Source organism: Hypanus sabinus, chromosome 21, assembly GCF_030144855.1.
Source record: "Hypanus sabinus isolate sHypSab1 chromosome 21, sHypSab1.hap1, whole genome shotgun sequence".
In the NCBI taxonomy this organism is placed as follows: Eukaryota; Metazoa; Chordata; class Chondrichthyes; order Myliobatiformes; family Dasyatidae; genus Hypanus; species Hypanus sabinus.
The window spans coordinates 68,292,894-68,437,072 of NC_082726.1; the positions used below are offsets into that span (position 1 = coordinate 68,292,894).

General features: G+C 43.8%; 2 protein-coding genes across 8 annotated transcripts; both read left to right on the forward strand.

Moving 5' to 3' along the window:
- The first annotated feature begins 6,190 nt into the window (after positions 1-6,190).
- LOC132379170 (disintegrin and metalloproteinase domain-containing protein 8-like) lies at positions 6,191-61,053 on the forward strand. 2 transcript variants are annotated; one of them, XM_059946820.1, is made up of 25 exons: positions 6,195-6,582; positions 6,957-7,066; positions 9,243-9,319; positions 13,615-13,693; positions 14,319-14,395; positions 23,842-24,022; positions 24,654-24,719; positions 27,292-27,363; positions 28,247-28,416; positions 30,842-30,923; positions 33,960-34,108; positions 36,193-36,370; positions 38,125-38,214; positions 41,739-41,934; positions 43,796-43,898; positions 45,748-45,928; positions 47,423-47,500; positions 47,971-48,052; positions 49,781-49,904; positions 50,836-51,019; positions 53,167-53,226; positions 53,992-54,063; positions 56,243-56,296; positions 57,206-57,283; positions 60,632-61,053. In XM_059946820.1, the coding sequence occupies exons 1-25, from the start codon at positions 6,531-6,533 to the stop codon at positions 60,680-60,682; spliced, it is 2,646 nt and encodes an 881-aa protein (XP_059802803.1). In that variant the 5' UTR covers positions 6,195-6,530; the 3' UTR covers positions 60,683-61,053. The 2 variants fall into 2 exon arrangements, with proteins under 2 accessions (XP_059802804.1, XP_059802803.1); XM_059946821.1 differs by lacking the exon at positions 53,167-53,226 and having other exon boundaries at positions 6,191-6,582.
- Positions 61,054-70,695: 9,642 nt separating this feature from the next.
- Positions 70,696-133,786, forward strand: spef1 (sperm flagellar 1). Of its 6 annotated transcripts, XM_059946827.1 has the most exons (8): positions 71,604-72,202; positions 80,077-80,192; positions 84,225-84,386; positions 88,523-88,565; positions 90,830-90,902; positions 104,489-104,585; positions 106,908-107,039; positions 113,561-117,526. In XM_059946827.1, exons 2-7 carry the CDS (start codon positions 80,079-80,081, stop codon positions 107,028-107,030), a joined length of 612 nt encoding a protein of 203 aa, XP_059802810.1. In that variant the 5' UTR covers positions 71,604-72,202; positions 80,077-80,078; the 3' UTR covers positions 107,031-107,039; positions 113,561-117,526. The 6 variants fall into 6 exon arrangements, with proteins under 6 accessions (XP_059802811.1, XP_059802807.1, XP_059802806.1 ...); XM_059946828.1 differs by lacking the exons at positions 71,604-72,202; positions 106,908-107,039; positions 113,561-117,526 and adding exons at positions 70,696-70,890; positions 125,815-133,786 and having other exon boundaries at positions 84,225-84,356; XM_059946824.1 differs by lacking the exons at positions 71,604-72,202; positions 106,908-107,039; positions 113,561-117,526 and adding exons at positions 70,696-70,890; positions 125,815-133,785.
- The last annotated feature ends 10,393 nt before the right edge of the window (positions 133,787-144,179 follow it).

Here is a 144,179-nt window from a genome sequence, read left to right on the forward strand (position 1 = left end):
TAAAGGAGAGCATAGCAGGTATAGACAAGTGGGAAGAAAAGAGGTGCTTATGGAGTATGAGCAAGAGAAATCAGGAAGGCTAAAAGAAGGCATGAAGCTGCTCTAGCAGACATGGTGAAGGAGAATCCTCATACATTCTACGGATATGTTAAGAGCAAAAGGATTGTAAGGGACAAAATTGATCCTCCAGATTAGAAGATCAGAATGGTAATCCATTTGTGAAGCCAGAAGAGATGGGGAGATTTTAAAGAATCTTTTTGCATTGGCATTTACTCAGGAGGACACAGAGTCTAGAGAAGTGAGACAAAGAAGCCACAACATGGACCCTGCACAGATTACAGAGTAGGAGGTTTTTGCTGTCCTGAGGCAAAACAAGTGGATAAATCCCCAGGGCCTGACCAGGTGTTCCCTCAGACCCTACGGAGGCAAGTGCCAGGCCCCTAGCAGTGATGTTTAAATCATCCTTAGTGACAGGAGAGGCACCAGAGGATTGGAGGATAGCCAACGTTGTTCCATTGTTTAAGAAATAAACCAGGAAATTATAGGCTGGTAAGTCTGGCATCAGTTGTGAAAATTTATTGGAAGGTATTCTAAGAAGAAGAAGAAGAAGAATAGCCCTTAACTCAGCAGTGGAGTTATTGGGGTACCATCATGATGGTGTTTTCGTGGCAAGCTATTCTTGTTTTTACAAGGCCAAGTTGCTAGCTCGACGCTCAACCCAACTTGGATTCGAACTCGGGAACCTTCGCTCCAGAGTCCGGCGCTGATATTCCTTCATGTCTTCAACCTGAGCCTGAGTCTCCAGAGGGTTCCTGTGCTGTGGAAGATGTCCTGCCTCGTCCCTGTACTGAAGATGCCGCGCCCCCGTGGCTCCAATGACTACAGACTGGTGGCATTGACCTCCCACATCATGAAGACCCTGGAGAGACTTGTTCTAGAGCAGCTCCGGCCTATGGTTAGGCCACACTTAGACCCCCTCCAGTTTGCCTACCAGCCCCGACTAGGAGTTGAGGATGCCGTCATCTACCTGCTGAACCGTGTCTACACCCACCTGGACAAGCCGGCGAGCACTGGGAGGGTCATGTTTTTTTACTTCTCCAGTGCATTCAACACCATCCGCCCTGCTCTGCTGGGTGAGAAGCTGACAGTGATGCAGGTGGATGCTTCCCTGGTGTCATGGATTATTGATTACCGGACTGGCAGACCACAGTACGTGCGCTTGCAACGCTGTGTGTCAGACAGAGTGGTCAGCAGCACTGGGGCTCCACAGGGGACTGTCCTGTCTCCCTTTCTCTTCACCATCTACACCTCAGACTTCAACTACAGCACAGAGTCTTGCCATCTTCAGAAGTTTTCTGATGACTCTGCCATAGTTGGATGCATCAGCAAGGGAGATGAGGCTGAGTACAGGGCTACGGTGGGAAACTTTGTCACATGGTGCGAGCAGAATCATCTGCAGCTTAATGTGAAAAAGACTAAGGAGCTGGTGGTGGACCTGAGGAGGGCTAAGGCACCGGTGACCCCTGTTTCCATCCAAGGGGTCAGTGTGGACATGGTGGAGGATTACAAATACCTGGGGATACGAATTGACAATAAACTGGACTGGTCAAAGAACACTGCAGCTGTCTACAAGAAGGGTCAGAGGCGTCTCTACTTCCTGAGGAGACTGAGGTCATTTAACATCTGCTGGACAATGCTGAGGATGTTCTACGAGTCTGTGGTGGCCAGTGCTATCATGTTTGCTGTTGTGTGCTGGGGCAGCAGGCTGAGGGTAGCAGACACCAACAGAATCAAGAAACTCATTCGTAAGGCCAGTGATGTTGTGGGGGTGGAACTGGACTCTCTGACGGTGGTGTCTGAAAAGAGGATGCTGTCCAAGTTGCATGCCATCTTGGACAATGTCTCTCATCCATTTCATAATGTACTGGTTAGGCACAGAAAGGAGTATGTTCAGCCAGAGACTCATTCCACTGAGATGCAAAACTGAGCGTCATAGGAAGTCATTCCTGCCTGAGGCCATCAAACTTTACAACTCCTCCCTCGGTGTGTCAGACACCCTGAGTCAATAGGCTGGTCCTGGACTTATTTCCACTTGGAATAATTTACTTATTATTATTTAATTATTTATTGTTTTATATTGCTATATTTCACTATTCTTGGCTGGTGCGACTGTACCGAAATCCAATTTCCCTCGGGATCAATAAAGTATGTCTGTCTGTCTGTATTATTGCGCCACCAAGCGGGACAGGATATATGAGTATTTGGATAGATGTGGACTGATTAAAGATAGCCAACATTGCTTTGTGCATGGTAGGTCATGTCTCACCAATCTTGCAGAGTATTTTCAGAAAGTTACCAAGAAAGTTGATGAAGGCAAAGCAGTGGATGTTGTCTACATGGACTTTAGGAAGACATTTGACAAGGCCCCATATGGGAGGTTGGTCAAGAAGTTCAGTCGTTTGGTATTCAAGATGTGGTAGTAAATTGGATTAGACATCTGCTTGTGAGAGAAGCTATGGAGTGGTAGTAGAGGGCTGCCTCTCTGACTGGAGGCCTGTGATTAGTAGTGGAGTGCTGCAGGGATTGGTGCTGGCTACATTGTTGTTTGTCATCTATATCAATTGTGGACAGTGAGGAAGCCTATCTTGGCTTGAGGGGAGATCTGGACCAGCTGGAAAATTGGGCTGAAAATTGGCAGACTGAATTTAATGTAGACCAGTACAAGGTGTTGCACTTCAGGAGGACAAACCAGGTCTTACACAGTGAATGGTAGGGCACTGAGGAGTGTGGTAGAACAAAAAGATTTGATCCATAATTCATTGAAAGTGATGTCACAGGTTGATAGGGACATAAAGAAAGCTTCTGTCATATTGGCCCTCATAAATCAATGTATTGAGTACAGGGGATGGGATGTTATATTGACATTGTATTAGACATTGGTGCAGCCTTAGAGCATTGTGTGCAGTTTTGGTCATCTACCTACAGGAGAGATGTAAGTAAACAGTATAGAGAAAATTTACACAAATGTTGCCTGGTCTGGAGGACCTGAGTGATAAGGAAAGACTGAATAGGTTAGGACTTTATTCCTTAGAACACAGAAGATTGAGAGGAGATTTGATAGAAATATAGAAAATCATGAGAGGTATAGATAGGGTAAATGCAAACAGGCTTTTTCCATGGAGGGTAAGGTGAGACCACAACCAGAGTCAAGTCACTTTTTATTGTCACTTCGAACATAACTGCTGGCACAGCGCACAGTAAAAAAGAGGTAACTTTTTTCAGGACTATGATGCTACATGAAACAGTACAAAAACTACACTGAACTAAGTAAAAGCACAGAAAAAAACTACACTAGACTACAGACCGATGCAGAATTGCATAAAGTGTACAAAACAGTGAAGGCATTGCAATAAATAATAAACAAGCCAATAGGCACAGTAGAGGGCAGTAAGTTGGTGTCAGTCCAGGCTCTGGGTATTGATGAGTCTGATAGCTTGGGGGAAGAGATTGTTACATAGTCTCGTTGTGAGAGCCTGAATGCTTCAGTGCCTTTTCCCAGACGGCGGGAGGGAGAGGAGTTTATATGAGGGGTGTGTGGGGTCCTTTATAATATCGTTTGCTTTGCAGATGCAGCGTGAAATGTAAATGTCTGTAATGGCGGGAAGAGAGACCCCAATGATTTTCTCAGCTGACCTCACTATCCACTGCAGGATCTTGTGATCCGAGATGGTGCAATTTCCGAACCAGGCAGTGATGCAGCTGCTCAGGATGCTCTCGATACATCCTCTGTAGAATGTGGTGAGGATGGGGGGGAGGGGGGGGTGGGAGATGGACTTTCCTCAGCCTTTGCAGAAAGTAGAGACGCTGCTGGGCTTTCTTTGCTATGGAGCTGGTGTTGAGGGACCAGGTGAGATTCTCCGCCAGGTGAACACCAAGAAATTCGGTGCTCTTAACAATCTCTACCAAGGAGCCGTCGATGTTCAGCGGGGAGTGGTCGCTCTGTACCCTCCCGAAGTCAACAACCATCTCTTTTGTTTTGTTCACATTAAGAGACAGGTTGTTGGCTCTGCACCAGTCCGTTAGCCGCTGCACCTCCTCTCTGTAAGCTGACTCATCGTTCTTGCTGATGAGACCCACCATGGTCGTGTCGTCAGTTAACTCAATGACCTGGTTCGAGCTGTGTGTTGCAGCACAGTCGTGGGTCAGCAGAGTGAACAGCAGTGGACCGAGCACGCAGCCCTGGGGAGCCCCCGTGCTCAGTGTGATGGTGTTAGAGATGCTGCATCTGATCTAGACTGACTGAGGTTTCCCAGTCAGGAAGTCTAGGATCCAGTTGCAGAAGGAGGTGTTCAGGCCCAGTTGGCTCAGCTTTCCAATCAGTTTCTGGGGGATGATTGTGTTGAATGCTGAACTGAAGTCTATGAACAGCATTTGAACATACATGTCTTTTTTGTCCAAGTGGGTTAGGGCCAGGTGGAGGGTGATGGCAATGGCGTCATCTGTTGAGTGGTGGGACGGTACGCAAACTGCAGATGGTCCAGTGAGGAGGGCAGCAGGGTCTTGATATGCCGCATAACGAGCCTCTCGAAACACTTCATGATGATGGATGTGAGTGCAACGGGACGGTAGTCATTCAGGCAGGACACTGAATACTTCTTCAGCACGGGGACGATGCTGGCGGCCTTGAAGCATGTTGGAATGGTGGCGCTGATCAGGGAGATGTTGAAGATGTCAGTGAGAACATCTGCTAGCTGGTCTGCACAACCTCTGAGCACTCTACCAGGAATGTTGTCTGGTCCAGCAGCCTTCCGTGGGTTGACCCTGCACAGGGTTCTTCTCACATTGGCCACGGTGAGACACAGCACCTGGTCATTTGGAGGAGGGGTGGACTTCCTTGTCGACACATCATCTTCCGCCTCAAAATGAGCATAGAAGTTATTCAGCACATCTGGGAGGGAGGCATCACCTGCACAGTCAGGTGATGTTGTCCTGTAATTGGTGATGTCCTGGATGCCAGGGTGAAAGGTGAAAAGTTTAAGGAAAACATGAGGGGAACCTTCTTCACTCTGAGGGTCGTGAGAGAGTGGAATGAGCTGCCAGCACAAGTAGTGCACACAATCTTGATTCCAATGTTTAAGCGAAGTTTGGACAGGTACGTGTATGGGAGGGGTATGAGGGCTATGGACCAGTGCAAGTCAATAAGAGTTGGCAGTTAAATTGTCCGGCACTGGTTAGATGGGTCAAATGGCCTGTTTCTGTGCCATTTTTTTCTATAACTGTTGTGCAGAGTATCCCCTGTTTGGATGGTGGTGACGGGCTTGGACAAAGTGACCATGGTTTAGGCTGCATCTCCTTTGGGCAAGTCTCAAATGTCAATGTTGGATAAGGTTTCATTGTCAAAGTGCTGGGTGTCATTGTTAATGGTCCCCAAATGTTTTGGCTTGGAGGGAGGAATACATCCTATTTACAATTATTTTACTCTCTCTAGGGGGTGAATGTAAGTTTAACAGACAACAGTAAACAAAGGTGATGCTGGAAATCCAGAGCAAAACATGCAAAATGAACAGAAGACTGTTGAGGTAAAGAGTATGACTAAAGGGAGCCTTTTCTGTCTGGCTGCTGGTGACTAGTGGTGATCCTCAGGGGTCTGTGATGGGACCACTTCTTTTAATGTTATATGTCAATGACTTGGATATGAAGATAGACGGAGGGGCAGGTAGTTTTGAGGAAGTAAAGAGGCTAAAGATGAACTTAGAAAAGAATTAGGAGAATGGGCAAAGAAGTGGCAGATGGAATACAGTGCCGGTAAGAATATGGACACACACTTTCAGAGAAGTGGTGAAAGGAATGATTATTTTCTAAATGGAGAGAAAATACAAAAATTTGAGGTGCAAAGCGACTTGGGAATCCTCATACAGGATTTACCAAAGATTAACTTGCAGCTTGAGTCAGTGCAAATGCAATGTTAGCGGTCATTTCAATGGACTAGAATATAAAAGCAGGGATGTAATGCTGAGTCCTTATAAGGCACTGGTGAGGCCTCATTTGGAGTTTTGTGAGCAATTGTGCACACTTCTCCTCCCTTCCCCCAACCCCTCATCTCCTTTCCCTCCTTCTACCCCTTCCCCTCTTCCCTCCTTTTCTTCCCCCACTCCTCCCAATCCCCTACCCCTCCCCACTATTCCCTCCCATCTCTCCTCTTTATCCACTCCCTTTGCTGCCCTCCTCTCCTCCCCCTCCTTCCCTCCCTCTCCCCTTCCTCCCTCATCCATCTCTCTCCTCCCCCTCACCTCCACTACTCACTCAGCCCCCCTTCTCTTCCCCTCCCTATCTCTGCTCCTGTCCCTCCCTCTCTCCAATGAAGATCCTCCGACCTGCCCCGTTGTGCGAGAGAGGGAGGGACGGTGATTGGAGCCGCTTCTCCAATGGACTGAGCATCGAGGCGGGGTTCCTCACTGACGGGCTCCATTCAGCCGGCTGGTGTCCACTCGGTCTTCACCCACCCGGGAGAGACGCTGTTCTCGGCCAGAATGCACTGGGTTTCTGTTAGATTGAGTTTGTTAGTTGTATCGATAACCTTTGGTGAGTATGCTTCTTTACTAACGGTTGGTATTTCATTCTCGTTGTTACCCCGCGTTGTATTTCATTTATTTCTCACGCTGAATCTAATTAGTTATATTTTAAACAATGATCAGCTTTCTGGAAAGGTTAAATTCCGAAGTATATTTGCAGTTTGTTAAAACCGCGGACTGCCTGTACATCCGCCGACTCATCAGACAACTATGTCTAACTTACTGGCAACTCTCGGCAAACAGTTGGTAAAACTTCCAGGCTCTCTCGCTGGTTTAAAACGTGCCGGTTATTGTCACAACGGCACACACGGAGAGGTACCAGAGTCTCGGTGGTGACCGGTAAATGCTTGAGACACCAGCTTATACTGTCGCTTCTCCCCGCAGCCGCCTGCTCGCCCTGGTCGGGTCCACTTTCTGAAGTAGAGCACCATGAAATTGTAAGACCCCGTCTCGTGGACTTCACACCGTCCGGGAAGGATCTGCCCCATTCCAAGGTGGGACCGCGACACCCCTCTCGTGCTGTTGGTGGGGCTTTTGTCAGGGTTAGATAGGAGTCTGGGAGAAGCCGAGTGTTGGTTTTCACCCCATTCTGTTAAGTCGCCTCGTTAAGGATCAGATTACCACTAAAAGGGTATACTTAAAGTGGAGGTTGGTAGGTACTTGATAGGGCAACAAAAGTTACTGGAAGAAGATAGGAGATTGCCGTTAAAAGGGATAATAAATCAGCCATGATAGAACGGCAAAGCAGACTCGATGGGCTGAATGGCCTTATTCTGCTCTTATATCTTATTGTCTCATGGTCTACTAGCTGCCTGCTTTTGCTTGTGAAGGAATGCGAAGTCTATCTCCTACCAGCCTAATTCAGACAGGAGAGCCAACCCCTTCTGTTCTTTGTCCTGAATTGGAATGTTTCCCACTTTGCCTTGCCTCAATACCACAGGGTTAGGTCCAGACTGTGGAGAAGCTGGGCTCAGCCCGAGCTGAGGTTCTTCCCATAGTCTGTCAAACAGTTTGGGTACCAGGCTTTATGATGCATTGGTCAGACCACATTTGGAATATTGTGAGCAGTTTTGTGCCTCTTATCTAAGAAGGGATAGGCTAGCATTGGAGCGGTTCATGAGAATGATCCCAGGAATGAAAGGGTTAATGTACCAGGAGCATTTTATGGCTCTGGGCCTGTACTGGCTGGAGTTGAAAAGAATGGTGGGGATCTCATTGAAACCTGTTGAATATTGAAAGCATAGACAGAGTGGATGTGGAGAGGATGTTTCCCATAGTAAGAAAGTCTAGGTTCAGAGGGCACAGACTCAGACTGAGGAATGTCCCTTTAGAACGGAGATGAGGAGGAATTTCTTTAGCCAGAGGCTGGTGAATCTGTGGAATTTATTGCCACAGACGGCTGTGGAGTCCAAATCATTGTATATATCTAAAGTGGAGATTGATAGGTTCTTGATTAGTCAGGATGTCAAAGGTTACAGGGAAAAGGCAAGAGAATGGGGCGGAGAGGGAAAACAAATCGGCCATGATCAGAGCAGAGGTTGGGCTGAATGACCTAATTCTGCACCTATGCCTGTAAAGGTTTAAGCCTGGGCTTTGGTTACCGGTGTAATGGGCCCTTTTAAAACAGTTAAACTGATAATCATTAATGAATTAGACTGTTTAAGAGTTTCTGGAGCCTCCAGAAAAGGAAAGAAGACTTTTTGCCCACATTAAATAGGGCCAATGACTCTGTAATGGTGGGCTCCAGGAGTGAGGGAATGGCACGTTGAATGTAGTCACAAGATGAGTGAGCTGAACAGGATGCTGAGCCGAGGCAGCAGAGAACACAACTACCTTACACATCTCACACATTACACAGCAGAGAACACAACTACCTTACACATCTCACACATTACACAGCAGAGAACACAACTACCTTACACATCTCACACATTACACAGCAGAGAACACAACTACCTTACACATCTCACACATCACACAGCAGAGAACACAACTACCTTACACATCTCACACATTACACAGCAGAGAACACAACTACCTTACACATCTCCTCTCATCTTTAACCTTTTCACATTAAATGGTTATATTTATGAGAGAGAGAGAGATGCGCACAAACACACACAGAACGAGAGAGAAAAGCACACACACACAAAGAAGGAGAGACAGGGATGAATGAGAGAGAGTCAACAAGGGAGGGAGAGACAAGGAGGGAGGTTGAGAGAGACGGGTGGTGGGTGGGAGGGAGAGAGACAGCAATGAAGGAGGGAGCAAGGGATGGAGAGACAGAAGGAGGGAGAGACAGAGGACAGGAGGAGAGAGAGTGAGGGAGGGAAAGAACATAGAACATAGTGTATTACAGGCCCTTCGGCCCACAATGTTATGCTGACCATGTTACCTACTCTAGAAACTGCCTAGAGTACTGCAGTTATTTTCTATTTCTAGTTATGAGATGAGCGCTGGTTTGAGGCTCCCCATAAATTGAGGTTAAATCTCTCCATTTACCCTTTTTGGTTATTTTTTGGGATGTGCTGGGACGGGTGCGGTTGAGCTAGTAAAGGCATTTGACACAGTGATCCTCAGCTAACCCTGTGATATCATTGCCCTATTGTGAAATAAAATTGCACAACAATCGTCATGTTTTTAAGAAAAAAAATCTTCTGATTTCCCCAGGTTGTCTATCCAGAAAGAGTCAGTTATTCTGTACATCTGCAAGGGGAAGAGTTGATTCTTCGGTTGGAAAAGAATGGGTAAGATGGTGACTTCCCCTTCTAGCAGTATCCCCACTGCCAGTTTGAACCCAAAGATCAAACTTGTTTTCTTGAAAGATTGATTAAAGATTAGTTTTATTTGTCGCATGTACATCAAAACATACAGTGAAATGGGTCATTTGCATCAACAATCAACAGACTGCAAGGATATGCTGGGAGCAGCTCGCAAGTGTCACCATGCACCCAGTACCAACATGCCCACAACTCACTAACCCTAGCCCTCGAGGAAATCAGAAGAGACTCACACGGTCACAGTGGCGGCAATTGAACCTGGGTTGCATGCACTGTAAAGCGTTAAGTCAGCTGCTTTGCTACTGTGCCGTCCCTAGATATAAATACGCTCTTGTTTGCTGTTGCTCTCTGTAATGATCAATCGGTTGTCTGAGACAATAATTTATAGATTATGCAGAGATGTGCCACAAGTCTGTTCTAATAGAAAATGAGGAAGAGTTTGCAGCCTGTGTTCTGGCTTGCCTTTCTTGTCTGTGTTGGATCGGATGCGGCCAATACTCGGTGTGGTAGCATGCTCTGCTTGGTTTATATTGTCACAGTGAGAAACTTCCCTTTCATACCGATCACTTCATTATAACACTGCATTGAGGCATATGAGGAAAAACAATAACAGAATGCAGAATAAAGTGTTACACTTACAGAGAAAGTGTAGTGCAGGCAGACAATGAGGAGCAAGGTCACAAGGTAGATTGTGAGATCGAGACTCCATCCTATTCGAAGGGACCATTCAATAGTCTTACAACTCCTGTCCTTAAACCGGTACGAGCTTTCAGCATCTTCTGCCTGATGGGAGAGGGCAGAAGAGAGAATGTCTGGGGTGGCCGGGATGTTTGATTATGCTGGCTGCTTTACTGAGGCAGTGAGAATTGCTCAGAGTCCATGGAGGGGAGGCTGGTTTCTGTGATGTGCTGACATGTGTCCACAACTCCTCAGTTTCATGTGGTCACAGGCCGTACCAAACCATGATGCATCTGGGGAGGGTACATTCTGTGTTGTAAAAATTAGTGATGGTCAAAGGTCCACAGTGTAGGAAGCCTCTGCATTGACTTTCGATCGGCTTGTTCTGGTCGACCTGCGTGAATGACCGAGCAATGATTGAACTATAAGTGTGATGTGCAAGGTTAAAATTTAAGTAATTTTAACATCATTGTGTAGTGTTGCCAGTTCAGATTCAGTGGTTCTGTTGGCAGAGAATTCAGCTACAAGCCCTGGGCTAACCCATAGCTGTATGAGGAACCTGTGCATTTATTAGAGTCTGGGCCGGGGGAATCGGTGTCTTGTGGAGAGAGTGTTTGAAAGGAAAGCATAAGTGTTCTGGCCATTTTATAGAAGGATTTTTCTGTTGCATTTTCACTTTGTCTATATTTTGTGTGTGATCAAAAACATACATTTCAAGTGCAGGGAAGATGGAATATGGATGTGCGTCTCCGGTTGGGATCAGTGTTTTTCATAGATAACTCGACAAAAGAGGAAAGCAGTTAGAAAAACAGGAAACATGCGAGGCAAGCTGATTAAAGATACTTTATTTGTCGCATCCACCTTCACAGGAGCATGAAACAGGTTAACTTCACTGTTAGGTGAGACATGCAGGATACTGAGTGATCAGAAGAAATGGTGGCATTCAAAGCCCAAACACAAATCCCTCCCACCTACACACCTATCCAAATGTCTCTTAAAAGCCTCTAATGTATTTGCCTCCACCACCATACCAGGCAGCGCATTCCAGGCATCCACAACTCTCTGTGTTATAAACCTACCTTCACATCCTCCTTGGATGTATCCACTCTCACCTTAAATGCATGTTCTCTGATATTAGACATTTCAGCCCCGGGAAACAGATACTCTCTGTCCACTCTACCTATGCATCTGATAATCTTGTAAACCTCTTTCAGATCTCCTCAGTCTTTGCCATTCCAGAGAAACTCTCAGCCGGTCAGGCAACATTTGCGTTGAGAGAAACAGTTAGTGCTTCATGTCTGTGATCTTTTGTCAGATGAGAGGTCTTAAAGGGGCTTGAAGCATTGATTTTGGTTCACTTTCCTTCAATGTTGCCTCACCACCGAGGGTTTCCAGTGTTATTTTAACTGATATTTTTTACATCCCACGATATAATGTTGAGAAAGTCTGGGCCCTGTAGAAAGTGGGAACTATAAGGAGAGTTCAGTCATAGGGCTGGGAAAATCACACCTCAGCTGAGCAGAGATCCATAGGTCCAAGACTCTGGGCGAGTTTGCAGCTAGCAGGAGGGAAGAGAGTTTGGTTCTGGTAGCGGAGAGTGAACTGCCAATACTGGGAGAACTCTCCCCTCCTTTCACCTTCACACCATTTCTCTGACACAGCCTCGACTGGCTCCAAGTGGATTGGTAATTTCAGAGCCGATATTTCCCCCTGCCTGGCCAGAATCTGGGGGCTGGAGGCACACAGTCTAGCTCCATTACTCATTTACTCCCAGTTATGCATCCCCTCCATTCCCATTACTACAGTCTCCTCCAGAAGCCTCCTGTTGCCTCTTTGCCTGCCCTCCTTAAATGAGTGACCCTGCCCTATCTCCAGACCCCTCGAATATTGATGGCTGTAACTTCTTGACCCCAACACTGTTTCTGTTTCACACAGATGCCCCACTTTTCCAGAGCTGCTTCACACCTTCCAGTCATCGCACTCCGCATATGTTTAAATCTCTGACACCTCGCCCCACCCTTGTGTTCAGCAACCATGAATTCCACTCTGAATTCCCTACTTTTTTCTGCCACTAGGACAGAAAACTGTCATCTAATTTTTTTTCTGTAGCCTAGAGTTCAACATCCTTTTGTGTAATGTAAGAGGTTGTTCCACTTCCGAACCACTATAAATCCAAAGTAATGTGATGAGAAATTACAGGTATGAAAATACACCCAGCAGCCACTTTATCAGGTTTACCTGTACACCAGCTCATTAATGCAAATATCTTATCAGCCAATCACGTGGCAGCAACTCAATGCACAAAAGCATGCAGACATGGTCAAGAGGTTCAGTTGTTCTTTGGACCAAACATCAGAATGGGGAAGAAATGTGATCTAAGTGACTTTGACCTTGGAATGATTGTTGGTGCCAAAGTTTATGGAACGAGCTGCCAGAGGAAGTGTTTAAGGCAGGTTCAGTAGTGTCTTTTAAGAAGCACTTGGATAGGTCCATGGAGGGGTAGGGGTTAGACCAAGGGTTCTTAACCTTGTTTTATGTCATGGACTCCTTTGGCAGTCCAGTGAAGCCTACGGACCCTTCTCAGAATAATATATTTAAATATATAAAATAATATATATAGGAGTACCAAAGAAACCAATTATATTGAAATCCTGTTAACAAATATCCTGAAGTTAAGCTATTGTTGCGTGTGGAGTCACATGGTTTTAAAAGGGCCATGCGGTCTTACGAAGAGTTAACAATTCTCATTTGAACTGCCCAGTTTTGCAAAACTTTAACAAACAATAAAAATGACTCACCTTCTTCTACACATTGATCAACAAGCAATTGCAGATGGGAAGTAATGGAGAGCAATGTAGATGTTTGGATCACATGTGAGAACATGGACTTCAGAGGCTGGTGGCTGAATGACTACTTGGCGTAGGGCTGCCCAATAGCTGGCCAGCTACATTGCATGAGAATCTGCAGACAAAAAGACTGCAATCTAGTGGCCGATCTAATAACTACCTTAACTTTAAAGCAGTGATGAGCATGCCTTAAACAATATTTTGAGTTATTTGTAACAACTGCAATGTGCTATGAAAATATCTGTGATTTCTATTGGTGACAAAGTCACAGGTAGTGCTAATACTACTGTTGCTTGTTGCCTACATTCATCATTGAAGGAAATGCTAAATTTCAGCTAGAAGTTAGTGAAAATAAAGGTGTATATTTTTCCCATCCAGGTTCATGGATGCCCTGGAATCTATCCACGGACCAACGGGTTAGAGGAATAAGGGGTTAGTTGGGTGGACACCATGGTCACCATGGACTGGATGGGCAGAAGGGCCTGTATGTGTGTAGTATCGCTCTGTGAGATTGCAATATTACATTGACTGACAGGACTCTCAGTGTGGAGTCAGTCCCATGGCAGGTGCTGCCGTCTGAAGGAAGAAGACTTGGTGTGAAATCCAGTAGCAAGGCCATGCTGGTGACAGTCTGCGTTGGTGAAATCTGTATGTGACACTGATACGGGTTATCATCACCTTTCCACTGCTACTGAAATGTCTCGGTCTGATTGTTTTTTTAAACTTTGTGCCCAACAGGGAGCTGCTGGTCAGGCATTATTCAGAAACACATTACACAGAGAATGGAACTGAAGTGGTAGATTCACCACAGCTCAAGGTATTTCACTGACATGACCTAACAACTGGTTTCATTTACATCTCTCTCTCTCTCTCTCTCTCGCACACTTGAGATCCATCTTCAGGACTGGAAAGGGAAGGGGGACAAAGTCAGAATAAGAAAGTGGGGGGAGGAAAAAGAATACAAGGTTGCAAGTGATTGGCGAGACAAGGTGAGGGGAAGGTGGGTGGGGCAAGGGAAGTGAACTGAGGTGGCAGGTGGAAAAGGCAAAGGGTTGAAGGAAGGGGAAAGTGATAGGAGAGGAGAGTGGGAGAAAGGGGAGGAGAAGAGCATCAGAGGGAGATGATAGAAAAGTGAGGAGAAGGAGTGAAACAGGAACCCGAATGGAAAAAGAGAGAAGGGGGAAGGGGATGTAATTACTGGAAATTTGAGAAATTGATGTTCATGCCAGGAGGCTTCCCAGGCAGAATATGAAGTGTAGCTTCCCCAGTCTGAGAGCGGCTTCACGTGGCAGCAGAGGAGGCCATGGACTGACATGTTGGAATGGGAACAGGAGGTCAAATTGAAACGGGTGGCCATTGGGAAATCCTGTCTTTTGCAGCAGACATTTACAAATCATATTTTTGCCTTTCATACTTTAATGTGTAACTGTGATTTTCCACAGGATCACTGTTATTATCACGGAATTATCGAAGGCTTCGCTGATTCTTCAGTCAGTGTCAGCACCTGCACAGGACTCAGGTAAACCATCTCATCCAAGCTGTCATTATCCGTGCCGACTATCTCCTCATTCCTCCACGACTCCACCCCACAATCCATGCCTTATCACAAAGTGAATCAGATTGTAAAGTTGAGGCAAAAACCCAGCCTGGGAGAGTAGATTTGGGGAACGTTCCCTTTCTGCAGGTGGAACCATATGTCAGAAGAGAATTCCATTGCTCAGGCTCGCAGACCCAAGGAAATGTACTTCCAGAGGGACTGGAATCTGACACATCAGCAAATCTGTTGGAGGAACTCAGTGGGTCGAGCAGTGTCTGGAGGGAGAAAGCTTCCTCCCATGAAGGTGCTGAGTCTAATTAATCACAGTAACTTTATACAGCGGCAATCCATAATCCTCCAGCTGGGAATGTCAGAAACAAACTCCACAAGTGAGGAAGTTCCAAGTTTATAACAGAAAGTGATTTAATTTTGTTTAAATAATACTGTTTCCTGAAATGCTAACTGCCGTGATTTGTAGTTAATCCCCAAACCCAATTGTGTTGGGATTAAACCTCAGGGAATCAGTGAGCCAGTCTGTACAAGGTACCAATCACTGGTGACTTGTGACATGTTGCCAAAACCAATCAACAGTGAACAATGGAAATTGCCTGAAAAGATGTATTCATTCCCGGCAGAGCAGATCGAGCGGTCGAGCTTCTCAGCAGAGTTGGTGTAAGGAGAAATACTGAACTGATTCATCTCTGTGCCTTACGCTATATTTTAAGTAGAAGTACTGAAACATGAATCAAGTTGGAGAACAGTCTGTTGCTCTTTGGTGTAAATGTTTTAATATTGGAAACATTTTAACTCCCATTCCCATTTCAGTTTCGACATGTCGATCCATGGACCCCCTTTGTGCCATGATGAGGCCACCCTCAGAGTGGAGGAGCAATACCTTGTATTCCATCTAGGTACTTTCCAACCTGAGGGCATGGATATTAATTTCTCTTTCCAGTGGGCAAATTTCAACCCCCCCCCCCCCCCGTCTTCAATTCCCCACTCTGACCTTTCACCTCTTCTCACCTGCCTATTACCTCCCCTCCTCCTTCCCTTTATGGCTCACTCTCCTGTCCTCTCCTCCAAGATTCCTTCTTCTCCAGCCTTTGACCTTTCCCTCCCAAATGGCTTCACCAATCACTTTCCAGCTTGCCTCCTTTTGCTCCCTACTACCTTTTCTATTCTGGCATTTTCCTCCTTCCTTCACAGTCCTGAAGAAGGATCTCAGCTCAACACACCGACTGTTCATTTCCATAGATGCTGCCTGACTTGCTGAGGTCCACCAGCATTTAGTGGGGTTGCTCTAGATTTCCAGCAACTTTAGTATCTCTCGTGTATAAATGGCCACAAATCACATTTTCAGTCACCACTGACAAAGCAAATCCAGATCCTGCTTCCAGCCTGAAATGAGAAGGAAAGTCTTTCAGGACAAAGTTTGCTCAAAATATTCAGTTCAACAGCAATGGTAAATTTGTGAAAAGGTGCAGGACCAAAGGCTGCTCGGCCTGTTGTGAAAATTCCATCCCATTAACCTCATTCCCAGTTGTCCCACAGGTCTTTTTTACCTTTCCATCCAGTCTTTCTCATGGAAGTCTCTGGAACCATGACCTATTCAACATTCTGATCCCAATCAGGAGCATCCTCTCCTCATTGCCCCTTAAGGTGTTTTACAATTATTTTGCTTTGAAAAAGCTGTAGATGGTTGTAAACTTAGCCAGTCCCATCATGGACACTAGTCACCCCAGTATCAATCAGTGAACACAGCCAGTCCCATCATGGGCAGAAGTCTCCCCAGTATCAATCAGTGAACTCAGCCAGTCCCATCCCGGGCATGAGCCTCCCCAGTATCAATCAGTGAACTCAGCCAGTCCCATCCCGGGCATGAGCCTCCTCAGTATCGATCAGTGAACACAGCCAGTCCCATCCCGGGCACAAACCTCCCCAGTATCGATCAGTGAACACAGCCAGTCCCATCCCGGGCACGAACCTCCCTAGTATCGATCAGTGAACACAGCCAGTCCCATCCCGGGCACGAACCTCCCCAGTATCAATCAGTGAACTCAGCCAGTCCCATCCCGGGCATGAGCCTCCTCAGTATCGATCAGTGAACTCAGCCAGTCCCATCCCGGACACGAACCTCCCAATATCAATCAGTGAACTCAGCCAGTCCCATCCCAGGCACGAACCTCCCCAGTATCAATCAGTGAACTCAGCCAGTCCCATCATGGACACTAGTCACCCCAGTATCAATCAGTGAACTCAGCCAGTCCCATCCCGGGCACGAACCTCCCCAGTATCGATCAGTGAACTCAGCCAGTCCCATCATGGACACTAGTCACCCCAGTATCGATCAGTGAACTCAGCCAGTCCCATCCCGGGCACGAACCTCCCCAGTATCGATCAGTGAACTCAGTCAGTCCCATCCCAGGCACGAGCCTCCCCAGTATCAATCAGTGAACTCAGCCAGTCCCATCCCGGGCATGAGCCTCCCCAGTATCGATCAGTGAACTCAGCCAGTCCCATCCCGGGCACGAACCTCCCCAGTATCAATCAGTGAACTCAGCCAGTCCCATCATGGGCACGAACCTCCCCAGTATCGATCAGTGAACTCAGCCAGTCCCATCATGGGCACGAACCTCCCCAGTATCAATCAGTGAACTCAGCCAGTCCCATCCCGGGCATGAGCCTCCCCAGTATCAATCAGTGAACTCAGCCAGTCCCATCATGGGCACGAACCTCCCCAGTATCAATCAGTGAACTCTGCCAGTCCCATCCCGGGCATGAGCCTCCCCAGTATCAATCAGTGAACTCAGCCAGTCCCATCCCGGGCACAAACCTCCCCAGTATCAATCAGTGAACTCAGCCAGTCCCATCCCGGGCACGAACCTCCCCAGTATCGATCAGTGAACTCAGCCAGTCCCATCATGGACACTAGTCACCCCAGTATCGATCAGTGAACTCAGCCAGTCCCATCCCGGGCACGAACCTCCCCAGTATCGATCAGTGAACTCAGCCAGTCCCATCCCGGGCACGAACCTCCCCAGTATCAATCAGTGAACTCAGCCAGTCCCATCCGGGGCACAAACCTCCCCCGTATCAATCAGTGAACTCAGCCAGTCCCATCATGGGCATGAATCTCCCCAGTATCAATCAGTGAACACAGCCAGTCCCATCATGGACACGAACCTCCCCAGTATCGATCAGTGAACACAGCCAGTCCCATCCCGGGCATGAGCCTCCCCAGTATCGATCAGTGAACTCAGCCAGTCCCATCATGGACATTAGTCACTCCAGTGTCGAGGAGTGAACTCAGCCAGTCCCATCCCGGGCACGAGCCTCCCCAGTATCAATCAGTGAACTCAGCCAGTCCCATCCCGGGCACGAGCCTCCCCAGTATCAATCAGTGAACTCAGCCAGTCCCATCCCGGGCATGAGCCTCCCCAGTATCAATCAGTGAACTCAGCCAGTCCCATCCCGGGCATGAACCTTTTCAGTATCAATCAGTGACCTCAGCCAGTCCCATCCCAGGCACGAACCTCTCCAGAATCAATCAGTGAACTCAGCCAGTCCCATCCCGGGCATGAGACTCCCCAGTATCGATCAGTGAACTCAGCCAGTCCCATCATGGGCACTAGTCACCCCAGTATCAATCAGTGAACTCAGCCAGTCCCATCCCGGGCACGAACCTCCCCAGTATCAATCAGTGAACTCAGCCAGTCCCATCATGGGCACGAACCTCCCCAGTATCAATCAGTGAACTCAGCCAGTCCCATCATGGACATTAGTCACTCCAGTGTCGAGGAGTGAACTCAGCCAGTCCCATCCCGGGCACAAACCTCCCCAGTATCGATCAGTGAACTCAGCCAGTCCCATCCCGGGCACGAACCTCCCCAGTATCGATCCGTGAACTCAGCCAATCCCATCCCGGGCACGAACCTCCCCAGTATCAATCAGTGAACTCAGCCAGTCCCATCCCGGGCACGAACCTCCCCAGTATCGATCAGTGAACTCAGCCAGTCCCATCCCGGGCACGAGCCTCCCCAGTATCAATCAGTGAACTCAGCCAGTCCCATCATGGACATTAGTCACTCCAGTGTCGAGGAGTGAACTCAGCCAGTCCCATCCCGGGCACGAACCTCCCCAGTATCGATCAGTGAACTCAGCCAGTCCCATCCCGGGCACGAGCCTCCCCAGTATCAATCAGTGAACTCAGCCAGTCCCATCATGGACATTAGTCACTCCAGTGTCGAGGAGTGAACTCAGCCAGTCCCATCCCGGGCACGAGCCTCCCCAGTATCAATCAGTGAACTCAGCCAGTCCCATCATGGACATTAGTCACTCCAGTGTCGAGGAGTGAACTCAGCCAGTCCCATCCCGGGCACGAACCTCCCCAGTATCGATCAGTGAACTCAGCCAGTCCCATCCCGGGCACGAACCTCCCCAGTATCAATCAGTGAACTCAGCCAGTCCCATCCCGGGCACGAGCCTCCCCAGTATCAATCAGTGAACTCAGCCAGTCCCATCATGGACATTAGTCACTCCAGTGTCGAGGAGTGAACTCAGCCAGTCCCATCCCGGGCACGAACCTCCCCAGTATCGATCAGTGAACTCAGCCAGTCCCATCCCGGGCACGAGCCTCCCCAGTATCAATCAGTGAACTCAGCCAGTCCCATCCCGGGCATGAGCCTCCTCAGTATCGATCAGTGAACTCAGCCAGTCCCATCATGGACATTAGTCACTCCAGTGTCGAGGAGTGAACTCAGCCAGTCCCATCCCGGGCACGAGCCTCCCCAGTATCAATCAGTGAACTCAGCCAGTCCCATCATGGACACGAGCCTCCCCAGTATCAATCAGTGAACTCAGCCAGTCCCATCCCGGGCACGAGCCTCCCCAGTATCAATCAGTGAACTCAGCCAGTCCCATCATGGACATTAGTCACTCCAGTGTCGAGGAGTGAACTCAGCCAGTCCCATCCCGGGCACGAGCCTCCCCAGTATCAATCAGTGAACTCAGCCAGACCCATCATGGACATTAGTCACTCCAGTGTCGAGGAGTGAACTCAGCCAGTCCCATCCTGGGCACGAACCTCCCCAGTATCGATCAGTGAACTCAGCCAGTCCCATCCCGGGCACGAACCTCCCCAGTATCAATCAGTGAACTCAGCCAGTCCCATCCCGGGCACGAACCTCCCCAGTATCGATCAGTGAACTCAGCCAGTCCCATCCCGGGCACGAACCTCCCCAGTATCAATCAGTGAACTCAGCCAGTCCCATCATGGACATTAGTTACTCCAGTGTCGAGGAGTGAACTCAGCCAGTCCCATCCCGGGCACGAGCCTCCCCAGTATCAATCAGTGAACTCAGCCAGTCCCATCATGGACATTAGTCACTCCAGTGTCGAGGAGTGAACTCAGCCAGTCCCATCCTGGGCACGAACCTCCCCAGTATCAATCAGTGAACTCAGCCAGTCCCATCCTGGGCACGAACCTCCCCAGTATCGATCAGTGAACTCAGCCAGTCCCATCATGGACATTAGTCACTCCAGTGTCGAGGAGTGAACTCAGCCAGTCCCATCCTGGGCACGAACCTCCCCAGTATCAATCAGTGAACTCAGCCAGTCCCATCCTGGGCACGAACCTCCCCAGTATCGATCAGTGAACTCAGCCAGTCCCATCCCGGGCACGAACCTCCCCAGTATCAATCAGTGAACTCAGCCAGTCCCATCCCGGGCACGAACCTCCCCAGTATTGATCAGTGAACTCAGCCAGTCCCATCATGGACATTAGTCACTCCATTGTCGAGGAGTGAACTCAGCCCATCCCATCCAACAAAAGGCAACTAAAAAAGCTATAAGAAAGGAAAAGGTGAAATATGAGGGCAAACTAGCCAATAACATAAAGCAGGATTCTAAAAGATTTTTCAGTTATAGAAAGAGTAAAAGGGAGGTGAGAGTTGATATTGGACCACTGGAAAATGAAGCCTGTGAAGTAGTGATGTAGGACAAATGAAATGGCAGATGAACTGAATGGGGACTTTGCATCAGTCTTCACTGTGGAGTGTGCCAGAAGTCAGTGAGTGTCAAGGAGCAGAAGTGAGTGCCATTGCTATTACATAGGAAAAAGTGCTAGGCAAACTGAAAGGACTAAATATGAATAAGTCAGCTGGACAAGACAGACTACATCCCAGAGTCCTGAGAGAAACTACTACTAAAGATGTAACAGATGCATTGGTCATGATCTTTCAAGAATCACTTGATTCTGACATGGTCCTGGAGGAGTGGAAGATTGGAAATGTCACTCTACTCTTTAAGAAGGGAGGAAGGCAAAAGAAAGGAGATTATAGGCCAGTTAGCCTAACCTCAGTGGTTGGGAAAGTGTTGGAGTCTATTATTAAGGATGAGGTTTTGGGGTACTTGGAGACTAAAGACAAAATAAATCAAAGTCAGCATGGTTTCTGTAAAGGGAAATCTTGCCTGACAAATCTGTTCGAGTTCTTTGAGGAAGTAACAAGTAAGGTGGATGTCATTTACTTGGATTTTCAGAAGCCGTTTGATCAGGTGCCACTCATGAGGCTGCTGAACAAGATAAAATCTCATGGCGTTACAGGAGAGATACTGGCATGGATAATGTCTGACCGGCAGGAGGCAGCGAGTGAGAATAAAGGGGGTCTTTTCAGATTGGCTGCCAATGACTAGTGGTGTTCCTCAGGGGTCAGTATTGGGACTGCTACTTTTCACATTGTGTCTCAGTGATTTCGATAATGGAACTGATGGCTTTGTGGCAAAGTTTGCCGATGACGCAAAGATAGGTGGAGGGGTAGGTGAAGAGGAAGCAATGCAATTGTAGCAGTACTTAGGTAAATTAGAAGAATGGGGGGGAAGTGGTAGATGCAATACAGTGTTGGAAAATGTACAATAATTCATTTTGGTAAAATGAACAGTAGTGCAGACTGTTATCTAAATGGGGAGAAGGTTCAAACATAAGAGCTGCAGAGGGACTTCTGAGTCCTCGTGCAAGACTCCCAGAAGGTTAATTTACAAGTTGAGTCTGTGGTAAAGAAGGCAAATGCAATGTTGGCATTTATTTCAAGGGGAATGGAATATAAACGTAGGAAGGTAATGCTGAAGCTTTATAAGACACTAGTCAGGCCGCACTTGAAGTATCATCAACAATTTTGGGCACTGTATCTCAGAAAGAATATGTTGTCATTGGAGGGAGTCCAGAGGAAGGTTTATGAGAATGATTCCGGGAATGAAGGAGTTAACATATTAGGAACATCTGGCAGCTTTGGGCCTGTTCTCACTGGAATTTAGAAGAATTTGTGGGGATCTCATTGAAAGCTATTGAATGTTGAAAGGACTGAATAGTGAATGATCAGCCATGATCTCAGAATGGCAGTGCAGACTCGAGGGGCTGAATGGTCTACTTCTGCACCTATTGTCTATTGACTAGATAGGGTGGATGTGGAGAGGATGTTTCCTATGGTGGGGGTATCCAGAACTAGAGGGAACAGCCTCAAAATTGAGTGGCAACCTTTTTGAACAGTGGTAAGGAGGAATATTTGTAGCCAGAGAGTAGTGAATCTATGGAATGCTCTGCCATAGACTGCGATGGAGGCCAAGTCCATGGGGTTATTTAAGGCAGGTGTATGGGGTTGAGTGGGATCCAGGATCAGCCATGATGGAATATTGGAGAAGACTCGATGGGTTGAATGGCCTAATTCTGTTCCTATGTCTTATGGTCTGTAGCCTCCCCAGCATCAAGGACATCTTCAAACAGCAATGCCTCAAAAGTTGGCAGCCATCATTAATGATGCCCATTACCGAGGACTTGCCCTCTTCTCATTGCTACCATCAAGGAGGAGGAATAGGAGCCTAAAGACACACACCTAACACTTTAGGAACAACTTGTTCCCCTCCACCATCAGATTTCTGAATGGTCCATGAACACTCCCTCACTCTTTCCTCTCTTTTTACACTGTTTATTTAACTTTTTTCCTATACATTCTTTATTTTATAGTATATTTCAGGTATTGGACTGTACTGCTGCTGGAAAACAATAATTTTCATGACATCCTATAGTCAGTGACCATGAACTTGATTCTGATTCTGTTATCTGCCCAGATGGAACGATGTGACTCCCTCCTGATCCTGAACACGCTTACATCCCCTTTCTCACATGACAATTCAGAAGTACAGCAGAGGTTGTAAAGTGCATTGACAAATGCTACAATGTCAAAAGTTGAACAGCCTATGATGCAGCAGTAGAACCACTACCTCAGCAACAGTATAATGCTGACTATGTGACGTTTACTCAATCTCCCTGTTTCCTCCCAATGCCATGTGAGTCAGTGTGTTAAATGGCCACTGTAGGTTGTTCTTGGTGTGTACATGAGGGGTAAAATCCTGGGGGAGGTGATGGAAACCTGGGAGGAATGAAGTGGGATACGTAAGGAATTGGTTTGAATGGGTGCTAGCTGTCAGTATTGTTCCATTGGGCCAAAGGGTCTGTTTCCTTGTTGTATGACTCTGTACTTTATAAGAGTGAGCTCCTGCCTCTTTTAATCTTCCTCACTTTGCTGGGCAGCCCACCTCCCTTGGTCTCCCAATGGCCCCTTGCCTGGCAATGTTCACATGTTTATTTGATGTGTTCAGAAAACCAGGTTCATTGTTGGTGTAGTGTGCCGACTGGGTTCAGAAAATGATCCTCATGTGTCCTGGAGCAATTGCAGGCAGTGACTCTACCTTGACATGAGCAGGGACCCAGCCAGCCACAGGGAGTGGGATGGCCCGAGACCCTTAAGGTTGTACTTTCTTCCTCATCTGTAGCCTTCCCCACATGAATTCCCTTTGTCAGAGATCCAGCAGTCAGGACCATTACATTAAATGCTATTAAGTGGATTTGTTTTATAAACATGGCAGAACTTAAGATTCCTGAAACTGGCCCTTCTTGTTGAGCCCTGAAACCAGCCCTCCCCGTCGACGCCCGTACGGACGGGCCCTCCCCATTGACGCCCGTACAGACGGGTCCTCCCCGTCGACGCCCGTACGGACGGGCCCTCCCCGTCGACGCCCGTACGGACGGGCCCTCCCCGTCGACGCCCGTACGGACGGGCCCTCCCCGTCGACGCCCGTACGGACGGGCCCTCCCCGTCGACGCCCGTACGGACGGGCCCTCCCCGTCGACGCCCGTACGGACGGGCCCTCCCCGTCGACGCCCGTACGGACGGGCCCTCCCCGTCGACGCCCGTACGGACGGGCCCTCCCCGTCGACGCCCGTACGGACGGGCCCTCCCCGTTGACGCCCGTACAGATGGGTCCTCCCCGTCAACGCCCGTACAGACGGGCCCTCCCCATCAATGCCTGTGGAAGTTCAGCAGGTTTAAACAACTAGTGCAGATCGATTGATGATGTTGCTTTCTGTGGATCTGTAGGGGGATTCTCACAATTGGGACCGCTGTCTACCTGATCGAGCCACTGGACGAATCTGGGGCTGAGGAGCATGTGGTTTATCGGCAGGAGCATTTGAGGGTGAAGCGTGGCTCCTGCATACAAAACATCACGCTGTATGACAATGGACCCAAAGTGGCAGCTCTTTACCAGCCGCCCAGCAGGGTACTTCCCAGCTTTGAATTTATTCAGTCTCTTCATTATTCATCCATTCAGCCCTTCAGTTCCAGTCACCTCATTATAGGAAGGATATGGAAGCTTTACAGAGGGTGCAGAGGAGATTCACCAAGATGCTGCCCAGATTAGACAGTGTTTCTTATAAGGAGAGGTTGAGCGAGCTAGGACTTTTCTCTTTAGAATGAAGGAAGATAAGAGGTAGAGACAGTGAATAGCTAGTATCTTTGACCTAGGGTGGAAATGGCTAATACAAGGGGGCTGAATTTGTGATTGAATGAAAGTATGGGGCGGGGGGGGGGGGGTAGAATGTCAAAGGTAGATTTTTTTAATAGAGACTGGTGGATGATGCATGGAACACCCTGCTAAGAGTGGTGATAGAGGCAGATACATTAGCTGCATTTAAAGACTCTTAGAAAGTCACATGGATGATAGAGAAATGGAGGGCTGTGTGGGAGGGACAGTAAAGGTTGATCTTAGAACAGGTTAAAAGGTTGACACAACACTGTAGGCTGAAGGGTCTGTACTGTTCCATACTCTTGCATATTCTGTGATATTTTTACAGCCACTATGAATACTAATTTTTTTTTACTTTTTAAATGTCTATTCCTCTCATTTTCAGAGATCAATGCATCTTTCACATAACACCAGATATGTGGAACTCTTCCTGGTAGTGGACAATACTGAGGTAAACAACTCCACAATTTCTACATGGTCTTGAACTTTGCGAGATTTATAACACCTGATCTCAAATTTATGGACGTCCAAAGGCCAGAGGGAAAGCCTGGCAGATGATGAAAACCCAAGCTAAAATTCTAGAGAAACTTGTCAGGTCAGGCAGCCTCATTGGAGAGAGAGAAAGTGTTGGTAGTTCAGTTCTGGCATCTCATCAGAACCTTTAAAACATCTTTTAAAAATCACCCGACATTTTCTGAATTTGAGCAGAAATGGAAACACATCTCTCAGGTGTTCCCAGAACTGCTGAGTATTTTGAGCATTTAGAACATGGACCAGAATAGTGCAGGCACAGGCCCTTTGGCTCATAATGTTGTGCAGAACTAATTAAACTAGTAAGTAAATGTGTAACTAAACAAATCCCTTCTGCCTACATGATTTCCACATCCCTCAGTTATATGCCTAAGAAGCTGTTGAACATCTCTATCATACCACACCTGGCAGTATATTCCAGGCACCCAGCACTCTCTGTGCAGAAAACTTTCCTCAACATCGCCTTTGAAATGACACTCACCCTTCCCCTCTCAACTTAAATGTATTCCCTCCAGCACTGGAAGAAGAAATGGCTAGCTACACCATCTATGCCTCTCATAATCTTATAAACTTCTAATCTGATCGATTTCTGTCTTCTTTTGAATCACAATCCTGCCTGATTCTGAGTGGCTTCTCATGGTGAATTTCTACAGATGCCACCTGGCAGCAGTGAACTGAGTTGCTAAATCTGTTTATAATCTCAGGCGGGAGTTACAAATTTAACAAATTCCACCACGAGTATTGGTGAAATTAAATCTGATTCTGACTTCCAGGCATCTGAGGCACATGTAATCACTTTCTGTCCAAGTTTCCCCATTGTCCTGCATTCATCTAAAAGATTTCGTCACACCATGGTTGATATTATATAGAGTCATAGAGCATTACAGCACAGAAACAGACCCTTCAGCCCATCAAGTCTGTGCTGAACTATTATTTTGACTCTGGTAATAAATGAAGGTATTAACTATCTGGGTGGCAGGATGGAGATGTCTTTGCTAAAGGAGGTGTAAACTACTTCCCTCTGTTAGCCTACAGGTCACCCTTGGGCAAGGTGCAGCACCTGTTTAGCCCCCACCACCATCGATCAGGGTCACGTGAAGCCATGGAGCAGGTGGTGGATGGTCATACGAACAGGTGCCTCAAATCACAAGTCCTGGTTATGTGACCACTGACGCCATCTCTGAAGGGTATTGATAATGGCTGGGGTCACCCATCTTGTAAAGACACTGCCCAGAAGAAGGCAATGGCAAACCACTTTTGTAGAAACATTTGCCAAGACTGGTCAAAGACCATGATTGCCCACGTCATATGACATGGCACATAATGATGATGATTGACTGTTTATAGTCCCATGTACTGCGATACAGTGAAACACTTGCCATTCCACATGTCATTCTATACGTAGATAGATTAGTGTATGTTGGTGAGCCTTTCCACTCCACTACCCTCCTTGTGGAGAGAATCTGCCAGATCTCCCCTGTCTAGCCTATATGTAAATCCACACCAGCCAATAAAAGATTCAAAATACAACATTCTTATTCCTTCTGTGAGTTCCCACAAACCCAAGAGATTCCATTGAACATCAGCAAGTGCTGCGGTCTATTAAACACTGCCTACTTTCACAGAAGGGAGGTTATTGAATTCATTGTGTGTGTTTCTCTGATCACCACACTCTCAGAGGGATGTGATTCCGCTGCAGAGAGTGCAGAGATTACCGGGGTGCTGTTGGATTTAGTTATGGGGAACGATTGGTAGGAAGTTGAGGAGGGCCTGATAGGAGTATTTAAAATAGCTAGAGGCATAGATAGTATTCATGGAATCGATGGGGAATCAAAAACAAGGGCAGTCATTTAAGCTGAGAGGAAGGATATTGAAAGGAGATGTGAGGAGACAGTTTTTTTCACACAGAGAATTGTTGATAGCGGAACTCACTGCCAGAGGAAATTCAAAGTAAATTTATTATCTAAGTACATATACGTTGCCATATGCTGCCTTGAGATTAATTTTCTTGTGGGCATTTACAGGAAAATAAAGAAATAAAATAGTATTTATGAAAAAATTATAAATAAAGATTGCCAAACACCAATGTGCAAAAGAAAACAAATTGCAAATAAAAATAATCCAGAGAACATGAGCTGTGAAGAGTCCTTGAAAGTGAGTCTATAGGTCGTAGCATCAGTCCAGAGTTGTGAGTGAAGTTATCCACAACAGTTCAGGAGCTTGATGGTTGTAGCACTCAAACCATTCCAGAACAGACATTTAAATGGCAAGGCATAGAAGGTTATGGTCCTAATATGGGCTAACAGGATTAGTGTAAATGGGCAGAAAGGTCAACACAGATGTGTTGGGTGAAGGGCCTGTTCCTGTGCTGTTCATGAAGGTACAGACACTGGGAGATGAGCATCAAGGTGAACATTACTGATCACTGCCTTCCTGCTTGGCTTGGATTTGGTCCATGGTGTTAATGGTCAATGTGACCTTTTCCATTTCAGTATCGAAAATTCAACCAAGAGATTCTAACCATACGGCACCGAATGATGGAAATAGTGAATCACGTAGACAAGGTAATGTTTCTTTTATCTTAAAGCTAAATGATAAAATTGCACATTGTGGATGTTTGAAATATAACTGGAAACCCTTGGAAATGTGCAGATGCAGTGGGGAGGGATACCTTACGACTCAATAACTATCCTATTGTGCACCAGTTACCAAGTGGCTGAAATCACCTGACTGAATGTCACAAAAGATCCCCTATCCAAATATTCCTTTCCTTCTCACAGATATCTTTGTTACAGCTTTACTTTCAATTAAGTATTCATTTAAAATTGATGTTTAAATCTGCAAAAGCACACGGTTGGCCATAGCACATCGTAAACACAGGAGATTCTGCAGATGTTGGAAATCTTGAGCAACACACACAAAACACTGGAAGAACTCAGCAAGTCAGGGCGTATCTACAGAGGGAGATAAATAGTTGACATATTGGGCTGAGACCCTTCACTGTCGACTCCTTATTCCCTTCTATGGATGCTACCTGACCGACTGAGCTCCTGCAGCGTCTTGTGTGTATTTCTCAGTTATTCATGGTCAGGTTTTGCTTTCTTTTAGACTATGTCTCTAGACTCTGGTTGCTTTTTCTGTATGGAGAACCTGATGGTGAATCTTCTCCTGAATGTTCTTTCAGTTGGAAGAGTTTGATGATTCATGCTAGGGCATTTTCCATTGATTCAGCTTCACTCCTCCAGACAAAGATTGATTGTTGGAGTAGGAACATGCAACGGAGCATTAGTGACTTTTTGCCTCTGTTTTAGCTTTTCAAATTTTAACATTAGTCTAATGGAAGGGCAAATTTTATTTTTTCATGTTTTACATGCTTATGTCAGTAAAATGTGTGGCTCTCGTAATCCCTCCATTATCAGTTTATTCACTATTTTTTCCTTATCTTAGTTGTACAGGTCTCTCAATATCCGCGTGGCTTTGGTAGGTTTGGAAGTGTGGACCCACTCAGACAAAATCGTGGTCAGTCCCAATCCTGACACCACTCTGGATAACTTCTTGATGTGGCGGGGGAAGGAGTTGATATCAAAAAAGAGACACGATAATGCACAGTTGGTCACGTATGTACTCGCATGAGGCAGCAGAACTTGAAAAGCTGCTGTTGTTAATCTGATATCCAAGTCTTTATGTTTGTGGACCTCTGACCTGGGGAACAGTTTCTCAGATATAAAAGTTCTTTTTTTAATTTAATTTACGTAAAGATGGAATTCCAGGGATTCATCAAACAATTGATTGTGCTAATCATTGTGATTTAGATGAATCAAAGTTCTAACTATTCAGGCAAAAAGTTGTAGTTGGTATCTTGTCTGGGTGCTGTTTGGTTGTTCTAGGGAAGATGCCATACTCATTAGCTGTTTCAACAATGGACCTGCACCGTTATCATGTCAGATTCCCCCACCCCTCCTGACATCAAGATGGTGTTGGCCTCTAGGTCCATTTCCACAGTGAATGTAGGAACAATGTGGGATACAGCCACAGGAGCAAGAGAATTCTGCTTCCCACTAGCTTTGGCTTCCTTGTATGTCCTTTCTTTTGCTTTTACTTTGGGTCTGACTTCACTTGTCAGCCACGGTAGTCTCTTTCCAATTGAAAATGTCTTCTTATTTGGAATATATCTATCTTGCACTTCCCTCATTTTTCGCAGTAACTCCAGCCATTGCTGCTCTGTTGTCCTTCCTGCTAGCATCCCTTTCCAATCAACCTTGGGCAGTTCCCCTCACATACCATTGTAATTTCCTTTATTCCACTGAAATACCGACACATTGGAATTTAGTTTCTCCTCCTTAAATTTCAAAGTGAACTCGATCACTTCCCTAAGGGTTCCTTAAACTTAAGCTCTCTTATCACCTCTGAATCATTGCACAACACCCATTCCAGCACAGCTGATCCCCTCGTGGGCTCAACAACAAGCTGTTCTAAAAAGTCATCCCTTAGGCATTCTACAAATTCTCTCTCTTGAGGTCCAGTACTGTACTGGCCTGGTTTTCCCAATCCAATTTCATGTTAAAATCCCCAATGATTATCATGACATTACTCTTCTAACATGCCTTTTCTATCTCCTGCTGTAACTTGTAATCCACATCCCGGCTGCTGTTTGGAGGCCTGTATACAACTGCCATTAGGGTCCTTTTACCCTTGTCATTTCTTAACTCAACCCATACAGACTCTACACCTTCCGATCCTATGTTATCTCTTTCTAATGATTTAATATTATTTCTTATACACAGAGCTACACCATCCCCTCTACCTACTAACCTATCTTTCCGATACACCATATTTCTTCGGACATTCAACTCCCAATGGCAGCCATCCTTTAGCCAAGTTTTAGAGATGGTCACAATGTCTTATTTGCCAATCTGCAGCTGAATTTTGAGATTGTCCATTTTATTTCTTACGCTGCATGCATTCAAATATAACACTTTCAGTCCAGTATTTGTTGCTTTCTGTTTTAACTGTACCATACTGCTATTGCCCTGTAACTTATCCCACTGGCTGTGATTATGCTTCATCTCCTGTCTGTCCTTTCTATCATCTCTGTTGCCCGCTATCTTTGATTTATTTCTGTTTTCCCCTTTCTCAACCCTATCACTCTGGTTCCCATCCCCCTGCCAAATCAGTTTAAACCCTCCCTAACAGCTCTATTAAACCTGGCTGCTAGGATATTGGACCGCTTTGGGTTCAGGTGTAAACCGATCTTTTTGTTCAGGTTGTACCTACCCCAGAAGATGTTCCAATGATCCAGGAACCTGAAGCCCTGCCCCCTACACCAGTCTCTCAGCCACATATTAATATGCCTGATCTTGCTATCCTTGCACTCACTAGCACGTGGCACAGGCAACAATCCTGAGATTACTACCCTTTCAGCTTTCTACCCAAGTCCCTGAATTCTCTCTTCAAGACCTCCTCCCTTTTTCTACCTATGTCACTGGTACCAATGTGTACCAAGACTCCTGGCTGTTCATCCTCTCCCTTCAGAAAACTCTGCACCTGATCCGAGACAACCTGTACCCTGGCACCTGGGAGGCACCACACCATGCGGGTATCTCTGTCAGGCTAACAGAACCTCCTGTCTGTTCCCCTGTGACTATTGCATTCCTCATCTTCCTCTTTCCCATCTGCACCACAGAACCAGGCTCAATGCCAGAGACCCAATCGCCATGGTCGTCCTCTGTCATATCACCCCCTCCCACAACAGCATCCAAAATGAGATAACGATTACTGAGGGGGATGGCCACAGGGGTGCTATCTCCTATCTGAACTCCTCCCTTCCTTTGCCTGACAGTCACCCACTTATCTATCTCCTGCAGCCTCGGGGTGACTAACACTGGATTCTGCTCTGAACCATTAAATAAATAGACTGTGGGCTTGGTGAGATATGACTGGTTTTGGTTAGTGTATTACTCAACACAAAACAACCTTCAATGTTTGTATCTCTATATTTGCAAATGCCATTCTGTATCTAAAATGAACCATCTATCTTTCCAGTGGCCGAAGCTTCGATGGAACAACGGTTGGATTGGCGACTAAATCTGCCATGTGTTCCTATCAATCCGGTGGGGTGAACGAGGTACGTTATCCCTGCTGGAATGTCCAGTGTTCCCATTGCACATCCAGCTCCTTTGCCCAGACTCTGAATTGGGTTTAATATCACCGGTGTGATATTATGCCATGAAATTTGTTGCTTTGCAGCAGCAGTACATCACAATACATATAATAAAAATTATAATATTTAAATATCTAAATATAAAATAAATTAAATGGTGCAAGAACAGAGCAAAAAAAGAAAAAAAATAGTGAGGTAATTTACCTGGGTTCATTGTCCATTCAGAAATCCGATGGTGAGGGGAAGAAGCTGTTCCTGAAACTGAGTGTGTATCTTCAGACTCCTGTACCTCCTTGATGGTAGCGATGAGAGGGGGGCTTGCACTGGATGATGGGGCCCTTAGTGATGGATGCTGCCTTCTTGAAACATTGCCTTTTGAAGCAGGCCTCAATACTGGGGAGGTTACTGTCCATGGTGAGACTGCCTGAGTTCACTCCTCAATACTGGGGAGGCTACACACACAAAATGCTGGAAGAACTCAACAGGCTAGGCAGCATCTATGGAAAAGAGTAAACAGTTGATGTTTCGGGTCTGGACTCTTCATCAGTCTGGGTCTCAGCCTGAAGCATGGACTGTACTCTTTTCCACAGATGCTGCATGGCGAGTTTCTCCAGTATTTTGTGTGTGTTGCTTGGATTTCCAACATCTTCAGATTCTCTCTTGTTTGTGATTGGTCTTAATATTGTTACTTTGGGTATTCAGTGGAATCCTTGCAACTGATACAAACTAGCATGTTTTTAAATATCTGCTTGAAACTTGGTTAAAGATAACCAAGCTGCTTATCACTTAGAAATGTTACAATACTATTCCAAAGTGCAAAAAAGCAATGAAGACAATTACCTTTTGATGATCATCGGACCTCCGTATGCATTAATAGCCATTCAAAATCTTCTTCATTTTCCTCTCAAAATTGTTGAAAAAGGCGATCTTGAAGTGCACTTTATTTGATAAAATTGACAGCCATTAATACGGCAGCAACGGTGTCTTAGAAATGTCCTCCCAATTTTTTTGCAACAAAATGCTGATGTTGGATGACACAGTGTATACAAAAATTGTCAGGAATGGCATTTTAAACGAACAATAGTCTTCTGTTTCTTCCTACCATCAAAGCAGCACCATCTGTTGTACAAACCATTCTATTCTCCAGCAAAATATTGCTTTCCAAGAAAAAGCTCTTCTTCAAAAATAGTTTTGCCTTTGATATCTGCCTTGAGTTTTCAGGCTAAAAGCATTTCCTCACCGGCCTGAACATCATCCAAACATCTAACGTGTTATCAGAAGGGCTTACTGTATGATGAGTGATGTGGACTGGGCTCACTGGGCTGCTCAGCAGGGTGTGAATGGTGACTTGTGCATGGCCAGCAGAAGCAGAGATAATGATTGATAGGCCACCCCCCCCCCCCACCACCACATGCACAGGTTAAACTGTTTTGATGCCTCATTTGCATTCTCTAGCATATTTTCCCTTTCATTTCATTCTGGGCTCCAATTAAATTACATATAAATAACAAAGAAATGAATATATAAGTAATATTTCATTAAAACAGCAGACTTACCATGGTCCATTCAGAAACTCCCATGGTCACCAGTTTCTTGTTTTTTACTTATGGCCCCTACAAAATCCAATGGGGTCCTCTGGGGGTATCATATGACCCACATAGAGAACTAGTGGTCTGTGACAGGGTGAACCTTTCTCTAGCCTTTGGTGTAAATGAGAACATGTGGAGGTCCTTGCTGTACAGGGGAGCTGTCCAACAGCAAACAGGAAGCACAATGCAGTCAGACCCAGGTGGGGGCTTCTTCTCCCCCATTTTTTGTTACAACCCAGGAACAACAGCCGGTTATCACTGGGTCATGATTAGGAATGAGAAGGTCACAATCGTTGATTATATTCATGACTAGAGTTTAACTAGTGAGGAATAAATCTATTAATGGATCATGGTGAAAATGCCTTAGGCTAGAGAAAACCTATGCACTTTGGTAGAAAGAATAAAGATTTAGATTATTTTTAAATGATTGAAAATTTAATAATCAAAGGTGTAAAGGGACTTGAGAGTCCTTGTGCAAGATTCCTTAAAAGTTAATTTGCAGCTTGAGTCAGTGGTGAGGAAGACCAATGCAATGTTGGCATTCATTTTGAGAGGACTAGAGTTCAAAGGCAAGGAGGTAATGCTGAGGCTTTATAAAGCGTCATTATATCCATACCTTTATAAGGCCTCATTATATCCATACCTTTAAGGCCTCATTATATCCATACCTTTATAAGACCTCATTATATCCATACCAGATCACATTTAGAGTATTGTGAGCAGTTTTAGGCCTCATATCTAAGAAAGGATGTTCTGGCATTGGAGAGGGTCCAGAGGAAATTTTTATACTAATTATTCCAGGAATGAAAAGATTAATGTATGAGGAGCATTTGATGGCTCTGGGCCTGTATTCACTGGAGTTTAGAAGAATGAGGGTGGGGGGAATCTCATTGAATCCTATTGAATATTGAAAGGCTCAGAGTAGATGTGAAAAGGATATTTCCTATAATGGGGGAGTTTAGGACCACAGGGCACAGCCTCAGAATAAAAGGACATCTCTCTAGAACAGAGGCGAGAAGGAATTTCTTTAGCTGGAGTGTAGTGATTCTGTGGAATTAGGTATACTTAATAGCTTTGTGATTAGACAGGGCACCAAGTGTTACTGGAGAAGGGAAAGGAATTGTGTTGAAAGGGTACTTTTTATAATCAGCCTTGATGGAATAGTGGAACAGAGTCAATGGGTTGAATGTCTGAATTCTGCTCTTATGACTTTTGGAGAACTGATTGAAGTAATTTGAGTAACTGGATGGGTTTGTGAGGGAGAGAAGAGTGAAGTCCCAACCTGATGGGTGGCAGGAGTTAGGCTGGATAGGCAAGACAGCAGGGGCTACTTGGGACAGGACTGTGACCTCCCTATTGCCAGACATATCTCATTACGTTGTATAATACTGACAGTGTAAATTGCCCTCAGGACCACAACAGGAACCCGATTGGGCTGGCTTCAACGATTGCCCATGAGATGGGTCACAACCTCGGCATGTCTCACGATGAAGATTACAATACGGAATGTACCTGTGATACGAAGAATGATGGTGGCTGCATTATGGCAAAGAAGACAGGGTGAGACAGAGGTGGTGGAACCATCCATGTTTTAATTCTGTGTGGCAAGACAGTGGAATGTTTGATTTCCTTTGTGTTGTTAAGAAACATGGCCCTCGAATGGTTCTGCTGGTTAAATGCAGAGAAACCCCAGAATTAATTCAAAACCTGGTGTTCTGTGTAAACACTCTGGACTACCCAGGCACAGGGTCACAAGCCAGTGTTCCAGGAAAATACCATGGATACCAGAAGCGTGCTGCTGGATCTGGTGGTGTTGATCCAGAGGTTCCTTGGAAGTCGAGAATGAGGCAGAAACCTGTTGTACGGCAATTTGATGAAGTCTTACAGAAACAGAAAAAGGGAGAACAGTGGTGGTCGTCTCATGTTCACACCAGAATACGAGAGAACAACATTCCAGTGGTAACAATTAACTATAAAATAACCAGATTCCGGTGCGTGACCCCTGCCGCAGAAAAACTAAGAAGGTTCTAGCAAATACAGAATCAGCTATACTACAATTACTAGAAAATTTACTGACACATATATAGGTGATTATATAAAATATTATAAGCAAGCATAGGGAAGTTAAACTACAAGGCAATACCAGCAAAATAACAATTCTACACCATTATCCAACAACAGGTTCACAGGCCAGAGCTTAGCTGATTTTTGGAAGATTACTTTCATAGTGAAATTATTTTTGTTTACTGGGAGAAAGACAGTGAGAAGAGACCACAAACACAACACTGTGATGTAATACAGAACCCAATGCCGAGTAGGATTCTGTGCTGCAGATGCTGCAACGCTGTCAGCCCCTCTTCCCTCATTGTTCAATTACACTTTGGATATCTCAGTGGTTGTTTCCATCATAAAGCTTCAGTGCACCATTAGGACATCCCAAACTGTTTACAACCCACACAAAGTTCTGGAGGAACTCAGCATCTATGGGTTGGGGGGAGAAAAGTGGAGGGGAATAATACCCTTGACCAAAAAGTCGACAGTCTGAGTGACTGTTAATTCCCCTCCGTAGATGCTGCCTGACTTGCTGAGTTCCTCCAGCATTTTACACCATAAGACCATAAGATATACAGGATGAGCCATTTGGCCCATCGAGTCACCACTGCCATTCTATCATGGCTGATACAATAAATACCCTTTCAAACCCCATTCACCTGCTTTTTCCCTGTTATCTTTGACACCCTCACTAATCAATAGAGCTACTAGGACTTGATGTTTCAATCCCAATGATAAAGTCGGCACTCTCCATGTTGGCAGTGGCTTGAAGTGGTGACGAGAAGGGTAGCTACGTCATCGGGGTCATCAGGTGGGCACCCTCCTTCTTTGACGTTTCGTTGATAAGCCCACAACGTCTCCAGAGGGCTCAAGAACCTATCAATCTCTGCTTTAAACATGCATAATGACTTGGCCTCCACAGCTGTCTGTGGCAGTGAATTCCACAGATTCATCACCATCTGGTTAAATCAATTTCTCCTCATAGCTGTTCTAAAGGGACAGGCCTCTATTCTGAGCCTCTGCTTTCTGGTCCTAGATTCCCCCACTGTAGGAAACATCCTCTCTATGTCCACTTTACTAAGCCATTCAATATTCGATAGGTTTGAGTGAGATCCCCCTCCTAATTCTTTTAAATTCCAGTGAGTACAGGCCCTGAGCACAGCCTCCTCATACGTTAATCACATCATTCTTGTGAACCACTTTTTGTGCGCGTTGCAGTGTCTGCAGAATGTTTTGTGTTTGCAGTCCACAGAAAGCCTTTAAGGTGCAGTCACCACTGTAGTGTAGGAAGTGTGCATAGCAAGATCCCACAGGCATCAGTGAATACTGACCATGTAACTTGGTATTGATAATAAAATTCCTATCGGCCACAACACCATGGATCAATCACCTCCTCTCAGTAATTCAGCCTTCCATCTGTTTGGGGTAAACAATGAGCTTAGACTGTATTTGTACCTCTTCTTCCCTTGTGTGTTTTGGTTTTACAACCGTCAGTTTTGTTTTTACTAATGTAAGATGGTTGATTTGGATTTGTGCAAAGCTAGTTACAATACAGTAACTCACATACTGTTCCTGTCTGTAACGGTTTGCAGGATTGTCTTTCCCAAAAGCTTCAGCAGCTGCAGTTACCGTGAGTTACAGATGTTCCTGGCCACGGAGAGAACCAACTGCCTATTGAACAGCCCCACAGCTGACGAACTGTATGGAAGCCCAAAGTGTGGGAACCAGTTCCTGGAGCGTGGGGAGGAATGTGATTGTGGTACCATCCAGGTAAACTGGACTTGTTAAACATCCAATTCTTTTTCCACAAAATACTTTCAAAATCTAAAAAGTTTCAACCTTACATTGGTGTGATAAGTTACCAGACTTAAACCATATACAAGACTGGCAACATGGATTAATACTCTCACCCATCTTGAGTAAGCTTCAGAATCAGGTCATCACTGATATATGATATGAAATTTGTTATTTTGGGGCAACAGTACAGTGCAAAGACATAAAAATCTATAAATTATAAAAACAGTGTTCATGGACTGTTCAGAAATCTGATGGCCGAGGGGAAGGAGCTGTTCTGAAAACATTGAGTGTGGATCTACAGGCTTGTGCACCTCCTCCCCAGTGGTCAAATGAGAAGTGGGCATGGCCCAGAAGGTGAGGGTCCTAAACGATAGATGCCGCCACTCTGAGGTGCTGCTGCTGGTAGTGGGAAGGATTGACTGAGTCCACACCCCTCTGCAGCTTCTTGCAATCCTGTGGATTGTAGCCTCCTCACCAGACACTGATGCAACCAGTCAGAATATCCTCCACACAACATCTGTAGAAATTTGCAATCTCTTTGAACTCCTAGCAAAGTAGAGCCACAGGTGTGCTTTTTTCGTGATTCCATCAATGTGTTAGGCCCAAGAGGCCTGGAAACATGGAACTGCTCACCCTTTTCACTGCTGATCCCTCGATGGGGTCTGGTGTGTGTTCTCTTGACTTCCCTTTCCTGAAGACCACAAAGACTGATGAATCAAAGTCCATAATCAATTCCTTGGTCACTTTGGTGTTGAGTGCAAGGCTGTTGTTGTGATACCACTCAATCAGCTGATCTATCTCACTCCCTTATGCCTCTTTGTCACCAGATAAGATTTTGTCAACAATTGTGTTATTAGCAAATTTATAGATGTGTCTGAACTATGCTTAGCCACACATTCATGAATGTAGAGAGAGTAGAACAGCGAGCTCATCTCAACAGCATGCACTGATGAGCTGTACCAGTGTTGATTGTCAGCGAGGAGGAGATGTTATGATGCACCATCAATAACTCTCGGAGACGTGAGGCGAGATAGGCTTTTATTAGCTGGAAGAGAGCAGTCAGCAGCAAGAGACCATCACACAACATCCTGGAGACTGAGGGAGGAGCAGTGCCTCCAATCGCCTTTATACAGGGGTCAGTGGGAGGAGCCACTGGAGCAGTCAGCAGAGGGGCGTGTCCAGACAGGTATATGTATTTCACCACATGTTATTTCCGATCTGCCCTTACTGTGGCTTCCTGATGAGGAAGTTGCAGAGGGAGGTACAAAGCCCAGGTTTACAAGATTGTTGATTAGTGTTGAGGGGATGATGGTATGAACACTGAGCCTTAATCGAACAGTATGTTATGTAGTTTTCCTGAGTGCACTTGCTCACAGAAATGAAAGTGTTGATGCTTTGTCTGGGAGCCTGTCAGGTGGAAAATAGGAAACAAGATCCTTAGAAAAGTCTCTGCCAAGTGAAAATAAGCCAGAAAGCTTCACATTTACTGTGGCTCTGAGGCACTCGACCAGAAGTGCAGAAATCTCATCCTAATGTGTATCAAGAATTTATACACCAACTCCAACACGGGTGACCTGAGGCTACATCCCTTACTGGTTGCTGTTTTCATAACCTGAATCCACATTCTGTACTTTTTCACCCCTACTAGAAGTGAAAATTACATTGTTTTGGAGGTTTGTAAGTCCTTCATTGCTGTGTGTAATACTGTTTTGGTGTTGCTTTTACAGGAATGCACCAACCCTTGTTGCAATGCCACTACTTGCAAACTGAAGGATGGTGTGGAATGCTCAGATGGAGGATGCTGCCAGAACTGCAAGGTATCGATGCAAAGAATCTGTCATCATCACTGTTTACAGGAAGGATACGGGCACACAGATCTGAGGCAGGATATGATCCACCATCTGGGTGTGGCTCTGAGGTACCTTGCCAAAGGGCTGTAACCAGAAGCTCTGCTTTGGTGAATATTAAACTCTGTGGTGCATTTAGAAAAAAGAGGAGTTTCATTCTGTGCTTGTTGAACTGATTTCAAAGTATGTATGCAATATACAACCCTGAGATTTGACTTCCCACAGACAGCCACAAAACAAGGAAACACCATGGAACCTGCACAAAGAAAACATCAAACACACAACAACCAAAAAAAAGAACAGATCACGCAAACAGCAAAAAACAAGCAAATAACACACAGAATATTTGAAACAGACTAGGAATATTTAAGTTGAGTTCAGTTTAGCACTCTTGGCTGCAAAGCTAGTCCATCCTGATCAAAATCACACAAACAAGCTATTAAAAAATGAGTAATCAGAAACACATCATAACATAAACTGCAGAAAGCTCTATAAATGACTTGGACTCAGACTTGGAGTAACTATAGCAAGAGAGTTTTCTTTTGTCCTTGAGTTCAATATCTCTTCTGCAAATGAATATAAACTCTTCCAGAAACAAGGAGAATCCAAGGCCATTTTAGGAAGTTTTTTTCCCAAAAATATCTTACATTAAAAATATATCTCTTCTTAAATTGAGAAACCTCAATTTTTAAATTGAGGATTGTGCCCCTCTTACTGAGACAAAATATGAGATTAGCCCTGTAAATCAGTATTGTAATTTGTGTCTTAGCATAGAGTCACACAAACAGAAACAGTCCCTTTTGCCCATCTTATCCACGTCAACCAAGATGCTAACTAGTCCCACGAGCCGTGATGAAGAGTCTCTGCCCAAAATGTTGGCTTTTCCATAGAAGCTGCCTGGCCTACTGAGTTCCTCCAGTGTTTTTTGTGTGTGTTTTGGATCTCCAGCATCTGCAGATTTTCTTTTGTTTGCTCACTAAGCTAGTCCCATTTTCCCCTCAGCAACATACACACACAATGCAGGACGAACTCATCGAGTCAGGCAGCATCTATGGAGGGAAATGATCAGTCGACATTTCGGGCCGAGTCCTTTCATCAGGACTCACTGACCTGCTGAATTCCTCCAGTATTTTATGTATGTTGTTCAGGGTTTCCAGCATCTGCAGAAACTCTTGTGTCTGCTACTTGCCCTGTTTGGCCCACATTGTCTAAACCTTTCCTATTTGTGTACCTGTCAAAATGCCTTTAAATTTTGAGTATCTGCCTCAACAGCTCATAATCACCGTGTGTGTGTGTGTGGTGGGGAGGGGAGATGTGGTGGTTAGGGGGGAGATAAGTTGCCCTTTGGGTTCCTATTAATCTTCCACCTCTCACCTTAAACCTATGCCCTCTAGTTTGATTTCATTTCCCTGGGAAAAGTCTATGTTCATTCACACTACCTGTGTCCCTCATGATTTTATGCACCAATACAGGATCACCCCTCAGCTTCCTATGCTCTGGTTCACCATCTCTGAGTAACCAAATTCATCCAGGAAATGGAGAATAGTCTTTGATTAACAATGCAGCTCTTTGTGGTTGTTGGTTTAGTCAAATCCCAAAATGTGTTGTAATTCTCAGAATATTCTATAATGTCCTTGCACCTGAAATATAATCATCATGATGTGCACGTTTTTTAATTAGCAATTTCCCCATGATTCATTTGATTAGGGTTCTGATCAGTCGCGGGCAAGTGCCCACCACCCGCCCCATGCACAGTGTTTGTAAAACCATCCTTAAACATTGCAGAAATTGACTGCACAGGCTTGAATCTGTCTTCTAACCCCAGGGTTGTGGAATGAAGAACTAAAGTGTACGGGGTTTAAGGGGAAGAGGGGCAAGATTTAACAGGAACCCGAGGGCCAGTTTTCTTTTACACAAACGGTGTTATCTGTGTGGAATGAGCTGCTAGAAGAAGTGGTTGAGACAGCTACAATAACAACTTCTAAAAGACAGTTTGGCAGGTACGTTAATCAGAAATATTTAGAGCAGGGTTTCCCAATCTGGGGTCTTACTTAATGGTATTGGTCCATGGTATAAAAAGATGTTGAGAACCCCTAGATTAGAGGGTTATGAGCCAAATTCTGACAAATGGACTAGTTTGAATGGAGCATCTTGGTCAGTATTGACAGGTAGGCTGAAGAGCCTGTTTCTGTGTTGTATTAATCAGTGTCTATGGTTTTAGGAGAATAGTGGAACAGAATTCTTTCTCTGCTCAGCTTCTCTCTATCTCGCTCTTGTTTGAGTTTAATCATGCTGAAGAACAACTTCCTGGTTTATTCCATTAACTCTGGAATCATGTTTCCCACCAGGATCTTGTATTGTTGAGCAACATCAAGGTTCCTGGTCTGTTGGTGTTATAGATAAAGTAAGGTAATAGAATGGAGTCAATTCTTCACTCAGATTGCAAATGATCCAACAGATGGATCCAATCAGGTCCCAGTCTGGGTGTGCAGTATAACTAGCAAATCTCAATTCATTCAGATTATAGGTGATCCAACCAGGTCCCAGTCCACGTGTGCAGTTGTATCCAACCTGATCCTAGTCCACGTGTGCAGTTGTATCCAACCTGATCCTAGTCCACGTGTGCAGTTGTATCCAACCTGATCCTAGTCCACGTGTGCAGTTGTATCCAACCTGATCCTAGTCCACGTGTGCAGTTGTATCTGACCTGATCCTAGTTCACGCGTGCAGTTGTATCCAACCAGGTCCCAGTCCATGTTTACAGTTGTATCCAACCCGATCCCAGTCCACATGTGCAGTTGTATCCAACCAGATCCCAGTCTAGGTCTACAGTATAACTAGCAAATATCAATTCATCAGTCAGACTGTAGATGTTCCAATAGTTGGATCAAAACAGATCCCATTCCAGGTCTGCAGTATAACTGGCAAATATCAAAAGACATGAAGTTTTCTCACTCTTTTCCCTTTATGCCAAATCCTAGTTTTTGGAGAAAATCCAGTTTTGAGGTTGAGGAAGGGATGTATTGTTTAACTGTCTCCTTCTCCCACACCCCACAGGAGCTCCGAGCTCCGGCACATCCTCCTTCCATTGTTGCCCAACTTCTATACAGTCAACAACACAAAATGCTGGAGGAACTCAGCAGATCAGGCAGCATCTATGGAGGGGATTTAACAGTCAGCATTTTGGGCCAAGACCTTTCATCAAGACTGTAAAGGAATGGGGCAGAACTGGCCATCTGATCAGTTGGCTCCCCAAGTCCTAAGACCCAGTACAAACCCTGTACTGGTTTGGATGGACTGGACTTATGAGAGGGTATTAAGGAGCATTGTATTTCAGGAGGGGAGACTCTCCCGGAGCAGAGGAAGAAGTGGAGAAGGCCGTGTTGCAGAATGAATTTTTTGTTCATCGGTTTTTTCACCGATCCTGAAACTTGTAATGTCTATGGTCTGCAATGTCTGCACCTCAACATGGCCTTTTTTTTGTTTAAATTCAGATCCAGCCAGCAGGACAAATGTGTCGGATCGCACAACACGACTGTGATCTGACAGACTACTGTGACGGGCTGAGCAGTCAGTGCCCAGAAGATGCCTTCAAGATGAATGGCTCTCCCTGTGGGAATGGGGAAGGCTACTGTTACAATGGGCGGTGCCCCACCCCTCGAAAGCAGTGCATTGTTCTATGGGGACCAGGTAACTCATCTTAAAATCACCTGCACAGCCCTGCCTGGACCCCAGCTCAGGCTCCAGACTGAACAACTACTGCCATGAGGGGCTTAGGAAGGATGAGTGCATCAGTCTCTAACCTTATCCCCCCACATAGCCTCCATTCTTCTTTCATCCATGTTACTATTTAAGAACTTCTTTAATAACCCTAATGTATCTGCATCTAACACCACCCCTGGCAGGGCATTCCTTGCACCACCACTCTCTGTGTAAAACACTTAACTCTGATATCCTCCCTATACTTTCCTTAATCATTTTAAAGCTATTCCCTGTTCTATCTACAGGGGCACTGAAGGCAGCAGAGAGATAGATGACAGGTTTGACTGCTGGAATAAAGGGGTTGATTTTTATAAATTTCCTGGATGAGGAAGTGGAGGGATGGGTTAGTAAGTTTGCTGATGACACAAAGGTTGGAGGTGTTGTGCATAGTGTGGAGGGCTGTCAGAGGTTACAAAGGGACATCGATAGGATGCAAAACTGGGCTGAGAAGTGGCAGATGGAGTTCAACCCAGATAAGTGTGAAGTGGTTAATTTTGGTAGGTCAAATATGATGGCAGAATATAGTATTAATGGTAAGACTCTTGGCAGTGTGAAGGATCAGATCTTGGGGTCTGAGTCCATAGGACACCCAAAGCAGCTGTGCAGGTTGACTCTGTGGTTAAGAAGGCATACAGTGCATTGGCCTTCATCAATCGTGGGATTGAGTTTAGGAGCCGAGAGGTAATGTTGCAGCTGTATAGGACCCTGGTCAGACCCCACTTGGAGTACTGTGCTCAGTTCTGGTCATCTCACTTCAAGAAGGATGTGGAAGCCATAGAAAGGGTGCAAGAGAGCTTTACAAGGATGTTGCCTGAACTGGGGAGCTAGCCTTATGAGAATGGGTTGAGTGAACTCGGCCTTTTCTCCTTGGAGTGACGGAGGATGAGAGGTGACTTGATAGAGGTGTACAAGATGATGAGAGCCATTGATCATGTGGATAGTCAGAGGCTTTTTCTCAGGGCTGAAATGGTTGCCACAAGAGGACACAGGTTTAAAGTGCTGGGGAGTAGGTACAGAGGAGATGTCAGGGGTAAGTTTTTTACTCAGAGAGTGGTGAGTTCGTGGAATGGGCTGCTGGCAACAGTGGTGGAGGTGGATACGATAGGGTCTTTTAAGAGGCTTTTAGATAGGTACATGGAGCTTAGAAAAATGGAAGGCTATAGGTAAGCCTAGTAATTTCTAAGGTGGGGACATGTTTGGCATAACTTTGTGGGCCAAAGGGCCTGTATTGTGCTGTAGGTTTTCTGTGTTTCTATGTGTGAAGAGAGATTGAGCAGGTTGGGTCTTTAATGCTTGAGCATATCCAATGAATCTCTGTAAGAATCGTCTGAGAGAGATGCAAACCTCAGGAGTTTTGACAGAGCACATGCCGCAAGGGATTTTCCAGTGCTGCAGCTGCAAAGTAACTTTGCCCTTTTCAGATGGATGAGGAGGAATTTCTTCACTCCTGGTCTCCTGTTCTTTTGGAATTGTCTTCGTTAGTGACCTGTGAAGGACAAGTCACTGTGATGTTCAGGATGGAGACATGTTCAGATGTTTATGGAGTTGAGGCTGTGTAGATAGAATGGGATGTGGTGTTGGGATGAGATTGGATCAGCTCTGACCGTCCAAGCAGCAGAGCAGATTTGAAGGGCTGTTGACTACCTCATGCTCCCAGTCCTTGTGCTTCTTGACTTCACCTGTTGCCAGTGCTCAGTATTCGTCTGTGGTAAAATCTCCAGTGTACTTACTCTGTAATTCTTTCTGCTGGCCTGCATAGTTCAACAGGCTGATTTTCTGATGTTCACAGATGCAACAGTGGCCTCAGATCATTGCTTCAGGCAGAATATGAGAGGAAACATGTATCTTCATTGCAGAGCAACGGAATATGGCCATGAAGCCTGCCAGGCAAAGTAAGTATCAACCAACCATGATAGAACACACCCGCTTGCATTCAGCTGCTGAGAATTTACTTATTTATATGGAGATACAGGACAGATTAGACCCTTCCAGCACCTTGAGCTGCATCACCCAGCAAACCCCCGACAACCCCAATTTAACTCTAACCTAATCACAGGACAATTTACAATGACCAATTATCCCACCCAGTATACTTCTGGATTGTGGGAGAAAACCAGAGGACCTGGGGAAAACCCATACATTCCCCGGGGAAAACGTACGGTGGACGCTGGGATTGAATTCCGAAATCCATGCCCTGAGCTGTAACAATGTCGTGCTAACCATTACACACTGTTCCAGAGGATTACTTCTAGTTCCATTAAATCAACCTCATTAGCCAAGCATCAGGTATCCTGATTCCCTCCCAGTGCTCAGTGTCTCATTTTCTCTTGCTATTGTGGGCGTTGGAGGAATTAAGGGTCCCAAACTGAACTGATTATTAACAAGAAGTTGTCTCTGCTGCTTACTAATGCTTGCATGTGTGTTGAGAGGACTCTGATACTTGACTGGTACCTGGGTATATTCGGGTGCTGTGGTTCTGTGCAGTGGAGAGCTGCTGACTCCAATGTGAAGGTGTCCTGTGTGCAGATGGGATAACATTAGCATCTCTCATCATTGTAATGTCCGGTGCACCCAGCTGCCCTAGGCAATATGCTTCAGCATTTGACAGTGCCATCTTCCTGTAGGCTGTTCTGTAAACTCCTTCAGGCCTTGCCTTTACCATATCATGTCCAATTCGCTTACTTGCCAGCCCAACCTTAAAATCTGGCAGTTAAACCATTCAGCCATTGTCTTTGGTCAGTCTGGACAGCAGTCACTATTTGTTGAAGTTACGTAAGCCAGATTCAAATCTCCACAGGCACTGGGTATAACATCCCTTCCAGGTTTATTTGAAAACTTTGTAAGGTACCTATCCATGGTGTGCGGTGCAAACAGACTTAGCAATGTCCCAGCCCAATCACCAACACTTGGAGATACTCTTGCTTAGGGCCTTGGTCTCTGATCTGTATCTACTCCATGTATCTCTAGAGACATAGAGCATTGCCTCACCAACACCTTATACAACTTCAAAACATCCCATCTCTTGTGTTCAGTACTCTGATTTATGAAGGACAATGTTCCAAAAGCTCTTTTTATCTATCTATCTGTGATGTCACTTTTGAAGAATTATGTCACTGTATTCCCAGATTCTTTTGTTTTACACATTTCTCAGTGCCCTACCATTCACTGTGTAACTCTTACCTGTCTGGTTATATGTGCCAAACTTCATTCTCTACTTTGTCTATGCACAGGACAACTGGCTGAGGTCTTGTAACTCCCCATGCCCACCTGCACCAGTGTTTACCCAGAGGTTCCTCTCCCTGTACCAGTGTTCACCCAGGGGCCCCACTCCCTGTACCAGTGTTCACCCAGGGGCCCCACTCCCTGGACCAGCGTTCACCCAGGGGTCCCACTTCCTGTCACTTTGCACTAACTACCCTTCCACTCCCTCAAGCAGTGACATAAACCCATCACTCATCCACCCCAGCCACTTGTACTGTAGACCCTTGTACACAGACAACTAACCAGGATATATAACCTTTATCCAACAGAAATCTGGCAACAGTGGCAGCTCTAAGACTGTAAAGAGACACTATATGGTGTACATAGTCTGTAAAGGTGTGCTCATTCTTGTACGTGCAAGATTACTTTAAAATGCTGACAGGAAACAGCCAGAGATTCCAGGCTTGATTACGTGGTGGCTGGGAACAACCACTCTGTTACCATCTGGTTCAGAGTAGATTTTTGGTTTTTTTTTTGCAGAGATATCAAATGTGGTAAGATGCATTGTGTCGGAGGCAACAAGTTTCCAGTCACACAAGCAAAGTATGAAGTGGAATTGTCGCACAATGTACTGTGTAAAATTGCAATGCTGAACAAACTGAGTGAAGCAGAGTCTGACCCAGGGCTGGTCCCCACAGGAACAAAATGTGGAAACGAAATGGTAAGAAACTGGAATGAATCACGAGCAATGACTCTCAAAGAGCTTTAGTGTCGGCCAGCAGAGAAGCATAATGCTTTATCGTGACAGCAAATGGATTCGGTTCCCACCGGTCTCTGTAAGGAATTAGTACATTCTTCCCAGTGACCGTATGCTCCAGTTTCCTCCCACTTTCCAAACGGTTAGGGTTACTGAGTTGTGGGCATGTAATGCTGATGCCAGAACCATGGTGACACTTGCAGACTGTCCCCAACACATGCTTGGACTGTGTTGGTTGTTGACACAGATGACACATTTCACTGTACGTTTCGATTTTCGATGTACATGTGACAAATATAGCTAATCTTTGATCTCTTTAAGGTAGAGCTGTGCCAGCCGGACACAGGGAGTTACCCTGCATTGTAACCGCTGGAGCTGATCAATGCTGGAGCTTGAGCCTTTCTCCTGACATTGTGTATTATGATGTGGAGTGCAGGAACAGGCTGGGGGTTGTAGGTCAGACTTGGCTCCACAGCTGGACAGAGTTCGGGGTTGAGGGGCCTAAACGGATCCCCATGTGTTCCCTTGGCCTACCCCAATGTGGACTGTGGAGTGTTATGTTTTTAAAGTTTCTGGTTAATTTCTAGATTTATTAATGGGGTGGCAGGGTAGCGTAAAGCAAGTACAGTGCCGGTGACCCAAGGTCAATTCCGCCACTGTTTGTGAGGAGCTTGCAAGTTCCCCCTCCCCACGTTACCATGGCTCTGGTTTTCCCCCCACAATCCAAAGGCTTACCAGTTAGTAGGAATACTGGTCACATGGGTGTAATTAGGCTCATTGGATGGGAATGGTCAGTTACTGTTCTGTATCTCTAAATAAAAACAGATTATTAAATAAATTAATTTTTAACTTTGAAATTGTTTACTCACATTTGAATTGGCTTGAGGGATCTGGTTATAATGAAAGGCCTTTGTCAAGAGAAGATGGTCGAAAGGCATTGAGGCGGTGTGGTGGGTGGGGGAGGAGAGTGGGAATGAAATTTGAAGTATGTCAACCAGGTGTAGTCTTGGTTCACAAACATCCATGGTCCACAGGGTGAACGCAGCCAGCACTCTGGTGCAGGAACAGTGGTCCAAAGGGGTGGTAAGCCAGTGGGCCAGATCCAGCATGACCCAGCCCACAGTGAACTCTGTACCTTGCCACCTCTGGACTGTGTGGGCGGGCCCAAGTCAGGCCAGACTGCCTTAGTTTTGGTGTTAGTTTATTATTGTCACCTATACCAAGAAAAGAATGAAATCTGGGCAGATCATGCCAGACAAAATTATATTGAGACAGTGAACTGAAAAGAGCATTGTTTTAAACATGAGGAGGGCTCTGATTATTTTTTTTGCTCCTTCAGCCAATACCAGATCAAATAAACTGGTAGGTGACATTCTGTCCAGGTTTGCTGCTCACTTGGTTTAAGGGTGTTGGACTCGGGTCAGATCTTGCATTCAGTGCAAATTATTTCTTCCACAGGTCTGCTACAATGGTCGATGTCAGAGTCTCCTCTTTTATGGAGCGAGGAACTGTTCCAGCAAGTGCAACAACCACGGGGTATGGGTCATCTTCTGCCTTCAGTTCACTCCAGTGTGGAAAACAAAATAGTGACGGGTTTGGGTAGGAATTGTTCCCACTGGCTGGAGGATAAGTGAGAGATAGCTGTAGAACTGAGGAGACATTTTCACACCGTGTATTGGGATCTATGGTATTTGAAAGTTTTACACAATCTACTTCATCAAACATTTGGATAATTCTCGATCAGGAACACATTGAGAGAGTCAGGGAAGTGGGAATAATTGTACAGGTGTGTGGAATAGTGTATATGACTGTGCATGGAGAGTTGATTTTCATTCTATTGTGCAGAGTGCTTTGACTGGGTAAGAACGAAATTACCGAGAGTGACGTTTGTATTGTGAATGCCACATACCTGTGTCGTGCATTAGTGTGTCATGCAGCTGATTATTTTTATGCACTTATTCCATGTTGGATTGATCTCAGATTTGCCAATCTGAATTACTTTTAAGGTTTGCAATCACAAGGGAGAGTGTCACTGTGATCCTGGCTGGGCGAAGCCATACTGTGCCACCCAGACAGATGGTTCAGCAGGTAAGAATCCAAATCTTCGCACAGCTGTGCAGTGACTTACCCAGCTATGAGCCCTTCATACACGGTAACAGCCTCCTGCACCCACAACTGCATTAAGCAGTCACAGAGTCAATGAGCATGGAAATGGTCGACTACCAACTACTGCACACTCATCTATATGGCCCATCTTCCAACATTGGACCATAGTCTGCGATGCCTTAAAGATGCCCTTTATTTCTCACTAAACATAGAGACCTCACAACATACAGTGAAATGTGCCCCTAGCTTTGGGGATGTGGGGGGAGAACAGCCTTTTGCAGTTATGTGTGTGCCTAAGACACATCTAACTGTTGTCAGGAACTCCTGTCTCTACCCGTCTCTGCAGCTGTGTCCTCATCATTCTGGCTGAATACTGTTCCAGGGCCCCTCTCACTATCTCACACCTTACTTTAAACCTATGTCTTCTAGTTTATTGACATGAGGAAAAGATGCTTACATTTGATCTCTCATAATATTATATACCACGTCATGTCTCCCCTGCAGGAGAACTGACCCAGCTCAGAACTGAAATGTCAGTTGCCTTTAGTTAATGTGGTGTTACTGTTACTTCCACTGCAAGGTGCAGCCTGTCATTATCAAAATATCTGTGTAGGCCAAGAGAGTGTTAGATTTATTTTACCTGCTTAGCTAACTAGTTGTTTGTTTTTGAATAACAGACATCTGGTAGTGCAAACTTGGATTTTGGGGGAAAGTGTGATTTGTGAGTGACCTTCAGGCCCAGTGGCTGTAATTGGCAAGGTGACTGCTCACTACTCTTATTTCAATGATTAATTTAAGTTCATTCCAGCACACGTTCACCCATGTCTGGTAGCGTCAAAGGAAAGGAATAAAGAGCCAACATTTCAGGATAAGGCTCTCATCCCTGCCCAAAACATTGGCTCTTTATTCCTCTACACAGGCACTGCTTGACCTGCTGAGTTCCTCCTGCATTTGGTCTATGTTTGAAGAGCTGGTATATTTCATAAAATGTAAAATTGTTGAGAGTTAATTAAATTTAGTTTGAAATCTTTCTGTTGGACTTGGTATGAAAATTATCCTGTGAGATGGATTTCTGAGCTCAGTGCCAGTCTGTGTCTTGCTTAATAGAGTTTCTGCACCCGGTGATGGTTTCAACTCTTGAATGTGACTTGGGGACTGGAAGGGATGGGGATGGGTGCAGAGCAGCTGTGCACCTCTTAAGCTGGCAGGTAACCAAAGCCAAACCCAACATAGAACAGTATAGCACAGGAACAGGCCCTTCAGCCCACAGTGTCTGTGCTGAATATGATGCCTGTATACACGATCCATGTCCCTGAATTCCTGGCGTTTTCACATGCCTGTCTAAAGTACTCCTTGTCCAGCCACGTTGTCCCTTCCCAACCTGGTCAGTTTCTGTTTGGGTGTTTTTACCTCTCCCCTCACATTCATACTGATTACAAATGCATTCCATGAGAAAATACAGTCATGAAGAGAATGGACAAACTCCTTATGGACAGCAGCAAGAATCAGATCCCAATCTTCCTGCTGTAAAGCCCTGTGCTGACCACCAGCAGGCTGTGCCACCCCCTACGGTATTCTTATCATTGTTGGGAGTTTTGAAGAAATCATGTTAAAGGTGTGTGTGTGTGTGTGTGTGTGTGTGTGTGTGTATCTAAGGTAGCAGAGAGTCTGATGTTGAAAAGTTCAGTTAATTTCAAATTCCCCTTTCAGTGAGAGATAATGCCATAATCATCACCCTCGCTGTGCTCCTGCCTTTCATCATTTTACTCATCATAATAAGTGGGGGACTTCTCTATTACAAAGGATGCTTAATGAAGAAATATATAAAAAACTTGTGAGTACTGATTTATTTTCTTATCATAATTATTGAGAACTTTTATTTAACAGAATTTATAACTTAAACATGCTGCTGATGTGAAATGTATTTTATTGTTGTGTGTGTGAATCTCTGTATGTAAGAATAAGCTGAATGTGGTTCAGTTGATGAACCGTGCAATTTGAGGAAATGCAGCCAGCAGCATTGTTCTGGGTTTATGAGTACTTTATCCAAGGCAGTCAAATCTGACTGAAGAACCTTAACGGAAGGACAGGAGGTCATTTATCGCTTGGACAACTCTAATGTTCAACCAGCTGATCTACTTCCAGCATCGTCGAGCACTTTCCCCACATCCTCAAATTCTCTTCCTTTCCAGAAATCTACCATTCTTAGATTTGAGTGGACTCAGTAACTGTGTATCCATAGTCCTGATAGTTAGAAAATCCCAAGTATTCTACTGGAACAAATGTAATAATTCAGGAGTTATGTTTAAAATTAACGTGATATTTAAAATTTGATCTATACAATTTATTTGGATCCAGTGGTAATCCTGATGAATTGAAGCAAATGAGCTCATCTTTTGCCAGGCAAATCAAAGCCACTTTATTTACTTTTGTGTTTTAAAATACCTGAGAACTTGACGCTTAATAGTGAACAAACCGACGAGGGTTTTGGAGAGCTGTGACCCAGCCTGATTGCCAGTGTTGGATCATCATCACACAACGGTCATGGTGGTGAGGTTTGGATCTGTAGAAACTGCAACAACAGAAACAGATCTGTTAATGTGTACGTGAACTCTAGCGCAGTTTGACACCGAAAATAGTAATTTGACAAAAAGAGTCAGAGTTCTGGAACTGCCTTAAAACACAGTAGCAGAAGTCCAAATTGAAACCGGTCATTGACTTAACTTTAAACATGAGGAATAATTTTCTTTTCCATGTCATTGCAGACCAATAAAATCTACTTCGTGTGGTTTGTCAAATCCAACGTTTGTTGATGGAAAGGACAGAAACAACTGTAAAGTCACGCACCCCAGCAGCAGGAGTTCACATCTGAAACACTCACTACTCGATGCCTCAAAAGAGGATCGGCGATTACAAATTACAGTAATACCCAGCCGCCCAGCACCTCTGGTAAATCCACCACTGTACACAGAATTTTTGCTTTAGTCTTTCATTACTTTTCTATCACATTACAATGGTTTTCCACAATACATGTTCATATTTGTGTCTTTCCATAATGGAATGTGTGCATTGCTAATAATAAGGCCAGTGTCTTTACCCTTGAGCAGAGGTGGATTGTGAACATCCTGGATCATTACATTTGATCCGGAAGGTACATCCATTTATCATTGGCAAAGGTTTCAAAGTCAGTTCGAGATATGGAGAGAAGAGCAGGAAGATGGCTCTGGAGTCTTCCCGAGTGTAGGAGAATGAGGGGAGGTTTCATAGAGGTATATATAATTATGAGAGGTACAGATAGGGTAAATGTAATCAGGCTTTCCACTGAGGTCGGGTTAGACTAGAACTAAAGATCATGGGTTAAGGGTAAAAGTAGAAATGCATAAGGGGACATGAAAGGAAACTCACTCAGAGGATGGTGTGGGTGTGGCATGAGCAGCCAGCAAAAGTGGTGGATGTGGGTTTGATTTTAACAGTCATGGAGGGCCATGATCCACATCAATGGGACTAGGCAGATTAATGATTTGGCATGGACTAGATGGGCCAAAGGGCCCATTTCTATGTTGTAAAGTTCTATGACTCTAATTGACTCTAGGAATAAATTCATGCTTTGACAGGAGATGGTTGGGGTCAGAGCTAGACAACACAATGTGGATTTAGGTGTTCCTGATGGAGATGCTGTAGATTCATTCATCAAACTTGCACAAGTAATGAGAGAGGATGGGATTGGTGGCCAATGAATTTACTCTTCCCTGAGTTTTTCCATAACTTTTAGTGTTCAAGCTAGTCCGATCCAGACCACTCTCCTTGTTGGAATCCTTAGCAAGTCCCCCAGAGACAGGGTATGATGTGGCAGAGGACCCAGTCTCATCAACAAGTTCCTCAGAGACATTGATGTGTCAAAGGGCCCATTCTCATTACTATCTCCCTCAGAGACATTGATGTGTAGGGGAACCCATTCTCATTAACATGTCCCTCAGAGATGTGGTGTGATCTGTCAGAGGACCCATTCTCATTACTATCTCCCTCAGAGACATTGATATGATGTGCCAGAGGGCCCTGCTTTATTATTCTGTTAAAATTCAAGGAGTTGCTGTGTTCTAATCTTTTTTTTAAAAAAGATCCATTTTGTTACTTCTGCAACATCCATTCTGTTACTTACCATTATACTTTGATATTACATCATTATCCCATATAAGACATAGGTACAGAATTAGGCCATTTGGCTCATCAAGTCTGCTCTGACATTCCATCATAGCTGATTTATTTTCCCTCTCAACTGCATTCTCCTGCCTTCTCCCCATCAAATTTTAGGCCCTGATTACACAAGAACCTATCAACTTCCACTTTAAAAATTATCACTGACTTGGCCTCCACAGCCACCTGGCAAAATAGCCTGTAGTTTTAGGTTGGCAGGTTCTATATGTACAATAAATCCACTCACTAAGGTTCCTATTAATTTGATTTTATCATAAATGCATAAAATAATATTCTTAAGGAACAAAAATAATTGATTTAGTACTCCTGTCTGAACATTGAAGCAGAAGAGTTAGTGATTTGAGATGTACCGTGATTGTAAAGTAACCAATTCAAATGATTTTTATAAATTGTTAGCATCAGTTTGGATGGCTGGTATATGAAAAACTGTATATGAGAAGCTTTGGTAAACTGTATTGCACAACCCTCAGAAAAATGGTGTGGAAAAGCTTCATGACATGACTTCAGGGTTGTTTGGGTATCTAAAGTTAGAAACATTAAGGACCTTTAAGAGACATCTAGATAAGCACATGATTGTGAATTAAATGGAAGAATATGTACATTGTGTAGGCAGAAGATATTAGTTGAGTTGGCCATTTCATTATTAATTTAATTGGTCAGCACAACTTTGTGGGCTAAAGGGCCTGTTCCTGTGCTGTACTGTACTGTTCTATGTTCTAAAGTCTTTGGAAGGTTTACGGTTTGGTACAAAATTTGTTAACAACATCCTAAATATCTAAAATTATTCATCTACATTAAAATTTTTGAGTAAAACTTAGTGGCAGGAATTTTATATAAAAATTCAACCAAATTGTTTTATTTTTGTTTTAATTGTATTGTAGCCTCCAAAACCAGATCCAATCAAGACACTATCTGTAAACACAACAGCTAAATCATCACAGGTAAAATGATGTCATGCTTGTAAATTTATTACAAAAACATGCAGGTATTAGCTTTTTCTTTTGGTTAATGCAATAATTACAGCTTGTCAAAGAATTTTAACAGAACAAAAATAAAACTGCTGCAAAAATTCAGATCAGGCAGTATCTTTGAAGAGGCAGTGACTTTAGATTTCAGTCACCTTGTGGTATCTTACCAAATCTATACCGGCAGTCACTTGGGGGAAAATAAACCACTTCTGAGAAATTTCAGAGAAATTACTTCTGAATTTCATAGCTGCAACATAATATCCTGGGTTACGGTTGTAAAGTAGTTGCTTTCATGCTGACAATCGTGTTGCATCTTCAGTGTGATCGCTGGATTGTTTCCTATTCTTAATTAATTAACATTTCGACTTACTTCTATAGTTCTAATTGTATAAATGGATCCTACATACAGTTTAATGCAGATGGCTCAGGTAGTTGTGGGACTAGAAATCATACAGATTCTCCAGCTCAGAGCTGGGCACCACTGTGTCAGTAGATGAGTTGGCCTGAAGGATCTGCTCCTGAGCTGTTTGACTCTAAAACCAGGACTGAATCTACTAGTGATGCTCCAAGGTTCTACTGAGATAATTTAAACCACTTGCGATGCTTCACAAGACTGACTAAAATGCCTAGTATTGTTCACTATAATTGTTGTGCAGGTTTGGCGGGCTTTATTGTGATCAATTGTATTAAAACCTTGGACAAATCTGACAGGAGTTTAAATTATTTTTCTAACCCTAGCACCGAATGGTAAAACCAAATGCACCTCCTCCTGTCCCGCCTTCCAAACCGGTTCCAACTGAGCGTGTACCGGTGAGTGTGTGTTTGTGTAATTGTGCCTTTCATTAGCTTGTTAATGTTGGTGTGGGAGGAGGATGAGGATCAAACTCATTTGGGAATACTCTATCTCTCCTGCTGTCCTCTCTTCCAAACCAGTTCCAACTGAACGTGTAGTGGTGAAAACCCATCCCTGACATATTTAGTTGTTTGCCTGTTCTCCATCTCCCTCTGGTGCTCCCCACCTCCACCCCTTTCTTTCTCCCGAGGCCTCCCATCCCATGATCCTTTCCCTTCTCTAGCTCTGTATCACTTTCGCCAATCACCTTTCCAGCTCTTAGCTTCATCCCACCCCCTCCTGTCTTCTCCTATCATTTCACATTTCCCCCTCCCCCCACTACTTTCAAATCTCTTTGTATCTTTCCCTTCAGTTAGTCCTGACGAAGGGTCTCGGCCCGAAACGTCGACAGTGCTTCTCCTTATAGATGCTGCCTGACCTGCTGTGTTCCACCAGCATTTTGTGTGTTGTTTGAATTTCCAGCATCTGCAGATTTCCTTGTGTAGTGGTGAATGCATGTTTGTGTAACGGTGCCTTTCGTTAGGCACAATTACACAAACACACTAGGCACTCCACATTTCATTCTCAGTACAAGAAGTTGTAAAGTTGCCACGCAGATTCCTTTGTTGTGCCATGCTCCGGAGCAGGGGTTTTATGTTGTGGGCTCCTACCATTAACTGAGGGGTCCATAGACCCCAGGCTGGGAACCCCTGCTCTAGAACTTGCACCAATTTGTCATGCAAGAAAATGGTTAAACATTCAAGAGTAAGTTTACTTCAACATTAACATTATCTGGTTTTTTGTCACTTAACGCTGGGCTGTAGTTATGTTCATTAAAATGACTGGAATGGTGTCTTCCTACCTAATTTTCCACCTAATGTTCTTCAAGTTCAAGTTTAATTGTTATTCAACCATACATAACCATCCAGACATGGTGAGAAGGCAGGTGTATGGGGTTGAGTGGGATCCAGGATCAGCCACAATGGAATGGCGGAGCTAACTCGATGGCCTGAATGGCCTAATTCTGCTCCTAGGTTTTATGATCTTATGAATACAGCCAAACTAACATCGTTCCTCCTGGGCTGAGGTGCAAAGCACGGGGGTCATACACAACACGTATAGTTATAATAGTAGAAAAAACATGCTGTCACAAAATACAATATATAGCCCAAGTCCTGATTGTTATGGCCTGGAGATTAATGGTGTATGATTGCCCACTCAGTCAGCTTGTCGATGTCCCTGAAGCATACTCACACCATGCTTACATCTCACCTTCATTAGTAACATTCACAGACTGGAGAATGTGACAGATCTTCCTGTCAGCTACAAGTTGATTGTAAGTAGCTGGGGGTGGGGTGGGGGGGGGGAGGGGGGAAGTTACTGCAGTATACACTACCTCTTCTCTTAGCTCTCCATTCAATAATTTTTCACGTCCATCTGTCACTATCCTGCCTTCAACTTCTGTACACATGCTCTAACAGTAGCCAATCCTGTGTTCAGGACTTTGATCGTGAGCGAAGTGAAACTAAGTGAAAGTTATTTAAGGTAGCCAATAGAACTTCAGAGTTCTATTCAGGTGCTATTGTGTATCTGCTTCTGTCTAATACTGTGAGAGCTTTGTACACTTGCATTGTTGGGCCTATCACTCCAAGTGAAACGTTAATCAGGTGTTGAACAGAGTTACACTTTTTGTTTTGATGCACGAATCTCATCATAATGTTCAGCATTTACATTATGTTCATGGTACCATGGTAGCTTAGCATTTACCGTGACGCTATTACAGCTCAGGGCGCCAGAGCTCAGAGTCCAATTTCAGCACCATTCTGCAAAGAGTCTGTATGTCCACCCTGTGGAATGCGTGGATTTCCTCCGGGTGCTTTGCTTTCTTCCCACAGTCCAGAGCCGTACCAGTTAGTAGGTTAATTGGGCATTGTAAATCGTCCTATGGTTAGGCTGGGGTTAAACTGGGGGTTGCTGAATGGTGTGGCTCGTTGGGCCAGACGTGCCTGATTCACACTGTATCTCTAAAGAAAATAAAAGCTGAGGTGTAACCACTTTATTGCATCTACAAGATGATCCATGGATGCAAATTGATAGAAAATTTAATGCAGTTAAGGCCAAATCAATTTTGCAAACAACCATTTTCTTCTCTAACAGGTTCGACCACCTCCTCCCCCATGTAAACCACTGCCAGAACTGAAGGCCAAACCGGTAAGATTTCTTCATCCGTTTACTCTATTCCTCCACCACCACTAATTCATTCACAGTGCAGTAATGTGACCTGTAGACAGAAACCGATGAACGTAGAATCATAGAAAGCCTACAGCACAACACAGGCCCTTCGGCCCACAATGTGGTTCTGAACATATACTTACCTTACAAATTACCTAGGGTTACACATAGCCCTCTATTTTTCTAAGCTCCATGTACCTATCCAGGAGTCCCTTAAAAGGCTATTATATCCACCTCCACCACTGTCACTAGCAACCCATTCCACACACCCACCACTCTCTGTGATAAAACTTACCCCTGACATTTGTTCTGTACCTATTTCCAAGCACCTTAAAACTGTGCCCTCTCGTGATGGCCATTTCAGCCCTGGGAAAAAGCCTCTGACTATCCACACGATCAATGCCTCTCATCATCTTATACACCTCTATCAGGTCACCTCTCATCCTCCGTCACTCCAAGGAAAAAAGGCCAAGTTCACTCAACCAGAACAAAATATGGGCCAGGTGCAGGTCAGTGGGACTAGGCAGAAAAATGGTTCGGCACAGTCAAGAAGGGCCAAAAGGCCTGTTCCTGTGCTGTAATATTCTATATTTCTATGTTTCTAAAACATGCTGGCGTGTACGTGATGAGCCAAAAGGCCTACTTCTGTTCTTCTTATACAATGAGTCGCACTAAAACTCACCAAGTGGTTTTCATATTTTGATGACAACACTTAGTTTCTTAAATTAGTTATTACGCAGAAGTTAGTTTTCACTTCTGCCCTTTTCCCTCAGCTGATCCCAGATGTCTTACAATATAACATGAATTAAAACTGATCTATTAAGCAGAAAGCAGAAGGAAGTGATTATAGCTTCTACAACATGCTAACAAAATAACCTTTTTTTACAGCTGCTAAAGCCTATGAGTCAGCCTCCAGTACTTCCTGTCAAACCAGGCATTGCAATTGCACCCTCGAAACCTCTGCCGGTAAGTTTCCAAGTAAAACCACTAATACCACCACTAACTATCTCCAAACTCAGTCCACGGCCCTTCTCCCAGGTTGCCCCAGCGATGAAAACCTATCCAAATTCTGGCCAGGTCTCTTCATCCAGGTTATCCCAACTAAGAAACCTAAAGCCTTCACACTTTATATCATATATTTAAGACAGATTTTAAAAATTGATTTTTACAAGGTAGAAAAATTCATTTTAAATAATTCACTGTTCAGTCTGTGATAATTGTATAAGCAATTTTGAGATGAGGATTACCATTTAAAACAATCACAACACCTGCAATCAAATTCCTTGCCCCAAATTTAAAATTTGCACCATTTTTTCACTTGTCTGCAAAGTAACATGTCAGACCAGAAATGAAAATGACACACAAATCACTGAAGGTACTCAGCAGGTCAAGCAGCATCTATAGAGGGGAATGAATCATTGATGTTATGGTCTGAGATGCCTCTTCAGGCATAGAAAGAGAGCAGTAGCCATTATAAAAGGGTGGTGTAGGGGAGGAGCCCTAGCTGACGAGTGATAGGGAGGAGTGAAGAGGTCAGAGGAATAAGGGGGTTGTTGGGAACAGAGAAGTGTTTACTGGAAGTTAGGGAAATTGATGTTGATGCTGTCAGGTTGGAGAGGCTCAAAACAATATGAGGTGTTCCTCCGCATATCTGTGTCTGGCCTTAAAGTGACAGTACAGGTTGTAGTGTCAGTGTGGGAATGGGAAGTGAAATTAAAATGGTGATGGCAGGGAGATCCTGGCTGTTACGGCAGATGGAGTGAAGGTGCTTGCTGAAGCAATTCCTTCTCACCCCTCCACCTTGATCTTCGTCGAGTCTCACCGCTGTAGAGGAGACTACACAGAGAAGATCAAATTGCACCAATGAATTCACATGTGAGGTGTGCCTCACCTTGAAGGTCTATTTTGGACAATAAATTGTGATGAGGGAGGTGGTGTAGGGGCAAGAATAACAATTATCATGGTTGTAGGCTGGAGAGGGACCGGTAGGGCTGGACAAGAGAAAGTGATGCCTGTGGAGATGTTCCTAGTGGTGGGATCCTCTGGAGATAGCAGAAATTCCAGAGGACATGTTGGATGTGAAGATCTGTGGGAGGTAGGTGATGACAGGGGAACTCTATCTCTGTTATATAAATGGGTGTGGAAGGGGCGAGGATAGAAGTCCGTGGAATGAAGGAGACGCAGGTGAGGGCTGCATTTATAGCAGCGGAGGGGAAGACCCTTTTTTCTGCAAAACTAGGGCATGTTGGATATCCTGCAACAGAAAGTCTCATCATGGGAACAGATGTGGCAGAGATGGCGGGATGGAGAAAAGGGAATAGTATCCTTACAACTGGCAGGACCGTAGGAATTTAGGATGTAAGGCGCTAAATGGTCATAAATCAGGGAGGTAGTGGGTTTGTGAAAAATGTTGGTGGATAACCTTTCTCTGGAGATGGAGACTGAGATCAATAAAGGAGAGAGAAGTGTCAGAGATGGACTGAGCAAATTTAAGAGTGGGTTGGAAGTTGGTGGGCAGGTAGATAAAGTTGACAAGCTACACATTGGTGCAGGAAGCAACATCCATGAATTCAGCAATGTAACTGAAGAAGAATTGGGGAATGCTACTGATGCAGGTTTGAAACTGGGATTGTTCCATGAAGCCAACAAAAAGTCAGGTATAGCTGGTACTTATGTGAGCATCAATGGCAAAAGTAGGATGAGCTGAAAGAGAAGTTAAGGGTGAGTACCATTTCTGCCAGGCAGATGAAGGTGGTGATATGAGGAAATGTTTGGGTCTGTCATCAAGAAGTAGAGAGCCTTGGAATTCCTGATGGAGGGTCTCTGCCCACAACATCAACTGTCCATTTTCTTTCATAGATGCTGCCTGACCTGCTGACTACCTCCATGTTTGTGTCTGTGTGTTGTTCCAGATTTCCAGCATCTATAGAATCTCTCGTGTACAATTAAACTATAAAATGAAAAAAAAACAGTTTTGATTATCAATGTTTTAAAACCTAAAAAATGTTTTATGGATATTTAAGTTGATTGTGTAGTCCAAATCAACAAGGATTGATTTTGGATTCAGTTTTGGATCACACACACTGTTGCTCCAACATCTGTTTATGTGCAAGTTCAAAAACAAGGTTAATACAAATTAGTTTGTGGTTTGTTTTAAAACTCTTAAGGAGTTACATGCTAATAAACCGGTCTGTTTATCTGTAACATTAAATGAGTTGAGAGGATGTTTAATTATCAAGTATCCAACGTGAGTAGGCTACCCACCAGGTGGTCACCCCTGTACGAGAGGACAGCTTCACTATCTGTGAGGTGCATATTCCAAACAGAGACGTTGCTATTCAGGGGAGCTCAGGACGGCTCGAGCAGGTGAATTAGTGAGGGAATGAGAAGGAGAGAGCGTTGACAAATGAAGCTGGTTGGCTGTAAGTAATGATGTTATGGGTTCTGGGAGACTGGTGAGAGAGGTGCAGGGTCAGACAGTAATTTGGAAAAAAATAATTTTCCAAAAGATAGCAAATTAAGACCATACAACATAGGAGCAGAATTAGGCCATCTGGTCCATCAAGTCTGCTCCACCATTCCATCATGGCTGATATATTATCCCTCTCAACCCCATTCTCCTGCCTTCTCCCTGTAACCTCTGACACCCTTACTAACCAAGACCCATCAACCTCCACTTGTATATACTCAATGACTTGGCGTTCACATCTGCCTCTGGCAAAGAATTCCACAGATTCACCACTCTCTAGCTAAAGAAATTCCACCTTGCCTTGGTCCTAAAGGGTCATCCTTGTTTTGAGGCTGTGTGCTCTGGTCTTAGACTCTCCCACTATAGGAAACATTTTCTAGGTGTCATACGTGATTAGAGAAATGGGAAAGGAAGAAATATGTATCATTGTTTATACTTGCGCATAGGAGAGGCCTTTTGGTCCATCAAGTATACAACAGCTTCCAGCAAAGTAAACCCATCCATTCTATTTCCCCTTGTATTTCACCATTGGCCTGCAACTTACTACCTCTTCACATGCTCAGCCATTGTGATGATTATTTGTTTGCCCTTAGCTAAACAGAGGTTGTCTCCACTTGCCGATTAACGTACTTGCTTGAACTCTGAGATGTGATCACGGGTAGAACACTTTGCACAAAGCTTATGATCAAACCTTAGTACTTGGAGAGTAAACCACTACATCACCATGCCACAACATATGATGAGGAAAGAACAGCTAACGTCAGTGTATAAGCTAAAGCCAACTGCTTTGTATTATGATCTGATCTAATATGAAGAGTCATTGTGGCTACTCTTTATTTTGCTAGACTGGTTTCAAGCCAAAAGTTGCCTTAAAGCCACCAAATCAGCACAGATGAAGAGGAAGTGTGTGGCAGCATCACTGCACTACAGAGGCACAGCTGTGGAGCCATCTTCGTACTGTTCTGTCAGGAAGATGATAAAAATATCTTTGGTTTCTTATATTAATTTATACAGTAATCAGTGGGATGACAAAAATACTTGATACAAAAATATGCTGGCTAGTTTGAAATAACAAATCGATATTTCCACGATGCTCCTTTCATTGTACTGTAGCTCTGGTACTTACCAAGGATATTTTTCTTGTTTTTAATTATATAAATTAAAGAGATTCTGCTGAAGTGATGGGATGCAGTTGTGAAGTAATCCTTCTGCTAAGACAAATTACTTGAGACAAAATGACAGAAATTGAATAAAAATATGACCTTTGTGTTTCTTGATTTAATCTTACAGAATTTCTAAGCTTGGGTATAAATGAGGAAGCACATTCTCCAGGTTTTTCATGAGTAATCTGCACTTAATTGCATCATTGCATTGGAATTGATCCAAGTGAGAGGAAGTCTCCAACATCCTATTATCTGAAGCTAGTTTCTGATGAGATAACTGTGTAAGGAACAGGCTGGTTAGACTTGGTGGGTGCACAACTATTTTCCTAAACGATACCATACAATGGTTCAGTGCAGCAGGCAGTAACTATAGCATGTTACTGGAGCGATTATCAGGACTAATGAACCAAGGCATGTATTTAAATGGAATCTAAATTTAATTAAAACTAGTATTAGGGACTATAAGACAACTGGTTGGATTGCCATAATGTTCCTTGGTTAAAGGAAAGGTTTAAGCTAAACAAACCAAACTGATCCTAGCTACCTCTTTACTCTGAGGAGGCTTGGCAAGACTAGACAACCAGGATTAATAAACTCTTATTGTCAGCAATGCTTATATCCTGAGGATACATATGAAAAAGAAATCAAGGCTTTGCCCCACGGTTACAAATCTGTCCATGTCAAACTTTAGTCTCAGTGGAACTCATCTTATCCATGCATCAATCTGTATTGGTATAGATTTTCTTTGTCCTATACAACTTTCAGAGCTTTATCTATGTTCCATTACATTTAAACATCCAAAAACAGTGACAGGGAAATGATTACAAGGACATACATGAACTGGATTTGCATGAAAATCCAAGTCAACAAGTGAAGTATAAAACCAATCCTGATTAAACATAGGAATTGGCCAGAGATTTTCATCAGTCATGAAAACTGCTTCAACTATAAAACGTATTTTGTGATTTAACTCATGTCAGCTATCATTTCCTCTGTAAGTGACAAATGCTTTATATATTCCTGTTGCCCACAATTACTTATGCAAGATGAATATTTAAAATCAAAAATGCTGTCTGCTATGCTTCTGACTTCCAGGTTGAAATTCACAATTTAGCACAAGCACTAAAAAAAGTGACATTCAACAAAAATTCTAGGGTGTGAATAACTCGGTACAAAAACCATTAACTGAAGTTGCACTTGAATTTGATCATTAATTTAAATGTGGTTTACAGGAAAAAATTATGCTATTTCCCAATTGATCTAGTTTTTTATTTCAGTACTCCATGGAAATCTGATGTTTCTGAAATCATTATTTCTTTGAAACCTGATAGAGGGCATTAAGAGCCTCATAAAAATAAACACATTTTAATTTGAATTGCTTCAGATACAAGTTAGGTATTCATTTAAAAATGAGGACAATGCTATCTTGGGGGGGCGGGGTGGGGGGAAGGAGGGGATGGAGGTAACACTGGGAAAGGGGTGTGGAAGGGTTGCACAATTTTTGTGTATGTGTGGAAAATTACTGTCACATAAAAATTACTTTAAACTCTGCTACTATTTGAATATCAAGCTCTTGCACCTGACTTTGTGCTGTACAAGATTAATCGGACTCTATCAACATTTAGCAAATTGCAACATGTTGATCCTATGTTTGGAATCTGAATTGAAATCCACTGTGCCTAATTCTATGGATATGTCCATAAATTGTATGCACTTTTTCAGCTGGCCTGAACTATTATTTGTGAGGGTAAAATGGGTTATTTATTTTCTTTTCATCAAATAAATCTGTATTTTATTGCAATAAGGTATTGCTGTTTGTGTGAGGAAGTCTTTTGTTTTTCTTCATACCTTTGCCACAAGTACACAAAAGTAGAAATGGAGCCGTTACTGAGCACAAAGACAAGAAATTCTGCAGCAGCACACACAAGATGCAGAGAGAATTTATCAAGTCAAAGTTAAAGTAAATTTATTATCAAGGTCCATATATATCACCATATACAACCTTGAGATTGGTTTTCTTGCAGGCATTTACAGTAAAATAAAAACCAAAATAGAATCAAAGACTGCACTTAGCAGGACAGACAACCAATGTGCAAAAGACTAATACAAAAGAAAAAGAAAAAATAATGATAATAAATAAGGAAAAAATATCAATAACGTGAGATGGATAGTCTTTGAAACTGAGTTCATAAGTTGTGGAAACAGTTGAGTAACTTTATCCTCACTGGTTCAGGAGCCTGGTGGTTGAGGGGTAATAACTTTCTGAACCTGGTAGTGTGAGACACGAGGCTCCTGTACCCTTTCTCGATGGCAACAGTGAGAAGAGAGCATGACTTGGGTGGTGGGGGTCCTCGATGCTGGATGCTGCTTTCCTGTGACACCACTGTGTAGATACTCTCAATGGAGGGGAGGTCTTTTCCTGTGATGGACTAGGCCACAGTCACCACTTTTTGTTGAATTTTCTGTCCAAGAATATTGGTGATTCCATACCAGGCTGTGATGTGTACTCTCCATTACACATCTAACGAAGCTTGTCAGCTTTAGATGTCATGCTAAATCTTCGTAAACTCCAAAGGAAGTAGAGTGCTGTCGTGCTTTCTCCGTAATTGCACTTATGGGTTGGACCCAGGACAGGTCCTCTGCAATGATAACACTGAGGAATTTAAAGTTGCTGATCCTCTCCACCTCTGATTTCCTGATGAAGACTGCTTCATGGACCTTTAGTTTCCTTCTCCTGAGGGCAATAATCAGTTCCTTGGTCTTGGTGACATTGAGTGAGAGGTTGTTGTGATACCACTTACCGAGATTTTCAGTCTCCCTCCTATATGCTGATTCGCCACCAACTTTGATTCAGCCTACAACAATGATGTCATCAGCAAACTTAAATATGACATTGGAGCTGTGCCATAAGTGTAAAGCAAGTAGAGCAGGGGGCTGAGCACACAGCCCTGTGGTGCACCTGTGCTGATGGAGATAGTGGAAAAGTTGTTGTTTGCCAATCTGAACTGACAGGGGTCTTCAACTGATGAAATTCGGATCCAATTACACAAGGAGATATTGAGGCCAAAGTCTTGAAACTTCTTGATTAGCTTTGAGGGGATGATAGTATTGAATGCTGAGCTGTGTTTGATTAAGAACATTCTTATATATGCATCTTTGCTGTCTGTATGTTTCAGGATTCAGTGAAGAGCCAATGAGATGGCATCAGCTGTGGACTTGTGCTGGTAGGCAAATTAGAGCAGATCCAAGTTACTTCTGAGCAGGAGATGATGTGTTTCATCATCAACCTCTTAACACATTTCATCACAATGCATGTAAGTGCCACTGAATGATACTCATTGAGACAGGTTACCATGTCCTTCTAAGGCACTGGTATAATACAAGCCTGCTTGAAGCAGGTGTGTATCTTAGTCTGTCAAAACAAGAGGTTAAAGATAATGGTGAGCACTTCAGCCAGTTGATCAGCACAGATGTCTAATGTTTGTCTGGTACCCGTCTGGGCTAGATGCTTTCCGTGTGTTCACCCTCCTAAATGATGCTCTCATGTTGGCCTCAGAGACTGAAATCACAGGGTCATTGGGGGGCTGAGGGAGTTTGTGATGGTTCCTCCATGTTTTGACAATTAAAGTGAGCACAGAAGGCAGTACCTATAGAAGGAAATAAATACTTTATTTTTATTTAGTGTTACGAACCCCGTAACTGGGTCACTTACCAGCAAAGATAGAGAGGTCCGTCCAAGTCTGATGGTACTATTTTTAACAGTATTTATTAGTAAAAATACACAAAAATAATATCAATGCAAACATACAGATAATATACGTCGTCAATACTAAATACTAAATCTAAAAGTGCGGGTATAATAATACTCAATAAGAAATAAGCTCTATCGTTGTTTAGGGGATAATGTATTGTCCAATGGAAATATAAAAGTCACTCCGTTCATACAGGCTTCAGCCTTTGAGGACCGCTGGGTTTTCAATTGTTGGAGAGAGAGAGAGGTTTTGAGAATAGAAACTTGCCAGCTTTCCTTTATCCGCTCTCGATCCATATTCATCCTTTAGCGAGGCTGTTCTGTGGAGGACTTGTCATCCAGGCAAGGATGGACACACACAAGCCTCCACCGGTCTCATACGTTTCTCCTGGTGTGTCTAAAGGGGTTGTTCCCCAGACCCTCTTTTATCCTTACTCATGGGGTCTCAGATGTCAATCAGGTTGGGATGATGCAATCCCTCAACCAGCCCACTCTGGTCATTCCCTGAGGGCTTCAATGAATAGTACAGTACTCAATACACAATTCCGTCTCCAAGAGACAATGGCCGTTATCTGTGGCTTTGTATTGCTGAGGCCAGGACACACATTCCAAACCCTTGTGGATTCTGCGTGTCTCTCTCTCTCATTTCCTGGGTCCCAGACCCGAATTAATAGCGATCTTGCGATTCTCAAAAAGGAGGGGGCGACTTTGTACCCTTCGGCCCCTCAGAGTTGTGGCACATTCGTAACATTAGATAGACAGTGCAGAACAGGCCCTTCTGGCCCAATGAGCCACGTCCCCACCTATTTAACACTAGCCTAACCACAGGACAATTTACAATGACCAATTAACCTACTAACTGGTACATATTTGGACTATGAGAGGAACCCGAAGCACCCGGAGGGGACCCATGCAGTCATGGGGATAATGTACACACTCTTGACACAGGATGCCAGGATAGGACTCTGAACTCCAATACCCAACACACTAACAGCTATGCTACTGCAGCAGTTTCTGAATGGTTCCTTTTAAGCTATTCTTCAAAGAAATGGAAGTGCAGAATTTCAGTCAGTCTGGAAGTTGTACATGCCTTTAGATTCAAAATGAGAATGCTCAACTAATTTTCCATTTCCCATATTACATACTCTTTGAGAAGCTGGTATATTGGACAGTTTCTACCAGTGGCTAAAGCAAAAGTTTTGGCCAATATACCAAATTACTAAACAAAACCTGTATCATTGTCCTGACTATATGATACAATTTGCATTACAGTGTTGATGCAAAATCATAAGTGACACTTTGGAACTTTGGACACCTGGGTGAACTGTGTATGAGGCCAGAATAGCCTAGAACCATTTTTTTAAAGTTCAAAGTTCATTTGTTATCACAGTATGTATATTATATACAACCTTGAGTTTTGTCTCCTTACAGACAGTCCCAAAGCAAAGAAACCCAATAGAACCCATTAAAAAAAAGACAGTTAACCACCTAATGTGCAGAGAGACTTCATTCAGCAATGAAATAGCCTGGGCAATTTTCTTCATCGAATCCAGCTTGATGAATTGCTCAGCCCTACAGTTCATTCTTTAGACTATCTACACCTTTGCTGCATTGGGTTGTACATGCGCAGCAAATGCAACAAAATTTTTGTTTTGATTCATCTATAGGTTTATACCCACCTCACACAAGGAGAGCTGCTAGTGCGCTAGTGCAAGGGTTCACTGCTGTTCCTAGTTTTAGGTGGGAAGAGAGTTTGCTTCTTCCCTCTGGGAGATGGTCGTACCGCAGGAAAACAGTCCCTTCAGCCCATCTATTCTATGCCAGTCAAGACGCCCATTCTGTCTTTGACCCACATCCTTCTACACTTTTTCAATCCATTGTACCAGCTCAACAGTCTTTGAAAAGATGTTATTGTACCTGCCTTAGCTCCATTGTCCGGCAACTTGTTCCACACACGCACCGCTGCCTGGGTGAGGAAATTACTCCTCGGCTTCCTATTAAATCTCTCCTTTCTTGCCATCTTGATTCCCAACCCTGTGAATACGACTGAGTTCATTCACCTCACCTATTTATATACTTCTATAAGGTTGCCTCTTAGTCACCAAAACTCCAAGGAATAAAGTCCTAGTCTGCCATCCTCTCCCAATAACTCAGTCTCCATAGTTTGGCAACATCCTTGTAACTCTTTTCTGCACTCTTTCCAGTTTAAAAACACCATTCACATAGCATGGTGATGAAAACCCAAGTGTGACCTCACCAGCATCTTGTACAAATACAACACAAATCCACATGGAAATTGGCCACCAAGCCACACACCATCTTAATTAGGAAAAATATCATCTTTCCTTCACCTTCACTGGGTGAAAATCATGGGACTCTCTACCTAACAGCACTGTGGATATACCCACATCTCGAGAATGTCCACAGGGCAGTTCACTGCCACCTTCTCAAGGGCATCTTAATTTCTGGCTCAGCCTGAGAAGCCAACACTCCTTGAACGATAAAAAAAAATCCTCAAAGCCCCTTCACGTGCTCCTTGCTGCACACGATACCATGGCTGCAAAATCAGAAAATGTTACATTTGGTCCTTATAGGCAAATTGTTTATGTTGATTGTGACAAGTTAACCCCAATAACCGATTCCTGCTGTATCACATCAGTCACAGGCTGCTAGCCAGAGAGAGGCTTGCCTATATTAGTTTTGTTTTTAAACTAAGACTCCAAGTAAAGAAAGATTTATTGCTTTAATCATGTTCAGCAATCTCCTATGTGGGATCTTATCAAAACATAAAACACAGGCCCTTCATCTAACAATAGACCACAGAACCCTTTCATTCCCAGACCATTCTCATGAACTTCTGCTTGAGCCATAAATCTCATACATTTTAATCGTCTGCATGAGTGTCCCCTGAAGGATCCTATCATAAAAAGAACTTAAATCCATGCAAACAATGTCCACAGCTCTACCTTCGTCAATCACCCTTGTTACAAATCGCAATCAAATTAGTAAGACATGACTTGCTCTGCATTAGACCATGCTGACCATCTCTAATCAAGCCAAATGCCCATAAGTGTTACCTCGAAGAGGTTAGTACAACACTCTTTCAATGCCAATGACCAAGGTTAAATTCTTACTGCTGTCTATCAGGAGTTTGTACATGACTGCTGGGTTTCTTCCAGGTGCTCTGGCTTCCTCCCGCACTCCAAAGACATACAGGTTAATTGGTCACATGGATGTAATAAAGTGTCGTGAACTCACTGAGTGAAATAAATAAGAATCCTCTCCAGTAACTTCCCTACCACTAATGCGGCACTCACTGGCCTATAGTTCCCAATATTATACCTGATTAAAGGAACAACATTTGCCAGTGCTCCAGGGCCTCTCCTATGGCTAGCAAGGGCACAAACACCTTAAGACCATAAGACATAGGAGCAGAATTAGACCATTCTGCCCATTGAGTCTGCTCTGCCATTCTATCATGGCTGATCCTGGATCCCACTCAATCCCATATACCTACCGTCTTGCCATATTCCTTGATGCCCTGACCAATCAGGTAACGATCAACTTCCGTCTTAAATATACCCACAGACCTGGCCTCCACTACAGTCTGTGGCAGAGCATTTCACAAATTCACTACTCTCTGGCTAATAAAAAAATTCCTCCTTACCTCTGTTCTAAAAGGGGACACCTCAATTTTGAGGCTATGCCTTCTATTTCTGGATACCCCCACCAAAGGAAACATCCTCTCCAACCCTAACCCTATCTAGTCATTTCAACATTTGGTAGGTCATTGGTCACATTGGTCAAGGGAGAACAGACAGACATACTTTATTGATCCTGAAGGAAATTGGGTTTTGTTACAGTCGCACCAACCAAGAATAGTGAAGAATCTCTTGTCTCTCTCAGTACATCAGGCCCACAGGTAACCATTACTTGTTTTCTTTTCCCCCTCATTTCCCATCTTCCAATCTAAAGGAACTATATCAGAATCCATAAAATGTTGCAAGATAATAACAAAAACACTCGGTATCTCCGAGGCCATCTCTGGGCAGCAGGTAATCACATTCTTATCACTTCCTTATCATTTATTACACCCCCATTATCTAGTTCTAAGCTTCACTTTCCTCTCCCCTCAGATTCTATCATCTGTAGACCTTTGCCCTTTTCACCTTTCTCCTCCCAGCCTCTCTCTATTCTAACCCTCCTTCTTCCATCTATCTACCATCCTCAGCCTCTTCTCACCACCGTCCCTCTGCCACTCGTCTTTTACCCTCTACACCTGGATCCACCTCTCACCTACTGGCTCTTGTCCCACTCATTCACTATTTCCCTCAGTCCAGCTGAAGGGTCTTGATTCTTGTCCCTCCACAGATACTGCCTGTCCTGCTGAGTTCTTCCTGCAGTTTATTAATAAATACGACAATATAATTTGCAATCATGTTTTACAGTTAGGTATATATGCAAGTTGTGCAACTCTCAGATTTTAACATGACATTTATAAAAGAAAATATTAAAAATAAACTGTATCTTGTTGAAAATCTAAACTAAAAACCGAAGACTTGGGCCATGCCTGAGTATTTCCAGCATTGCTTGATTAAATTCCTATTGATAAGCTCCATGAAAGCCGATTAAAATGTCGCAGTGTGGCCTATGGTTAGGCCACACTTAGACCCCTCCAGTTCGCCTACCAGCCCCAACTAGGAGTTAAGGATGCCATCGTCTACCTGCTGAACCGTGTCTATGCTCACCTGGACAGGCCAGCGAGCACTGTGAGGGTCATATTTTTTGACTTCTCCAGTGCACTTAACACCATCCCCCTGCTCTGCTGGGTGAGAAGCTGACAATGATGCAGATAGATGCTTCCCTGGTGTCATGGACTATTGATTACCTGACTGGCAGACCACAGTACGTGCGCTTGCAACACAGTGTGTCAGACAGAGTGGTCAGCAGCACTGGGGCTCCACAGGGGACTGTCCTGTCTCCCTTTCTCTTCACCATCTACACCTCAGACTTCAACTACAGCACAGAGTCTTGCCATCTTCAGAAGTTTTCTGATGACTCTGCCATAGCTGGATGCATCAGCAAGGGAGATGAGGCTCAGTACAGGGCTACGGTGGGAAACTTTGTCACATGGTGCGAGCAGAATCATCTGCAGCTTAATGTGAAAAATATTAAGGAGCTGATGGTGGACCTGAGGAGGGCTAAGGCATCGGTGACCCCTGTTTCCATCCAAGGGGTCAGTGTGGACATGGTGGAGGATTACAAATACCTGAGGATACGAATTGACAATAAACTGGACTTGTCAAAGAACACTGAGGCTGTCTACAAGAAGGGTCAGAGCCGTCTCTATTTCCTGAGGAGACTGAGGTCCTTTAACATCTGCCGGACGACGCTGAGTTTGTTCTACGAGTCTGTGGTGGCCTGTGCTATCATGTTTGCTGTTGTGTGCTGGGGCAGCAGGCTGAGGGTAGCAGACACCAACAGAATCAAGAAACTCATTTGTAAGGCCAGTGATGTTGTTGGGGTGGAACTGGACTCTCTGACGGTGGTGTCTGAAAAGAGGATGCTGTCCAAGTTGCATGTCATCTTGGACAATGATTCCCATCCACTCCACAATGTACTGGTTAGGCACAGGAGTACATTCAGCCAGAGACTCATTCCACCGAGATGTAACACTGAGCATCATAGGAAGTCATTCCTGCCTGTGGCCATCAAACTTTACAACTCCTCCTTTAGTGTCAGACACTCTGAGTCAATAGGCTGGTCCAGGACTTATTTCCACTTGGCATGATTAACTTATTATTATTTAATTATTGATGGTTTTATATTGCTATATTTCTACACTATTCTTGGTTGGCGCGGCTGTAACGAAACCCAATTTCCCTCGGGATCAATAAAGTAAGTATGTCTGTCTGTCAGAAGATAGGTTTTGAAGTGAGTTGAACAAAGCATTTTCTGATCCTTCCCCCACACCGTACACAGCCGTAACTAGGCAACGAACAAACACTCACGGTCGTTGTATCAGCGCCAAGCGGAACAGTTGAAGCAGGGGCTTTCCGTTCCGCCTCACCATCCCGGGCACCCAACATGAAGCTGAGCGAGGATGCACAGCAGGAACTCTACGCCTGGATCGACGGGGTGCCGCTGTCACGACCCAAGCGGAACATCGCCCGCGATTTCAGCGATGGAGGTGCAGCGCGCAGGCGCGGGTGTTTGTTTGAAGGACAGCCGGGCAGCGGCTGTGGGGGTAGAGTGGGGTCTCATGCGATCTCTTCGGTACCTGTTCTGGTCCTGAAGGAGGGAGGACCCCCCACTCCATCACGCCCATTCGGGGGCTCCCCTCTCCCTCACCACCCACCCCGCTCCTTATGTGGCCTCTGTTTCCATCTCTCATCTATCCCCCGTCCCCTTGGATGGAAGCGTTAGGTACTTGGGTGATATTCCTTAGGAGAGTTATTCCTAGAGTTGGGGGCAATAATTGTTTAATTTGCAACAACAAACACACGTTACAATATTTTGGAGGTCCTCAAAGTCGAGTGTAAAAACATACAGGTTTAGTGAAAACCCGGTAGCAGCATCACAGCTTATCTGCAGCTTTCACAACTAGAATCAATTAAACTTAAATTACGCACAACTTTCCAAGCAAAAACACAATTGGAACTATTAAAAAGTCTATTTTAGTGCAAAACTGCAGGGATTTGAATCTGAGGGGGACAAATATCCTGACGGGAAGGTTTGTTAATGCTGTTGGTGAGGGTTTAAAAAGATTTCCTGATGCAATATGTAGATAAGCCAACTAAAGGAGAGGCTGTACTTGATCTGGTCTTGGGAAATTAACCTGATCACGTGTCAGATCTCGGTGGGAGAGCATTTTGGATGTAGTGACCACAACTCTTATCTCCTTCACCATAGCACTGGAGAGGGATAGGAGCAGACAATTTGGAAAAACATTTAATTGGGTAGGGGGAACTATGCTGCTATTAGGCAGCAACTTGGGAACATAAATTAGGAGCAGATGTTCTCAGGGAAATGCAAGGCAGAAATGTGGCAAATGTTAAGGGAACATTTGTATGGGATTCTGCATAGGTATGTTCCATTGAGGTAGGGAAAGGATGGCGGAGTTAAAGATGGTGTACAAAGTATGTAGAAAACCTAATTAAGAAGAAAAATTCCAAGATGGTGGCAGGACGCTGCTTGCAGCGGCCATTCCGGAGCTGATTGTTTATTGTGAAGTGGGGTGCCGTGCGCAATCATAAACGAACGTGGGAGCACGGAGGAACATCAGGAAATCTCCAGGAAGACCTTCTTTGTTGCTGTTGCTGTGAGGTCCGGGACTCTGCTGGGAAGAACAGGCCCCCAGTCCTCGGGGTCACGTTGCCGGTGGCGGGGCCGTCTTAATACGCTCGGCAGAGGATGGTGCTCAGAAAAGCTGTGCCGGAGGGGATGGTCGTCGGCTCGGAGGTTCGACGGACTCAGAGTCCGCTGTGGTCAGGTCGCTTTCGGTGTGTGCTGCGTCTGTGAGGCTGAGTCGGGCGGCGCCGTGAAGTCCATAGCGGGGGTATTCCCTTCTGCCGCCGGTGTGAGATGGCGAGTCTGTTGGGACCCTGGGGACTTGTGGAATCTGTGTTGTGATTTCTTCTGAACTTATAGTTCATTAACATCTTTGGACTATTTTTATTGTGCCCATAGTCTTTTTTTTATCAATTATGCTATTGTTTGCACTGTTGCAATTATATGTTATTAACTATGTGGTTTTGTGCAGGTCTTGTAGTTTTAGTTTTTGGTCTTGTTTGTCTGCTGGATTTGGAGCTCCGTTCCGGGGAACGATGGTAGGCACGATGGTAGGCACGATATTAATACGCAGCAGCCTCTCTGGACTCTGGATTGGAGATTGCCAAATGTTATGTGGATTTTCTGGTGTAGTCTGTTTTGTCATGTGTTTTTGTGATATCATTCTGGAGGAACGTTGTCTCATTTTTTAACTGCATTGCATTTGTGGTTTCTAAATGACAATAAACTGAATCTGAAGAAAAGCTTATGAAATGATCAGGAAACTAGATACTGTTAGAGCTCTAGAAAATTAAAAGGTTGCTAGGAAGGATTTTAAGCATAGAATTAGGAGAGCCAGAAGGGGCCTTGAGAAGGTCTTGTGAGCAGGATTAAGGAAAACCCCAAGGTATTCTACAAGTATGTGAAGAACATGAGGATGAGCCGTGTGAGAATAGGACCAATCAGGTGTGATAGTGGAAACGTGCATGGAGTCGGAGGAGGTAGTGGAGGTACTTAATGAATACTTTGCTTCAGTATTCACCAGGGAAAAAGACCTTGGCAATTGTGGGAATGACTTGCAGCAGACCAAAACACTTGAGCGTGTAGACAAGTGTTTATGACAAGTATAAGAAAGAGGGTGTGCTGGAGCTTTTGAAAAGATAAGTCACTGGGACTGGATGTGATATACCCCAGGCTACTTTAGGAAGCAAAGAAGGAAACTGCTGAGCCTCTTGCAATGATCTTTGCATCATCAATGGGGACGGGAGTATACCGGAAGATTGGAAGGTTGCAAATATTGTTTCCTTGTTCAAGAAAGGGAGTAGAGATAACCCAGAAAATTATAGACCAGTGAGTCTGACTTCAGTGGTGGATAAGTTGATGGAGAAACTCCTGAGAGGCAGGATTTATGAGCATTTGGAGAGACATAATCTGATTACGGATAGTCAGCATGGCTTTGCCTTACGAGCCTGATTGGATTTTTTGAGGATGTAATGAAACACATTGATGAATACAGAGCAGTGAATGTAGTGTTTCTGGATTTCAGTAAGGCATTTGATTAGGTTTCCCATGCAAGGCTCCTTCAGAAAATAAGGAGGCATGGGATCCAAGGAGACCTTCCTTTGTGGATCCAGAATTGGCTTGCCCACATAAGGCAAAGATTGGTTGTAGATGTATTCAGAAGTATTCTGCATGGAGGCCGGTGACCAGAGATGTTCTGCAGGGATCTGTTCTGGGACCTCTCCTCTTTCTGATTTTTTTTAAATAAATGACCTGGATGAAGAAGTAGAAGGGTGGGTTAGTAAGTTTGCTATTCACACAAAGATTGAGGGTGTTGTGGATAGCTTGGAGGGCTGTCAGCAGGACGTCAATATGATGCAGAACTGGGCTGAGAAGTGGCAGATGGACCTCAACCCAGATCCGTGTGAAGTGGTTCATTTTGGTAGGTCCAATTTGAAGACAGACTATAATATAAATGCTAAGACTCTTGGCCTTGTGGAGAATCAGAGATCTTGGGAGCCGTGTTGATAGGATACTCAAAGCTGCTGTGCAGATTGACAGTGTTGTTAAGAAGGTGTATGGTGTGTTGGCATTCATCAACTTGGGATTGAGTTCAAGAGCCATGAGGTAATGTTTCAGATATATAAGACCTTGGTCAGACCCCACTTGGAGTACTGTGTTCAGTTCTGGTCACCTTACTACAAGAAGGATGTGGATACTATAGAGAGAGTGCAGAGGAGATTTATAAGGATGTTGCCTGGATTGGAGGGTGTACCTTATGAGAATAGTTTGAGTGTACTTGGCCTTTTCTCCTTGGAATGACAGAGGATGAGGGGATCTGAAAGAGGTGTATAAGATGATGAGGGGCATTGATCATGTAGATAACCAGAGGCTTTTCCCAGGGCTGAAATGGCTAACATGAGTGGACATAGTTTTAAGGTGCTTGGAAATAGGTACCGAGGGGATGTCGGGTAAGTTTTTTGTCTTTTTTTAAATAACACAGGGAGTGGTGGGTGTGTGGAATCCACTGCCAGCGGTAGTGGTGGAAGCAGATACAATAGGGTCTTTTAAGAACCTCTTAGGTAGGTACGTGTAGCTTAGAAAAAGAGGGCTATGCGCTAGGGAAATTCTAGGCAGTCTCTAGAGTAGGTTACATGGTTAGCACAATACTGTGGGCTGAAGAGCCTGTAGATTTCTATGTTCTAAAATGTTGAAAACTGCTTTTCTGCCAAAGATGTTGCCAATCAGGTTGGAGGCTACCCAGATGGAATATAAGGTGTTGTTCCTCCAACCTGAGTGTGGCTTCATCTTGACAGTAGAGGAGGCCATGGATAGACATATCAAAATGGGATGTAGAATTAAAATGTGTGGCCATTGGGAGATCCTGCTTTCTCTGGCGGACAGAGCTGGGAGACCGTTTCGCTGAACACCTATGCTCTGTTCGCCAAATAAAGCAGGATCTCCCAGTGGCCACACATTTTAATTCCATGACCCATTCCCATTCTGATATGTCAATCCATGGCCTGCTCTACTGTCAAGATGAAGCCACACTTAGGTTGGAGGAACAACACCTTATATTCCGTCAGGATAGCCTCCAACATGGCATGAACATTGATTTCTCTAACTTCTATTAATGCCCTCCTCCCCTTCTTACCCCATCCCTCATTTATTCTCCCCCTTTTTTCCTCTCCCTTTTTTCCTCTCTCTGCCCATCACTCTGCCTGTTCTCCATCTCCCTCTGGTGCTCCCCTCCCCCTTTCTTTCTCCCTAGGCCTCCTGTCCCATGATCCTTTCCCTTCTCCAGCCCTGTTTCCCTTTTGCCAATCACCTTTCCAGCTCTTAGCTTCACCCCACCCACTCGGGTTTTCTCCTATCATTTTGGTTTTCCCCCTCCTTCCCCCCCCCCCACTTTCAAATCTCTTACTATCTTTTCTTTCAGTTAGTCCTGACGAAGGGTCTCGGCCCAAAACGTCGACTGTGCCTCTTCCTATAGATGCTGTCTGGCCTGCTGCGTTCCACCAGCATTTTGTGTGTGTTGCTTGAATTTCCAGCATCTACAGATTTCCTCGTGTTTGCAAAAGAATTAGCAGCGTCATGAGTACAATGTTTTACCACCCTATTGGAACTCCGAATGCATTGCCTGCAGGTGTGTGGAGATGCATTTTCACTGTGGCCTACCAGAGGCAACTGCAGAAATGTCTATCTACAGAGGAGAGGTCCATGGGTGGAACTTGTGTTCTGGTAACTCTGCCTCATAGGAATCTTCAGTCATTTTGTCTTAAACATTGATCTTTTTTTTACTAAAACCATTAGTTCAAACATTTAGCAAAAAACGAAAAGAAAAACACATTATGGCAGAGACCATGGTCCCATAATAAACACCATCATCCCACAGTAACCCTTTCTTCACATTCATATCACCTAAATTCATATATCACCTGCCAGCTTTTGCTCCCCTTCCTCCCATCTTTTTATACTGGCTATCATCCTTCTTTCTTTTCAGTATAGATGAAGGGTCTCAACTCAAAATATTGACTGTCCATTTTCCTCCATAGATGTCCCTCAACCTACTGAGTTCCTCCAGTATGTTGTGTGTTGCTCCAGATTTCCATTATCTGTCAGCAGGCCAGGCAGCATCTGGTTCATATACAGTGTCTATAAAAAGTATTCAACCCCCCTTTAGAAGTTTTCATGTTTGAATTGTTTTACACCATTGAATCACACTGATTTTAATTTGGCTTTATCTTGACACTGACCAACAGAAAAAGACACTTTCGTGTCTAAGTGAAAACCAATCTCTACAAAATGATCTAAATTAATTACAAATATAAAACACAAAATAAATGTTGCGTAAGTATTCACCTGCTTTAATATGATACACTAAATCATCACTGTTGCAGCCAATTGGTTTTAGAACTCACATAATTAGTTAAATGGGGATCGCCATGTGTAGTCAAGGTTTCTCGATTGAGGTAAAAATACATCTGTATCTGGAAGATCCAACTGTTGTTGAGTCAGTATTCTGGCAAAAACTACACCATGAAGACAAAGAACACTGCAAGCAATTCCATAAAAAAGTTGTTGAAAAGCAGAAGTCAAGAGATGAATACAAGAAACTTTCCAAGTCACTGAATATTTCTTGAAGTACAATTAAGTCAAACTTCAAGGGATGGAAAGAATATGGCACAACTATAAATCTGCCTAGAGCAGGCCGTCCTCAAAGACTGAGTGACAGTGCAAGAAGGAGTCCAGAGAGAGAGGCTACCAAGAGACCTATGTCAACTCTGGAGGAGTTACAAGCTTCAGTGGCTGAGATAGGAGTGACTATGTATGCAACAACTGTTGCCTGGGTGCTTCACCAGTCGCAGCTTTATAGGAGAGTGGCAAAGAGAAAGCCACTGTGGGGAAAAAACTCGTGAAATCTCGGCTAAAATATGCCAGAAGGCATATGTGAGACTCTCAAGTCTTCTGGAAGAAGGTCCTATGGTCTGATGAAACCAAAATTGAGCTGTTTGGCGTAAGCCAAACTCTGCACATCATCAAGAACACACCATCTCTACTACAAAGCATAGTGGTGGCTACATTGTGCTGTCGGGATACTTCACTGCAGCAGACCCTGGAAGGCTTGTGAAAATAGAGGGTCAAACGAATGCAGAAAAATACAGGGAAATTTGGGAGGAAAAAACTTGATACAGTCTGCAAGAAAACTGCAACTTGGGAGAAGATTTCTTTTCCAGCAAGACAATAACTCCAAAGCTACACAGGGATGGCTTAAAAACAACAAAGTTAATGTCCTGGAGTGGCCAAGTCAGAGTCCAGACCTCAATCCAATTGAGTATTTGTGGCTGGACTTGAAAAGGGCTGTTCACGCACAATCACCATGTAATCTAAGCAGTTTTGTAAAGAAGAATGGTGAAAAATTGGTGTCCAGATATGCAAAGCTGATAGAGACCTACCCACACAGGCTGTATTTGCTGCCAAAGGTGCATCTACTAAATACTGTCTTGAAGGGGGTGAGTAATTATGTAATCAATTATTGTGTTTATAATTCTAATAAATTTAGACCAATTTGTAGAAATTTGTTTGCACTTTGACATAAAAGAGTCTTTTCTGTTGATCAGTGTCAAAAAGAAAGCCAAACTAAACCCATTGTGATTCAAATTTGTAAAACAATAAAACATGAAAACTTACAGGGAGGGGGTGAATACTTTTTATAGGCACCATATTTGCAAGGAAATCTGCAACTCTGTCTCCAAAAGTCTGTTGAGGCTGGTGTACTCAGCAGGACTGATTGGTTCTACGGAAGGGCTCGGCCCAAAATGTCGATTGTACTCTTTTCCATAGATGTTGCCTGGCCTCCAGCATTTTATATGTGTTGCTTCCACCACTACCCTGCCAGCCCATTCCAGGCACTCACCAATGTGTAAACAAACTTGTCCCGCACATCCCCTTTAAACTTTCCACCTCTTAGGTTAAAGTTACATCCTCCAGTATTCAGCATTCCTATCCTGGGGATAAAGATTCTGGCTCTCTACCCCATATATGCCTTTCATAAACTTAAGGGATTCTTAGGATGCTTCTTCTGGTTGGCTTGCACTAGTGATCAGAAGATTCATTTCTTGTGACTGTCATGGTTGTCAGCCTAGCCTGTGCAGGAAATAATAAAATTACTCCCCAGTCTAATCCTGGCCCCACACACAGGCACATGATGTCAAGGTTAGGAAATGTTTGCCTGCAAACCAAGGCATCTGAGCCCAATTGCTACTGCCTCCCTGACTGAAGCAAGCTGGGGGAGAGGGTGCAGGATGGGGATGCGGTGAGATTGGTGGAAAAATTATTGAGGTTTTGGGTTGAAACCCCACATTACTTTCCCCCCCACAGGTGCTGCTCAACCTATAGAGTACCTCCTGCAGATTGTTTGTTGCTCAAGATTTCAGCATCTGCAGTCTTGTGTCCCCTGTTAACAGAACAATCCTTGATGTTTTTAATTTTATAGCTAGTCTTTTAAACTTGTGGAATTTTAGGAAAAAATAGATAATTGTTTAGACAAATGACTGTTATCTAATGCAAAACAAACTGTTGTGCAAACATTTCCATGTATCTATTGTTTATTTTAAAATACACTTGAGCCCTATCCAGCATCTTCTATCTGTCTTCCCCAGCTCCGTTTCTTCATTGAAGCTGTAACTCTGTTAACCATATGAAAGTTCCTGAATGTCTGTCTCTCCTGATAACGAGAGCAGGAATGGGGCTGGGAAATTGCAAAGTGAAACTGTCTTCACTCAAAGTGTAGCATTATTATGGATGTTTACATGGGAATGATTACTGATCTTAATGAGCACCATGGTGACATAGCAGTTAGTGCGATGCTACTACAGCTCAGGATGTCAGAGTTCAATCATGACATCATCTGTAAGGAGTTTGTGTGTTGTTCTTGTCACCCCGTGGTTTCCTTCAGGTGCTCTAGTTTCCTCCCATAATCCAAAGACCTATCAGTTAGTAGGTTAATTGGTCATTGTTAATTGTCCCAGGACTAGGCTAGAGTTAAATCAGTGGTTGCTGGTGGTGCGGCTCTAAGGGCCGGTAGGACCTGTTCCATGCTGTATCTCTAAATAAAATAAATAATAGCCACCTAATGCTCAAGAGAGCCTAGTAGTGTGTGAAAATAAAGTCTCTCCAGCTTTCAGTTCTCAAAATTTGAAAAATGCTGGTGAATGTCCCAGCAGTGCAAAGGTAAATTGAAGTTTGTCCTGTTTTGTAAAGCCTGCAGTGTTATTTTATGTAAAGCTGAGTGATATTGTAGTAGCTCGGAAATCATATCTAAATCCAATTAATAATATGCTAGTTATTTGTGGTGATGACCACAGAAAGTACTAACAGATTGTCCTAAAATGTACCCAGTTCACTGATGTTCTTCAGGAGGACATCTGCTATCATTATTCTGTCCAGTCTGTTTGTGGCTCCTGATCTCCTAAACACCTTCTGAAATGGCTTATCAATCACTCAGTTCAAAGACAATTAGTGATAGGCAGTAAGTGCAATAGGCAACAGATAAATAACTGGTGACTGCCTTAGTCAGCTACAGGGAGATACATCACTTTCTTCTGTAGGCCATCTAATTGCATTAACTTTTGCTGATTTGCTTATGAAGACACAGGATAAGTTGGAAAATTATTTTATAATCGCACTGATAATGTGGAATCTTATCCAGTGACATCACCATTTGGAAAATTGTAGGCATACTACTGGTGATTTTTCCAGTGCAAGTAGGTAAATCAGCCCTAATATCCATCTGCAGTCAATGCAAAGAAAATGCTTTATATTAGACTATAAGACACAGGAGCAGAATTAGGCTATTTGGCCCATTCTGTTCCTCCATTTATTATCATGGCTGATTTATTATCTCTCTCAACCCTATGTTGCTGCCTTCTCCCTGTCACCTTTGATACCCTGACCAATCAAGAACTAGTATTGTTATGAATGTGATAACTCTACAGAACAGAAATGTTGATAAATTCAATTTATGATCCGTCAGATAATGGGCTACATGTGTGTTGATGGTTTTCAGTCAACAAATCTCAACTGGTTTTCATTTCTTTGCCTTCAGTTATGGTTGCTGAAGTGGTGAATCACTTTTTGCCCAGATTGGTAGAAATGCACAACTATATTCCAGCAAACTCCACCCAACAGAAGCTGAGTAACTGGCAGTTACTAAACAGGCAAGTGAATCAATGTTTATTACTTTACTGCCTGGGACAGCAGGCTCTACTTTCCAGCACCCAAATCCCATTTGGGTCATTCTAAGTCAGCATTTAGAACAGTAAAGGAGAATTCAGTTGGAATTAACAGTGGCAAAACTTCCCTCCCACTGTAAAATATTTGTTTTAATAAATCATTAAGAAGAATGATTGTGATAAAATCAGCATTATATTCCTCCTCTAGCCGGATGGCATGAACATGATTTTTCCAACTTCTGGTAATTCTTCACCTTTCCCCCTCCTCTCTTCTTCATTTCCCCACTCTGGCACCCCTTCTTACTGCTTCTCCTCCTCACCTGCTTATCACCTCCCCCAGTGCTCCTTCTTCCCTTTTTCCCAGAATCCACTCTACTCTCTTCTGGCCCTTTACCTTTTCCACCTATACCTCCCAACTTCTTACTTCTCATCATCCTCCTCACACATACATACACCCACCTAGCTTCACCTATTACCTTCTGACTTGTCCTCCCCCTCCTCCAACTTTTTGTTCTGGCTGCCTCCTTCCTTTCCAGCCTTGATGAAGGGTCTCAGCCCAAAACGTTGACTGTTTAATTTCCATAGATGCTGCCTGACCTGCTGAGTTCCTCCACCATCTTATCTGTGTTGCTCTGGATTTCCAGAGCAGAAATACACAGAATCTTTTGTGCTCAGCATTATATGTGCCTTTCTTTGCCTTGCCCACAGGCCGTGATTCTGGATTGATTAGTGCTTACATCATCTCTATGGGAAGCTGACCTAAAGTAAAGTGATCCTGAGGACTTATGGGGGGTTTATAACTTTTTCTATACTGCGGCTTCTTAGTTTACCTTCTTCTGCATCAAGTACATTGTCACTGACATATTTTGTGAAATTGGTTGTTTTTTGGTAGCAGTACAGCACAATATATAAAAATACTGTAGGTCACAATAGAGAATAAAATATGCAAAATAGAGATAGCAAAATAATGTTCATGAGTTCATTGACCATTCATAAATCTGATGGCAGAGAGGAAGAAGCAGTCCCTAAAACTATGAGTTACTGTCTTTAGGCTCTTATATCTCCTCCTCAGTGTGAAGAGGGGCTTGTGTGAAGTTTCTGACAGTCTGGGGTGTTTTATCAAGGTTGGTGTGTATATACTTATGGGTAGTTGGAGTGGTGCACAAGATGGACTGTAATGAATTTAGCACTCTGCAGGGCGACACTGAATGGCGTACCAGTAATGTCATTGACTTTAAAGTGATTTGAGATGCCTTCAATATATTAAAAGGCTCTATATAAATGTATTATGTTCTTTTCACACTCTGATACATGTAACAGTGTGCTTCTGCAGGAAGGGACAACAACTGCAGAGTCAGTACAACAGGAGTGAACAGAGGAACTGGGTGGTCCTGCCATGACCAGACCACTCCTTGTTTCAGCTGAGCCCCGGAAAAGTACTAACTCTGAAGCAAATGTTTGCCACTTTAAAAAAAAATTGTTAGTATGAAATGTGTTTTTAAGATAATAGGTCCAAAACTTGTGGATTATCACTGATATTGTTCATATGGCCTGCACCACTTGTACCCACCCATTACTCTCCAGAAGGCCGGTTACTCAGTCCTAACCTCTGCTATCAATAGTGGAATGAATCAAAGCAGACTACGTGTATGGTGGTCTGTGTTTATCCAGAATTAAGTCTAAAATTCACTTGTGACCTTTGGCATCAAAACATACATTATGACTTCACAGTAAGATGATGGTCTACTGAGTTGGTCTTCCATATAGCGGAGGTAAATCTTCATGCTACCCACAGTGAGTCACAGATTATCACAGTTAAATCTATATTCACAGTTTCTGCATTTCCCAGTACTTTGCACTGGAGCCTTTGGCCCCAGTGAGTGTTCAGCTAGATAAGGTGCTGCTTTATGCATTATCCCAAAGTATCCAGAATAAAACCTAATCTTCCCAATGGTGCAGTATAAAGGACATGATGGTGCCAGTAACCAGTTGTGACATCTTGCACTCTGCTCACAAAACTACTAGATACTTTACATTCTCCAAGTACAGTATACTTCTTCTGAACTGTGATCAATTGCAGCCATTTCAAGACTGTATTTTTGAGTCAACTAAACAATCTGGCTCCTTTGCAATCTCCTGGGGGATACGGTGAGAATGAGAGGGAGTGAGCAGAGATGGTCATTTGCTGGGGTGGCTGCTTCAATTCCTGATGGTGGAGCAAGAATTGGAGGTTGGTTCTATTTCTCAGTGCCAATTAAAATGTTGAGCAAGATTAAAATTGTCGAGGATGAGCAGGTGTTCAGAGCCATCTGCTCTCCCTCTCCTCTCACTGCTGCTGGTAGAAGGTGCAGGAGTCTTGGGTCCCATGCCACTAGCAGCCATCAGGCTCCTGGACAGGCTTCACTCACCTCATCGCTGAGCATGTTCAGCAGCTATGGACTCAATTTTGGGGTCTTCGCAGTTCATGTTCCATGTGTTCTTACTTTTTTTTACTATTTGTGTGATTTGATTAAGGTGCTTCAGTGCTGAACTGACTCTGCAGCTGTGGCCTGCAATCATCAGCCATCAGCACAGCACTGAACTAACTGAGTAGCTGTGGGCTTCAGCTATCAGGCTTCTGGACAGGCTTCACTCATCACAGCAGCTCTGTGGCTATGGACTCACTTTCGGGGACTTTGTGGTTTAATGTTTAATGTTCTTTGTCTTATTTCCACTACAAATCCACAATGTTTTGTAGGAATTTCCATTCAAAGACATCAGCGTTGCCACGCCAGGTGGTGGTGCAGTGAGCCAATGCACTCACAACAACACATCTATAGAAATTTCTAAAAGTTTTAAATGTCATACCAAATCTCCTAAGCAAGTAGAGTTGATGCCATCCTTTCTTTGCAATTGCATTTGTGTGCTGGGTCCAGGGCAGGTTCTCTGAAATAGTAACACCCAGGACTTTTAAGTTGGTAATCAACCTCTGATCATCCAATGAAGACTGGTTCAAGGACCCCTGGTTTCCCTCTCCTGAAGTCTACAATCAGTTAATCAGTTCCTTGGTCCTGCTGAGATTGAATGATAGTCAGAGAGTCATAGAGAAATACAACACAGAAACAGGCCATTTGGCCCATCTAGTCTATGCTGAAACACTTTAAACTGTCTACTCCCAATGATCTGCACTGGGATCATAGCCCTCCATATTCCTACTATGCATGTACCCAGCATGCTTCTCTTAAACATTGAAATTAAACTCCACATGGACCACTTGTGAACATTTTAGAACATTGAATAGTACAGCACAGTACAGGCCCTTCAGCCCACAATTTTGTGCCAACCCTTAAACCCTGCCTCCCATATATCCCCCTACCTTAAATTCCTCCATATACCTGTCTAGTAGTCTCTTAAACTTTACTAGTGTATCTGCCTCCACCACTGACTCAGGCAGTGCATTCCATGCACCAACCACTCTGAGTAAAAAACCTTCCTTTAATATCCCTCTTGAACTTCCCACCCCTTACCTTAAAGCCATGTCCTCTTGTATTGAGCAGTGGTGCCCTGGGGAAGAGGCATTAGATGTCCACTCTGTCTGTTCCTCTTTTATGCTTTGAGTTGCTGCCGCATGATTGGCTGATTAGATATTTGCTTCAACGAGCAGGTGTACAAGTTTCCCTAATCAAGTGGCAACTGAGTGTAAAGCGAAATACAATAATGACTTACAAACACTGTTAAGTTATTTCAGATTTCTTGCATCTCAGTTTGTAATGGTTGATGTCTGGTTGGTGGGATCAAATACAATCATTGCAAACATTTAGACAGGCGCTTGAATAGAGAAAGCATAAATGTTATCGACCTAATGCTGGCAAATGAAATTACTGCAGATGGGCAAAAGTCTAGCATGAATGTGATGGGCTGAAGGGCCTGTCTCTGTGGCTCTATTACTCTTATATTATTTTGACTAAATCTAAGTAGTCATCAGGTCTTGTTTTTTAAAACCTGTTTATTAATATATCTCATAATTCATTTTCACAGGAAGGTGTTTTCCAAATTGCATTTTCGTATTTCTGAAGATATGCTGAAAAAGTTGGTTAAGAGTTGCCCTGGAGTTATTGAACTGGTTTTGCATACGCTGAGACAGAAGATTGGGGAAGAACTCACTGGAATACAAGTAAGAAATAGACATCTTGTCCATAAGCAGGTACAGGTACTAAAACAGGATGTTCAAATACTTTCCCTTGAGGTCAAATTCTGTAAGTAACTGCAACAGCTCACATTAACTCAGTCAGAATTTTATACCAAAAGCTACTTTGCAGTGTTGTCATTCAATATATAAACCATGCATTATTCTCAGCTTAGACACTGCTTTGGAATATCAGAGAGCCTTGTACAAAAATCAGATCCAAGGCAGAAGCAGTCATTTAAAGAAAGTCGGTCCTTTCACACAGAGACAAGATGAAATACTTTGTTCATTTAGCAGCATGCTGGTATCTTTCATTCTTACAATGCAGATATTGTGATCTCAGCTGCACTGTCAGGGAGACACTGAGCATGAACTATTGTCCGTTTCTCTGAGAAAGGCTGGTGAAGCTACTCAAACGTTGTCAGGCTCTACAGATTAATGGTGCTCTTCTTCACTGTTGGCTGATAGAGACATTACACAGAGAGTTAAAATGTCTGCAGCCAGCAGAGTGCTCATATACTAGTACTTTAAGCATTGGAGCATGCACTGAAGTTATGTCCCAATAAATTTCACAGGTAGTATTGTGATTTTTCTTCAATGTGGTGGCACATATGAATTCACTTTCAAGGACTCTTCATCTAACTTTCTTGATATTTATTACTTCTTTACTTATTATTATTATTATCCCTTTTTGTATTTGCACAGTTTTTTATCTTTTGCACACTGGTTGTTTGTCCATCCTTTTGGCTGTGGTCTTTCATTGTTTCTATTGCAGCTTCCTGTAGAGGCCAGTTCAGTTGTGTCATTTAAGGTAAAATTGGATAGGTATATGGACAGGAAAGGAGTGGAGGGTTATGGGCTGAGTGCGGGTAGGTGGGACTAGGTGAGATTAAGGGTTCGGCATGGACTAGGAGAGCCAAGATGGCCTGTTTCCGTGCTGTGATTGTTATATGGTTATATGGTATTTACCATGAATGCATGCAAGAAAATTAATCTCAGGGTTGTATATAGTGAAATATATGTACTTTGAGAATAAATTTACTTTGAATATTGAACTTAGTTAGAAGTATTGAACATTTTTAGAAGGGATGGTTTGCACCTGAACTGGAGGGAAACTAATGCCCTAGTGGAAGGTTTGCTGGTGCTTCACGGTGGAGTTTAAACTACGGGGATGGGACCAGAGTGCCAGAACAATTAGTGGAGAGGTTGTGGATACAGATGTTGGTAAGACCTCAGACAAAGTCATGAATCAAAAGGTTGAACATGGTGCAATGAGTGTCATGAGATGTGTATATTTCAATGCAAGAAGTATCGTAGGAATGGCAGATGAGCTCAGGGTATGGATCAACACTTGGAATTATGATATTGTAGCCATTAGTGAGACTTGGTTGCAGAAGGGGAGGGTCTGGCAGCTCAATATTATGGAGTTCTGTTGTTTTTGATGTGACAGAGTGGGAGGGAGGAGGAGGGGTGGCATCACTAGTCAGGGAATATGTCATGGCAGTGCTCCATCAGGACTGGAGAACTTGACTAGTGAGGTGTTATGGGTGGAACTGAGAAATAAGAAAGGTATGACCACATTAATAGAGCTATGCTACAAACCACCCAACAGTCTGAAAGATTTAGAGGAACAAATTTGTAGAGAGATCAGACTGTTGTAAGAAACTTGAGATGGTTAATAGCAGGTGATTTTAACTTTCCACTTATCGACTGGAACTCCCATATTATAAAAGGACTAGATGAGATGGAGTTTGTCAAATGTGTTCTGGAAAGTTTCTTTAATCAGAGAGTGTGTGATACTTGATCTGCTATCGTGGAATGGGACAGGGCAGGTGACAGAAGTTTGTGTCAGTGAATACTTTGCATCTTGTGATCACAATGCATTAGTTTCAAAGTAAGTATACAAAAAGGCCTGGTTTTCGAGCGATTTTGAGGCTCTGGTTAAGAAAAAATGGAGGTGCATAACGGGTATAGGCAGGTAGGAGCAAATAAGGTGCTTATGGAGTATAAGAAATACAAGAGAACACAAAAAGAAATCAGGAAGGCTAAAAGAAGGCATGAAGTTGCCCTAGCAGACAAGCTGAAGGAGAATCCCAAGGGATTCTACAGATATGTTAAGAGCAAAAGGATTGCAAGGGACGAAATTGATCCTCTGGAAGATCAGAATGGTAATTCGTGTGTGGAGCCAGAAGAGATGGGGAGATTTTAAATAATCTTTTTGCATCTGCATTTACTCAGGTAACAGACACAGTGTCTATAGAAGTAAGGCAAGGTGGCATCAATTTCATGGACCCTGTGCAGATTACAGAAGAGAAGGTGTTTGCTATCCTGAGACAAATTAGGGTGGATAAATCACCAGGGCTTGACAAGGTGTTCCCTTGAACCCTGCAGGAAGCAAGCGCAAAAATTGCCAGGACCAAAGCAGAGATATTTAAATTATCTTTGCGACAGGAAAGGTACCAGAGATTGTAGGACAGCCAATGCTGTTCCACTGTTTAAGAAAGACTCTAAACATAAACAAGAAAATTATAGACTGTGTGTCTGACAATGGTTGTAGGAAAGTTATTGGGAGAAGCCAGAGGGTGGTGGTAGATTAGTAGATTGGATTGGATTAGTAAGTATGCTGATGATACTAAGGTAGGAGGTGTTGTGGATATTGAGGTGGGTTTTCAAAGCTTGCAGGGAGATTTATGCCGGTTAGAAGAATGGGCTGAACGTTGGCAGATGGAGTTTAATGCTGAGAAGTGTGAGGTTCTACATTTTGGCAGGAATAATCCAAATAGAACATACAGGGTAAATGGTAGGGCATTGAGGAATGCAGAGGAACAGAGAGATCTAGGAATAACTGTGCATAGTTCCCTGAAGGTGGAGTCTCATGTAGATAGGGTGGTGAAGAAGGCTTTTGGAACGCTGGCCTTTATAAATCAAAGCATTGAGTACAGAAGTTGGGATGTAATGTTAAAATTGTACAAGGCATTGGTAAGGCCAAATTTGGAATATTGTGTGCAGTTCTGGTCACCGAATTATAGGAAAGATATCAATAAATTAGAGAGAGTGCAGAGACGATTTACTAGGCTGTTACCTGGGTTTCAGCACTTAAGTTACAGAGAAAGGTTGAACAAGTTAGGTCTCTATTCATTGGAGCGTAGAAGGCTGAGGGGGGATTTGATCGAGATATTTAAAATTTTGAGAGGGATAGATAGAGTTGACGTGAATAGGCTGTTTCCATTGAGAGTAGGGGAGATTCAAACGAGAGGACGTGATTTGAGAGTTAGGGGGCAGAAGTTTAAAGGAAACACGAGGGGGTATTTCTTTACCCAGAGAGTGATAGCTGTGTGGAATGAGCTTCCTGTAGAAGTAGTAGAGGCCAGTTCAGTTGTGTCATTTAAGGTAAAATTGGATTGGTATATGGACAGGAAAGGAGTGGAGGGTTATGGGCTGAGTGCAGGTAGGTAGGACTAGGTGAGATTAAGAGTTCGGCACGGACTAGGAGGGCCGAGATGGCCTGTTTCCGTGCTGTGATGGTTATATAGATGGTTCCCTCTCTGTCTGGAGGCCTGTGACTAGTAGAGTGCTGCGGGGATTGATGCTGGGTCTGTTGTTTGTCATCCATATCAATGATCTGGATGATAATGTGGTTAACTTGATCAGCAAATTTGCAGACAACAGCAAGATTGTGGGTGCAGTGGACACCAAGGAAGATTATCATAGCTTGCAGAAGGAAGTTTGGATAGATACTTGGGTGGTAGGGGTATGAAGGGCTGTGGTCCTATTGCAGGTCGATAGGACTAGGCAGTTTGATTAGTTTCAGATGGACTACATGAGCCAAAAGGCATGTTCCTGTGCTGTCCTTTTCTATGACTCAATTAGATACCTGAGAAATGGAGATAATGACTGGAGGTAAAGAGCAGGTTGGTGGAAAGGACAAGTTGGTTGTTGGGATGTAAATTCCATTAGCTTGCAGTTGAAGTCTGAGCTTGTTTTTTCTTTTGGCACCACTAAATGACCTGCTGTAGGTGAAACCATGAGACACTGTTGGAACCCTAGGAGCTAAATGAAAGCACTGAAGAAACTTCCTGTAGCACACACATTGTGAAGTTATGAAACAGATGAGTATATATGGTATTTATTCTGTGTTTCCTTTATGTTAGCAGGATGTGGAAGATTATAGTGATAGAACTGATAAGAATTTTCCAGGTAAGTAATTTTCTTACTTTTATTACCTCTAACACTCCTCATGCTTGCCTATCTACTATTTTGTCAGTTAAAGACAATTACAAAACTATTGTGTGCTGAAGGGCCTGTACTGTATTGTATTTTGCTCTTTTATGTTCTATATTATGGCATAGTAGCATTTGGAACAATGAATATTTTAGTTAGAAAACCAAATCTTAAGCCATCAATGTCATGTTGAAGGGGCAGTTCTCAACTCTGGTCCAGTTGGATGTTTTGTTTTGTTTTTGGAATGTGAGGCTCCAATTAACATGCTCAATAGTTATCCTACAATTAGGAACATCCACTCTCCTTCAACAGCTGGGGTACTTGGCACAGTCAGTGAAGGAGCTGTGAGGTGTGTATTGTTATTGTCCTTGGTGGGTTCAATATCAATGCTCAAGATGGGGAAAACTTGTGGTTTAAGATGGTGTTACTGAAGTCTGGTGACAGATTACTGGTGGTTCATAAAGCAAGAAATACTACTCAGTACTGTATTAATAAAACATTTTCCATGGTAAGTTTTGGTAAGCTATCTCAGCAAACGATGAAGAGATGTGCCAAGGTGAGGCTGAGTTGAGGGTTGAACCATGTGGGTGCGACACAAAGTCAGAGCATGGCATGTTCAAGGAGGAGTGACTGGAGTGAGGTCAAGGCCTGTTTGAGATGAAGATGGAGTTGGTGGGAGTGAATTGAAGAGGAGTCAGTGGGGAGGAGTTTCAGAGCCCATCCACCTAAACTGGGAGTGAGGTGGGATTGATCTAAGTGCCAAGCCGATTTGGAAAGATTGACTGCGGCCATGGGCTGAATGGCTGGGTACAGGCCTAGAGCATATCACTGTGGCGGGACCCAAGTCCTAGTGTGGGGGATGACCCAGAGTTTGAACAATTAAACACCAACCCAGATAGACTGAAAAGGCAGGGTGTTTAATCGCTACTTTGTTATGTATACAGTATTTTTTTATTTTTACATAATTCTTATTCTTTATAATTGTTGAATGTTGTTTTCATTGCATGTCACTCTCTGACCAACACACCACAGCAAATTCCTAATATATGTAAATGTATATGGCAAAAAAAAGTTGATCATAGATCTTTGCCCTGCAAATCTCATAATGATGTGACTGGATCTGACATGAAGAAGATGTTGCAGTTGCAACATATCATACTTTCTGCTCATAAGTTTACATTCTGCTGCACAAGTCCATCATAGAAATACAGACAGTCTCCGGGTTACATACGAGTTCCATTACTGAGTCCGTCTTTAAGTCAGATTTGTATGTAAGTCGGAACAAGAACATCCAGTATTATTTAGCATCAATTAGTCAAACGTTTGTCTTGATATATAGTATATATTTTACCTATCTATGCATATAAAACACTTAAGAAACGTATGTATTCCAATAATTAAACCACTGCATTGCTTAGTAATAATTGTAGCTTTCATCGGGGCAGGGCCTTTCACATGCTCCATTATTCTCACTTTATCCGTTATTCTTTAAAATTGTTCGGATCGTTGACTGACTGTAGCCTAACAATTTTCCAGTGACCGATGGCATTTCACCCCTTTCCAAACGCTTTGTTATGTCCACTTTATTTTCAATCGCAATCGCTTCCCATCAATGGAACAGAAACACTACGGGCGGTGGGTCCCAAGGTCCGCTGGGCCCTAAAGACCACTGCACTGAGTCAGGCTAAATGGGACAAGTGGGGGCTGTGCTGGGTTTGGGTATTTGATCCTCCACAATATTCTGCGTGAGATTTTAAACTGGAGGTGGCAGTGTTTTTTTTAACAAGGTCGAGTTGCGAGCTCGACATCAACAAGGCATGGATGGTATGAGAGTCACTGGATCGACATCAACCCGGTACAGGAGCCGTCTCTTACTGGATCAAACTCGGGAACCTCCGTTCTTCAGCCCAGCGCTGATCTCACTGCGCCACCAGCCGACTGGAATGGGGGAGGGGCAGGGTCAAAGTGAATCTTACTAAGAAAAATTTAAGCCAAATACAAAGTTAAACACTCAACACAGTGTCAACAGCAACGACTTAAAATGGCAGACAGTGTCACGATCTGACTTAAAATAGCGGACGGCGTTCTCCTTCCTCGGTTCGTAAGTACGAGTGACCGTAAGTCGGACGTTTGTAACTCAGGGGCTACCTGTACATCTTATGTGGGAAGTGGGTGGCATTTCATCTCTTGGATTGCTGTGGTGACTAACACACCTTCTGACATTTTGTTTTATTTTGTAGATTACATTCCTGTCAGCATATATCCATTTACAAAGGAATGCCAACCCAAACCAGAAATGTACAACAATCCCAGGTAGTTTTGAATATTTGTTGCTATTCATTTTGGCAGCTGTTACCTGTCGCCTTTCCAAGTCGATTTGGTAGCTGTATTCATCCTCTCAAATGTACCAAGAATGTGCTGTGATTCACTTACTCTCTGTTTGTTTGGTTAACGCAAGTTACGAATGCTAAGTTTCTTAAATTTGTTTGGACCATGTCAGTCTTGTTCCAAGAAGCTTCCATGGAGTAAATTGATCTGGTTTCTCAGTCCTGAGAATTAGAAAAGTGGTTGTGCTTCTTGTGTCATCTGCTGACGATGTGCATACAACTGTGTTCAGTATTTAACCTGCTGGTCTTGGCCTTGGAGGATTTAATACTGAAAGTGTGAGAAAATGATCTATGCACTGTTAGTAAAATAACCAAATTTTCTAGGTTGTCAAAGGTCAATCAGCTTTGTGAGTTTCTGGATAAGTGTATGTAATCTCAAAATTATTCTGCAGATTGCTTTCCATTGTATAATTTTTTTATTTTATTTTTTATTTTTTTATTTAGAGACATATCAAGGAATTGGCCCTTCCAGTCCCTCAAACTGCACCTTCTAGCAACCCTAACAAACAAGATTTAACCATAATCTAATCACAGGACAATTTACAATAATCACTTAACCTGTTTTGTATGTCTTTGGACTGTGGGAGGAAACTGGAGCCCCTGGAGAAAACTGTCTGTGTAGAGTCAGCATGTTCTCCATGTGACTCTGAGTTACCTCTGGGTGCTCCGATTTCCTCCTGTAGATGTGCTGGTTGACAGGTTACCATAAATCACCTGAGTAGTTGGGGAGGTTGATGAGTAGGAGAGGGTGCAGTTTACTGGGAAATAAGTGGAGGAAAGGGGTTGACAGGATTTCACTGAGAGACAGCAGTGACTCAGTGCTAATTGGCCTCCTTCTAAGTCTAATATAAATAATGGGCCTAGCAGCAATCACTAATTTCTAGTTCTGATACCCCCATTAAACTATTGTAATATGTACTTGAGGATAAATTGGCAACCATAGAAAAACAAAAGAAAATCTGCAGATGTGGAAATCCTAGCAACACACCCAAAATGCTGTAGGAACTCAGCAGGCCAGGCAGCATCTAGGAAAAGAGTACAGTCAATGTTTCGAGCTGAAATCCTTCAGTAACCATTAAGTTCCATTTCTGATACTCCCATTAAACCAATGTCATGTACACATGAGGAAGAATTGCTCTGGCCAGTTCCTCATTATTTTGGGGTCAGAACAGTCAACACACTTCAACATTCCATAATCTGTTAAGAACTTTTGAGATGTGCTATAAAAGGCAATGTATAAAGAAAAGATCTTTTTCTATTTTTGTTTGAATTTAACTCGTGATTTTTTGAAGCAGTCTTCCTCAGTCAACAATTACTTTTTATGCTTTAGACCCTACAAGTTATTAATTATTAATAACTGTATAAGAGGAAGGAAATGGCCAGCTGGTTCCTGTTCTTCTGTTATCACTTCACTCCACTCCACTCCACTTCCTCCTTTCACTCTTCAACTCACTGAACTCTGGTTTGGGAACTTAAATGATGCTGCATTTAGCTGATGGCAGCCCTGCACGCTGTGCTGTTTATGAGGACTAGGGTCATTCCCCACTTTCCGACTCCTCTCCACCATTCTGCAAGATTGTAGCTGATGTCCAACCTCTGAACCATTTCCCTGCACTACGTGCTTTTCTCTTGATCAGTGATTGAGCTTCACAGCCGACCACAGATCCATCACCCAGAGACTGGAGTAATTTCTCCATGTTTCAGCTCTATGTGGCCTTGCCTTAACTTTGCTTTTCATGGTAATTAATCTATCTATAAATCCATTTATTTATTTATTTAAAGATGCCGTATGGAACAGACCCGTCCGGCTCAATGAGCCACACCATCCAGCAATCCACCAATTTAACCCTAGCCTGATCACAGGACAACTTACAATGACTAATTAACCTACAAACAGGTACATCTTTGGAACGTGGGAGAACACCAGAACACTCGGAGGAAACTCATGCACTCATGGCGAGGACATAGAAACTTCTGCAGATGGTGTTGGAATTGAACTCTGAACTCCAACGCTCCAACTTGTAATAGCATGGTGCTAGTCTTTACTTTAGCATGGGTACGTGTACCTTTAACAATAAACATGAACTTATCATTGATATAAGGTGAAAGGGTGTTGTCTATGTACTGATACCCAGAATGCTAATTCGAGATGGACCCATTTATTCTTATTCACTGTTTTCTATCTACCTACTCTAAATGCACGGTAATATATTAAACCCAGATGCATCTGCTATAATTCTATACAGCAGTTCCCTCTGTGGGACCGGATTGAAATTCTTCAGTAAATACTAATTTCCATTCACCAATCCCATGTGCTATATCCTCAAAGACTTAGAATAGATTAGTCAAATGTGGCTTTCCCATTATAAATCCATCTTAACTCATGTTGACTCAGTCACTACATTTCATCTTGACATCATGCCTTTCATTATACTTTCCAGCAATTTTTCCAGCAACCATGATGGGCCGCAGGGCCTATTCCTGTGCTGTATTGTTTTATGTTCTACCTACTCCAGAAATCTAAAGACCATCTTCCTGCACCATCTTTCCAACCATCCATTGTTTTGTCCTATCCCATTTCTAGCCTTATTGGTACATGGCATGGGAAAATCCTGAAATCACCACTTGTTGGGTCCTGCATTTTAAGCTCCCTCAAATCTGATCCTCCTACCAATATTCTTTGGACCACATTTCTTATTATTCCCCCTTGTCCCCTTAGGGTGCTGTGTGGCTAATCAGTGAAATAAAATCTGCTTATCTGATTTCATAAAGTAGGCTTAAGGAGGTATCTTTAAGGTTTGACTGTGTTGTAGGTAATGAATTTATAACTCCGTATGCTTAAGTGTGAATTACTGATTGGCAGAGCAAACTCAATCCGTGGTTCCTGATCACAGTTCTAAATTCTGAGATATGACCACTGGTTCTGGACTTCTCAGCTTCAGCAATGTCCTCCCTGCATTTAGACTGAACACGTTTTTGTCAAGTCAGAGTTAGACAGCATGGAAAGAGAACACCTTGGAAATAATCAACAGGATTGAACAGACTCAGTGAGTGGGATTTATGAAAGGAAAATCATGTTTGACTGCTCTGCTGAGACCTTTAGGCCAAGCTGCATCACTGTATCAAACCTGCTGTCTCTGAACAGCAGAGACCAGAGTTCAGTCCCAATCTCAGACGCCCATTGGGTTGACTTTGCATTTCCCCCCACCCCCCACCATGTGAGTTTTCTCAATCTGCTTCAATTTTTCCCCACTGCCCAAATTCATTGACCATTGGAATCTGAGAACAGCTGATGAGAATGTGGAGAGAATTTTAAAACATTTCAAATATTGACATACAGATGTCCCTTTAGAACAAAGATGAGGAATTTCTTTAGTCAGAGGTGGTGTGCCTATGAAATTCATTTTCACAAATGGCTATGAAGGCATTTCTACCCTGGGGAAAGGATTCTGACTGTCTACCCTATCTATGCCCCTCATAATTTTAATGTCTCTTATCAGGTCTCTGCTCAGATTCCAATGCTCCAGGGAAAAAAAAAACACAAGGATCTTGACGATTGTAGGGATGACTTGCAGTGGACTGAAAAGCTTGAGCATATAGATATTAAGTGGAGGGATGGGTTAATAAATTTGCTGATGATACTAAGGTTGGAGGTGTTGTGGATAAGTGTGGAGGGCTGTCAGAGGTTACAGCGGGACATTGATAGGATGTAAAACTGGGCTGAGAAGTGGCAGATGGAGTTCAACCCAGATAAGTGTGAAGTGGTTCATTTTGGTAGGTCAAATCTGATGGCAGAATATAGTATTAATGGTAAGATTCTTGGCAGTGTGGAGGATCAGATCTTGGGATCTGAGTCCATAGGACACTCAAAGCTGCTGCACAGGTTGACTCTGTGGTTAAGAAGGCATACGGTGCATTGTCCTTCATCAATCATGGGTTTGAGTTTAGGAGCCGAGAGGTAATGTTGCAGCAGCTAGGACCTGGTCAGACCCCACTTGGAGTACTGTGCTCAGTTCTAGTCGCCTGACTACAGGAAGGATGTGGAAACCATAGAAAGGGTGCAGAGGAGATTTACAAGGATGTTGCCTGGATTGGGGAGCATGCCTTATGAGAATAGGTTGAGTGAACTCAGCCTTGGAGTTCTCCTTGGAGTGACAGAGGATGAGAAGTGACCTGATAGAGGTGTACAAGATGATGAGAGGCATTGATCGTGTGGGTAGTCAGAGGCTTTTTCCCTGGGCTGTAATGGCCAGCACAAGAGGACACAGCTTTAAGGTGCTTAGCAGTAGGTACAGTGGAGATGTCAGGAGTAAGTTTTGTTACACAGAGAGTGGTGAGTGCATGGAATGGGCTGCTGGTGATGGTGCTGGAGGCGAATATGATAGGGTCTTTTAAGAGACTTCTGGATTGTTACATGGATCTTAGAAAAATAGAGGGCTATGGGTAACTCTAGGTAATTTGTAAGGTAAGGACATGTTCAGCAAAGCTTTGTGGGCCAAAGGGCCTGTATTGTGCTGTAGATTTTCTGTGTTTCTAAATGTCCAACTTCTACTCATAATACATACCTTCTATTCCAGGCAGCATCCTTGTAAATCTCTTCTGTACCTATTTCAGAGCCTCAAAAGTTCAAAGTTCAAAGTAAATTTATTATCAAACAACATATATGTCACATATGCTACCTTAGATTTATTTTCTTGTTGGCATTCACAGTAAATACGAAGAAGTACAATATAATCAATGAAAACTGCATATAACAAAGAGAAACAACCAACCAATGTGACAAAGACAACAATTTGTGCAAGTATAAAAAGAAATAATAATAACTAACTAAATAAATATTAAATATCGACATCATGAGTTACAAAATCCTTGAAAGTGAGTCCATATGTTGTGGAATCAGTTCAGTGTTGTGAATGAAGTTATCCACATAGATTCAGGAGCCCGATGGTTGAAGGGTAATAACTGTTCCTGAACCTGATGAGATGGGATCTGAGGCTCTTGTATCTCCTTCCTGATGGCAGCAGCGAGAAGAGGCTTGGCCTGGATGATGGGGTCCGTAATGATGGATGTTGCCTTTCCTGCGACAGTGTTCCATGTAGATGTTCTAAATGCTGGGGAGGGCCTTACCTGTGATGGACAGGACTTTTCTGTTCAAGGACATTGGTATTTCCATACCAGGCTGTGCTGCGACCAGTCAGTATACTTTACTCTGCGCGTCTGTTGAAGTTTGTCAAAGTTCCATCATCCAGCTCCATCCAGCCTCCACAGCATTGAGGACGTCTTCAAGAGGCGATACCTCAAAAAAGCAGATCTATCATTAAAGACCTCCATCTCCCAGGACATGCCTTCTTCTCATTGCAACCATTGAGGAAGAGGTCGAGGAGCATGAAGACACACACTCAACGCTGTAGGAACAGCTTCTTCCTGTCCACCATCAGATTTCTGAATGGACAATGAACCCATGAATACTACAATACTTTTTCTCTCTTTTATTTAATTAATGTTTAAAATATATTTCTTACTGTAATTTATAGATTTCTATTATATATTGTGCAATACTGCTGCTGCAAATTAACACATTTCACAAAATATGCCAGTGATATTAATAGACAATAGATAATAGGTGCAGAAGTAGACCATTCAGCCCTTCAAGCCTGCACCGCCATTCTGAGATCATGGCTGATCACCTACTATCAATACCCGGTTCCTGCCTTGTCCCCATATCCCTTGATTCCCCTATCCATAAGATACCTATCTAGCTCCTTCTTGAAAGCATCCAGAGAATTGGCCTCCACTGCCTTCCGAGGCAGTGCATTCCAGACCCCCACAACTCTCTGGGAGAAGAAGTTTTTCCTTAACTCTGTCCTAAATGACCTACCCTTATTCTCAAACCATGCCCTCTGGTACTGGACTGTCCCAGCATCTGGAACATATTTCCTGCCTCTATCTTGTCCAATCCTTTAATAATCTTATATGTTGCAATCAGATCCCCTCTCAATCTCCTTAATTCCAGCACGTACAAGCCCAGTCTCTCTAAGCTCTCTGCATAAGACAGTCCGGACATCCCAGGAATTAACCTTGTGAATCTTCCTCTAAGGCCAGGATGTCCTTCCTTAACCCTGGAGACCAAAACTGTACACAATACTCCAGGTGTGGTCTCACCAGGGCCCTGTACAAATGCAAAAGGATTTCCTTGCTCTTGTACTCAATTCCTTTTGTAATAAAGGCCAACATTCCATTAGCCTTCTTCACTGCCTGCTGCACTTGCTCATTCACCTTCAATGACTGATGAACAAGGACTCCTAGATCTCTTTGTATTTCTCCCTTACCTAACTCTACACTGTTCAGATAATAATCTGCCTTCCTGTTCTTACTCCCAAAGTGGATAACCTCACACTTATTCACATTAAACATCATCTGCCAAATATCTGCCCACTCACTCAGCCTATCCAAGTCACCCTGAATTCTCCTAACATCCTCATCACATGTCACACTGCCACCCAGCTTAGTATCATCAGTAAACTTGCTGATGTTATTCTCAATGCCTTCATCTAAATCGTTGATGTAAATCGTAAACAGCTGTGGTCCCAATACTGAGCCCTGTGGCACCCCACTAGTCACCACCTGCCATTCCGAGAAACATCCATTCACCATTACCCTTTGCTTTTTATCTGCCAACCAGTTTTCTATCCATGTCAATATCTTCCCCCCCCCCCCAATACCATGAGCTCTGATTTTACCCACCAATCTCCTATGTGGGACCTTATCAAATGCCTTCTGAAAATCGAGGTACACTACATCCACTGGATCTCCCTTGTCTAACTTCCTGGTTGCATCCTCAAAAAACTCCAATAGATTAGTCAAGCATGATTTGCCCTTGGTAAATCCATGCTGGCTCAGCCCAATCCTATCACTGCTATCTAGATATGCCACTATTTCATCTTTAATAATGGACTCTAGCATCTTACCCACTACTGATGTTAGGCTGACAGGACGATAGTTCTCTGTTTTCTCCCTCCCTCCTTTCTTAAAAAGTGGGATAGCATTAGCCATTCTCCAATCCTCAGGAACTGATTCTGAATCTAAGGAACATTGGAAAATGATTACCAATGCATCTGCAATTTCCAGGGCCACCTCCTTTAGTACCCTAGGATACAGACCTTCTGGGCCTGTGGATTTGTCAGCCTTCAGTCCCATCAGTCTACTCATCACTGTTTCCTTCCTAATGTCAATCTGTCTCATTTCCTCTGTTACCCTATGTCCTTGGCCCATCCATACATCTGGGAGATTGCTTGTGTCTTCCCTAGTGAAGACAGATCTAAAGTACTTATTAAATTCTCCTGCCATTTCTCTGTTTTCCATAACAATTTCACCCAATTCATTCTTCAAGGGCCCAATATTGTTCTTAACTATCTTCTTTCTCTTCACATACCTAAAAAAGCTTTTGCTATCCTCTTTTATATTCCTGGCTAGCTTGCATTCGTACCTCATTTTTTCTCCCCGTATTGCCTTTTTAGTTAAGTTCTGTTGTTCCTTAAAAATTTGTACATTCATTTCCCAGGTCTGATCTCTCTGCAGCCATGTCTCCGTTATCCCAACAACGTCATAGTTACCCATTTGTACCTGAGCTTCAAGCTCATCTGCCTTATTTCTGACACCGTGCATTCAGATGTAGAATTTTTAGCCCATTTCTCCTCTCTCTGTTTAAATTGCTGCCTATTGTGCTTAACCCAGCTCCCTGAACTCCTATTGGGCTATACGCCCCTTGAATTTTGTTGTCCTTCCTAAATTTACTTATTCTTTCTGCACATTTAACTCCATGTTCCGTCAGACCATCCCTCTGTACATGTGTCCTCCTTATCATTTGTTCCGCCTCACCTTTCTCTACTACACACTTAATATTCCAGAACCGTTTAGTCCCCACCTGTCCTCTATTCTTCATCTCGCTATCCTCTCCCGCATTCTGGATCCCTGCCCCCTGCAAATTTAGTTTAAACCCCCCCCCCCCACCCCCGAGAAGCACTAGCAAACTTTCCTGCAAGAATGTTAGTACCACTCCAGTTTAGGTGTAAACCGTCCTGTCGGAACAGATCCCACCTTCCCTGGAACAAAGACCAATTATCTAAAAACCTGAAGCCCTCCCTCCTGCACCATCCTCTCAGCCACGTATTAATCTGTATAATCCTTCTGTTCCTTGCCTCTCTCGCACGTGGCACAGGTAGCAATCCTGAGATTGTTACCCTGGAGGTCCTGCCCTTCAGCTTCGCACTTAACTCCCTGAACTCACTACGCAGGACCCCCTCACTCATCCTACCCACGTCGTTGGTCCCTACAGGGACCACAACATCTGGGTTCTTGCCCTCCCTCTCGAGAATAACCTACACCCGATCTGAGATGTCCCGGACCCCGGGACATTAAGTGTGTTTCTGATTCTGAAGTTTTAGATTTCATGCAAATTCTTCACAAACTTCTAAGGAAGTTGAGGCACTGCTGTGCCTTCTTTGTAATGGCACTTACGTGCCTGTCCCAGACAGATCCTCTGAGATGATAATGCTGTGAAATGACACCCTCCTTGTGATAGGACAACCCAAATTCCACACAGTACTGCAAGTATGGCCTATATAGGATAGGAAAGGAATGGAGAGGTAACAGGATACCACATGGGAATGGCACTGAGTAGAGCATCAGCCAAGATTTGTGTGAGTAATTGGTTAGAAGGCTAGAGCAGCCCTTCTGTTTCATGATTTGTAAGTGTCAGAACAGTTAGTGGAAAGGTTGTGGAAGCAATTGTTGGCAAGACCTCAGACAAAGTGAGGAATCAAAAGGTTGCGCATGGTGTGATAGAATCGAAACGAGTGAATATAGGAGTGAAGGTGTTGTATCTGAATGTGTGCAGTATACGCAATAAGGTAAATAAACTATCAGTATAGTTTCAGATTGACAGTTATGATGTTGTAGGCGTCGCTGAAGCATGGCTGAAAGATTATAGCTAGGAGATTAATGTCCATGTATACACATTGTATTGAAAGGACAGGCAGGAAGGTGGAGGAGGCAGTGTTGCTCTGTTGCTAAAAAATGAAATCAAATCATTAGAAAGAAATGATATAGGGTCGGAAGGTGTTGAATGATTGAGGAAATGCAAGGCTAAAAAAAAGCCCTGATGGGAGTCCTATACAGACCCCAAACAGTTGTAAGGATGTGGTCTACAACTTACAACAGGAGATAGAAGACAATAGACAGTAGATGCAGGAGTAGGCCATTTGGCCCTTCCAGCCAGCACTGCCATTCACTGTGATCATGGCTGATCATACACAATCAGTACCCTGTTCCTGCCCTCTCCCCATATCCCTTGACCCCGCTATCTATAAGAGCTTTATCTAACTCTGTCTTGAATGCATCCAGAGACTTGACCTCCACTGCCTTCTGGGGCAGAGCACTCCACATATCCACCACTCTCTGGGTGAAAAAGTTTTTCTGCATCTCTGTTCTAAATGGCCTACCCCTTATTCTTAAACTGTGGCCTCTAATTCTGGACTCACCCATCAGCAGGAACATGCTTCCTGCCTCCAGTGTGTCCAATCCCTTAATAATCTTATATGTTTCAATCAGATCCCTTCTCATCCTTCTAAATTCCAGTGTACACAAGCCCAGTCGCTCCAATCTTTAAACATATGACAGTCCCGCCATTCCGGGAATTAACCTTTTGAAACTACCCTGCACTCCCTCAATAGCAAGAATGTCCTTCCTCAAATTTGGAGACCAAAATTGCACACAATACTCCAGGTGGGGTCTCACCAGGGCCCTGTACAGCTGCAGAAGGACCTCTTTACTCCTATACTCAATTCCTCTTGTTGTAAAGGCCAGTATGCCATTAGCTTTTTTCACTGCCTACTGTACCTGCATACTTGCTTTCATTGACTGATGTACAAGAACACCTAGATCTCATTGTACTTCCCCTTTTCCTAACTTGACTCCATTTAGATAGTAATCTGCCTTCCTGTTCTTTCCACCAAAGTGGATAACCTCACACTTATCCACATTAAAACTGCATCTGCCATACATTTGCCCACTCACCCAACCTGTCCAAGTCACCCTGCATTCTCTTAACATCCTCCTGACATTTCACACTGCCACCCAGCTTTGTGTCATCAGCAAATTTGCTAATGTTACTTTTAATCCCTCCATCTAAATCATTAATGTATATTGTAAACAGCTGCAGTCCCAGCACTGAATCTTGCGGTACCCCACTGGTCACAGCCTGCTATTCCGAAAGGGACCTGTTAATTACTACTCTTTGTTTCCTGTCAGCCAGCCAATTTTCAATCCATGTCGGTACTCTGCCCCCAATACCATGTGCCCTAATTTTGCCCACTAATCTCCTATGTGGGACTTTATCAAAAGCTTTCTGGAAGTCCAGGTACACTACATCCACTGGCTCTCCCTTGTCCATTTTCATAGTTACATCCTCAAAAAAAACTCCAGAAGATTAGTCAAGCATGATTTTCCCTTCATAAATCCATGCTGACTAAGACTGATCCTTCTTCTGCTATCCAAATGTGTCGTAATTTCCTCTTTTATAATTGACTCCAGCATCTTTCCCACCACTGACGTCAGGCTAATTCCCTGTTTTCTCTCTCCCTTCTTTTTTGAAAAGTGGGACAACATTAGCCACCCTCCAATCAGCAGGAACTGTTCCTGAATCTATAGAACATTGGAAAATGATTACCAATGCGTCCACGATTTCTAGAGCCACCTCTTTAAGTACCCTGGGATGCAGACCATCAGGTCCCGGAGACTTATCAGCCTTCAGACTCAACAGTCTATCCAACACAGTTTCTTGCCAAATATAAATTTCCTTCAGTTCATCCTTTACCCTAGTTCCTTTGGCCACTATTACATCTGGGAGATTGTTTGTGTCTTCCCTAGTGAAGACAGATCCAAAATACCTGTTCAACTCATCTGCCATTTCCTTGTTCCCCATAATAAATTCACCCGTTTCTGTCTTCAATGGCCCAATTTTGGTCTTAACTATTTTTTTGCTATTCACATGCCTAAAGAAGCTTTTACTATCCTTTATATTCTTGGCTAGTTTACCTTCGTACCTTATTTTTTCTTGGCATATTGCCTTTTTTGTTATCTTCTGTTGCTTTTTAAAAGCTTCCCAGTCCTCCGGTTTCCCGCTCATCTTTGCTATGTTATACTACTTCTCTTTTATTTTTATACTGCCCTTTACTTCCCTGATCAGCCACGGCCGCCCCTTTCTCCCCTTAGGATCTTTCTTCCTCTTTGGAATGAACTGATCTTGCACCTTCTGCATTATTCCTAGAAATACCTGTCATTGTTGTTCCACTGCCTTCCCTGCTAGGTTATTGTTCCATTGAACTTTGGCCAGCTCCTCCCTCATAGCTCCAAAGTTCCCTTTGTTCAACTGTAATACTGACACATCTGATTTTCCCTTCTCCTTCTCAAATTGTAGGTTAAAACATATCATATTATGGTCACTACCTCCTAATGGTTCCTTTACCTCGAGGTCCCTGATCAAATCCGGTTCATTGTACAACACTAAATCTAGAATTGCATTCTCCCTGGTAGGCTCCAGAACAAGCTGTTCTAAGAATCCATCTCGGAGGCACTCCACAAACTCCCTTTCTTGGGGTCCAGTACCATTCTGATTCTCCCAGTCTACCTGCATGTTTAAATCCCCCATGACAACTTTATCATTACCTTTGCGACATGCCAATTTTAACTCTTCATTCAACTTACACCCTACATCCAGACTGCTGTTTGGGGGCCTGTAGATAACTCCCATTAGGGTCTTTCTACCCTTAGAATTTCTCAGTTCTAGCCATATTGACTCTACATTCCCTGATTCTATGTCCCCCCTCGCAAGGGACTGAATATCATTCCTCACCAACAGAGCCACCCCACCCCCTCTGCCAGTCAGTCTGTCCTTTCGATAAGATGTATATCCTTGAATATTCATTTCCCAGGCCCTGTCCACTTGAAGCCATGTCTCTGTTATTCCCACAACATCGTACTTGCCAATTTCCAACTGAGCCTCAAGCTCATCTACTTTATTCCTTGTACTTCGTGCATTCATATATAATACTTTTAATTCGTTACTCCCCTCCTTTCATATCAATTCCTATTTCACTTGGCCATACTTGGCCATACTCTTCTTGAGCTTTCTACTCCATTGATCCTGTTGTCCTTTTTAACTTATTTTCACTTTCCCTTTAACTCCATCCTTTTATTTTCAGTTCATCCCCTCCCCACCCCCCCACTACTTAGTTTAACCACATCCGTGTTGCAGTGGCAAACCTGTCTGCCAGAATGCTGGTCCCCCGCCTAATAAGGTGCAACCTGTCCGTTTTGTACAATTCATCCCTACCCCAAAACAGATCCCAGTGGTCCAAGAATGTAAATCCTTGCTTCCTGCACCAGTTCTTCAGCCACACATTCAAATGTATGCCGAAAGGACAACATTACAATAGTCATGGGGGATTTCAATATGCTGATAGATTGGGAAAATCAGGCTGGTGATAGATTACTGGAGGGGTGTTTCTAGAGTGCCTATGAAATAGCTTTTTAGAGCAGCTTGTGGTTGAGCCCACTAGAGGGTCAACTATTCTGGATTGGATTTGCAGGTTAAATCTGTGATGACGAAGAAGGCAAATGCAATGTTTACATCTATTCCAAGAGGACTAGAATATAAAAGCAAAGATATAATGTTGAAACTTTATAAAGCACTGGTGAGGCCTCACCTGGAGTATTGTGAGCAGTTTTAGGCCCTTTATCTTAGAAAGAATCTGCTGAAACTGGAGAGGGTTCAAAGGAGCTTCTGTCAAATGAAGAGCGTCTGATGGCTCAGGGCCTGTATTCAGTACAGTTTAGAAGAATGAGGATTGATCTCATTGAAACCTATTTGAATGGTGACAGGCTTTGATAGCATGGATGTGTAGAGGATGTTTCCTATAGTGGGAGAGTCGAAGACCAGAGGACACAGCCTCAGAATAGAGAGGGGTCCTTTTAGAATGGAGATAAGGAATTCCTATAGCCAGAGGATGGTGGATCTGCAGAATTCTTTGCCACAGTCAGCTGTGGAAGTAGAGTCTTTATGTGTATTTAAGGCAAGGGTTGATAGATTCTTGATTGGTCAATGCATGAAGGGCTACAGGGAGAAGGCAGGTGAATGGGGCTGAGAGGAAAATTTGATCAGACCCCATGATGAAATGGCAGAACAAACTCAATAGGCCAAGTGGCTTAGTTCTGCTCCTATATCTTATGGTCTTGTGGTCTTATGGAAATATATTAAAAGTTGTGTATGATGTCAGGGAGAACATAACTTTTGTTCCCTGCTGGAAGTTGACTGAACTGTGCACCAAACTGCAGCATGCCCCTGCTGAGCATTCTTTGCATTGAAATCTTTATTCAGAGTTCAGTGTTAATATTACTGAATGGCAGTGATCAATGTTCCTTCTGAATTACTCTTTCCTGCTTTGTTTGTCTCAGATCATTTTGTGAGCAGTATTCTCACTTGGATCCAGCAATCCGTTTCCTGTTGGAGGAGAAAGAACAAGCTTTGTTGGCTCTTCATGAAACCGTGGAGGTGAGCAGTCAGGGCAATTTTATCACTTCCATTGTACCATCTTCATATGGTCTTATTGGTAGTGGTTGCCACAGATTCTTCCTCCAGACTGTGCAGCAAACAGCATGGCCAGAGGAAGTCCTGTGCAGATGCTTGTTTGGTAAAGCCACTGTTGCAGTTGTCCTGCAGACTTGGTTGGAAACAAAATGGTGACTATGTGTCCTGCCACACAAAAATAATTTGGGATCTACACTCAGGACAGGACAGTTGAGAACCAGAGGGCACGGGTTTAAGGTGAGGGGGGAGAATTGTAAAGGAAATTTGAAGAGTAAGAGGGTGGTCACTCTCTGAAGGTGGTGGAGGCAGGTGCAATAATAATGTTTAGAAGGCTTTTGGACAGCTACATGGATAGGAGAAGAATAGAGGGTACAGACCTAATGCAGGCAATGCAATAGAGTAGAGAACAATCATGATGGGTACGGACAAGTTGGGCTAAAAGGGGGTCTTGACTCAAAATGTTGGCTGTCCATTTCCCCCTGCAGGTCCTCCAGTGTCCTGTGTGTTCCTCCCGATTCCAGCATCTGCAATGTCTTGTGTCCCTGCCTCTGTGCTGTGTAACTCTCTGATTCTGGGAGAGAGCTGTAGATAGGGGAGAGGGGGAAAAGCTGTAAATAAGCATGGGAAGATGCTGGATGAGGGGGAAGGAATATTACTGGAGATGGGTAAGTGAAGCAAGGTGTCAGGGAGGATCATATCCCTGCAAAATGCTGAGGGAAAAGGGCAAGGTGTGTCTGCTGGTGACATCATGTTACAGGGGACAAAAAGTACAAATGCATTGAACAAGGAGCCCACTGGGGTGGAAAATGAGGCTCAGGACAACTGTATCCTTGCTCTGTGTGGGAGGAGAAGGAAGAGGTGAGAGCAGAAATGCAGGAAATGCAGTAGACGCATTTGAGAGCTGTGCTCAGTGGAGAGGAGACCATGGTAACGTACAGGAAGACGGGTGTGAGACCATTGTCAGATTGGGCACAGTACTGATATTTCCTGATTACAATAAGTACCTTTAAACCACTTCCCTTGTTAAACATTGCAGAGGAAGGGCTGTTCCGTAATTGATTAAGTTGGTTGTAAAGCCTGGTGTGCTGGCAAGGCAAGTGTGGGGCAAGAGAAACTGTCCTGGTCAGAGAATGAGTCACATCCTTCCTAGCCAATGTGACTTCTGTCTCTGCCACACAATGCAGTGAGAGTGAGTCAGGAGTATAAATTATAAATGTGATAATAATGAAAGAAAAGGGCATTTCTTCCCCGGTGAGTGAGGCTGTGCATTCACAATGTCCCCATTGTGCACAGCTGCTTCTTGGCAAAACTCCATGCATATCCAAACCATAGTGATTCATGTCAATCTGAATCATCATATCACCTGCATATTACATATCTCGGCAGCTCAACATTCCTGCATACCAGAACCTTTGCTGAACACTTTCTTATCTCTTGTGAGACCGCTGGAAGAAGACCTAAATTTAAACAATCTCCCTCAAAAGATACAGTAATTGGCAGGTCACCAAGAAGCACCTATGCTCATTAACTGTGGAATTCAGCACCTAAAACTATAAAGTGGTAGTTTCTTGATTGGTCAGGGCACCAAAGGATATGGTGAGAAGGCAAGTGTATGGGGTTGAGTGAGATCCGGAATAAGCCATTATGGAATGGCGGAGTAGACTTGATGGTGTGAATGGCCTGATTCTGCTTCTATGTCTTATGGTCTTATGAGGAGGGTTTAATGTGTCTAGGCCTGTCCTCAATGGAATTCAGAAGAAAGAGGGCAGCAATCTCATTGAAACCCATCAACTGTTGAAACACCTTGTTAGAGTGGGTGTGGAGAGGATGTTTCCTATGGTGGGGGAGCCTAAGACCAGGGAACACAGCCTTAGAATAGAGGGACATCCACTTAGAACAAAGAGAAGGAGGAATTTCTTCAGCCAGAGGTGAATCTGTGGAATTCATTGCCACAGGCAGCTTTGGAGGCCAAGACAATGGGTATGTTTAAGGTGGAGGTTGATAGGTTATTGATTATTGATAGGTAATTCAGGGCATGAAGTGATACAGAGAGAAGGCTGGAGATTGGGGCTAAGAGGACAAGTGGATCAGCCATGATAAAATGGCGGAGGAGAGTCGATGGACCAAATGCCCTAATTCTGCTCCAATATCATATGATCTTAAAGAGATGCAAACTCAGTTGACAGCTTTAAATGCCAGCCTTTTGCTCCCTGGATCTGGAGTACCTTTCTGGCTGCCTAGGGAATTCAGGTCTGTTATTATTACAGCTATTTACACCCACCACAGGCTGATACCATCCTGGCTGTCAATGAACTATGCACAACCATCAATATCCATGAAACCACTCACCCAGAGGCTGCTTTCTTCATTGCTGGAGACCTTAACAGAGCTTACCCGAAGTTCTGCTAGCACAATAAGGTGAGCACATGGGGAGGAAGCATACTCAACCACTGCTACTCTCTGTTCCGCAATGCCTACAAAGCACTTCTCCTCCCTCTGTTTGGAAAGTCTGACCATTCCTCCATATTGCTCCTGCCCATCTACAAGTAGAAATTGAAGCAGGAAGTGGTCATAGTAAAAATTATCCACTGTTGGTCTAACCAATCAGACTTAATGTTACAAGACTGCTTTGATAGTGTCACCTGTGAGGTATTTCGAGTTGAAACCATCTCCGAATACACGGAGGTAGTCACAAGCTTCATTCGGAAGTGTATTGAAGACATTGTTTCCCAAAATCAGTTTCCCAAACCAGAAGCCTTGGATAAATAGGTCAGTGTGCGTTGCTCTCAATGCAAGGGATAAAGCCTTCGCCTTTGGAGACCAACAGGAGCTCAAGAGAAGCCACTATGATTTATGTAGAACCATCTCGGTGACAAAACGGTAATGTAGGAACAAAATGTAGTCACAACTCTGCAACAATGACACATGCAGCATATGGCAAGGTCTGCACACCATTGCGGGCTTCAAGAAGAAACAAGGCAGTAAACCAGCATTGCCACCTCGCTCCTGGATGAGTGTAATGCTTTTTATACTTGATTCGAGGTTGATAGATCTGAACCTCCAAAGAGAGCTACTGACAAGACCTACAACTTTGTCATCTCTGAGGCTGAGGTACACAGAACATTCCTACAGGTCAACAGTCGCAAGGCATTGAGGCAGGACGACATCCCAGGGTGCATCCTTAAAGTGTGTGCTGAACAATTAGCTCATGTGTTTACGTGCATTTTTTTTTATCTCTCCCTCTCCCAGTGTGTAAGTTCCCTCCTGTTTCAAATCATCCATCATAGTCTCTGTACCTAAGAAAAGCAAGGTAGCATGCCTGAACAATTGGCACCCTGTGCACTCCCCTCAATTATAAGCAAATGCTTTGAGAGGCTGGTTACAGACTACATCTGTAGCAGGCTACCACCCACACTGGACCGCCTACAATTGGCCTACCGATGGAACAAGTCTATTGATGATGCTATAGCCACAGCACTATACACCATCCTCACTCACCTGAAGAAGAGGGATGCATATGTTAGAGTGCTGTTCCTGGACTACAGTTCAGCATTCAACACAATAATTCCCTCCAGACTAGACAAGAAGCTTGAGACCTTGGCTTGCATCCCACCTTGTGCAGCTGGTTCCTAGAATTACTATCAGATCACCAACAGGTAGTAAGGATGGGCTCCCTCACCTCTGCCCCTCTGAACCTCAACACAGGTACCCTCAGGGTTGTATTCTGAATCCCTTTCTCTACTCCCTTTACACCCACGACAGTGCTGCCACACACAACTCCAATCTGCTGATCAAATTTGCAGATGACATGACTTTGAACGGCCTTATTTCTAGCAGTAATGAGACAGCCCACAGGAGAGAGGTTACAGTGGTGCCAGGATAACAACCTCTCCCTCAATGTTCAAAAAACAGAAGTGCTGATAGTGGATTACAGGAGGAACAGTGACAGGCTTGGACCGATCAACATCAGTGGTCTGCAACTGAGAGGGTGAGTAACTTCAACTCAGTATACACATCACTGATGATCTCACCTGGACTGTACACACCAGCTTTGTGGCAAAGAAAAGCACAACAGTGTCTCTTCCACCTCAGGCGACACCTGAATTTGCCATGAGTCCCCAGACCCTCGAGACCTTCTACAGCGGCACCATTGAGAGCATACTGACTAGCTGTATCACCATCTGGTATGGGAACTGCACCAACCTTGATCACTGGGCACTGCAGAGTGATACAGTCAGCCCAGTGCATCTGTGGATGTGACCTTCCCTCCATTGAGGACATTTATAGCAGCAGGTGCAGAAAGAAGACCTGGAAGATCATCGGGGACACCAGTCACCCTGACAATAAAATGTTTCAGTTGCTTCCGTCTAGTAAATGCTACTGCAGCATTAAAGCCAGGACCAACAGGCTATGGGACAGCTTCTTTCTACAAACCATTAGACTTATAAATTCACATTTCTGTACATTGCAACAGAGTCATAACGCAAAGATTTTTGCTCCTTCAAGTCATGGGATAGATGTAATTCTGAATTCTAAATTCAAAATCTATTTATTTAACCTTGATTTTAACTAATATATTTTTGTCTTTAATTTTCATGTTTATTTTTTATTTTATGTTCTTGTTTACACTTCATCCCTTTGTAAAGCACATTAAACTACATTGTCTGAGAGGCGCTCTATAAATAAGTTATTATTATGGGTTCTGATGAAAACCCCTTTCATCTTTCTGTTTAATGCAGTGGGATTTCTCAATTCAAGCAGAGAATGTGAGTCGGAAGACATGCGACAGGTTATCAGTGCACACTCCCCTAACACTGTGTTCAGAAAGTTCCCTTTGTATATGTTCACAAGCTAAAGTAAAAGATCACTCTGCTGCCAAAGTTGCAGGTTCACCCCATGTACATTAATATTTTGTACTTAATTTTCAATCCTATAATATTTTAATGTAATTTGGTTTGACTGTCAAGTTTATTTGCATTCTCCATGATATTAGAACTTAGAACAATACAGCCCTTTGGCCTACAATGTTGTGCTGAACCAATTAAATTAGTAATCAAATGCCTAACTAATCGCTTTTACCTACACAAAGTCTATATCCTTCCATTTTTCTCACATTCATGTGCTTAAACATCTCTTAAAGGTCCTTAATGTTTCTGCCCCTATCACCCCCACAGGCACGCTTTCCAGACCTCCACCATTCTCTGTGTAAGAAAATACACTTGTACCTCACATCCCCCCTTCTCACCTTAAATGCATGTCCTCTGGTATTAGACAATATCTTAACCCTTTTCTACACCCTCCCCAAAGCCTCAAAATCCTTCTTTTAATGGGGTGACAAGAACTGTATTCAATACTCCAGATACAGCCAAACTAGATTTTTATAAAGCTGCAATATAATGTCCTGACTTTTGAACTCAATGCCTCAACTAAAACGCTAACATGCTATTTGCCTCCTTAACCACCCTATCAACCTGTGTAGCCACTTATAGGAAACTATGAACTTAGACCTCAAGATCCCTCTGTTCATCAACGCTGTTCAGGATCTTACCCTTAACAGTGCACTGTTGCTTCACATTTGCCCTACCAAAATGCAACACCTCACATTTAAACTCTATCTCCCATTTCTTAGCCCATATCTGCAAATAATCTATATCGTGCTGTAATCTTTGACAGTCATCTACAATAGTCACAGCACCACCAATCTTCATATCTTCCGCAAATATACTAAACCGCCCATCCAACTTTTCATTTAGAACATTTATATACATTACAAACATCAGCAATGGTAGCACAGATCCCTGTAGAACTCCACTAATTACAGACCTCCAGCTCAAATAAGCCACTTTGACTACTACTGTCTGTCTTCTGAAGCCATTTCTGAATCCAAACAGCCAATTCACCATGCATCTTAATCTTTTAGATGAACTTCCCAAATCACCTTACTAAAATCCATATAGACAACATCCACAGCTCTGGCTTCATCAATCACCCTCATTTCCTTGTCAAAAAACTCCAAATTAGAAAGACACAACTTGCCCCGCAGAAAGCCATATTGGTTCTCCCTAAATTGGCCATCATTTTCCAAATGCTTATAGATCCTATCCCTAAGAATTCTTCCCATTAACTTCTGTACTACTGACATGAGATTCACCAATCTGTGGTTTCCAAGATTATCTTTGGTTCCCTTCTTGAATAATGAAAGAACATTGGCAATTCGCCAGTCCTCCAGGACCTTGCCTATGGCTAGGGAGAACATGAAAATATTGGTCAAAGCCCCAATAACTTGGGGTCTTGTCTACCTTAATACTCTTTCGAGGACCCATTACTACTTTCTCCTTTACCTCAAAATACCTTATCATTTCAATACACTCAGCAATAAACTTCCTTTCCTGTACATCCTTCTCCTTGGTAAATACTGATCTAAAGTACTCATTAAGGACCTCACACACATCCTCCGCATCCGAGTAAATGTTCCCGCTGCTTTATCCTTGAGGGGTTCTCCCTCTCCCTAGTTATCCACTTACTCTTGTATGTATAGAATGCCTAGGGATTCCATAAAACTATAAGACTTAGGAACAGAAGTAGGCCATTTGGCCTATCAAGTCTGCTCCACCATTCAGTCATGGCTGATCCTTTTATCCCCTTCTCAACCACATTTCCCACCCTTCTCCCAGTAATCTTTGAGGCCGCATCCAATCAAGAACCTATCAATCTCTGTCTTAAATACACCCAATGACCTGACCTCCACAGCTGCATGTGGTAACAAATTCCACAAATTCACCACCCTTTGGGTAAAGAAATTTCTTTGAGTCTTTGTTTTAAATGGATGCCACTCTATCCTGAGTCTGTGCCCTCTTGTCCTAGACTCCCTCACCATGGGAAACATCCTTTCTATATCTACTCTGTCTAGGCCTTTCAACATACGAAATGTTTCAATGAGATCCCCTCTCATCCCTCTAAATTCCAGCGAGTTAGACCAAGAGCCATAAAACGTTCCTCATAGGATAACCCTTCCATTCCCAGAATCATCCTTGTGAACCTTCTCTAGACCCTCTCCAATGCCAGCACACCTTTTCTTAGCTAAAGAGTCCAAAACTGTTCCCAATACTCAAGGTGATTTATAAAGCCTCAGTATCACATCCCTGCTGTTGTATTCTAGACCTCTTGAAATGAATGCTAACATTTCACTTGCCTTTCTCACCACTGACTCAACCTGCAAGTTAACCTTGAGGGTGTTCTGCAGAAAGGTTTCCAAGTCCCTTTGCATCTCAGATTTTTGGATTTTTTTCCCATTTAGAAAATAGTCTGCACATTTATTTCTACTGTCCAAGAGCATGACTGTGCATTTTCCAACATTATATTTCATTTGCTGCTTTCTTGCCCATTCTCTTAATTTGTTAAGTCCTTCTACAGCCTATCTGTTTCATGAACACTACCTGCTCTTGCACCAGTCTTTGTATCATCTGCAAACTTGGCAACAAAGCCATCTATTCCAACATCTAAATCATTTATATACAGCATAAAAAGAAGCGGTCCTAACACTGGCCCCTGCGGAATACCACTAGTCACTGGTAGCCTTCCTTTTATTCCCACTGCCTTCTACCAATCAGCCAATGCTCTAACCATGCTAGCAACTTTCCTGTAATACCATGGGCTCTTAACTTGGTAAGCAGCCTCATGTGTGGCACCTTGTTAAAGGCCTTCTGAAAGTCCAAATATACAACATCCACAGCATCCCCTTTATCTGTCCAAATTGTAATCTCCTCAAAGAATTCCAACAGGTTCATCAGGCAAGATTTTCCTTCAAGAAAACCATGCTGATGTTGTCTTGTTTTGTATCACAAAGTACTCCATGACCTTATCCTTAACAGTTGACTCCAACATCTTCGCAACCACTGAGGTGGGGCTAACGGGTCTATAGTTTCCTTTCTGCTGCCTTCCTCTTTTCTTGAAGAGTGGACTGACATTTGCAATTTTCCAGTCTGGCACCATGTCAGAGTCCAGTGATTTTTGGAAGATCATTGCTAATGCCTCTACAATCTCTACTGCCTCTGTCAAAACTGTAGTGTGAAGTTCATTTCGTCCAGATGACTTAAGTACCCTTAGGTCTTTCAGCTTTTTGAGCACCTTCTCCCTTGTAATAGTAACTGCACTCACCTCTCTTCCCTCTCACCTTTCAACATATGGCACACTGCTAGTGTCTTCCACAGTGAAGACTGATGCAAAATACTCTGTTTATCTGCTATCTCCTTGTCCCGTTATTATTTTTATAGCCTCATTTTCTAGCAGTCATTATATCCACTCTTATCTCTTTTTTTACATACTTGAAACAGTTTTTACTATCCACCTTGATGCTGTTTGTTAGCTTGCTTTCATAATTCATCTTTTCCCTTCTAATAATTCTTTTAGTTGCTCTCTGCAGGTTTTTAAAAGCATCCCAATCCTCTATCTTCCTGCTAATTTTTGTTTGTGTTGTATGCCCTCTCTTTTGTTCTTACATTAGCTTTGACTTTCCTTGTCAGCCATGGTCGTACTATTTTGCCATTTGAGTATTTCTTCGTTTTCGAAATACATCTGTCCTGTACCTTCCTCAGTTTCCCCAGAAACTCACGCCATTGCTGCTCTGGTGTCATCCTTGCCATTACCTCCTTCCAATTTACTTCGGACAACTCTTCTCTCATACCACTGTAATTTCCTTTACTCCACTGAAGTACTGCTATGACAGACTTTACTTTCTCCCTGTCAAATTTCAAGTTGAACTCAAACATATTGTGATCACTAGCTCCTTAGGGTTCTTTTCCTTAAACTCCCTAATCATCTCCAGTTCATTACATTACATAACCCATGAGGCGGCGCGGCACGGTAGCAGCGGCCTTTCAGACCTGGTGTTACTTTAATTTAATTTTCTATTTTAAGTTTGATACATAATTTTCAATTAGGGCACATGGATAACAGAACGGCTATCTACCATCGCCAGATACTACTACAATACAGAGATCGCCCAAAAACAAACCTCCACAAAGATCTGCTGGCTGAATGTCGGCTTGCTGAGGGGAACGGGCCTACAATCCTCGGACTTGCCTAATGTTGGGAGATGGAGATGGAGACGTCGAAAGCGAAGTGTGAGGAAGCAGAAGCGAGGCAAATGGGCAGGGGTCCGTGCCAGGCTAAAAGCAAATCCTAGCCGGCCGGCTCTCCCGTCTATTCTGCTCTCCAATGTCCGCTCCCTGGACAATAAAATGGACTACATCCAACTCCAACGTAATACTCAGCGGGAGTACAGAGTTTGCTTCGCATTTGTCTTCACAGAGACATGGCTCACTGATGGGATTTCGGACACTGCCATCCATCTAGACAGGCTAGCTTTGTTTCGTTCGGTCAGAGATGCAGCTGTCACCGGTAAAGTCTGCGGTGGTGGTGTCTATGTTTATATCGACACGGAATAGTGTAAGAACTCTGTGCTGGTTTCCAGGCACTGCTCATCGTTAGTGGAGTTTGTGGCAGTTCGATGCAGACCATTTTATTTGCCACGGGAATTCACCTCTGTCCTTATATTCGGTGTCTACATTCTCCCCAGCGCTAATGCTAAGGAGGCGCTCTGTGAACTGTACGGGGCTATTAGCGAACTGCAGAATGCACATCCTGATGGTCTGTTTATTGTTGCCGGTGATTTTAACCACGCGAACCTTAAGTCAGTGCTCCCCAAATTCCATCAGTATGTGGACTTTGCAACAAGGGGGGAGAAAGTGTTGGACCTGGTTTACACAAACATCCCCGACGCGTACAGGGCAGAGCCCCGCCCCCACCTCGGATACTCAGACCACATCTCTGTTATGCTAATCCTAGCATACAGACCATTCGTCAGGCACTCCAGACCAGTTCAGAAGCAGGTGAAAACCTGGGCAGCAGGAGCCATCTGCTCTTTAAGACTGCTTTGAGAACACTAACTGGAAGGCTGCAACCGATGGCGACTCTACCAACTTAGAAGAGTACACAGCATCAGTGACCAGTTACATCAGCAAGTGCATTGATGATGTTACTCTGTCCAAGACCATCACTATACGTGCCAACCAGAAGCCATGGATGACCGCAGAGGTGCGTGCGCTGCTGAGGTCCCGTGACTCCGCCTGCAGAGCAGGTGACAAGGCAGCTTTAACAACAGCAAGGGCCAAACTGTCCCGAGGCATCAGAGGGGCAAAGTGTGCACATGCCCAGCTAATCCACAGTTACTTCCAGGACAGCGGTGACACGCGGCGCATGTGGAAGGGCATCCTGGACAAAAAAGACACATTCGGATGCTGTTCATAGACTTTAGTTCAGCATTCAACACAATCATCCCTCAGAAACTGATTGGAAAGCTGAGCCTACTGGGCCTGAACACCTCCCTCTGCAACTGGATCCTAGACTTCCTGACTGGGAGATCTCAGTCAGTCTGGATCGGGAACAGCATCTCCAACACCATAAGACTGAGCACGGGGGCTCCCAAGGGTTGTATGCTCAGTCTACTGCTGTTCACTCTGCTGACCCACAACTGTGCTACAACACACAGCTCGAACCATATCAAACCGTGGTGGGTCTCATCAGCAAGAATGATGAGTCAGCTTACAGAGAGGAGGTGCAGCAGCTAACGGACTGGTGCAGAGCCAATAACCTGTCTCTGAATGTGAACAAAACAAAAGAGGTGGTTGTTGATGGTTTCAGGAGGGCACTGAGCAACCACTCCCCACTGAACATCGACGGCTCCTCGGTAGAGATCGTAAAGAGCACCAAATTTCTTAGTGCTCAACTGACGGAGAATCTCACCTGGTCCCTTAACACCAGCTCCATAGCAAAGAAAGCCCAGCAGCGTCTCTACTTTTTGCGAAGGTTGAGGAAAGTCCATCTCCCACCCCACATCCTCATCACATTCTACAGGGGTTGTATTGACAGCGTCCTGAGCAACTGCATCACTGCCTGATTCAGAAATTGTACCATCTCGGATCGCAAGACCCTGCAGTGGATAGTGAGGTCAGCTGAGAAGATCATCGGGGTCTCTCTTCCCCCCCATCATGGACATTTACGCTACACGCTGCATCCGCAAAGGAAACAGCATTATGTTAAGGACCCCATGCACTCATCATACAATCTCTTCTCCCTCCTGCCATCTGGGAAAAGGCTCCGAAGCATTCGGGCTCTCACGACCAGACTATATAGCAGTTTCTTCCCCCAAGCTATCAGACTCCTCAATACCCGAAGCCTGGACTGACACCTTGCCCTACTGTCTTGTTTATTATTTATTGTAATGCTGGTACTGTTTTTGTGTATTTTATGCAGTCCAGTGTAGGTCTGGGTTTTTTTTTATTACATAGTTCAGTCTAGTTTTTGTACTGTGTCATGTAAACCATGGTCCTGAAAAATGTTCTCATTTTTACTATGCACTGTACCAGCAGTTATGGTCGAAATGACAATAAAAGTTGACTTGACTTGATTTGATGTCCAATCCAGTATAGCTGATCCCCTCGTAGGCTCAACAACAAACTGCTCTAAAAAGCTATCTCATAGGAATTTAACAAACTCATTCTCTTGAGATCCATTTCCTTCCTGATTTTCCCAATCGACCTGTATGTTAAATTCTCCCATGACTATCATAACATAGCCCTTTTGACATGCCTTTTCTATATCCTGTTGTAATCTGTGGTCCACATCCCAGCTACTTTTGAGAGGCCTGTATATTGCTGCCATAGGGTTCTTTTACCCTTCCAGTTTCTTAAATCAACCTACAAGGATTCAACATCTTCCAATCCTATGTCACGTCTTTCTACTGATTTGATGCCATTCTTTACCAGCAGAGCTATGCCACCCTTTCTGCCTACCTTCCTATCCCTCCAATACAACACGTAACCTTGGACATTCAGCTCCAACTACAACTATCCTTCATCTGTAATTCACTGATGGCCACAACAGCATACCTGACAATCTGTAATAGTGCAAGAAAATAATCCACCTTATTTCTTATATTCCGTGCACTGAGATATAACACTTTGAGTGCTATATTTGCTACCCTTTTTGATTTTGCATCCCTAATGCACTGATACTCACCCTGATGACTGCAATTTTGTCCCATCATTTGCTTGCCCCTCCTGACAGTCTGACTGCATGCTGTCTTTGCTTTTTCACTGTCCGTCCTATCCCGAGTTCCTTCATTCTGGTTCCCACCCCCCACCGAATTAGTTTAAACCCTTCCCAACAACTCTAGCAAACCTGACCGCAAGGATATTGGTCCCCCCTCGGGTTCAGGTGCAATCTGTCCCTTTTGTACAGGTCATACATCCCAATGATCCAAGAACCAGAAGCCCTGCTCCCTGCACCAGTAAGATTCTCTTTAATCCTACTTGCCAAGGACTTTTAATGGTTCCTCCTGGCTTTCCTAGTTCCCTTATTCAGTTCTTTTCTGGCTTCTTTATAATCTTCAAGGGCTCTGTTTGATTCTAGTTTCCTAAGCTTAGCATACAGTACTTTTTCTTCTTGACTAAATTCATCACCTCTCTCAACCTAAGGTCACGACCCACCCATCCAACACACTTTTTGTCCCTCTTCCCTCCGAGAGAAGGTTCAGGAGCTTGAAAATTTGTACGGCCAGATTTGGGAACAGCTTCTTTGCAACTGTGATAAGACTGCTGAACAGATCCTGACCCGGATCTGGGCTGTACCTTCCAAATATCCGGACCTGACTTGCACTACCTTACTTCCCCTTTTCTATTTTCTAATTATGATTTGTAATTTAAATTTTTATTATATTTACTTTGACTTGTACTTTAGTGAGTGCGAAGCGCAGAATCAAATATCACTGTGATGATTGTACACTCTAGTATCAATTGTTTGGTGACAATAAAGTAAAGTAAACCTCAAGGTTCTCTTACCTTGACATCCTTGCCCTTCCTTTTGATTAAAACATATTGTCCTGCATTATGTATAGTTGGTCTTTGATCACCCTCCAAAGGTCAGATGTGCACTTGACAAAAAAAAACAACTGTTGCCAATTAATTCTCCCTAGTGCTTGACTAATACTCTTGTAATTTTTCCTCCTCTAATTTAATTATCTCCTGCAAGGTTTGTACCTATCCTATCTTAAAATTTAAGGAGAAGTAGTCACTGTTTCCTAACTTTTACCCACTAAAACTTAGGTCACCTGGCCAAACTCATTACCCAATACCAGGTCCGGTACAGCCCCTCCTCTTCAACAGTATTGATTGTTGAAATTGTAGAATATCTACAAACTCCATCAACTATGTTGCTAGTAATAGCAACTAATCTCATCTTGAGATCCACACTTAAAGCCATGTGCTGACTCATGTATGTACTTGACCTCTTTCTGCAAATGCATCGACTCACTCTCTCTCAAATATCCTCAGTTCCACTTTGCCTTTTGCTGCATTTGGTTTCATCAAACAAAATGTTCCTTATATTCCAGTACCCAAAACTGCAAATTCAAGAGCTCTCATATTCAAATTCAGTTCTAACATTCCTCCACATCATTTCCACCCTTAATTTTCCTCTCAATGCACCCCTTGATGAGCTTTTATTGCCCATATTGATCTTTCCCATTCTGATTCTGACAATTAGTTCTCAGCCCCATCGTGATAAATGTAGAACTTTTCTTCTGCAGCTCTCCTTTCCATCCCCATTTCACTGGAGGGAGGGAGAGAGAGACACACACTTTCTTGCAGCATGCCTTATCCAAGGATTCTTCTTTTCAGCCTCTTTCCTTCTTGAGATCCATCATCCCTAACTCCCACTGCAACATTAACAGTTTCAGTGTTTCAGTCACTCTATCTAACCCCATTCAGACCTTGCAGCACCAGCTCCAACATGACCATCAAACCTGTGGACCCAGGCTGTCTCACTGTGTTTCAAGGAACTGACCTCTGCCTCCCAAACACTGAACACCAGGTTTCCAGGCCCTCAGGATAACTCTCACCAGACAATGACCCCATCAGTTAACATCAGACCTCTTGACAGACACTGACCTGATCTTCCCTCTAGAGCCTCCACTTTGATAGTTCCTGAACTTGATATGATCTGCTTCTACCTCCTGCATATAAGTAAATCCATGGTTTCTCCTCACTCCTGCTCCACTAGACTTACTACAAACTGAAAATAAAATGCTGCAGGTGCTGGAAATCTGAAATAAAATCTAACAATGCTGCCAGGAACCTTTCTACAGATGCTCCCTGACCTGATAACTATTTCTCACATAGAAACTTAGAAAACCTACATCACAATACAGGCCCTTTGGCTCACAAAGCTATGCCAAACATGTTCTTACCTTAGAAATTATCTAGGGTTACCCATACCCCTCTATTTTTCTAAGCTCCATGTACCTATCCAGGAAACTTTTAAAAGACCCTATCATATTCTCCTCCACCACCATTGCTGGCAGCCCATTCTACGCATTCACCACTCTCTGTTTAATAGAAAAAAAGCTACCCCTGACATCTCCTTTGTACCTACTTCCAAGCACCTTAAAACTGTGCCCTCTTGTGTTAGATATTTCAGCCCTGGGAAAAAGCCTCTGACTACCCACACGATCAATGCCTCTCATCATCTTATACACCTCTATCAGGTCACCTCTCATCCTCCATTGCTCAAAGGAGAAAAGGCAGAGTTCACTCAACCTATTCTCATAAGGCATGCTCCCCAATCCAGACAACATTCTTGTAAATCTCCTCTGCACCCTTTCTATGGTTTCCACGTCCTTCCTGTAGTGAGATGACCAAACTGAGCACAGCACTCCAAGTGAGTTCTGACCAGGGTGCTATATAGCTGCAACATTACCTCTCGGCTCCTAAGCTCAATCCCACGATTGATGAAGGCCAATGCACCCTATGCTTCTTAACCAGAGTCAACCTGCACAGCAGCTTTGAGTGTCCTGTGGACTTGAACCCCAAGATCCTCTGATCCTTCACACTGCCAAGAGTCTTAATACTATATTCTGCCATCATATTTGACCTACCATAATGAACCACCTCACACTTAACTGGGTTGAACTCCATCTGCCATTTCTCAGCCCACCTCTGACAGTCGTCCGCACTATCTACAACACCCCCAATCTTTGTGTCATCAGTAAATTTATTAACCCATCCCTCCACTTCCTCATCCAGGTCATTTATAAAAATCACAAAGAATAGGGATCCTAGAACAGATCCCTGAGGCACACCACTGGTTACTGACCTCCATGCAGAATATGACCCATCTACAGCCACTCTTTGCCTTCTGTGGGCAAGCCATTTCTGGATCCACAAAGCAACGTCCCCTTGGATTCCATGCCTCCTTACTTTCTCAATAAGCTTTGCATGGGGTACCTTATCAAATGCCTTGCTGAAATCAATGTACATCACATCTACTGCTCTACCTTCATCAATGGGCTTAGTCACATTCTCAAAAAATTCAGTCAAGCTCATAAGGCACAACCTGCCTTTGACAAAGCCATGCTGACTATTCCTAATCATATTATGCCTCTCCAAATGTTCATAAATCCTGCCTCTCAGGACCTTCTCCATCAATTTACAAACCACTGAAGTAAGACTCACTGGTCTCTAATTTCCTGGGCTATCTCTACTCCCTTTCTTGAATAAGGGAACAACATCCACAACCATCCAATCCTCTGGAACCTCTTCCATCCCCATTGATGATGCACAGATCATCGCCAGAGGATCAGCAATCTCCTCCCTCGCCTCCCACAGTAGCCTGGGGTACATCTCATCCGATCCCAGTTACTTATACAACTTGATGCTTTCCAAAAGCTCCAGCACATCCTCTTCCGTAATGGGCTTTTCAGTCCACTGTAAATCATTGCTACAATCACCAAGATCCTTTTCTGTAGTGAATACTGAAGCAAAATATTCATTAAGTATCTCTGCTATCTCATCCAGTTCCATACTGTCACACTTTATTGGTCCTATTCTCTCATGTATTATCCACTTGCTCTTCACATACTTGTAGAATGCCTTGGGATGTTCCTGAACCTTGTCTGCCAAGGCCTTGTCATGGCCCCTTCTGGCTCTCCTAATTTCATTTTTAAGCTTCTTCCTGCTAGCCTTATAATCTCTGTCATTACCTAGTTTTTTAAACCTTTTGTAAGCTCTTCTTCTTGACAAGATTTACAACAGCCTTTGTACACCATGGTTCCTGTACCCTACCATCCTTTCCCTGTCTCATTGGAACGTACCTATGCAGAACTCCACGCAAATATTCCCTGAACATTTGCCACATTTCTTCTGTACGTTTCCCTGAGAAACATTGACCATTCCTCTGACCTGTGTCTTCCCCCTTACATCCACAGCACTCTGAGTGCTATTTTCAGTTTCCTGTTTCCTGGTCCCACTCACTCACCTGTGCCATGGTGCTCCAGCAGCTCTGCATTTCCATTCCATGTCAGCTTGGATGGTCTGAGAGCCCTTCACTACTTTTTTCAGCAGAGATCCAAGGCACTCCTCACCACTACCACACATTGAACTGGCTGAATACATTCTCCCTTGAGCATCTTCACAAACTGCACTAGGTGATTCATTCCTTCTCCTTTCAGCATTTAAAAGGACACTTTCCCACCATGACTTTCATCAGCACTATCCACTCTCATTTACAATACTTCCCCATTAACTACAGGCGGCATAACCCCACTTCAACACTATCCAGGGTTCCTAACTGTACTTCCAGGGAAAGAAGCAATTCCCCTGCACTTTTCCCTATGAAGTGAACTGTATTGTGCCAACCAAGTGGGCTACCCTATCCAGGAGAAATGTGGATTGTGTCACTGCATCTGTGAGGGTGATCCTGAGTTTCTAGTCACCTCACCCCACTATTGTTCTGATCACTGTCTTTGGCACTGTTCCATCGATGCCCAAGGTGAATTAGTGCAATCAAGACCACAGGCCAAACCATTCCCTGTGCCCAGTATCCAGTTATAATGAGCAGGAGAAGGGAAACACACAGGGTCTGTGAGAGATTTGTTCAGACCCTTAGTAACACAAGCGTGTCAAATTCTATCTGTTTCATTAGAGGAGCTAATGTTAAAATTGTCTTTAGTTACATAGCCTCTGTTTCTCAGCCAAGAATAATTATTTATTTAAACTCTTTTTCATAAGCCAAAGCACTTAATGAAAATGATGGCTGCATTTCAAGAACAATCATCACATTATGGGGTGAGATTAACTCAGAGCACATGTGTAATGGACTCAGTGTTTGCATTAGAGCCACACTGAACACTGTGACACAGTTGGCCATAGCTGATGAATGGGGAAGAAACAGCAATTTATTAGTCTTTGTATATTTATAATGGTACCTTTAAAACAGAAAGGAGAAGGAATTTCTTTAACCAGAGTTGGTGAATCTGTGGAATTCATTCCCATAGATTGCCATGGAGGCCAATTCATTGGGTATATTTAAAGCAGGTATTGATAGGTTCTTGATTAATCATGACATCACAGGTTATGAGGGAAAGGCAGGATAATAGGTTTGGAGGGAAAATAAATCAGCCATGAGGGATTGGCCTAATTCTGCTCCTGTGTGTTATGGACTTGTGCTACAAGTTGCAATGTAAAGTTTGAGAGTTTTCAAAATTAACATTTGTTTTAATGCTAAGTTTCTATACCAATTTTTCACAAAAGAAACCATTTTAATATCTTCTTTCTATTGTCTGTGTTTTCATTGGCTGAAGGAGATCCAGATTTTGCAGGTGCTAATGTTTGAGAATATCCAGGGCTGGCTGAGCTCTGATCCTCTCTCATTACACTAACCTCTTCCCTCCTTTCACAACTCTTTCCTCGGACATACTTCAGCGAGCTGCTTCAGACAGGCAACTTAACTTCTGTTTAATTCCATTATCATACCATGATGTATGTTCTTTTTGCATATTTAATGTCATCTTATTTGTCGCTTGAGCTCTTCTCCAAGTGGACCTCCAGCACTTGTCAGCACACAACATATAGAAGGGAGATTGAAAATCTGGCTGAGTGGTGCCACAATAACAACCTCTCAGTCAATGTCAGCAAAACCAAGGAGCTGATTATTGACTTCAGGAGGAGGAAACCAGAAGTCTATGAGCCAGTTTTCATTGGGGGAATCAGAGGTAGGGAGGGTCAAAAGCTTTAAATTCCTCAGTGTTAACATTTCAGAGGATCTGTTCTAAGTCCAGCACATAAGTGCCATTACAAAGAAAGCCTGGCAGTGCCTCTACTTTCATAGAAGCTTGTAAAGAATCAGCGTGACATCTAAACCTTTGACAAAGTTCTATAGATGTGCAGTGGGAGAGTGTGTTAGCTGGTTGCATCACAGTCTGGTATGGAAATACCCTTGAATGGAAAGGCTTACAAAAGGTGTCTACATGGACTTTAGCAAGACATTTGACACCATCCTGCATGGAGGCTGGTCAAGAAGGTTCAGTCATTCAGCATTGAAGATGAGGTAGTAAATTGGATTAGACATTGGCTTTGTGGAAGAAGCTAGACAGTGGTAGCAGATGGTTGCCTCTCTGACTGGAGGACTGCTCTAGTGGAATGCCGCAGGGATCGGTGATGATTGTCATCAGTAACCATAAGACATTGGAGCAGAATTAGCCCATCGAGTCAGCTGCACCATTTCATCATGGCTGCTCCTGGATCCGTTTCAACCCCATACACCTGCCCTCTCACCATATCACTTGACCAATCAGGAATCTATCATCTTCCACATTGAATATAACCACAGACTTGGCCTTCACTGCAATCTGTGGCAGAGCATTCCACAGGTTCCCCACTCTTTGGCTAAAATAATTCCTCCTTACTTCTGTTCTAAAAGGTTGCCCCTCAATTTTGAGGCTATGCCCTCTAGTTCTGGCTGCCCCTGACAGAAAAAACATCCTCTCTACATCCACCTTATCTCATCCTTTCAACTTTCGGTAGGTTTCAGTGAGATCCCCATGCATTCTTTTAAATTCCAGTGAGTACACTCCCCATATGTTAAGCTTTTCATTCCCAGAATAATACTCATGAACCTGCTCTGACTCTCTCCAACGACAATCCATCCTTTCTGAAATAAGGGGCCCAAAACCGTCGACAATACTCCAAATGCAGCCTGACTAGTGTCTTATAAAGGCTCAGTATTATCTCCTTGTTTTTATATTCTATTCCCCTTGAAATAAATGCCAACATTAAATTTGCTTTCTTTACCACAGACTCAATCTGAAAATTAACTTTCTAGGACTCCTAAGTTCCTTTGCACCTCTGATGATTGAATTTTCTCCCCATTTAAATAATAGTCTGCACTATTGTTCCTTTTACCAAAATGTATTATCATAAATTTCCCAGTACCATATTCCATCTGCCACTTTTTTGCCCATTCTTCCAATTTGTCTTGTCTTTCTGTTATCACCTTGCTTCCTCAGCACTGCCTACCCCAGGGGATGATCTTCACATCATCCACAAACTTTGCCACAAAGCCATCAATTCCTCTATCTATATCAACAATCTGATAATGTGGTTAACTGGATCAGAATATTTGCGGATGACACCAATATTAGGGGAGTAGTGGATAGTGAGGAAGTCTATCATAACTTGCAGAGGAATCTAGACCAGCTGGAAAAATGGCAGATGAAACTTAATACAGACAAGTGCGAGGTGTTACACTTCAGTAGGACCAACCAGAGCAGGTCTTACATGGTGAATGTTGTAGGAAATGGTAGGCTATGCTCTCTTCTTGCTGCTGATATCAGGAAAGAGCCTTAGGTCTCACACCACCAGGTTCAGGAGCAGTTAAACATCAGGCCATTGGCGATAGCTTCACTCAACTTCATTCACCCCAACACTGAACTGTTCCCAAAGCATGTGGAGTACTTTCAAGCACTCCTCATCACATGTTCTCAATATTTATTATCTATCAATCTATATATTTATTTATTTTCCATTTTGTATTTGCACAGTTTGTTGTATTTTGCACGTTGGTTGTTTGTCCTGTTGGTGCAGTCTTTCATTGATTCTATTGTGTTTCTTATGTTTATTGTGAATGGCAGCAAGAAAGTGAATCTGAGGGTTTATATTGATATATATGTACTACGATAATAAATTTATGTTGAACTCTGCTCTGACAATACCTTGGTGTGACTGTCACTGACACTCCCAGCTCTTGAAGGATCAGACAGCAGCAATCTTTTCTCTTACTCTTTTAATAAAGACAACTACCCACATTGTCAACTCCACCCATGTTCATGTCCTTAGCAAATTCAATGATTCCTCCCATCCATCCAACAATCTCTTTGACCCCATCAGGCATGAGGTGCCGTAGCATTACGACAAAAACTGTTCGGATGAGAAACAGCTTCTTCTCCCCAGGCCATAAAAGTACTGAACTCACTGCATCTCATATGATGTGCCAGTAGCATTAACCTGTGTCATAAATGCACCTTGTTATTTGTGAATTTATTTGTGGTAATATTACTTATGTGTTGTGTGTGTAAGTTATATGTACTGTGTTATGCACCTAGGTCCAAGGAATGTTTTGTTTAGCTGTGTACATGTGTATAGTTGAATGACAATAAACTGAACTTGATCTTGAACTGCAGACTTACTGATATTGCCTCCTATGTCCGCATGCAATCCTTCACACGTATTACAAGTTGTTCATACTGTTAGTTTTGCAAAGGAAACACAACAAGGCAACATAGTTAGTGTAACACTTCACAGTGCCAGCAATTAGGGTTCTGAATTCGCCACTGTCTGAAGAAGTTAAAATGTTCTTCCCATGAACGCATGCATTTCCTCAGGGTGCTGTGGTTTCATCCCACTTTCCAAAAGCTGTATGGGTTAGGGTTAGTGAGTTGTGGGTATACCATGTTGGCGCTGGAAGCGTGGCAACACTTGCAGACTACCCCCAGCATATCATTGGACTGTGGTCATTAATGCAAGTGACTTATTATATGTTTCCATGTACATGTGACAAATAAAGCTAATCTTTCATCTTTACTAAAAACGTATATAGTCTGAAAGCATTTTCTAATCATTGTATCCAAAAGGTACAGAGCAGAAAGCAGTGAATGTGAATGGACACTGCTCAATAATTTGGGGCTGGCCATTTTGTTATTTAATTGTTAAGGGGTCTGCATTTCATTGCAAGAGTTCAGGTTGCTGTGTGGTGCTGCTGATATGCTGTAATTCTGCTGAAAGTTTAATCTTTGCTTTGTTAGATTCTGCAGATGAAAGTACAGAGACTTGAGCATCTGGTTCAGCTGAAGGACCTGCGAATTGATGACCTGACAAGGCATTTGAAGAAACAGAAAGCAAAGGAGATAGCAAACTGTCAATAACTAAATCAAAAAAAATCTTTTACATCTTTGTAGGGGAGAAACATGTGGTGGATGTGTTCTTGGTGGATATGTGTGTGTGTGCATTAGGCTCTAGGGATTACAGGGACTCTGAGCCATCTCCTAGAGTCAAACTTGCCAGTGCCTGTCACAACCAACTGTGTCCCAGTCCCAGTGCAATCTTCTACTTAAGCAACCAGAAAAGCTCAGAGATGTCATTAGTTCTTATCTAAATACCCTAAAAAATTAATAGTTTCTTAAGTGGTGAAAGTAGTTACCACAGACATAGATTCTACTCTTTGTACAATGTTTTACTGCTGGTCGAGATGTGTAATTTCTACAGTAAAACATGGAACATGAATAAGCCATGTTCTGTCTGGTTATACTGAGCAGTAGAGTCCAGACTAACTCCAGAGAATGGCTGCCTTTCACAGTAAATGATGTTAAACACATTGAATTTATTGCAGAGTTGGAAATAGAACTGGATTTAACCCATGCTCATCAGACAGTGATTGCATGCAACATTAAAGTGAGCCTGCCTGCAGTTAGGCGATATAACTCAGCGCATCCACGTGAGACCACAGTGCTGTAGAACAGATATGGTGAGTTGTCTGTAATCCTGTGGTACACACCTTTCTTACACCACAGAATGATACAGCACAGGAACAGACCCTTCGGCTCACAATGTTGTGCCGATCCAATTAAATAAGTAATCAAAGCAGCAGCATAGAACATAGAAATTTACAGCACATTACAGGCTGTTCAGTCCACAATGTTGTGCCGACTATGTAACTTACTCTAGAAACTGCCTAGAATTACTCTGCTGCACAGTGCTCCATTTTTCTAGGCTCCATGTACCTATCCACAAGTCTCTTAAAAGACCCTATTGTATCCGCCTCCACCACCGTCGCTGGCAGTGCATTCCGTGGATCCACCGCTCTCTGTGTGAAAAACTTACCCCTGACATCCTCTCTTCCAAGCGCCTTAAAACTATGCTGCCTATTTATTTATATTTGCATTTGCATGGTTAGTTGTCTTCTGCATTGATCCTGTTATAGTTATTATTCTATCGATTGATGAGAATGCCTGAGGGAAAATGAATCTTAGTGTTGTATATGGTACTTTGATAATAAATTCACTTTGAATTTTGAACTTTGACCTGACCCTTGCTGAGAATCCCAGGCAGACCTCACCTGCCTCATCCTTGTTTCTTCAACTACACCATTAACTGCACCCCCTCCTGACCTCTGTAGCACCAGATAGAGCCCCCACACGCGAGATATGGCCAGTGATCTCTGACACACATGAGATAATGTTCAGTTCAGATTGCATGTCTCAGGCATAAGTGGGATTAAATGGGGATTAATAAAGTAGGATTAAATCCACCCTACAGTATGAAGTTCCATCAGAAAGGACAAGATAGGAACTGCTGAGATGTTTGCTGCTGCTTTTGTTCCTGCACATCCTCTCCCCCCACTGTTACCCCACGAGAATGTTCTGTCTGACAGCAGTACCTCCAGCTGCCAGGAGGAATGTGGGAACTCAGAGGTTCAAAACTTCCCCTGTCTCCTGGAAAACCAAAGCAGCAGCAGTCTGGTGGAAGACAAATTCTTTACATGATTGTTCTGACCACATTAGCCGCTAATGCTGGAAAGATGATGATGCAATTAAGTTTCTCCCTGGGAGAAGCATTGCTGAGACCCTCACAATTGTTTCCATGCATCGGACATTTGAAAAGATAAGCACAAAATCCCCCAAATCCCTCAGTAACTATCCCATTGTTAGACTTTTATGTGAACTTTTTATTTACATTTTAAAGCTGGCAGCTTATAAATTCCACATGGCTTACATATGGATTAAACTTCTAAAATAACATTTTTTAGAGAAATTTCTTCTGCAAATAATCAAGTTTTATTATTAATAATTGTCTGGGCATTCCTTTGTGTGGATTTGGTGTAATCTATCTATGTTTGGTGGCAAACTTCAGTGTTATACAAATCAAATGAGATTTTGAGGCTTAGGTCAACAACATTGGCTAATGTTGGTTGCATTGTTAAAGATAAGAGGGACAACTTTGACTGTAGCTTTAATAATTGTACAAATATTTTCTAGCAGACAAACAATTCATTGCAACTTAATTCCCTGGGCCCTGCAAGTGGAAAACTGCTTCTCCAAGGAAGCAAATGTTGACACAAGACTGATCTGCAGCATAGAGTCCAGCAAATATCTCAGTGATGTAAGCAATTGTTTGGAAAAAGTGGTCAGAGATAAGCTTAGTCTTGTGGAGTGATACAGTTTGTTTGAGGTTAACTCATTGGTACAAGGATGATACCAAAAGGAGCTAAATTAAAACAGTCTGGTGTTTAATCACACTGACTGTTCAAGCCATGAAATTTGTAAGACCCTGGATGATTCAGATCAGTGTAATACTGTCCTTCATAACTCAAAGCCATTTCATTTTGACCTTTTCAAGCAGAATTCAGAGAACACTTTAACAGAAATAAGGAGAGAAAGTACTGGAAGTTCCAGTATGTTAGGCAGCATCTGTGCAGACAGAAACAGCAGGGGAGATGAGACCTGGAGCTGGTCAGCCATTAACTTACAAAATGTTGGGGCAAGCTTGAGGGGTCAGTCGGTCTCCTCTTGCTCCTTTTAACTTTGTTTCTGTCTGCTGAAACAGAGTTAATGTTTCAAGTTAGTAACGGTCAAAATGGACCTGAACCTGAGTATTTGCATCCCACGGGGTCTGCTGAGCTTTTCAGATTTCAGCACCTGCAATCTCTGGTTCTACCTCCTATTCTTACCATATTACCTCACTACTGGGCTGGGCAGTTTCCGATCTCTCATTCCCCCTCCATGTTTCTACTCTACCTACCCCCTCCCAGTTCCTGCCCCTCCTACATCACCCTCTCCATTCCTACCCCTCCATGTTCCTGCCCTTCCTACCTCACCCTCTTACATGATCCTGCCTCTCCTATCCCACCCTCCTCTGTTCCTGCCCCTCTTTCATACCCAATATTCCAAATGTCCTGACCAAGATTTATACAATTGCCATCTGACCTGCCATCTTTGTGCTGAATACCATGACCAATGAAGGCAAGCATGCCATATACCTTCTTTTCTGCGCTATCTGCTTGTCTTGCCACTTTCAGGGACTTGTGGACTTGCACCCAGAAGGATCTTGATATTTAATGTTCCCTTACATTTGACCTGCCAAACTGCAGCTCCTCGCACCACTTCCTTCCCACCCAGCCCCCAGTCCCCATTGAACTCCATCTGCCAATCTTTCGGAGATGAATATCTTACAGTTCTTATCTGCTGTACACAGAAACCCTGATCTACCATGTATCCACAGAGTGAACTTCACTGGTGTCAACATGTTCGGTATGAAGGAATCGCAGATTCACCCAGACACACTGTGATTCCATGTAGACCCAATGGGCAGAATTAAGTTTGTGGTTAGAGTGAGTCAAGATGAGCTCAGGTCTGGCTCGGGTCCAGTAAGGATGGTATCCATTACTTTAAGGATAGTCAGCAAACACTGTTGAAAGGCGATACGGAAGAGCTGATGATGGAACATGATCTGGACAAGTTGCCATAGGAAGGAGTGTGGCTGAATAATGACTGGTTATTTTAGTTATAGCATGTTTGACATTGGAGACAGACATCAAAAGTTTGGAGATTCTGTGAACTAAAGATCTGTCTAATCCCCTTGACAGAGAGTGTTACTCACATCTCTGTGTCCTGACAACAGACAATAGCTGCAGGAGTAGGCCATTCGGCCCTTTGAGCCAGCACCACCATTCAATGTGATCATGGCTAATCATCCACAATCAGTACCCCGTTCCTGCCTTTTCCCCATATCCCTTGACTCCACTATCTTTAAAAGCTCTATCTAACTCTTTCTTGAAAGCATCCAGAGAACTGGCCTCCACTACCTTCTGAGACAGAGCATTCCATAGATCCACAGCTCTCTGGGTGAAAAAGTTTTTCCTGAACTCTGTTCTAAATGGCCTACTCCTTATTCTAAAACTGTAGCCTCTGGTTCTGGACTTCCCCAACATCAGGAGCATGTTTCCTGCCTCTAGCGTATCCAATCCCTTAATAGTCTTATATGTTTCAATCAGATCCCCTCTCATCCTTCTAAATTCCAGTGTATACAAGCCCAGTCGCTCCAATCTTTCAACATATGACAGTCCTGCCATTCTGGGAATTAACCTCGTGAACCTATGCTGCACTCCCTCAATAGCAAGAATGTCCTTCCTCAAATTTGGAGACCAAAACTGCACACAACACTCCAGGTGGGGTCTCACCAGGGCCCTGTACAGCTGCAGAAGGACCCCTTTACTCCTATACTCAATTCCTCTTGTTATAAAGGCCAGTATGCCATTAGCTTTCTTCACTGCATGCTTACATGCAGTGACTGATGAACAAGGACACCTAGATCTCGTTGTACTTCCCCTTTTCCTAACTTGACACCATTCAGATAGTAATCTGCCTTCCTGTTCTTGCCACCAAAGTGGATAACCTCACATTTATCCCCATTAAACTGCATCCGCCATGCATCTACCCACTCACCCAACCTGTCCAAGTCACCCTGCATTCTCCCAACCTCCTCATATTTCACACTGCCACCCAGCTTTGTGTCATCTGCAAATTTGCTAATGTTACTTTTAATCCCTTCATCTAAATCATTAATGTATATTGTAAACAGCTGCAGTCCCAGCATCAAGCCTTGTGGTACCCCACTAGTCACTGCCTGCCATTCTGAAAAGGACCCGTTAATGCCTACTGTCCGCCAACCTATTTTCTATCCACGTTAGTACCCTACCCCCAAAACCATGTGCTGTAATTTTGCCCACTAATCTCCTATGTGGGACCTTATCAAAGGCTTTCTGAAAGTCCAGGTGCACTACATCCACTGGCTCTCCCTTGTCCATTTTCGTAGTTACATCCTCAAAAAATTCCAGAAGATTAGTCAAGCATGATTTCCCCTTCATAAATCCATGCTGACTCAGACCAATCCTGTTACTGCTATCCAAATGTGCCGCTATTTCATCTTTTATAATTGACTCCTGCATCTTTCCCACCGCTGGGGAAGGTGACCCCACCAAGCTGCAAGGAGTCAGCATTTTGGTCCCAACATAAAAACAAGGACACTTTCTACAGATATGGTGTAAAAAATATCCTGACTGCTTACATCTCAGCCTGGGATGCCATCTGCTCTGCTGTGGAGCAATGCAACTTGCAGAGAGTAGTAAAGGGTCATCACACCATTCTATCCTGTCCATCTTCATGGTACATTGCTGCAGGAAGGCTGACAGTATCATCAGGGACACCTGCCACCCTGGCCATTCCCTTTTCTCTCTTTTAGCTTCTGGGAGAAAATGCAGGAACAGCTTCTTCCCCACTGCTGGCAGACCGCTGAATCCGTCCCCTTGCTGACTTCCCCTTCCTGGTGGACCTGCCATGTTCTTGGACCCTGAACTCTCCGTCTTTCAGTTATTTGAAGAAAGATTGAGGGGCATGTAATTTTGAGGAAGTAAGGAGTCTGCAGGAGGACAGACAGATTGGAAAATGGGGAAAGAAGGTGCACATAGAATATAGTGTGGGGAAGTGTATGGTCATGAACTATGGTAAAAGGAATAAAGGCATAGACTATTTTCTAAACAGGGAGACAATTCAGAAATTAGAGACGCAAAGGGACTTGGGAGTCCTCTTGGGGGATTTCCTGAAGGCCCACTTGCAGGTTCATTCGGTGGAAAGGAAGGCAAATCCAATGTTAGCATTCTTTTCCAGAGGACTAGAATATAAAAACAAGGATGCAATGCTAAGGCCTTATAAGGTATTGGTCAGCCCACATCTGGAATATTGTGAGCAGCTTTGGACCCCTTATCTAAGAAAAGATGTGCTGGCATTGGAGAGGGTTCAGAAGAGGTTCACAAGAGTGATTCCTGAAATGAAAAGGGTTAACGTGTGAGGACTATTTGATGACTCTGGGCTTGTACTCACTGGAGTTTAGAAGAATGAGGGGGGATCTCATCGAAACCTTTCGAATATTGAAAGATCTAGTCAGAGTGAAAATGGAGAGGGTGTTTCCTATAATGGGTGAGTCTAGGACCAGAGGGCGCAGCCTCATAATAGAGGGTCTTTCCTTTAGAACAGAGATGAGAAGGAACTTCTTTAGCCAGAGAGTGGTGAATCTATTGCCACAGGTGGCTGTGGAGGCCAAGCAACCAAGTATATTAAAACCAGAGGATGATAAGTTCTTGATTAGTGAGGATGTCAAAGGTTACAGGGAGAAAGGGTTAAGAGAGACAATTAATCAGCTATGTTAGAATGGCAGAGCAGACACAATGGGTAGAATCGCCTATTTCTGCTCAAATATCTCATGATCCTATGGTCTATTTGGTTCTTAACACTTCAGCATTTCTGTTAATTCAGCTTCAGACTGCATGACAGTCCCCACACTGCACTGTTGTGCGCACGACAATCACTGCACTGTTCTAATGTTGTATACACAGAGCCGAAACCTGATTGACTGGGGCTAACCAATCAGGAAGGATGGACTACAAGGGTGTAAATACCAGTGGAGTAGACATGCCCAGACATTATCCCTGAGCAGACCATCCAGTTCATCTGGCAAAATGCCTCATCGCCAGACCTCACAAACAAGCACCAAGAACTCACCTGGCTGACGGTGAGAGGGGCCCTCCCAGTCAGATCCCTCCTGTGCACCCGGAATGTCGTCTCCACACCCCTCTGCCCACGGGAGGACTGCAGTGAGGAGGAGTCGGTGACCCACCTCTTTGCACACTGTGGCTTTGCAGAGAAGGCGTGGAGGAGGATGGAAAGGACAGTGTCAAGATTCATCTCCAGCAGCTGCGTGACAGAGGACTCTGATCTATGGGATGTTCCCGGGGACGCACACGGAGACCAACATCCAGTGCTGCTGGCAGATCATCAACTCAGTGAAAGATGCTCTTTGGTCGGCCCAAAACTTGATAGTCTACCAGCACACGGAGATGTCCATAGGGGAATGCTGCCGACTGGCACATTCTCAGCTGCAGGAGTACGTGCTGAGGGACGCACTCAAACTTGGTGCAACCACCGCAGGAGCCCGGTGGGGAAGGACCACAGTGCAGGGTTCTTCTGCCGCGGGAGTTGAGGGGTAGGGTGGCAGGGTGTGCACCCCTCAACAAGGGTATGTAAATATGAAATAACAGAGTGCCATCTGGGTGGCTAAAAGTGTGGAAATGTAAAGACCGTAATGGAAACATTTGTAAAGGATTGAGAGACATTGAATGGTTTATTGTACTTAATTTTATTTTTGAATAAAGTATATTTTGTTTATTTTTATTCTCTCTGTATTTGCATAGTTTATCTTTTGCACATTGGTTGTATGCCATCTTTGGTGTGTGCAGTTTTCATTGACTCTTTTGTGTTTCTTTGTAGCTACTGTGCATTATCTTAAGTACATGAATCTCAGGGTAGTATATGGTGACACATACGTACTTTGATAATGGATGCCAAGGTAGCATAGCAGTTAGCATGATGTTATTTCAGCTCAGTGCATCAGAGCTCGGAATTCAATTCTGACATCATCTGTAAGGAGTCTGTACATTCGCCCCATGGAATGCGGGGGCTTTCTCTGGGTGCTCTGGTTAATAGGTTAATTGGTCATTGTAGATTGTTCTGTGATTAGGCTAGGGTTAAATCATGGTTTGTCGGTCAGCGCGGCTTGAAGAGCCAGAAAGGCCTGTTTCGCGCTGAGTATCAATATATAAATAAATTAGTTTTGAACTTTGTGTCTGCTCACCATTCAATCGTGGTTGCTGTATATCAATATATAATGTATATAAATAATACACAACAGTCTCCACACTGTTCTACTGTTGAGTGCATGGCAGTCTCTGCACTGTTTTGTTCTTTTTTTAAAATCAAAATTCCTATATTACAAATATCGGTGCTATACAATATATACAAAACAGTGACTAACACAATTACTTCACTATAAATAGTCAATACCCATTAAACCAAAATATTCCCATCTCTATCAATGACAGATAGCATTTCCACCCCGCAGACCCTAACGGTCCCAGAGTGCCTCTAAGGTCACTGTGGACTGCGCGTGCTCCTTTTCAATATTTACCTGAGCATGAACATACACTCTAAACATTGCCAGGCAGTCTGCCCGGGGAGATCCTCCCGCCACCCATTTCCAAGACCCTCGGATAGCTGTTTTTGCCAGCCCCAGGAGCAAGTTAATAGGGACATCCTCATCCCTCCATGCCCCCCTCCTTACTGGATGACCATATATAAATAGGGTGGGGCTAAAATGCAACCAGAAAGCGAGAAGCAGCCCACGCAAGTACGCAAATAGGGGCTGCAGCCTCGCACACTCCAGATACATGTGGTACACGGTCTCCTCCAGCCCGCAGAAATGACATGCGGGTGGGAGATCCGTGTACAAACTAAAGAACATATTGCAGGGCACCGCTGTATGCAGCACCCTCCAGCCAAGATCCCCCAGGTGCTTGGGAAGAACCCCCTCGTAAAGGGCCTTCCAGTGGGGACCCACCTCACCTCCGGGTGGAAAGACCGACCACCATGGCGTGTCGGGACGGTGGACAAGAGCAAGGAAGTGGAGGGTGTGGAGCAGCAGCCCATACAACTACCTCCTACTTGCATCCCTGAATGGCATTGTGGGTGTCGAGGAGAGACGGCTCAAGTTATGTGGTCTCGGCTCTCGGATAAGATTGTGGGGCCTGGGCCCGACAAGCAGCTCAGCCTGAGTCGGTCCACACACCTGAGTCGCACCGACACCCACTGAGGTAGGGCAAGGGTCGGCCAGGACTCTGCCTTCTGCCAGAGGAGGGGATTCCTGGCCTGAGGCGACCATGTTCCAGACTCTCAGTAGGTCCTGATAGAAGCCAGGCAAGCAGCACAGCTGATGCCTGCCAGCAGTAGCCGCATATCTTCCTGAAGACAGCAGCCCCTCCAGAGGAAGAATATCGCCAACACGTGCCAACTGGGAGGGCACTCGGCACACGAATCTTTGCAGAGTCCTGAGGCAGTGAGCCGCCAGTCGCGTACGTACACACACCAACGACTGTCCACCCTCTCCCACTGGGATACTCAAGACTGCTGTGGAGACAAAGAGTTTCCTGTTACCCCAGAAGAAGTCCACTAACTTCCTCTGCATTCTCGCAACAAAAGGGCAGGAGGGGCCAAGGTGACTATCCGGTATCACAACATGGAGGCCACCAACTGGTTTATGACCACCACCCTGCCTTGATAGGAAAGTTCTGTCGTGTGCACAACAGTCTCTGCAATGTTTTAGTGTTCTGTGCACGACAGTCCTCGCACTGTTCTACTGTTATGTGCACAACAGTTTTCACACTGTTCTACTGTTGTATTCATGAGTCTCTGCACTGTTCTGCTGTTGTGTGCACGATAGTCCCCACACTGTGCTAAGTGCTACACCTGTCCCTGCACCTCATCTCTTACCACCATTCAGGGCCCCAAACAATCCTTCCAGGTGAGGCAACACCTCACTTGTGATTCTGTTGGGGTAATCTATTGCATCCGGTGCTCCTGGTGCGGCCTCCTCTACATCGGCGAGGCCCGACACAGATTGGGGGGACCACTTCGTCGAGCACCTACGCTCTGTCCGCCACAACAGACAGGATCTCCCGGTTGCCACCCACTTCAACTCTCCTTCACATTCCCATTCGGATATGTCCATACACGGCCTCCTCTACTGCCAAGATGAGGCCAAACTTCGGTTGGAGGAACAACATCTCATCTACCGTCTGGGTCGTCTCCAGCCCCTTGGTAATAACATCGAATTCTCCAACTTCCAGTAATTCCCTCCCTCTCCCTTCCCCCATCCCACCTTCATTCTGTCTCCTCTTCTAGCTGCCTATCACCTCTCATGACTCTGCCTTCTTCTACTACCCATAGTGCTTTCCCCTTTGATTCCTTCTTCACCTCTCCTGCCTATCCCCTCCCTGCTTCCCCTCCCCCACCCCTTGATCTTTCCTCTGATTGGTTTTCCACCCTCCCCTCACCTTCTTTGTAGGGCCCCTGCCCCCTCCTTCTTTAGTCCTGACAAAGGGTCTCAACCCGAAACGTTGACTGCTCCTTTTAACGGATGCTGCCTGACCTGCTGAGTTCATCCAGCTTTTTCGTACGTCTTGAGTCCCCACACTGTTCTGCTGTTGTGTGCATGACAGTCTCTGCACTGTTCTGCATCTATGGTACGATGCTTCTTACTCTGGCTTCGTCTCCCTTCCTTTCTAGTCCCAATGAAGGGTTTTGGCCCAAAACATTGTCTGTTTATTCCTCTCCATAGATGCTGCTTGACCTGCTGAGTTCCTGTAGCATTTTGTGTGTGTTTCTATATTGTGTTACTGTTGGCACTGATCAGAGATGGTTGTTTGGTGCAATGGGTTGCATTACCCTGTCCTGAGCAGAGTTACTAACCCATGTTAGCCTGGGACACAACAGGAACAGACACTGCAGAGTGGGTTAGTGATATTGTGAGCCATTCCTGGATTATAATCGTCTAAGAGTAGAGCCTCTTTAGGCAGTAACTGGAGGTATTAAGTGACTGCTAAGATTGATGTGTGAGGGAATTTCTTCAAAACTAAGAAGCAATTTTTCCTGAAGGTTGTGATTTACACTGCTTGGTATGTAATGTTATAAGCTGAGGTTTAATCAGCAGTTATAAATACACAGGCTGTGCGATCACAGGCTCTTGATTGTGCATTGTAACACCAATAATTGGGGGGAAAACTGATCCTCAAATCAATGGAAAAAATAAGTTGTAGCAGATGAGTCTCATTGACCTTCACACAACTCAGTGAAAGGATCCCAGTCTTGCTCACAGAAGTAATCAATTGTTTATGTGATGTGCAAGTGTTTTTCAGAGAATTTCAAAAGCCCTTTCTCCATATTTGGCTCCGACACCAGCACATTCTGGTTGAGGTTAATGAGTTTAATTTGGTTCCATGGGTTTAGGACAGACTAGCATTGATAGCACGGCCTTCATAATCTCAGCAAAGGTCAAAATGCTTTATGACCAATCAACAGAAGTGTTCATTGTACAGGAAGGAATTGTCTAATTTTATTTTTTATCACTGTGCTGTCAGTTTTGTTCCATTGATGGTAAACAACCTCATATGACAGTGAGGAACCTGGTGTTGAACCTGCAGAGGACAGAAGTTTGAGCTCAGAGGGGGTTTGGACTTGAGGATGGTGAGGATGCAGCAAGATGCACTGGGCCACAAAGGTGTTGTGCAGCAGCCACCTGCTGTGACTTTCACGGAGTAATCGGTAAAATTCCCATGTCTTACTCTCAGCTTTCTGGAAGTGAACTGAATCAGAATTCGTAGGTGGAGTGTGACACGCCGCTGCCACTGTGTCTGATTAATCGGTGTGACAGACCAATCCAGCAGCCCATGGCCACGCTCACGGAAACGAGGGCCCACTCACCCTGGGAAGAGGGTCCAGCCACCCCGGGAACGACAGTCCCATCCACCTCGAGAACTATTCCACCCCAGTGAGGCAGGGATGGAAGATGGGCTCCCTGGAACTGGCATGGACATCCCACTGTGGGTAATGTGAAGCTGTACCCAGGCATGTATCCTTGAGATTTGGTCTGGGGGTCCTGAACAGGCTGGTGCACCTCATCGTCCAGCTAACCCGGTGTCAGATTTTGGTGGTTGACGTTGGGTAATGCACATCCTGGCATCAGTGTGTAGATGACCCAATAACTGTAGGCAACTGTGAAACAATCCCCCCCCCCCACCATTAAGCATCACGTCAGTGGCCCGTCCTACTGTGAAGTGTCTTCTCAGGGTGTTTAGGCAATGGTACTGGTGAAAGGTGCTAAACTTGGCCAGAGGTGTGAGGCAGATACTCAGCAACTTCAGGGACTTTGTAAGAGCAAGATATGTGTTCTGAAGGGACAATTGAGTGTTCAGCCCAGGCAGAGGGCTGCTGAAAAGCTGGAGACCCAGGCCCATGGATGGTGAGTTGTTGATAAAGGCAGAGTCAGACAAACTTCAGAGAAACAACCAGGGACTTATGGTTCAACAAACAGATTCAGATTTATTTATTATATGTACAGTATACAGAAACATACAGTAATATGTGTCATTTGCATTAACAACCAACACTACCTGGGAGTGAGCTCGGGCAGCCTGCTAGTAGTGCCAGCCATTCTGGTGAAAACATAGCATACCTACAATGTTCAGCAGAACAAACCCCTTTCCCACATTCCCAACCACAAACCAAACATGTCAATCCTCACAGACACAGCCAGGGAATACCGGTCAGAGTAATACTGCATTGAAACAGGTTAGGCTGCACTGACCACCAAACAGCCACTTACACTCAACCCAGGGGTCCAGTCACTCATCAACCCACCAACTCACAGGCCTTTGGGATGTGGGAGTTCACAGTGTGATGCACCATCAATAACTCTGAGACATGGGTTAAGGTAGGCTTTAATTGGCTGGAAGAAAGCACAAGCAGCAAGTGACCATCACACAACATCCTGGAGACTGAGGAAGGGTCTGTGGCTCCAATCGCCTTTATACCGGGGTCTGTGGGAGGAGCCACAGGAGCAGTCAGCGGAGGGGGCGTGTCCAGACAGGTATATGTAGTTCACCACACAGTGGCCAATCACCCACCAACTCACAGGCCTTTGGGGTGTGGCAGGAACCAGAGCAGAATGTGCAGGCAAAACTGATCCTGGATTGTAGGAACAGGGAGACAGTAGCTTTACAGCTCTACTTATTCACCAGTACACTTACAATAAAATGTTTTTACAAATACTATATGTATAAATATCTCTCTCTCTCTCATCCTCTCGAATTGTCTTTCACATTTTCTCTCTGATTCACATTCTGTATCTGTCTGTCACCCTTTCTCTCTCCCTCGCTCTCTCTCTCTCGATCTCTCATTCTCTCATCCTCTCTAATTCTCTTTATCATTCTCTCTCTGCATCTCTTTCTGTGTCTTGTCTCTTTCTCTGTCTCTCTCTGCCTATCTCTCTCTCTCTCTCTCTCCTCCTATTCCTCTTTCGATCACTGATTTGTCTTTAATTATTCCAAAATATCTTCTCTCGGAGGTTGGATCTCTGGACTTCTCAGCCCTGAGGGCAGTGGGGGATGGGTTGGTAGATAAACTGAAGATGGGGACAGATAAAAATTTGAAAGATCAAGGAATGGCAGGAATGGCTCATAAAAGGAGTTGAGGCTGGATAGATCAGCCAGGATCAAATTAAATGGTGGGCCGGATTTGAAGGCCACAGTGGCCTCCTCCTACTCCTATTCTTTGGTTCTCATTTGTGTGATCACCATCTGACAGGTCACCTCCTTCCACTCCCCTCCTACAGTACTGTGTAATTGTCTTAGGAATGTGTGTGTGTGTGTGTGTGTGTGTGTGTTTGTTTTCAAATGGGAGCAAAGGAAGCTGAGAATGGTGAGGGTGGAGTGCTGTGGGAGGGGTGTGGGACAGGTGGCAGAGAAGGAGTGCCAGGGGCGAAAGGTGGTGCAGGTGCAGACACACGCAGCCCTGAAACACCAGGCAAGGTCATTTGATTCCAAACAATTGGTTTATTGATCATTACAGAATGTCTCTCTGGTGCCTCCCACTCTCTCTCTTCTCCCTTCCCCTTTTCCCAACCTCAATTCCCCACTCCCTGCCCCCTTCCCACTCTTAATCCACAATAGAGACCCATATCAGAATCAGGTTGATCATCACTTACGTTTATCATGAAATTAGTTTTCTCTTTTTGTGGCGGCAGTATAGTGCAAAAGTCTTAGGCACCCTAGCTAAGGTTTTTGCCCAGTACTGTATGGTATAAGGAAACATACTGAGCAGTCACAGACAGGCACCGAAGGATGGAAGACCATCACCGGCCGATGTGTAATGATCCACTCAGTCAATCGAAGGAAAACTGTGAAATCTTCCCTGCCAGTGGGAGCTTGTTCACATGGAGAGGCAGTGACTCCCTCTCCTGCAGCTGTGGTTCAGTGCTGATGATTACTTTCCATGGATTGCAGTTTCTTTCTTGGTTACAATACAGTGATTAACCACTAATTCTTTCTCTCTGATTTATGCTCAGAGATAATTCTGTTGTAAAAACGGCCTTACCAATCAGAATGTGAAGTTGGGAGATGATCGAGCATTTGGGGATGAGATCACTTTCAACAGGAACGTCCAGCTCACCACCGCATACTTCAGTTTCTTTTCTTGGGGTGAGATAAAACAGAAGCGGTCCAAGTGTACAGCCAGTCAAACAGGAGAGATCAGAGGCAGCCATTCATCAAAAGCTTGTACAAACACAGAGTAAGGTCACAGGCAGTGTATTGACCTTTGTCACTAAGATGCTGCACTTGAGACCCAATACTGGGTAGGAAAGATTTAAAAAGACTTCATTAACCTAGCTTGTACTTTTCGAGAGCTGCTGACTTAGGCTATGTCACTTGTTTTATAGAACACAGAACAGTACAACACAATACAGGCCCTTTGGCCCACAATGTTGTGCCAGCCATTTAACTTACTCCAGGATCAATCTAAACCTTCTCTCCTACATAGCCTCCATTTTCTATCATCCATGTGCCTGTCTAAGTGTCTCTAATGCATTTGCCTCTACCACCACTCTTGGCAGCACATTCCACACACTCACCACTTCCTGTGTTAAAAACTTACTTTTGACATCCCCCCTATACTTTCCCCCAAGCATTCTAAACTCATGCTCCTTGTATTATCCTATTATTAGGCATTCCTGTCCTGAGAAAAAGTCTCTGGCTGTCCACTCAATCTGTGTCTCTTACCATCTTGTATACTTCTGTCAAGTCATTTCCTATCCTCCAAATTTTCTGATGAAAGAAATGGAGCCTGATATTGCAAAGGGTGTTTGACACATTCCCTACCATCCTGTGAGTTTCCTCTGCCAAAACAAGTAATATTACAACCTCCTGAATTTTCTGCAAATGCCTTGGATTGGGAAGCTGAATGTGGCCTTGACTGGTGACAAAGTTCCACATGGAAGGTTAGTTAAGAAGGTTCAGTCCTTAGGTATTAATGCTGGAGTAATAAAATGGATTCAACAGTGGCTAGATGGGAGATGCCAGAGAGTAGTGGTGGGTAATTGTTTATCGGGATGGAGGCCGGTGACTAGCGGGGTGCCTCAGGGATCTGTTTTGGGCCCAATGTTGTTTGTAATATACATAAATGATCTGGATGATGGGGTGGTAAATTGGATTAGTAAGTATGCCGATGATACTAAGGTAGGAGGTGTTGTGGATAATGAGGTGGGTTTTCAAAGCTTGCAGGGAGATTTATGCCGGTTAGAAGAATGGGCTGAACATTGGCAGATGGAGTTTAATGCTGAGAAGTGTGAGGTTCTACATTTTGGCAGGAATAATCCAAATAGAACATACAGGGTAAATGGTAGGGCATTGAGGAATGCAGAGGAACAGAGAGATCTAGGAATAACAGTGCATAGTTCCCTGAAGGTGGAGTCTCATGTAGATAGGGTGATGAAGAAGACTTTTGGAACGCTGTCCTTTATAAATCAAAGCATTGAGTACAGAAGTTGGAATGTAATGTTAAAATTGTACAAGGCATTGGTAAGGCCAAATTTAGAATATTGTGTGCAGTTCTGGTCACTGAATTATAGGAAAGATATCAATAAATTAGAGAGAGTGCAGAGACGATTTACTAGGATGTTACCTGGGTTTCAGCACTTAAGTTACAGAGAAAGGTTGAACAAGTTAGGTCTCTATTCATTGGAGCGTAGAAAGTTGAGGGGGGATTTGTTCGAGGTATTTAAAATTTTGAGAGGGATAGATAGAGTTGACGTGAATAGGCTGTTTCCATTGAGAGTAGGGGAGATTCAAATGAGAGGACGTGATTTGAGAGTTAGGGGGCAGAAGTTTAAGGGAAGCACGAGGGGGTATTTCTTTACTCAGAGTGTGTGGAATGAGCTTCCTGTAGAAGTAGTAGAGGCCAGTTCAATTGTGTCATTTAAGGTAAAATTGGATAGGTATATGGACAGGAAAGGAGTGGAGGGTTATGGACTGAGTGCGGGTAGGTGGGACTAGGTGAGATTAAGAGTTCGGCACGGACTAGGAGGGCCGCGATGGCCTGTTTCCGTGCTGTGATTGTTATATGGTTATATGGTTATAACCTCACACGGTGTAGAAAAGGGGTTCTGACAGGTGTGAATCATTTCATACCTCCTCCCCTGACCCATTTACCCTCCCCATCCATTATCAGCAGCTCCACAAATCACCCTCGCTGTCCCTGCAACTTGGTCCAGCCACCCACTCCTCTGAGATCCCTACTTTTCACTTATTTGGGCCCCTGTAAGCTCCCCATCATTGAGTTCTGCGGCTCTGTAATCTGTTCTCCCACATTTTCTGTCCCCGTTCTTTCAAACTTCCTCCATCAGAATGAACCTCCCTCTTCTGCTGTCTAATTCCACCCTTTCCAATATTTTACACATCAACATTTCCCCATCAATACAACCCCTGTTATTTTATTGGGTAAATTGTGATTTTGAATTACAGATTGTCCACACTGTAAAATCAGGTCAGAGACAATCGTGGAACAGATCACCAGTTACCCTCAAGGAAGACAGAGAGTTGACACACTCTCCCTAAATCCATAGATAGACTGCACTAGGGGTTTTGTGTTCAGTCTGGTCACCTCATTACGGAAAGGCTATCATGAGTGTGCAAAGGCTGTGTGAAGAGGCTGTCACTACTGCTCTCTCATGAGGCAGATCATGTCAGGGAAAGTTACCAGGAGCCAGGATGGTAGGATTGAGAGGTAGAATGAACCAGGTTTGGTGTTGAAATGTTTTCATGGGTGGTTCAGCTGTGGATGGGATACACCAGTACAAGGAGGACACATCATCAGAAGACTCTTCAGGGGAAAAGATTTAGGATGGAGATGAGGAGAAATATTTCCCAAAGAGTAGGGAATCTGTGGAATTCTCTGCTCAGGGAAGCAGTTGAGGCTTCCTCTCTAAATGTATTTAAGAAACAGTTAGATAGATTTTTATATAGTAAGGGAATTAAGGGTTATGGGGAAAAGGAGCTGAGTTTACAGACATATCAGCCATGATCTTATTGAATAGTGGGTAAGCTCGGTGGGCCGGATGGCCTACTCCTGCTCCTATTTCTTATGTTCTTGCCCCTTCAGGAGAAGTGAGGATAGGCATTCTCTTTGATCTTTGCTTAAATAAATTCAAGTTAAAAACCCAAAAGCTACACTGATGAAGTTTCCCAGTGGGACAGCCAGTTTCACTGATGAGTACATTTCTACATCTTTCTAAATGGGAGAAGAATCAGTTTTACTGAGAATATTTGACAGTCCTTGTCAAAACTAGACAAAGATCAGCATCTTGGCGGTTAAGTTGTTTTTGCCTTATATTTCCCAATGTTGTGACTTTGCACCTAATTTTTCAACTGAAGCTTGTTTCGCTTGTTCCAGGAACTAACATTGCACAATAAATCAAACTAGGTCACAGCTTGTTGGAGCCAGCAAGATATCAAAGGTGGTCTCAAAATTAGAGCTTTCAAACTCCTGGCACCTTCAGAGAGACAACAGATGCAGAATAAAGACCTCCTGTTTGACTGCATTGCAGTGAGATCTGCAGCCAAGCAGTCTGGTGTTAATTGCAATAGATGATCCCCCACCATTCACGAACCCCACTCACTGACCCTATCACTGAGATAAAATCCACAATTTAAAACTGCTGCTGTGAGTTTAATCTCCAAAATGATTTTAAGAGGGTCTCAAACCAAATCATCAACTGTCCATTTGCCCCTCCAACTGCTGCCTGTCCCATTGAATTTCTCTAGTGGTCTGATTTCTGATGATCAAGTGTGTTCTTTGTTAACTAACAAATGCCATCTCACAAAGTGACTCCATCCTCTTGTACAACAGAGTTCAGTTCTGGTACAAACTGTAAACCTGGCCACACACCCATCATGATCCAATGGTCTCTGACCTATGTGGTCAAATTAGAACAGCTCTGGGGTCGGTTCACAGGGATTTGTTCCACTTCACTGGGACCCCCACCCACAGAAAATGTCCTCGATTTCCAGGGCTTCTTGTGTGAAGTCCTCCAATGTGCTTGGTCCCATCACAAAGTGCAACCCTTACTCCTGACTAAGCCAGCAGCTGAAAAGGTACAAATTCAAAAACGTGTTTCTAGT

Coding starts and splice junctions, on each gene's coding strand:
- LOC132379170 (XM_059946820.1), top strand. CDS start 6,531: ATGCACTGGGTTTCTGTTAGATTGAGTTTGTTAGTTGTATCGATAACC. Junction 14,396..23,841: donor AGCACCTGCACAGGACTCAG/GTAAACCATCTC, acceptor GTGGATCTGTAG/GGGGATTCTCACAATTGGGA. Junction 30,924..33,959: donor AATCCGGTGGGGTGAACGAG/GTACGTTATCCC, acceptor AATTGCCCTCAG/GACCACAACAGGAACCCGAT.
- spef1 (XM_059946823.1), top strand. CDS start 70,788: ATGAAGCTGAGCGAGGATGCACAGCAGGAACTCTACGCCTGGATCGAC. Junction 84,387..88,522: donor GACATCTTGTCCATAAGCAG/GTACAGGTACTA, acceptor TTATGTTAGCAG/GATGTGGAAGATTATAGTGA. Junction 90,903..104,488: donor GAAATGTACAACAATCCCAG/GTAGTTTTGAAT, acceptor TGTTTGTCTCAG/ATCATTTTGTGAGCAGTATT.